Source organism: Eucalyptus grandis, chromosome 1 (genome assembly GCF_016545825.1).
Source record: "Eucalyptus grandis isolate ANBG69807.140 chromosome 1, ASM1654582v1, whole genome shotgun sequence".
In the NCBI taxonomy this organism is placed as follows: Eukaryota; Viridiplantae; Streptophyta; class Magnoliopsida; order Myrtales; family Myrtaceae; genus Eucalyptus; species Eucalyptus grandis.
In genome coordinates, this window is record NC_052612.1 from 22,780,059 (window position 1) to 22,923,866 (window position 143,808).

Below are 143,808 nucleotides of genomic sequence, written 5' to 3' on the forward strand. Positions count from 1 at the left end.
CTCCATTTTATCTCGTCTGCTGGTGTAGGATCTACCAATGATACAAAAGATTATTAGAAGTTGGTAATATGACAGTGAAGAAAATCATAGGTTAAAACTATTATCTACTTATTAAACTTTCTTACATTTGAAACATTAAAGACCAATATTTGATCTAGTTTTTCCATTCAAACGTTAGAGAGCATGAGTTCCAGTCCCAGCATGGCACAGGCTGTTCCGAAAATTCAACATAGTTGTCCTCACTCAGGCGAGGTGGGTCGCAAGTATATCACAGGGCAAGTGGCAGGCAATCACCGTCTGCATTATTTCTATCAAGGCGCAGTGGTCGTGCCAACGCTAGCTGATCCTAATTATGCGGCACAGACACAAACAAATGCCTCAACAGGCATTTAGGCATGTAGCAAAGGCATCACAGAGAAAAGAAACACCGCATTAATCATCTATAGCTGTGGAGGCAAATACCCAATAGTCCCGATAGGCAGATGCAGAAGCTGGTGCAAGTGATGCCAGAGAGGGAGTTAGATGTGTCCTGAGTTATGATGGAACAAAACACAGTGCTACTTTTATTGCTTTGCCAAAGTGTTTTGGCGGAATTGGGGATCTAAAGACGCTGACAAAGCACTAACTGCCTATTGAGCAGCAGTACATCTGAACTCACGTCCGTCCTTCGCAGGCTGACCAAAGACAGATTAGGGAAAATCTTGGATCATTCAACCAAACCACCTGATTGGTAATAATTAGTGCTACTATAGCTGCAGTCAGATCACATTCCAAATCTCATGGTTGGCAGCGTAGAACACCCTTTCCTAACCTATAATCGCAAGTAAATGAGATTTTCATTCAGCATTCAAGAAATATCGCTTTGATCCACAAACATGTGTTCGTAAATTGGCATTAATAAACGATCATTCACAATGCAAAATGACAATCTTTCCCATATCGAATTGATGCATATTCATATAGTATACACATTTCAACTGTTTTGTCGTCCACATCAATAATCTGCCTCACAATTTGGGCGCCTCTTGTACAAGTCAATGATTGACCCAACAAGCAAAATTTCTCAATGAATGATCTAATCGCACACCATGTCAAAATTTCAAAGGAATAACCCAAAATCCAACTAAACCATAATAAAAGTGAACCTAAGTACCAAAACTGCGATCACCTGCATCTCCAAGTCCAGGAATTATGAACCTGAAATAGGAAAAGAAATTGTTGTATTGGACTATGGTACCAAATTGTGTAAACGTCAAAAAAAGAGCTGATTCTTACCCCTTGTCATTTACTTTCGGATCAATGATTCCAGTGTAAACATGAAGCCTGTAAAAGCCAGACACAATTGGTCAATCTTGTCTTTTACAAAAGCCTGTAAGACAGACAGGAAAGACAGACAGACTTCCACTATGGATACCAAAAATATGACATCTTTACCCAGGAAAGTTTTCGCTGAGCTTTTGTAGAGCTGGAGGAGCAGCAACGGCTGATATCTGCAAGGACATAATCTCCTAATTATTTTAAGTGGCAATGTTAAAAGCACGATGACGTCATCTCTAACAATATGTAAAGTTGAAAGATCCATAGATGTATCACTATCCTGACTGAAATATGCAGTTTTGTGCTCTTCATACTTCCAAGTCACAATATATTGTTTTTATACCATGAAGATAACAAAGAGCTCAGACAGAAATAAACCAATCCTCCTTTTATTAAATGAATGACACAAAACAGCTAAATCACCACAATGATTCTGTACCCACCTTTGGAAAACACAAATCAACAAGGGAACTATTTATTCAGATTTTCCTGCTCTCGCTAAGAATCATCTGTCCAAGCACATAAAATGCGCCTGCTCTTTCCACGCATTTGGCTAACAAATTATTTGCCAATCACTACCTAGAAACTTGTACATCCAAGCACATTGTACTCTTCTTAAAAAAATCAACAAAAGAACTCCTAAGGTGCATCCAAGTAAATCAGTGATCTTACAATTTGAAAAGTCAGATGGAGAAAAAATTAAGCTTCAATTAGAAAACCTGTTATAAAGAGAGCCCTTAAAAAATCTGTTTATCATACATCACCAACTAAAGCTAAAAATGAACAGCATGATCTGATATGCTTTGATCACAATGCATACATCTAATTCCATGACCAGTCCATAAATGAACAACTTGAGATATGACTAAAGGCTCAGAGAATCTAACCCCAGAACGGGGACTACATATACTTACCACTTTGATTTGCTTGCTGTTAACCCCACGTTCCTTCAAGAGATTAAGCGCTGCCACTATTGTGCCCCCTGCAAAGGAAAGGTGAGTTGCATCAGACCAAACACAATTTTTTCTCTAATAAAATATCCATAAACACCAGATTTGATAGAGATACATGTGAATTGGTCCCTTTGATAATGCCAATTACATCATCGAATGACCTAAAGATCACCAACATTACTAAAACAAGAGAAGACACTTTGAACAGATAGGATAGGATACCTGTTGCCAGCATCGGATCTACCACAAATACTCGAGAAACATCAGGTAATTTATCAGGCAACCTGGGACACAGTAAAAAATGGGGAAGAATCAGAAAGATGTTGAAGATAACGGAACCAACTGATAAGCACTATGGTATTCTAATTTGAGAGTAGAGAGATTGTCAACCAAAACCTGTGAATTTCAGATTTTTCAATGCACAAGGTATGATTACAAGTCCAAATACCAACAAAGAGGAGATACACAGAAGAACTGCAACCCTGTCTGTTCATAGGAAATTGGAAAGTGGCAGATGGAAATGCTTCCCAAGGAAAACTTTTCTTTTGTTTGGCCAGATAAAATGAGACTGAAAAGAATGGAAGTGGGAAGAAGTGTTTCCCTTCGGCCCCACTTTTCATCTCCTCATAGAGTTGGAAGGAAATGAAGGGACCTTAACCTCTCATGCATGTGTGCCCTCCACTTCATTCTCAAACATGAATACGACAAGCATATTGTAGTCCACTAACTAAGCTCATTTCCCTACATCATTTTCAGCAATACACATCCAAACATACTGCAAATATAGTGCGAATACACCCTTGACTTTCTCTTGTTTTCCCCTCCTTTCCCTCCTAATTTAAATGATCAAACATGGTACAAATATCATTGAGTGGATTCTTACTTGTTCAAATATACAGTTGGCTGAAGTGTTTCCTCATCTCTGCTGATGCCTTCATATACAGAAAATAAAAGTCATGATCCTTATTGTAAGAAACCAACACTGAACCCATTTCATGGGAAACAGACAGATGATCAACTCAAAATGAAAAGATAAATGAAAAGACAATTGAGAGTTTAAATAAGTAACGGGTAGGAGGACACCAACACTCCCAAGACAGTTGAGTCATTAAATAACAAAAGAATTGGCTTGTCACTTGGTTTGGAGAATTATTAAGCAACAGGTGCAAATGATCACTATATAAAGGAAGAAAACACCAGGTGGAGTGCGCCCAATGCATTCCTTGCCCTTAGATCATGCAGGTCCTGTGTGTGGCCAGCAAAAAGGGCTGAGAATGCATTGGAGGCTCTCCACCTGGTGCACCTAAATCCTCTCCTCTTAATGCCCTTAGAATGCAAATAGGGATGTGTGAAAACCTAGATGATATGTTTTTGTCGCCGGCAAGATTGATGATGCATATTCAACAAGAGCAAGACCAGCTCTTAAGATTGGAATAACCTGCAAAAGAGAATAAATACCCCAATGTCAGATGCTGTTGCCCATAGTAATGGAATGGAGAAAACAAGGTCCTGTCCTCTGGTATTTTCATCAATATTGGGCAAATATGGGTGAAGAATGTATGGGCAACGTGAGGCACCCAAGAATGGATTGAACTGACCAACTCAAAATCTACCCCCTTACGAGAAAACCACAAGCACTAATTTTCACAAGAGACAAATAAACATGTCAATGTCATATTTTCTGTGGGAAAGTCGCTAACATGAAAACTTACCACCACAGGTTCCCTTGGATCAATGAATTCAACAGAGGCAACACCCATTGGCGATTGAATCTCCCCAGAAATCGTAGGCTAGTGGTACCCATATAAAAAAAGCCACACATGGCAGTGAGTATAATGAGGGTTCCCCCATAAAGAATATAAAAAGACAATTCTTCATCTAAAGAAACAGACGGATTCAGCCAAAAAAAGAATCCTAGCTAGGAATGACAAGGAAATGACAGGAAAACATGAGTGCTTTTGAATGGGCATCTTTCTGTCAACACAACAGTGAACTTCTTAAAGTATTCCAAGTGAAGATAGGAGTAATCTGAAGAATTAGGGGCATCATGTAGTTAATAAGCATCTATCTCATCTTGAGACAGGATTTGGGATACCTGCAATCAAATAAACTGAATGCATATGAAAAGGAGGACGATTATGATGAAGCAGCAGTCCTTGGAAAGACGGAACAGTTGGTCCACTCAGTTACAAAGACAAAACAAATGTGAACATCCCAAAGGATACATCAAAGAAAATTTGGTCAGAAGAAATTCTAGCTTAAAGGTCCTTCTAAAGAAGTAGCACCTTTAGCTATGTCTTACAAGAAAAAGGGTTAATACTACGAAAAACCCCAAATTAGTATATCTATGACAAATTTACCCTATGCTAAATTCAGTTAAATTTTACTGTTAAATTGTTGAGTTGGATAACACATGATAGTTGACGGGTGTACTAATTTTGGGTTTTACTCTCCGTTTATCATAGGTTTATCATTTTGTTGTTTTTTGTGGTATTAATCTGATTTAATGGAATGTAATGAAAGGTAACTTTGTCATAAATGTACTAGTTTGGGTTTTTAATAGTCAAAAAATTAGTTTAAGGATAACTTGTCATAGATGTGTACTAGTTTGGGGTTTTTGGTGGCCAAAAAATTAGTTTTGGGTAAATTTATCACGGTGTCCACTAGTTTGGGGATTCATATGATATTAACCCTAAGAAAAATATGAACATATTACCAGAACACCTTAAAAGGAAGGTAAAGTTTGTGCAGCACAAAACAAACAGCACAAGTCGAAGGTAAACAACGATATACACAGTTTCTACTCAAGTACAAATGAATGACTAACCAACCAATCTCTTGAAGCTTCATACATGAGTAGCCTCCCCAGCTCAGCCATTGCATTTTCTACAAGTGATTGGAAAGGACATGTAAAATTAGTACATTGAGATTATATCTCGAATATAGACTTCCATAATTCCCCCTTTATGTTTTTATGCATGATCCATGCCAAATGGAGTAGAATAAACAGTAGAGCAGGCGAGCATGGATCAGCTAAAGAGAACAGATCAATGAGCAGATAAAGAAGAGTCAACGATGAGATAGATTATTCAATGAAAACGATTGTTAAAAAGCCAGAACAACAATAGGTAGATTTATTGGTTCCATTTATAGTTATTGCCCAAACCATAATACCAAAAGATAGATGTACTTCAAAGTTGGGAGTGAATAATATCACAAAGGAAAACATCACAACAGCAATATCCTAAACCTACTACATTAGATGAAACAATGAAGACCTTGATCATGAAAGCTGCAATCTGATTCTGTATGCAAGTCGAGCATTTTAACAGTGATGCACAGGCTTTGACTGAAAATAGGAGAATGGAGAAAATTCACGATTTTGTCTCTTTATCATAAGATACAAGAAGCAAAAACATGGCGAAAAGGCAAGTACACTCCTTGAATTTCGACTAGTAGAGCAAGAAAACCGTACTTTCTAGTTACAGAGAAAGGAAGATTAAGGAGATATCTTGATCCATATCACGGTTTTCTGTTGCCTCACGAGTCATAGCAACAACAGAGGGGCTAAAACAATGACCGGAAAACTTACTGAAAATGGGACAGGGAGTCTGTTCATTCCTTAGAACCGAAACCCAGTGCTTGATTAAGGGATGTGGAGGAACAAACACCTGAAGAAACCCAGCAAACAAATTTCACCAATAAAACGATAGGAATATCCCCATCATGTCATAGAGTAAGAGCGATGCGAAGAGCACAAAAAACAAAAAAGTAAAGCCACTTGATGTGAACTTTTAAACTCACGGCATCTAAACTGCAACTTCATGCGGATGATGGAAACGACAAAATCGAAGCAACTGATAAGACGTCATGAAGCAACAACCTAGTTCTGAACGAAAATTGCCAAATTGGTCGGGAGAGAAAAAAATATATAATAAATCAATACAGAAACAACAAAACAGAGACACATGGAGATGCTCATCCCGGCTAGATACTACCCAGTAATCTACTCACGCCACATTTCAGCTCAGCACCCCGAAACAGCACCGGACCAAAAAAACAATCGAAACCCAGCATTCGTCCGTAATCTAAAGAGCAGAGAAAGCAGCGAACTGACAAGCATCTGGTCCTCCGAAAAAGCGGGCTTGGGCTCCGTCGCCATGTGGGAGTTCACGGTGAAAGCCATCCGCCGCCGAGTAGCGCCGCCGCAGGAGATCTGCGAGACACAGCAAGAGAACCCCCCCGTTCGTAAGCCGTCGATGAACGAGCGACCCAAACACACGCCCGCACACACGCACGCAAGCGGAGACGAGAATTCACCTCGCGGGAGCAGCGGAGGGAGGAGGAGGAGGGAGGCGAGGGCTTGGTGGGGTCGAGGGGGAGGCGGGAGGGGCGGAGGCGGAGGAGGCGCGGCGGCGGAGCGGAGGAGGAGGGGCACCGGAGAGAGGGGCGGAGGGCGACGCCGCAGGGAGGAGACGAGGAGGAAGCCATGCATCAGGGGGGTTGGAGCTTCTTTTGAAGTGGGAGAGAGCTTGAGGAGAGAGAAAGCGAGAGATTGCTCTCTCTCTCTCTCTCAAGCGGAGGATGATTGGGTTTTTGCAATTTCGTCCTTCCAAAAGATGATATTCCACCAGAAGGTCTTCAGATGAATTGGGCTTCACGTTTTAGCCCATTGGGCCTCCTTCTATGGTCCATTTACGTAGTTGGGCTTAAATAGGCCCACGAATGTACTTAATCAAATGGTCAGATTTATGTAAGGGTGTGCTTGATTACATTTTTGCTCCCAAGAATAATTTCTATTCAAACATAGGTTTTTTTTTATTTCTTTTCCCTGGACGAGTTTCTAAGTAGAACATATTTCTATTCCCGGAATGCAAAAAGAACCGGAATGTATTTGGCATGATCTTCAATTATTTTTTTTTAGTTTTGTGATAATTTTCTGAAATTTTTGTTTCTTTTTTTGAATTTTTGTTTTCTATATCTTTCCCCTTCTTCATCCTCCTCTAGCCGGTCATGGGGCCTCGGCAATGGCTAGTGATGATCGGCTAGAGGAGGAAGAAGAAGAAACGAAAAAAGAAAGGAAAATAAAAAGGAAAATGACCTTGTTTAAAAATTGTTCCAGAAACTAAGTAGGTTTGTTCTACTTATTGTTTAGGTTTTAAATTTATTCTTTAGCCACTGATCTGTTCTAAGGAATAGAAAAAGTAGCTAATGTTACCAATCAATATTCTATTCTTTTTCTATTTAGGGAAATAGAAGAGCAGAAAAATAAAAGGAATAGAATGGTTACCAAATAAGGGCAAAACCCCTTGTCAAATTTTTGCATTGATGCGTAATAGCCTTGAACTTCAAGAACTTACTTGATACTCCATATTTTTCCATAGTTGCATGTTATCAATTGAACTGTGAAATGTTTATAGGTTAATCCCATGATCTTTTGATGCTTTAAAAAAAAATGTGTGGTTAGTGGTTTTTTTTTCATAAGTGTTACCTGAAAATGGTCTTGCTTCTTTTTCTTGACTTGAATAATCGCTATTACATGGTTAATAAAATTAAACAAATAGAGAAGATGCATGGTGCCGAAATTGAGGAAATTTAGCAGCGGCTGTTTTGGTTAGGAAAAAAGAGGTGGTTGTTTTTAGGCAATACTTAATGGCCATGAGAACAAATAGACTAACAATTGCAACAAGGGTACGTTGTAACTTCTCAAAGTTGAAGTGCCTTTGCATAATTATGTCAAAGTTCAAGAGGTTAATCTTTACTTTTCTAAGTTAAGGGCCACTTAGCGAGGGTCGTGAAGCCCTCGCCCGAGGTTCCTAGGCCTCACTGGCCACTATAGGGAGAAGAAGCCAAGGAGGAAGAAGAGAAAAAAAATAAAGAAAAAGGAAAAAAAAAATTAGCAAAAATTTATAAAATAAAAATTTATTTAAAATTGCCATGTCAAAGCAGAAAGTGCATCTGGTTGGCTTCTAAAGTTGATTGCTGCCGATGTTTCAGACTACCGGTAAACCTTCTGACAATGTGAAAATCTCGTTGTCCACTCTTACATGAAATCGCCACCTCACGGAGTGAACAACTACTTGACTCTGTCATGTTGCGTATGATTCATGTTTTTTCTTTTTTCTTTTCCTTCAAAATTGCAATGCATGAATGTAATAGAATTAATCGAACAATAGAGGAATCCAATACACGAGACAACATTCAAAAGACACAAATCTAATGCCGACAATAGATTTCAAGACAAGGAAACAAGGACGAATCTAGCCCAGTCAATTTGAAATCAGTCAATTAACCTTGTGTAAGAAAACTAAGCAAACTGACTAATCTAATCCCAATCATGACAACACACGATCCAATTAGCATGCACCTTTACAACAGCGTTAAATTTCATGATGATGAACATATAATAATTAATGGGATAAGAACGGTAGGAGTGACATAACTTTTTTTTTTTCGCTCACTTAAGCACCACATCAGGTAAAATCGATCATTTAAGTACCACTTTTGGCAAATCATCCTACATGGATATTGTTTTCAATTTTCTTATTCTGACGTGGATATTTTCTAAAATTTTTAAATTTTTTATTAATTGTGTATGCTAGCATAGACGATGTCATGTAGGATGACTAACGTCCACGTCGGATTTTTTTGGTAAGGCAAATCGCAGATGACATTTGAGTGATCGATTTTTTAAATTTATGGCATTCAAGTAAGCACCGCGCAAAAGTTATAACATTATTAATATACTTATTTAAAAAATGCTTATATGTGTGTCTGTTAAATGAGTGATTATTTAAATAATTGGGAAAAAATATCAATTTAGTCTTATACCTTTCATACAAATATCGATTCAAATTTTTTTTTTGTCAATATAGTCTTACACATTTGCGCAATATTCAAATATAGTCTTTCTTGCAAATTGTGATGTGGAAATCAACAAATTGTCCACATTAGGGGTGAGCGCGGTTCCCGTTTCCCGGTTCTACCCTTAGTTCTCCTCTCCTGTCGTTCTTTGCCTCTGCCTCTGCCTCTGCCCCTACCTCGTCCCCAACGCTGCTCTTCCTTAACATCACTGCCAGACGCCACTTGCCCTCGACGTCGCCGCTGGATGCCGCTCGCCCTCGACGCCGTCCGGCCTCAGTTCTCTTCTCCCGTCGTTCTCTGCCTATGCCTCTGCCTCTGTCTCTGCCTTGCCTCTGCCTCGTCCCTGACGCCGCTTGCCCTTGACATCGTCGCCGACGCCATTGCCAGACACCACTTGCCCTTGAAGTCGCCATCGGACACCACTCGTCCCTCCGCTGGATGCCACTAGCCCCTCGTTCGCCCCACCCATGCCTCTCTCGACGCCATCACCCCCGCTCGCCTTGCTACTCAGCCGCTAGACGCCGCTTGCCTCTCAATCGCTAGACGTCGCTCACACTTGACACCGCCGCTGGACGCTGCTTGCCCCCGGTGGACGTTGCTCGCCGCTCGCCCCGACGCCGCTTGCCTAGGTGCCCCCCGACGCCGCTTGCCGCTCCTTTCCATGTCAACATATCCCCATTGATTGATACCAAGAGTAGTCAGATTCATGTTGTTTACCATGGTGCTCCTTCCTCTGTCAAAGTAGAGGTCAGTGTGTGACAAAGGGATCACTTAATGCTTCATAGTTAAGGATGTGTCGATAGTTCCAGACTTCTTTTTGTGAAATTTTTTCTGGTCTAGTCGACATTTATGTTTAAGCTTCATCTTAATGGAAGATACATTAATTTGCTTACTGCTATTCTCATGTGGCTTTGTTTTGCTATGAGAAAATTAGGAAGGATCAATCTGGTTATTTACTACGAAAGAGTTCGAAAGGTTCCCGCCCTTTCACTGTCCAAGCAAACCACTCCGATTTTTCTGAAGGTATGAGTTACTGCATAGACAACAGAGTCTTTTAATGTAATTGACATAATTTGATGTCTAACCATCCCTCTTTATGTTAAACCCGAACTGCAGGTATTGAGATTGGTGATGAGCTCGTTATTGATGGAGGCATGCCAAGTTTTGAAGTCGTTGAAAAGATTGGGAATGATTTGAAGTGCAAGTGCATAGATTTTGGTTTGTTTCTATCTTGCGCAAAGTTAAGCTTTTGGTGAGATGGGAAGCTTGTTAAGAAGAATTACAAATTGCCTACTCTGTCAAGAAAGGTGGATTTCATAATCCTTGTTTCTTGTGTATATTCCTCGGACATTACTGTTTTTGGTAGTTCTTTGACGCTTTAAGTGTCTTGTTCTTGCTTCAATGTGGTGGACATTCTGCGTGGTGTTCATTCATTGCTGGGTCATTGAATTTTATAGTCGATCATAAGAAAATATGAGAAAAGGAGAAATCCTAGATTCACATGCATTTCCATTTGTGCTAAAATTTGCAAGAAATGAGGGACAAAAGTTGGTTTTGGCAAACCATTAATAGACCTAAACCTCGTAACTTCATTTATAAAATCTTGTTGTGGCCCCTTATTTCCTTTCTTCTAAAGTAGGTGATTCATAATATTGTCAGTTGAAGAGTTATCCACGGGTTACACATACTATATCAGTATTTCCATTGCATGGGATGGGGTTGAAGACTTACCACATGCCCTCAGCACTTCATAGTAATGTATTGATGCCGTTACCATCTAAATCATTGATACCTTCACATTTGATGGAAACAGTGGTGAATATAAACCTGAGTAGTAAGCTTTGTTTTACAAGGATGGATAGGAAAAGGGACTCATCTGCTGGGAAGTATATGAATGGAGATGAGAGGATTACTAAGCTGGTTTTATCTCTTCTTGATTCCCACTAATTAAACAACATAGTACTGATGTCATAAATTCTAATTTGACGCTCCTTGATCCTCTCATTGTCATTAAGTAATCTGATTGGTGTGCGTAGATGGAGAAATTGCATTGCAAGCCTACAATTCATGATTTCAAATACAAAAAATCCACGAATTCCTTTCAAGTTTGTTACTTCACCGTATTATAAGGCTGATTTGCAGGACTGGGCTGACATAAACTTTGGAATTGATGAAGGCGTAGACTTCATTGCAATGTCATTTGTAAATGATGCTAATGTTGTCCGCAACCTTAAGGATTACATGTCCACCAAATCATCCAAACAAGTTGAAGTGGTGCATGAAGTACTCAAGAAAGGAAGCCCTTTAGTTCTGAATTGGCTAAGAATATTACTAGTTGCCTATTTCATCCTATGGTCTAATTCATTGATTAGGTGCCAAAAAAGAAAAAAGAAAAAAGAACCTGTTGGAACCTGAAACTGACCCTGGAACCTGTGACAAGGTAGGTTTCAGGTTCTTGGTTCTGACGGGAAGGTTTCAGGTTCCAAAAAATGAGGAACCTGTACCCAAGGATAGGTTCCAGGTTCCAGACGGAACCGAATCGGAACCGAGAATCTCTCACCCCTAGTCCACATCACATGCCACTTAGGCCGGCCATTAATGATTAAACACCACATTAGTGATTTTTGGTGACAATTGGCGGAAAAGACTACATTGAAATATGGCCTAAAAGTTTATGACTACATTGGCATAACCAAAACGTAGGTCAGATTAAGTGGAATAATTACTTGTTGACAAGAAAATTATGATAATTGTAATTGCATTATAAGACAAGCTAATCAAATCTTTGGCAAATATATATTTTTTGTCAATTCTAAATGCATCAAAATTTTCAAATAAGGAGAAGAAAAAAGTGTAAGAAATAATTTAAAATATGGGGCCTACAAGAGATATTGTGGTCAGTTAAAGGTAAAAGAGGATGTCGGAAATCAAAAAATAGATACCATGAGCCTTTATGTGTTTATCCTTTTCACATAATTGCTCATTTAAATAGTAAACCTAACATGCTTATTTATATTTGAGTTGACACAAATAAAATAGGAGAGAGTTCGATTTCTAGAGTCAAGGGCCATTAAGTGGTTTGGAAAAAGGAGAGGCGAATGAGGTAATTTATAATTAATACCATTTATGTATTAATACATAATAATTATTTTGACTATATTTTTTAATTTTGATCTTTGTTGAAAATTAAATTTAAAATATTTTTGAATTTTATATGCAATGTGCCTCATTCATAAGAAGTACCTAGTTTTCTATATATGGTACCACCTTCTATTAATATGTTTTATAATTAATGCGAGACATTTGTCTACGTGGGACCCTTATGGTAAAGTTCATAAGGATAGTTGCATTGGCCCTCCCTAACCTTTTCACTTATAAATAACAATGCTGGGACAAAGACAATAGGATTGCCATAACTTTTGTATGGAACTCACCTAACTACCATAACTATTTTCTTTTTTTCGTTCACTTTAGGTGCACATCGGAGTGTCATTTGTAGCAAATATGCTACATGAATTTTTTCTTTTTTCTTTTTGTTAATTTTCCATTTTGTGTTGATTTTTTTATTTTTGAATTTTTTTATTAATTGTTCATGTCAACACCAATAGTGCCATGTAGAATGACCAACATCCACGTCGGATTTTCAGATGAGGCATTTCATCAATGACACTTAAGTGATTGATCTTTCAAATTTATAGCACTCCAATGAGCAAAAAAAAAAAAGTTATGGCTCGAGCGCTGTATGAAAGTTATGACACTTCTGGTGTACTTACCTCACAATTAATAATGACATGTGGTTTTCAATCAATGTACAAATTCAATTAGCTTTCTAATTCAACCAACATTCAATTAGCGTTCAAGAAACATGCAAATCTAATCAGCGTTCTAATTCAATCAATCATGGCCTTCCATCCCCAAATAGTAGGTAGTCAAGAGAACTATTAAGACCTTTTAGAAAATGCTAAGTGCTAGTGTAATTGGTTTTAATTGTAGCTAGGAGGTTCACTTGCATCTACTTGAGTTCCCCTATGATAATAGCTATTAGCGAAGAATCGGCATGACTCTATTCTAATGTTACATGAGTTGTTATAGAGAGACTTTGGATTGCACAAAGTCAGACCGAAGTCTTATGTAGATAAGAGGCCACAACCTTTAGAGTTTGAAATTAGAAATAAGTTTTTACCGAAAGTTTCACCAATGAAAGGAGTAGCTTGGAATTGAAGCAATCAACTCGATGCATTGGGATCGCTTCAACTTGGAGTAAGCCTTTATCATCCCCTTTTAACTACTTTGCATCATTACTTGTTATAGCAAGTCAAATAGGCAATCCCTATATTCCACATGAATCGCGTTAGGTTGGTGATGCGTGTGCCAAAAATGGGAGAATCATCAAACAAAATTTGAAATCATAGTGATTAGAGTGAAGTTCACAGGATGCTTAATTTGAGTAGTGATTGAGAAACAAAAATTTAACACTTGGCCTATATATTCTTATCTTCTCAACTAAAGCATATTATACTCATGCTAGTACGAATACTGGACCAAACTTTGCCGCTTTACTTCTCCCTCGGGCAAATGCAAATGATTGCTTGACAATTATGCATTTAAAAGTGGTGTTGTGAGCATAACATCATGGATGTTTTGAATAGCACACTGTTTTCTAATTCCTTGTAAAGTTATGCAAGGTAAATAGGTGCTTCTGAACTAGATTCCTATATTTTTCGACCAAAAGAAAAGAACAAACTTAGATTCCTATCCCAAGTGAGTGCTTATAAAATGGCAGTTCTGAAGACGATGGAGGTAAATTCAAGGCTAATGCTGTTTTGCCTTACTTTGTCCTCTCCATATATAATCCTAAGCGTGACCGCTCTTCGATACGACGTCGACCTTTCGGTGCCAACAGTTCAAGTTCAACCATGGGGATTTGGCTGCTCACCCAAAACATTCGTGCAATGTGGAAGGAGTGGGAGTTGCGGTTGCTCATCCTCCTTAGCTTGTTCGTCCAGTTGACCCTCGCGAGTTTGGGTAGCAAGAGGAAAACCAGTTCCACGTACTGGGTCCAATTTGTGGTCTGGACGACCTACCTATTGGCCGACTCCATCGCAATCCTCACGCTCGGCGTCCTCTCGAACCGCCTGGCCAACATCAAGGAAATGAAGGGGACGTTGGATCCAAAGAGCCAGATTACAGCGTTCTGGGCGCCGTTTCTTCTCCTCCACTTGGGCGGGCCCGACACAATCACCGCTTATGCCCTGGCGGACAACGAGCTATGGCTGAGGCAGTTGGCGCGGTTTTGCGTCAAGCTAGGACTAGCGTCTTACATTTACTTCATGGCCTTGTCGGGGTCTGCACTGTCCATATTGGCGCAGGGTATGATCCTGGTGGGGTTCATCAAATATGCAGAGAGGACATTGTGTATGTACTTAGCGAGCAGCAGTCGACTTCGAGATTTGTTGCAGCCGGTTCCCAAAATAGGTCCCGTGTACTCTAGGAAAATGGAGCAGTACGCTCTGAAGAAAGAGGAAGGTTACCGGGTCAGAACTGAAGAGGTCACAGAGATTGAGGATTTCTCAGTGTATATCGGTCAAGCCTACGAAGAAGAAAAAGCCAGGACTCTGGTCCAAGCCTATGAGTTGTTCAAGATCTTCAAGCTTCTCTTCATGGGCCTGGTCCTCAACTCTGGCGACCTCAAGGCCAGTAAGCGCGTGTTCATGGATCCGGGCATGAATTCGAAGAAGGCTTTCGAGATCGTGGAGATCGAGCTTGGGTTCATGTACGATCTGCTTTACACCAAGGTGCCGCTGTTGAACCGTGCTTGGGGCATCATTCGGTGGATCATCAATCTCTCGGTGCCGTGTACCGTGTTGGTATTACTCGTCTTACAAGATAGGAAGAGTTACGCTAAAGTTGACGTCCGTATAACTTTCTTGCTTTTAAGTGTGACTATACTTTTAGAGATTTACTCGCTTCTTCAAGCATTTTCATCCGATTGGGTCGACCGCTGGCTGCTTCAGAGACCCAGGGGATCCACAATTTCGTCTGCCGTCGGTTTTCTCCGGTTCTTGCCAAACCAAAGATGGGAGCATTCCGTGGCCCAGCTTAGCTTCTTGAGATTAATCATTGGGAAGAGAAACAGGATCTTCCAAAAGTGCGCAAGGCTCAAGTTAGACGAGAAGGTGGGGAATAATTTCAACATCACTTACAGAGAGTTTAAGATGAACAGCAAAGAATGGATCCTCAGTCACTTGAGGGAATTGCCGGAAGAGAGGAGGTTGGTGACTCTCAAGGAGGAGGTGAGCCGACTACTGAAGGTGTCAAACCTCGGTCATCTGACATGGAGTGTGGAAGCGGTGGGGTTCGAGCAAAGCATCATCATCTGGCATATCGCCACTGAGCTCTGTCACTATGAGGACCGTGACAGGATGAAGGACGAAATGTCGGAATACGTCACAGAATTCAAGATGAGTAAGTTGGTCTCTCGGTACATGCTCTATCTTTTAGTATTCCATCCTTCCAAGTTGCCAATGGTGATTGGAGAGATTCGATACCAAGACACTTTGGTCGACGCTCAGAAGTTCTTTGAGGACCGGAAAGAGGACACGAAAAAGGCACCCCCTTCGGGTCGTTGCGGCTGCAACAAAGCACACAAGTCAAGAGAGTCGCGCCATCTGTGCAAAGTCTACCGTCTTCTTCTCCAAATGAGAACTGACCTCCCCCCACATAAGTTGCGTGCAGACAAAAGCACGTCAGTGCTGTTTGACGCGTTCCATCTCGCATGCCAGTTAATGGAAGACGACAGGAAATGGAACGCGATCAGCAGGTTCTGGGCAAAGATGCTGATATGCTCGGTTCGCGAAACCAAAGGGTACGAACACTGTGACAGCCTGAGCAAAGGAGGAGAGCTTCTCAGCCATATATGGCTTCTCATGGCACATCTCGGCATAGTGCAAACAGTCCACCCTCCCGGAGGAGACTGCATTACCAAACTGATCGTGAAGTAGAACTTTCAGGTGAAATGTGTCTTTTGGTTAAACTGAAGTTATTTGAGTAAGATACATAAGTTGAGCTCATCATGTAAAGATGGTGAGGGAGTTTATTTCGCTGTTTCGTTGTGCTTGGAGTGTCAGGAAATAATTAATCTGTGTATCAGTAGTGCACCAGATGCATTTCACTGAAACCCAGCCAAACTAGGATGGATAACATGAGTCCCTTTAAAGGGGTCGGTAACTTTCGATCTATTGGCAATTAGTAACTCCTTACCGTAATCAATTTTCACTCTGATTTGGTAAGTTTTTAATTTTGAGAAAGTATGTGTCTCTCTGCGAGACTGAGAATCGTAATTTTTTTAGAGTGATTTCTAAGTTTCAATTAAGAAAAGTAACTTTCGATCTATCAAAATTACTAGCTAACTTGTCCACTTGGTTAACAAAATTTTACCTAGATAAAATTCAAGTTCAGGGCCCATTTTCACCTATATTACTTCTAGATACAACTTTTTCTAAAAAAATTATAATAAAAAGAAAAGATGAGTACTATGAAAGTCTCAAAACTTGTTGTGGAAATGCATCTTAAAGTTTCTAAAAAGTGTAATCAAGTTCTAAATTTTATTCAATTAGAGCAATCAAGTACTTATGTTAACTCCGTCCAATTAGAGTGACAAAAAATGCTAGTGTGGAATTTTTATATATAATTCAAACTCATCATAATAAAGAGTCAAACTTTAAGAAAAAGGCCAACATAATAAAAAATTTAAAAAATAAGTAAAATATAACATGAGGAGACTACGAGTGATTGGTACTAATGTGGGCAATTCCTACTCTGGAATTGGGAACTGCTCATTAGTTTTATGGACCCACCTGAGAATCAAACTGGTCAAAATGTCTCCACATATATTGAAAATTCCACGTAAATATTTGCATTACTGAAATTGGATGGAGTTAACGAAAATACTTGATAGCATTAATTGGATGAATTTTTAGACTTAATTGCACTTTTTGAAGTGTTCAAGACTCAATTGGACAAACATGGAGCATCATTTGAAGTGGATTGTGAATGGAGAGAAAGTGAGACGCTATCTCGCCAAGTTTGCATCTTCGCCCTCCAAAAGATGATATTCTGTCGAAAGTTCTTTGGATAAATTGGGTTTTGCATTTTAGCCCCTTGGGCCTGCTTCTTTGGCCCATTTACGTAGTTGGGTTTAATGGCCCATCCAATTTGGAGACCCAGAATTGTACTTAATTGAATGGAGAGATTTACTCAAAACCTCCGAACTTTTGCATCATTGTGCGATAGCCTCAAACTTTAAGAAGTTACTCAAAATTGCAATGCATGAATGTAGTAGAATTAATCAAACAATAGAGGAATCCAATCCACATGAGACAACATTCAAAAGACACAAATCTAATGCTGACAATACATTTCAAGACAAGGAAACAAGGATGAATCTAGCCCAATCAATTTGAAACCAGGCAATTGACCTTGTGTAAGAAAACTAAGCAAACTGGCGAATCTAATCCCAATCATGACAACACGCGATCCAATTAGCATGCACCTTTACAACAACGTTAAATTTCATGATGATGAACAGATAATAATTAATGGGATAAGAACGGTAGGAGCGACATAACTTCTTCTTTTTTCCGCTCACTTAAGTGCTACATTGGGTAAAATCAATCATTTAAGTACCACTTTTGGCAAATCGTCCTACATGGATATCTTTTTCAATTTCCTATTTTGGCGTGGATTTTGTGGTAAGGCAAATCGCAAATGACATTCGAGTGATCGATTTTTTAAACTTATGGCATTCAAGTAAGCACCGCGCAAACGTTATGACACTATTAATATACTTATTCAAAAAAGGCACATATATGTGTCTGTTAAATGAGTGATTATTCAAATAATTAGAAAAAATTATCAATTTAGTCTTATACCTTTCATACGAATATCAATTCAATTTTAACTTTCTGATTTTGTCAATATAGTCCTACACATTTGCGCAATATTCAAATATAGTATTTCTTGCAAATTGTGATGTGGAAATCAACAAATTGTCCATATCAGCATGCCACTTAGGACAGCTGGTAATGACTAAACCCCACATTAGTGATTTTTGTTGACAATTGGCGGGAAAGACTACGTTGAAATATGACCTAAAAGTTTATGACTACATTGGCATAACCAAAAATAGGTCTAATTAAGTGGAATAATTACTTGTTGACAATAAAATTATGATAATTGTAATTGCATTATAAGACAATCTAATCAAATCTTTGGCAACTATTTTTTTTTTGTCAATTTTGAATGCATCAAAATTTTCAAAAAAGGAGAAGAAAAAAAATATACGAAATAATTTTAAATATGGGACCTGCAAGAGATATTGTGGTCAGTTTAAGGTCAAAGAGGATGTCGAAAGTCAAAAAATAGATACCACGAGCCTTTATGTGTTTATCCTTTCCACATAATTGCTCATTTAAATGGTAAACCTAACATACTTATTTATATTTGAGTTGACACAAATAAAATAGGAGACTTAGATTCTAGAGTCAAGAGCCATATGGTGGTTTGGAAAAAGGAGAGGCGAATGAGGTAATTTACAATTAACACAATTTATGTATTAATACATAATAATTGTTTTGATTATATTTTTTAATTTTGGTCTTTGTTGAAAATTACATTTACAATATTTTTGAATTTTATATGCAATGTGCCTCATTCATAAGATGTACCTAGTTTTATATATACGGTACCACCTTCTATTAATATGTTTTATAAATAATTAATTAATTAATGCGAGACATTTGTCTACGTGGGACCCTTATGGTAAAGTTCATAAGGATAGCTGCATTGGCCCTCCTTAACCTTTTCACTTATAAATAACAATGCTGGGATAAAGACAGTAGGATTGCCATAACTTTTGTATAGATCTCACCTGAATACCATAATTTTTTTTTCACCACTTTAGGTGCACATCGGAGTGTCATTCGCATCAAATCATCCTACACAAATTTTTCTTTTTTTGTTAATTTTCCATTTTGTGTTGATTTTTTATTTTTGATTATTTTATTAATTGTTCATGTTAGCACCAACAGTGTAATGTAAGACAACTAATATCCACGTCGGATTTTCCGATGAGGTATTTCACTAATGGCACTTAGGTAATCAATCTTTCAAATTTATAGTACTCAAATGAGCAAACACAAAGTTATGGCTCAAGCGCTGTATGAAATTATGGCACTTCTAGTGTACTTATTTCACAATTAATAATTACATGTGGTTTTCAATCAGTGTACAAATTCTAAGCTTTCTGATTCAACCAACGTGTAAGTTTGATCAGCGTTCTATTCAAGAAACATGCAAATCTAATCAGCGTTCTAATTCAATCAATCATGGTCTTCCATCCCCAAATAGTAGGTAGTCAAGAGAACTATTCAAACCTTTTAGAAAATGATAAGTGCTAGTGTAATTGGTTTTAATTGTAGTTAAGAGGTTCACTTACATCTAGTTGAGTTCCCCTGTGATAATAGCTATTAGCGAAGAATCGGCATGACTCTATTCTAATGTCACATGAGTTGTTATGGAGAGAATTTGGACTGCACAAAGTCAGACCAAAGTCTTATGTAGATAGATAAGAGGCCACAACCTTTTAGAGTTTGAAATTAGATATAAGTTTTCCCTGAAAGTTTCAACCAATGAAAGGAGTAGCTTGGAATCAAAGCAATCAACTTGATACATTGGGATCACTTCAACTTGGAGTAAGCCTTTATCATCCTCTTTTAACTTCTTCATATCATTACTTGTTATAGCAAGTAAAATAGGCAATCCCTATATTCCACATGAATCGCGTTAGGTTGGTGATGCGTGTGCCAAAAATGGGAGAATCATCAGACAAAATTTGAAATCATAGTGATTAGAGTGAAGTTCACATGATGCTTAATTTGAGTAGTGATCGAGAAACAAAAATTTAACACTTGGCCTATATATTCTTATCTTCTCAACTAAAGCATATTATACTCATGCTAGTACGAATACTGGACCAAACTCTGCCGCTTTACTTCTCCCTCGGGCAAATGCAAAGGATTGCTTGACAATTATGCATTCAAAAGTGGTATTGTGAGCATAACATCATGGATGTTTTGAATAACGCACTATTTTCTAATTCCTTGTAAAGTTATGCAAGGTAAATAGGTGCTTCTGAACTAGATTCCTCTCTTTTCGATCAAAAGAAATAATTTTAAAAAAAAAACAAACTTAGATTCCTATCCCAAGTGAATGCTTATGAAATGGCAGTTCTGAAGATGATGGTGGTAAATTCAAGGCTAATGCTATTTTGCCTTACTTTGTCCTCTCCATATATAATCCTAAGTGTGACCGCTCTTTGATACGGTGCCGGATAGTTGCGCCTTTCGTCTAATGTCACATGAGTTGTTAGAGAGGAACTTTGGACTACACAAAGTCAAGACCGAAATCTTGTGCAGAGAAGTAGCTTTGACCTTTAGAGTTTCAGCTTAGAGATCATGTTTTCCAAAAAGTTTAACCAATGAAAGGAGTAGCTTGGAATCAAAGTAATCAACTTAATGCATTAGGATTGCTTCAACATAGAGTGAGCATTTATCGCTCTCTTTTGGCCTTTTTGTGTGTCTTTACTTTGGCATGGCAAGCCAAATAAGAGATTTATATATTCCACATGAATCATGTGAAGCTGGTGATGCGCGCCGAATAGAGTGTGAAAATGATAGTGATTAGAGTGAAGTTCATAGGATTCCAATTTGAGTAGTGATTGAGAAACCAAATTTTAACACTTGGCCTATATTCCGATCTTCTCAATTAAAGCAGATTATACTTATGCTAGTATGAATGTCGGAATCTGATTTTGTTGCTTTTCTTTGCCGTTGGGAAAATATGGGGAATTGCCTGAAAATTATGCATCTAAAAGTGATGTCACGAGTGCCGTGTTGTGGATGTTTTGGAAAGCGCATTGCTTTTGCGTTTCTTGTAATGTAATGCAGGGTAAAGAGGTGCTTCTGAATTTGATTCCTATACCAAAATTAATGCTTATAAGATGCTGAGGCAAATTTGAGACTAATGCTGTTTTGCCTTGCTTTATCCTCTCCATAGATTATCCTAATTTTGACTGCTCTTTGAGAAGGCGCCTCGTATCACGCCTTTAGGTGCCGACATTTTGAGTTCAACCATGAGATTTTGGCTGCTCGTCCGAATCACTCGTGAACTGTGGAAGGAGTGGGAGCTGCGGTTGCTCATCCTCCTCAGCTTGTTTGTCCAGTTGAGCCTTGCGACTCAAGGCAGCAGGAGGAAATCCATCTACAAGAGCAGCAACCAATTCCTGGTCTGGACGTTGTACCTATTGGCCGAGTCCATCGCAATCGTAACACTTGGTGTCCTTTCGAACCGCTTGGCCAACATCCAGGAAACGAAGGGGACATTCGATCCGAAGAGCCAGATCACAGCATTTTGGGCGTCGTTCCTTCTCCTCCACTTGGGCGGGCCCGACACGATCACCGCATTTGCCCTGGCAGACAACGAGCTATGGTCAAGGCAGTTGGCGCGGCTTTGCGTCGAGGTAGGGCTAGCGTGTTACATTTACTATATTGCCTTGTCGGGGTCTGCGTTATCGATGATAGCCAAGGGTATGATCCTGGTGGGGTTCATCAAATATGCCGAGAGGGCATTGTGTTTGTATTTGGCGAGCAAAGATCGATTTCGAGATTCGATGCGTTCTCTACCCAATTGCGGTCCCATATACCCTAGGAGAATTGAGCAGTATTTTCTGAAGAGAGAGGAAGGTTACCAGGTCGGAGTCGATGAGGTCATAGAATTTTCGGCGCCAGAGAGCCTCTCAGTGAGCGGTCAAGCCTCCGATGAAAAGACTCTGCTCAAAGCCTATGAGTTGTTCAACATCTTCAAGCTTCTCTTCGTGGGCCTGATCCTCAACTCTGGCAACCTGGCCACCAGTAAGCGCATTTTCATGGACCAGAACATGGATTCAGTGACTGCCTTCGGGATTGTCGAGATCGAGCTCGGGTTCATGTATGACCTGCTCTACACTAAGGCGCTGTTGCTGAACTGTGTTTGGGGCATCATCCGTTGGGTCATTGGTCTTTCGGTGCCCTGTGCCGTGTTGTTATTATTCTCCTTACAGGATAAGAAGGATTACCCCAAAGTTGACATCTGTATAACTTTTTTGCTTGTAAGTGTGACTATACTTTTAGAGATTTACTCGCTTCTTCTGGTGATTTCATCCGATTGGGTTGACCGCTGGCGGCTTCAGAAACCCGAGAGATCTATGATTTCGTCCGCCATCACTTCTCTCCGGTTCTTCCCAAATAAAAGATGGTCGAATTCTGTGGCCCAGTTCAGCCTCTTGGAATTTTCTATCAGGAAAGGAAGCAGGATCGTCCCCAAGTATCAGTTGCTCACCAAGTTCGACATGAAGGTGGAAAAGAACTTCTATATCGGTCACAAAGAGTTCAAGAACAATGTCAAAGGATGGATCTTCGATCACATGAAAAAAACGGTCGACGGTCTGGAATTGACCCACAGATCGAAGAGCATGTTGGAGAGTATTAAGTTGAGGGCAAGCGATATACTGAAGAAGTCAAACTACAACAAAGAGCTGGCGTGGAGTGTGAACAAGGAGTTTGACGAGAGCATCCTCATCTGGCACATCGCCACTGAGCTCTGTTACTACAAGGACCGCGGCAATAAGCATGGCGAAATCTCGGAAGACCTCGTGAGCTTCAAGATGAGTAAGCTGGTTTCTAGGTACATGCTCTATCTTTTAGTGTTCCATCCTTCCATGTTGACGACAGGGATAGGGGTGCAACAATACGAAGACACTTTGGTCGATGCTCAGACGTTCCTCGAAGAAAAGCAAGCGGTTTTGCCGAAGAAGGAAGGCCGCAGCTTATCCTTCAGGAACAAGGCACATGACCACACTGATGATTACGGCTGCAGCAATGCGCACAAGTCAAGAGAATCACAAGATCTATGCGAAGTCTGTCATATTCTGCTCAGAGTGAGAACTGACCCTCACCTGCCCGCTTGGAAGATGCGGGGAGACAAAAGCATGTCGGTGCTGTTTGACGCATGCTTTCTTGCGTACCAGTTGAATGATATCCCCAGGAAATGGGACATGATCGGCCAGTTCTGGGCGAGCATGCTGATGTCTGCGGCTTGCCAAAGCAAAGGCTACGAACACTGTGAGAGCCTGAGCAGAGGAGGAGAGCTTCTCAGCCAGGTTTGGCTTCTCATGGCGCATGTCGGCATAGCGCTGCCAGAACAAACTCCCAGAGCAAGACGCATCACCAAACTGGTCTTGAACTAGAAGTTCGTGTGGAATGTGTCTTTCGGTTAATTTAATGTTACCTGAGTAAGATAAATAAGTTAAGTTCGTCATCTTGAGATGGCGAGGGACTTTAATTCCATATTTTTGTACTTGGAGTTGTCAGGAAATAATGAAACTATGTACCAGTTGTTCACCAGAGGCATTACACTGAAGCCAAGCAAACTGGGATGGAAAATCTGAGTCCCTCATAGTGATTAGTAACTTTTGACCCATTCGCAGTTAGCCCCACTCCTCCATGTGGTTAGTAACTTTTCGTATGGTGATTTGGTTAGTAAATCCTTACCGCAATCAATTTTCACCCGATTCGTAAGTTTTTAATTTTAGGAAAGCAAGTGTCTATCGCCAGAATGAGACTAGTAATTTTGTTTAGAGTGATTCAAAAGTTTCGATAGTAGCTAGCTTGTGCGTGCGGTTGATAACTTCTTACTGGGCCCAAGATTTGCGGTCTTGTTACGGTTCTTTCTCCCATTTTTTAAAGTGAAAATATTTAAGTTTCGGAAAATTATCAAAAATTCATTATATATGATTATATGAGACAATATTTGTATAGTTTAAAAAGCTTTCTTAGTGTTTCGTGATGAATACAGGTAAAAGTATGAGGAGCACAAAACCTATGGAAGATTAAAAAGTAACTTTTTATCCGTTAAAAATTGAGAAAATTATCAAAAATGTCCTAAAGCTATTGCAATTATATCAATTTAGTTCAAAATTTTTTTTTGACTAATTCAGTACTAAACCTTTTGTATTTGTGCTAATTCAATCCATCCGACTGGGATTAAGCGTATTCTAGGAGAATGGAATAAGGAACTTTAATGGATAATTAGGGCAACAAAGGGCAAAAATTTGGTAGCAAGACTCCTCAAGGTGTCCCTTCTAGCGACCATATATAGCATTTAGATGGAGGGTAACCATATGCGATTTCTAAACAAGTCAACCGACATGTATATTATTTTGGCTTACATGTGTAAATATGTAAGGGTAGAGAGACTTTCCTAGATAAATGTTGTTTTGGCTACTATGTGGATGCTTCCTCCCTCTATCTTTTCGACTTATTAGCTCTATTTGTAATGCGGGGGAATGCCCTTAGCTGCTGTTCTTCATCTGCTTTATAATACTTACATTTCACACACACAAAAGAAAAAAAGATCGGAAAAGGGAGGGGATCCACAACTTTGTGTCTTTTTTCATAAGATACAAGAGCAAAAACATGGCCAAAAAGCATGTGCAGTCCTCGAATTTGCTCGTGTGGAGCAAGGAAAGCATATTTCCTAGTCATAAAGAAAGGAAAGCAAATTTTAGGCCAAGGAGATATCTTGATCCACATCAAAATTTATGTTGCCACATGAGTTATAGCAACAAGAGAGGGGCTAAGACAATGACCGGAAAACTTACTGAAAATGGGATAGGGAATCTATTCATTCCTTAGAACCAAAACTCAGGGCTTGATTAAGGGGTGTGGAGAACAAATACCTGAAGAAACCCAGCGAACAAATTCCACCGACAATACGAGGCAAATATCCCCATCATATCATTAACTAAGAATGACACGAAGAGTATATAAAACAAAAATAATAAAGCCACTTGACATGCATTTTCTAATTCACGGCAATTAGACTGCGCTTTCATTTTCCCAGTGGATCAAACAGCAGACAGATAAAATGACATGAAGCGACAACTTACTTCGAAGCGGGAGTTGCCAAATTGGTTGACAGGAAAAAAAAAAAAAAAAAAACATATACATAGAAATATACGCCAACAACTAAACAAAGATACATTGAGATGTTCATCCTGGCTAGATACTGTCTAGTAATCAACTCACGCCACAATTCAGCTCGGCAGCCCAAAACAGCACGCGGATCATAAAACACTCGAATCGCAACATTAATCTAATCTAAGAGCAGAGAAAGCAGCCGACTCACAAGCATTTGGTTTTCCAATATAGTGGGCTTGGGCTATGTGATATCCTTGATTTCAATTCTTATTTTGGTTCTAACTAGTAGGCCAAGTATCGTACACCGATGTTGGGAATAGGCCATTAGTCGGTCTTAGTTCGTTATGGGCCATTTAGCCTGTTCAGGAAATAGGCGGCTAAGAAATTAGTTGTGGGACGATCACGCATTATCACGGATCGATCAATGGATGGTTATAGATTGATTTTGCATGGCCATGTACCGGTCACGGGTGACTTCGCACGGTCATTGTACCAATTGTGAATGACCATAAATTGACTCAATGCGACTCTATGTCGAGGCAAATTGATCGATCTCACATGATTAGATGACAATTGATCATCAACTATGGATTTATTTAATTGGACATGGATCAGTTTCGAACTGACCATGAACTGTGGTGCAAGACTTTAAGGACGTGCATGGTTGCGTTCTTTTTTTCTGTTTATGAACAAAAATTATGTTTTTTTGTTCCCGAAAACAAAAAAAAAAAAGAACAAAAACACATTTGTTTACGTTTTTATTCAAAATCTGTTTTTTTGCTCCCCAGAACAAAATTAGAATAGAAATAAGAAAAAAATTATTTTTTTGTTCTAGAAACATTTTTGAAGAACAAATTTTCTCTCTCCTTTCTTTTCTTCTCTTTCTTTTTCTTCTTCTTTTCTTCTTCTTTTTTCTTTGGCTGATCGCCAGCCTCGGCCATGGCTAGCGACCGGCCGTCGAGGGCTGGCAACCTCACCGGAGTGTCGCCAGCCCCCAGCCTGGCGATGCTCGGCCTCGCCTTGGCTAGGCAAGCTTGAGCTCGCCCGGCCACGAGCAAGCTCGGCCTCGCCGAATCTTGGCGAGGCTGCCGGTCGCCCGATCTCGGCATGGCCGGCAACTAGCCAAAAGAAGGAAAGAGAAAAAAAGAAAAAATAAAGAAAAAAAGGAAAAATAAAATTAAAATATTAAAATATTAAAAGAAACAAAAAAAGAATATAAATTTACCAAACGTGTTTCTATTCATTTTTTATTCTCGAAACAAGTTTACCAAATGCGTCTTTTTGATCAAAAATTGTTCCGGAACGAGAAATAGTTATTTCATTTCATTAGGAAACAATTTTTGAACAAAAATACAAACAAACGCACTCTAAGCTAGCCATGAGACTAGGCCTAGGATCAGTTGACTAGCCCAAGGACTGGAGGACCTAGCCGAGTGCCCTTTTTACATGTTAAGAGGGAATTCTAAATTTGGTTTCGCCCATTAACCTCGGTTGCATATGGCTTTATTATTTTTAGTGGACGCATTAAAAAGATTTTTAAAAAAATTGAGATTTGGGTTTCCGATCACGACAGAGCTCGTTTCTCAACTAATAAATGTCATTTTTCATTTCTTTCTTATGTATTATGGCTTTTAAGCAATTTTCAATTCATTTTCAAGAAAAACCTAAAAGGTCAAATGATTGACTTTTGGGTTGATTTTTTTATCAACCTCATGACCAAAAGTCAACGCTTGGTTAAAAATTGGCTTTTGTCCAAAAAAAATGCCATTTAGCTTTAATGTCACTTTTCTTGAATTAATTTTTAAAAAATTCAAAGATTTGGCTTAAAAATTAACTTTTTATGAAAAGTCAACCAAATGATTAACTTTTGGTCAAATTTTCACTAAAGAATTAGAAAAATTAAAAATCCACAGAACACTTCTTTTTAGTATTAATTTAATTTGTGTGCCGAAAATTTCATAAAATTCGATTAATAAACCTTATTTTCTGAATTTTTTGGTTTTAGGTTCTAAATCGACCAACAATAAAATTACTTTTGTTTTAGCCATAATTAGGTGTAGTTCCTTTTATGACATTTGGTTTAGGGACTATTTTAAATTCACTCGGTCATTCAATTTCATGAATTGCCATATTGAAAAGAGAATTGCCATTTTAAGTCCTAATTAGTGGGTTAAAATCGATTCTTCATGATTTACGAACAGACAATTATTTTCCACTCATTTTCTTAAGACAATGCCAAATTTGGGGTCAATTTTGAGAAATTCACAAGAAAATTTCCCAATTTTAGGGATTTCACTCTTTTGAAGATAAGAAAATCGAGCTGTCGAGACTCAATCGAAGAAATTTAGATTGACTCATTCAAGACTATAGTTCAATTGCATGAATCTAGGTCCAATTTCAATATTAGACCTTGATTCATTTTTTGCCTTAGTTTTGGCACTCAAACTCAAAGTCAATTTGAATACATTAGGTGATCCTACACATGAGTAGTTAGTTAAATAGGTCTATTACAATATTAATTGAATTCAATTTCAATTAATTTGTAATTTTGCCCATAAAATTACAAAATTGCTTATTTTAGCCCTTAAGGCTCGATCTTATGTACCCATGATTTTAGTCTATTGCTTTTCATGATATGCACAATTAGATCAATAGAGAGTCCATAGATTACATATACGGAGTTTAATTGGCTTAATTTTATCAAAATCATACGATTTCTCCTCAAATCATGCAAGTTTTCTTTTCCATTTGGTTCTTGAGAGACCAAATTGCATAAATTTTGAATTCACAAGGGTCACACAGGTGTGAGCTAGCAAAAACCAGCCATAATCGATCAAACCGATGTGAACCAGTTTGACTAATCCAACCGGCTGTCAGCGAGGTAGACTGGTCTAGCACCTTGTCAACCGGTTCTGGACCTTAGGTAACTAGTTTCGAGATCCTTGCTATATCGATTTAATTTATATGCCCTCATTTTCTCACGAGTTGTAGATTGACCCTTGAATTTCGTCAAATTGCAATTTGACTCCTAATCGAGCCTTTAAGCATAATTCTTATTTTAAACTTGAATTTTTGCAAATCAGACCCATTCGATTGGTTGCCCGACACTTCTTAATGGTGATTAAACCTCGAAAATTTTGATTTGGCCATTAAATTAAGATTTTGACCATCGATCGAATCGACGGTCGAGATCGGCCATTTTCGGGTTAGCATAATTAGGTTTTTTTTCACTCCAATTTTTTTGGGGGGGGGCGCTCATTTGCATATTAATATTCTATCTCTAAACTCAATTCTTTCTCCTCCCTCTCCAAATTCTTGCCATTTTCTCTCCCTTCTCCCTCTCTCTACTTGCGCCTAATCGCCCTCGTCGTTGGACTGATTGTCGTCGGCTGACACTTTTGCCTGCGGTCCTTCCTCTCCAGCGACCACCTCCACTTTGTCCTCGATCCCATTGAAGGCATAGCCATGGTTAGAGCTGCTCCAACCAACCTGCTCAAGCCACTTTGCAACTAGGCTCCTAAACTGGAGTTCACACCGTCCGGTTCTTCTCGGATCACCTGAACCGGCGGTTTGGCAACCTAGATCGATGATTTGTTCTTAACCTTATCCCCGATCTCCCTATGGTTGGGGATCACCATATTAGTCATCAAATAGTTTCGATGACCTGATCAATCTAATATCAAAATTGGACTTAGTTTTATGAAATTAAACCATAACCTTGAATAGGTCAATTCGAATTTTGTAAAATGAAGCTTAATTGCTTTACTTTCTTATGCTTGGAAGAATAAAATTCTTCAAATCGAAAAGTTTTGATGTGAATTTTTCAAAATCGATTTCGGATTTGGACTTATCCTTAAGAAAATATGTGAAGAATAATGGTTCATTTGCAAGTCATAAAGTATCGATTATAATCCCCTTATTATGGCTCAAAATGGCAATTTGTATTTTGCTCCCGCAATTCGGAAAATTGAATGCACAAGTGGATTTAAAATAGTCCATAAACCAAATGTTGAAGAAGAAACTACACCTACTTATTATTATAATGAAAATAATTTGATTTTTGGCTGATTTAGAACTTAAAACCAAAAGATTCAAAAAAGAAAAAAAATGTATTTAATCGATTTTTGTGAAATTTTTAACACAAAAGTCAAATTGACACTAAAAGAAATGTATTTATGAATCTTTTATCTTTTCAATTTTTTTGAGTCAAAGATTTGAATAAAAGTCAACCATTTAGTTGACTTTTCCTAAAAGGTTAATTTCTTGATCAAATCTTTGGATTTTCAATATTTGATCAAAAACTTGACATGATAAAAATGAAATTAAAGCTAAATGACATCTTTTTGGGCGAAAAGCCAATCTTTGATCCGGAGTTGACTTTCGGTTAAAAGGTTGATCAAAAAGTTGATCCGAAAGTCAACTACATGACTGTTTGAAGTTTTCCTTGAAAATAACTTGAAAATTGCTTTAAAATGACAATACAAAAGAAGGAACTGAAAAACAACACTTTTTGGCCAATGAATGAACTCTGTAGTGATCAAAAATACAAATAGGTGCTGGAAGATTCGAATTTCGAACCTCCTAGCTTTAATATCATGTGAGAATTTGTTAGACCACTACAAAATATTCTAAAAAATTAAGTTGTTCAATGAAAACATGATTTATTATTTAAATATTTTAATAGAGCTCATCATGTATAGATGGTGAGTGAGTTTATTTCACTATTTTGTTGTACATGGAGTTGTCGGAAAATAATGAAACTGTGCATTAGATATTCACCAGAGGCATTTCACTTAAGCCAGCCAAAATTAGGACAGAAAATTTTGAGTCCCTCATAGGGGATACTAACTTTTCATATGGTGATTACTGATTGGTTTACCCTAATCAATTTTCACTCTAATTTGTAAATATGTTTATCTTCAAGACCGATTTTAGTAATCTCGTTGGGGTGATTTGTCAGGTTTCAAATAAAATAAGTATTTAACTACCGGGAAATTTAGTAGCTGGCTTGTCCATGTGGCTAATAACTTTCTACTTAGAAAAATCAAGTTTGGCCCGAGTTTTGCCTATTTCTGACTCCTAGTTATGAATTTCTCACTAAAATGTTAAAATAAAATTATATATTAAATTTTGAGAATTTATGAAAAAACTAGCAATTATGAGATTTTCTCAAATGTGTCAATTTAGTGTAGTCCGTTTGGCCTCTTCATGTGAGATCTACTAAATTGTAGTTCGGGAAATTTTCCAATGAAAATTTAACTGCAAACCAACACAAATCTGCCCCCACCACCAATGTCACCCTAGTTATTATAGAGCCCGCAATACAAAACTCGTACACAAACTGCGATTTATTTGAATAATCTCAGAGATGATCAACTTGTCCCTCCTCCTCTCTGCTTAAATCCTCTGTTTTTCCATGCCTAGATCTCGCCATCCCATAGCTCCTCAAGAGTCTTGTATGGACTCCTAGTCTCATGGACAAAATCGGCTCCTCTAATTAGCCTCGCCTGCACGATGATCAAAATACACGAAGTTGAGAAAATCATGAATCAGAGAATTACACGAAGAGAAACCTCGAAGTAATCAGTAGTTTTTGATAAGAGACCGAGAAAGATGGCATGATCAAACTGGCAAGGACGTGAAGACGGATAGCTGATGCTGAATATATTACCTGCGGGATCTCGGAAAACTTGGCAAGCAAGTCGTCCGGGATAGACCAGTCGAAGACGTCGAAGTTCTCTTTGATTCGTTTCTCGTTAGTGCTTTTCGGGAGCACGCTATGACCCATCTGAAGACCCCACCTCAGAGCAACCTGCGCAGGCGTCTTTCCCAACTTTTCCGCAACCGTGGTCAGCACCGGGTGCTTCAGGATGTCGCTCTTGAGCCATGGTGTGCCTGGAGATCCCAGTGGAGAGTAACCCTGAAAATTTTATCCAAGATTGAATCAAGATTTGCTATCATTCCAAGTTACTCTTACCAAAGGAGGACGCAACGTCAATGCTATAGTTCTATTTGTCGTAGATGACATAATTTAACTGAAGATTTTAAAGGAGTAAAAGTCTAGCCGAATCCAACTCACAGAGAGGTGAACGCCTTTGGATTTGCAAAATTCGCGCAGCTTCTTCTGCTGCCACATAGGATGACATTCCACCTGATTGACGGCCGGAAGCACTCGCGCGATCTCCAACAGATCCGCCAACTTCTTGGTGGAGAAATTGCTGACTCCGATGGCCCGTGCCTTGCCAGAATCATATAGCGCTTCCATCGCCCTCCATGTGCTCGGTATGTCAGGTTGCTCGAATTCCTTAGATCCCTTCTTTATCCGTACTGGCCAGTGAATCTTTACAGTTGAAAAGCATTAATCAGTAACTTAAATCTGAATCATTTGATATGTGGAAGAAAAGTTGAAACAAGAAAATGATCTTTTACTTGATATCAAAATACCTGTTCAAGGTATATCATATTCTTATACTATAAATATATGTGAACACAGGTCGATCGGTCATCAATTCAAACCTAATTGCTTGGAAAGGAAGCTAGGCTATAACACATCACTAGGAACAAAATCATCAGATCACAGTACACTCACCAGGTATAAATCTACATAGTCAAGCTGCAAGTCCTGTAAAGTTCTTTCGAAAGCCAGCGGCACATCCTCTGGTGCATGATCAGAATTCCTGACAAGAATTGTTCAGGAAAATTACTAAAGTACAGATTTAGAAGAAGACATGATGAGAACAAAAAAGACTGAGAACGACGAAGAGAATCATGATGCCTTAGGAGAAAGTCCTAGAATGCATAAACCAGTAGGAGGCTTACCAGAGTTTGGAGGTAATGAACAAATCCTCCCATTTAACCACACCATCTTCAAACAATTTCTTCAAAGCAACTCCAATCTACGGATAAAAATGTTTGAAAAATCATCAATAGAAACTTCAAGTATCCGGATAGAGAAAGGCCAGGCTAATTTCATGTACAAGGAAACATGAAAAACAATTGTGAAACAGCAGAAAAACAAGCAGAGAAAGCGAATGAAGATCAATCAGGCTACAAAGCCAACTAAAATGAAAAGAAAATCCGCTACCACTTCAAGCTTAACAAGACCAACAAATACTGCAATTCACATGACTAGGGAAGAACTGAAATATGCTTGAGAAAAGAAAGAGAGTGACAATCCGAGTCAAGCAAAAAAAATGGAGATTCAGGGACAATTTGAAGTACCTCTGCTTCATTTCCGTAAAGCCTCGCACAATCGATATGCCGGTATCCATGCTGCATTACCACACAAAAATAACAAAGAGGTTATCAAGAATCAATCGAACTCATAAAAAGCAACCGTATGAAATGCAATCTAATGACAATTAAGACATACTAAAACGCAAGGATAACGAGCTAAAGTGAAAAGCTAGAACACATATTTAGACGTAATATTGCAGTATTGTTATATGTCTGCCTGCACTCTTCCACAGTCACTTTAGATATCAATTATGGGAACCGCTCTCATATGGTACAACGAAGAAAACAAACAGAAACGTGGTATCAAAACAAGACTTCAAAGGGATAACCTTGATAGCAATCTCTACGGCATTGCCCACGAGCCCAGGATCAGCCTGCCATGTCCCCAGTCCAACCGAAGGGATTTTCGCTCCGGTGTTCAGCTCGAAGTATCTGATGTCCTTCCCCATTTTTCTTTCCCTCTTGTCTTTAAGGGTCTTTCCTCTTGAAAAAGAAGAAGAAGAAGCAACTATGAAGGAAACCCACTTACAGAACTCAGCTCGGCAGATCGCGAAACCAAAACCCGGCGAGAATGGAAAGAGACAGAAGAAGAATGACAGCAACTATCCTGCTCTTTGAGTCTTAGGGGATAACAATGGTGCACTCCTTTTATAGTGGAAACGAACAGGAGGGGAATCCGAGAGCTTTCTAGTCAGTCTTCGTGTGGACGACAGGTGCCCGCTAGATGAGAATGAAATTACCAAAATAGTCGTAAATCTATTATAATTTTTTTATTTCAGACATAAATCTTATTTTTTACCAATTCAATTTTAAACATGTTGCAATCGTGTCATTCAGTTCATTCGGCCAAATTTGTCTACCCGACACTGATGTCTCAATTTTTCGATACTTTTTTTCACCTTTTTCGATTTTTTTTTCTTATTTCCTATCTTTTTTTACTCTCTCCTCCTTCCTCCCTTGACCAGTCACCATACCTCAGGACTAGCTAGGGGCATTGGCCAACAGGGATGAGCCTCGCCGAACCTTGGCGACCGAGCTCAGCTTTGCCCACCCAGGGCAAGGCTAGCCTCGCCAATAGCCAGCGGAGGCGAGCCCCACCTGCCAATGCCCCTAGCCAATCGTTGAGATCTAACAACTAGTTGGAGGAAGTAGGAAGGGAAGAGAGAGAATCAAAAATAAAAAAAATTAACATGTTAGCGTCGATTGGCCAATTTTGACTAGATGAACGAATTGACACAATTACAAAAAAGTTTAGAACTAAATTGAAAAAATTATAATAGATTTAGAATTATTATGATAAATTTCGTCCAGATAACTTGTAACTTCTTAACCGGTCGGTCTTGACAAGTGATTAGCTCCATGAAATAACTTGTTTTGCAATTCTAGGCGGTGAGTCGGAAACGGAATGCGGAGACAAAAACCATCTCCGGTGGTCTACTTCAGCGGTGATCTTTCGCGAAAAACTCATAGAAAATCGGAATAAACTTTGTTTTGTCTTCTAGTGTTTAATAATTTCTTTATAGTTAGGGTCTCATAGTTAAAGATACCCGTGGAAGCCTCCACATCCGTCGGAACATGAATTCCGTATTTATTTTTCGACCCACGTAGCATTGCTTAATATAGGGAAAATGAAAAAAATGACCACTTTGATCTAATATGTAATGTTATCCCTATATTTTTCATTCATACGATTTAATCTCTGAACTATTAGTACATGTTTAATGTAGTCCTTCAATTTACTCAAATGACAAATTGGATATTACTTAAAGATGTAAATAATTATATGTTGAGTTAGATGTTTAAAATGATGAGTTAACATGCCTATATTTTTATCCATTTATTTTAGATAAGGGAAAATAGTATCAGACCATTATCATGGGTTTATTGTTATTTGATGATATGAATTATTATATCCTAATTTAAGATGAATAATTTACATGGATATCCATGTGTAACTTTTTTTTTTGCTTTTGGTCCACCATTTAAGCTTAATGGATTGGAAACTGTATCAACATATGTCGTTAATCGGAATTAACAAAAGGACGACACTGAACATTTTATATAGTTTCAGGCTACCTTGAACATTTACGAATAATTCAAGGATGATATTGAACAAATTAAAAGTCAATAAATAACATTACATATTAAACCCAAGTTCGTATATTGAACTCAAGTTCATTGACCATTTGTGTCATTTCTCATGAATTTATGATGATAAAGAAACGTAAATACTCAATGCCGAAACCTCGCTCCGACTGTCAACTCTCTCTGATTTCTACATTTTGCCCCTCCAATTCAACCATTGCCTTGCCAGATGCCATGGCCATCCTTGCGAAGATAAAAATTAGAAGACTACCAAAAAAAAATTCCAACCTGTTCCTTGCCTAAATTCTACACCGCCCAATTTGGAAACTCGACGCTATTTACCCCTTGTGCTTCTACAACCGTCTGTTTCGAATATTGGAAACAAGTTGACTACTTTTTGGCCATCAATCATAATGATGTCGCAAAGTTGTAGCGAATCACGTCACCGACGATGGAAAGATGGGGCATTGCGATTGGAATTCGTCGTGGTGGGGATGTCTCTTTCGCAGGACGCCATTTTTTATTCGTCGAAAGAGTCGCGAAACAAGTCGCGCGATGCCTCGTGAACTCTCGACATCGTTCCAAGTGATCGAGAAATGGGCAGCTCTATGTCCTTCTAGATTTATCTTGAGTATGGAAGGGAACAAAAGAGCAGTGTTCTGTATCTCTTTCTTCTGGGAAAAATATGGACGAGGGCGGTTTGAAATGTTCGTATCTAGAATAGTGGAAAATACAGCTTTTAAATACGCAATTTCGATTGCGTCACGGTTGTCAAAAGCTCCTATCCATCAAGCAATCTTTCTCTTTTTTAGGGACTCTAAAGTTAAACAAATTTCTCAAGGAGTTTCCAGGAGAATTATCAAAAATATTATAAATATATTGCAATTGGGTCAATTTAGTCATAAATTTTCTTTTGCTAATTTAGTCTTAATTCTTTTTTTATTTCTTTTTTTGTAATTGTATTAATTCATTTTTATTTCGCCGGATTTCATCCGGTCATCCAGCCAAATTTGGCCTCCAACCGATGATGGCGAGGCTCGGCCTCGCCGCGTCCGACAAACGCTGACGTAGACAATTTTTTATTTATGTTTTAGTTCTTTTCATTTTTTTTCTTTTTCTTTTATTTTTCCCTTCTTCCAACCATGTCAAGCATGAGCCTTGCCAGATTTGGTAGGGCCTCACCATTATTGGGCAATTTGGCTTGCCCATTTTAGTGACTAGCAAGGGCAAGCCTTGTCGATCTGAGATAGAAGGAAGAAGGCAAAAAAGGGAAAAAATACTAAAAAAAGTCAACATTATAGACTAAATAGACATAATTACAAAAGGTTTATGATTGCGTTGGCCAAAAGTAAAAAGTTTATAACTAAATTGGTATAATTGTAATATGTTTAAGACTTTTTGGTAAGTTTCCCAAGTTTTCATGATAGATTTTATCTCAAACAAGATTCTAAAGTAACTAACCTAATCTCATAATATACCCTGAGCTCGCCACTGGCCAAATCTTCATATGCAATTCATGTGACACTTTCAGCGGCAATGGCAAGGGGCATTTTCCTTCCAAAGCCCCCCAAAAAAAAAAATGGCAACTTGCCAAATTTCTTTGTTTTTTTTGTTCCCCAAAATAAAATAAAAGAACATAAATCCGTTTGATAATATCAACTAATTTTTCTATTCCCAAAAATAGAAAAGTAGTTGGGGAATAAATTTGGAACATAAACAAAAAAAAAAAAAAAGTAATTTATTGTTCCCAAGAATAAGTTATTTTCTTTTTTTCTTCTTCTTTCTTGTTGTTTGCCGCCCCCCACCACACGCTGCCACCTTTTGCCACCACAGACGCTATCATGCCCTTGCCAGTCGTCGATCACCACCACCGGCTGCCAAGTGATGGCCACCACAGCAAGCGAGTGGGCGAGTGAGCGGCAGTGGCCAGAGAAGAATAAAAAGAGGGTTACCAAACACACTCTAAATAGCTATCCATTGCACTTATTTCTCTCTTTTAAAAAATAAAATCTAAAAAATTATTAGAAAATTAAAAGAAATTCTTTATCTCTCTTCCTCCTCCATTCCTCTCTTCTCTAAGAAATTAAAATCTAAGAAATTATTAGAAAATAAAATCAATGAAAAATCAGCTCAAAGACTAAAAGGGACAGAGGAACTGGCGTGTTGTACTCCCAAGTAGCATAAGATACTTGCTAAATTCAATATGACCGAGGGGAGAGGGTTTAATGACCATGAACATTTCACATTGCAAATTAACACAAACAGCAACAAGACTAGGTATACCGCACTTTTTATCTAGCAGACGTGGCTAGGATTATTTGAACTAACTTCAGACATAAACTGGATGAAATGACAGACTCCCATGCGTCTGCACACTCCTCTTTACTTTAATCCATTGCCTTTCCATGCTTAGATCTCTCCATCCCAGAATTCCTCCACGGTCTTGTATGGGCTGAGAGTCTCATGGACAAAAACTGTTGCCCTAAGCAGCCTCGCCTGCACGCCCGATCACAAGCAAAACAAGTAACAATATTGAGCATTGAAGCATCGCATCAATATCCCAAGAGTAAATAGTTTTAACATAAACAGAAATGCGCAGCGTAATCAAAGGGACAAGGAGGGAGTTCATGTAGTATATACACCTGTTCAATCTCCGAAAACTCAGCGAACACGTCGTCTGGTATAGACCAGTCGAAAACGTCGAAATTCTCCATGATTCTTTTCTCATTAGTGCTTTTGGGAAGCACACTGTGACCCATCTGAAGACCCCACCTTAGAGCAACCTGTGCTGGACTCTTTCCCAACTTCTCTGCCACTGTGGTCACCACCGGCTGCTTCAAAACCTCGCTTTTCATGAATGACGAGCCAGGCGATCCTAAAGGCGAGTAACCCTGAAAGGACAGATTCGACAAGGAATCAAGATATGCATAGTAACATCCTAATTTGCACATACTTCAGTCAATTCAGAGCAGCATTCATTTTGCTATGTGCCGTGTACACTGGCAGAAACTGGATCCATTGATGAATTAGCTCCTACATTGATGCTACTTTCAGATTAATGTTATGACTAATATTTAATAGATCGCATTGTCGACAATACTCTATGTACCATAATCTAACTCAAAGTAACGCAGAAGAATAGAAAAGTGGAGTCGAATCCTTCTCACAGTCAAGTGAATTCCTTTGGATTTGCAAAATTCATACAGCTTCTTCTGTTGCCACGAAGGATGACATTCCACCTGAACCACAGCAGGAGGCACGCGTGCGATCTCCAACAGATCTGCCAACTTCTTAGTGGAGAAATTGCAGACTCCAATGGCTCGCGCCTTACCTGAATCATATAGTAATTCCATCGCCCTCCATGTGCTCGGTATGTCATGTTGCTCGATGTTTTCAGGGTTAAATCCCTCCGTTCCCTTCTTCATCCGTAGTGGCCAGTGCATCTTAACAGTGATGAAACCATATTAATGAATAGCGTGTGGATTAAAGCGTCGATGACACTTACAAATACTTAAGTACATGGAAATTAGTCAGAACCAAACGATGGGAAGTTAGAATGCATCGCACTGATAAGACAGAGACAAACCTATCAGCATGTACTTACGAGGTACAAATCTACATAGTCAAGCTGCAAGTCGCGCAAGGTTCTTTCCAAAGCCACCGGCACATCCTCTGGGAGGTGATCAGTATTCCTAGATTAAAAAAAAAAAAAACCGGAAATATCGCTAGTAAGTTCAGACAAAAACATGTAAGAGGTATCCCCTTGCTTGTCTATGAGGTTTTAATATGCCTTATATTCATGTAATCTTCCAGAATCTAACAGTTTTACTTTTTGGATTGGACTTTCTAAAGCAAGAGAACAAGCAACAAAAAATATAATGTGGAAGGTATCGGACGTGTTAAAGGTAGTCCTGGAATACATTCAAGTGTATCAAGTGATGATTCTTGTAAGTGTAGAGACACATCAACCAATTTGCAGCACAGCTTTACCAGAGTTTGGAAGTGATAAACAAATCCTCCCGTTTAACCACGCGCTCTTCGATCAAATTTTTGAAAACCGCTCCAATCTGCAAAAAAAATTCAGTAAGTAAAGTAATTAGAGCTCATAAATTCAAACAGAGGAAAATCATGCGAACTGAGCTCTTGGTTAGACGAGTGGTCCAAAACCAACCCAAACAACACTGGCAGAATAATTCTACAGTTTCCATTCAAAAAAAAGTGAATTTTCTTTCCATGCCAGTAAGAGGTGGTAAGTGTCAAAAAATTATCAATAAGAAAAAGTTATCCATCATCTGATTATCGTAACTTGTAGATATTTGCCAGCACTTTTATAAGTTAATATATGTTTTTTAATAGTTTGCAAGTTATCAACTTTTCTTATTATTCATCATCTGATTACCGTAACTTGTTGATATTTGCCGGCACTTTTATGAGTTAATATCTGTTTTTTAATAGTTTGCAAATTATCGACTTTTCTTATCATTTACTAAATTTTATTGGTCATTCTTACCAACGTTTTAAATTTAGCAACTCTTATATGAATTAACCAATCTTTATTTGAGCAACTTACCAACATTTTTTCTGATTAAATTATCAACTCTCATTTTAGGTTGATAATCTCTGAAATTGGTTATTAAATATAGGGGCTGCTAATTGAGGTAAACAAAAATTATTAACTCAATAAAATAAGTTTCTAAATTAAATAATAAAACATTGGTAAGTAGCTCAAATTAGACTTTGTAACTAAAAGCTATTTGATAATTTAATTTGACAAAAGTTGGTAAATCACTATAATATAGGTTGGGACGGAAAATTACCCAATTAGTAAAAAAAAACCTATTGTACCAATGCCAATTTGTCCTAAATTTTCCAATTTTATTAATTTAGTCATAAACATTTCAGCAAAATTTTAAGGTAATCATTTCAGTCAATTTTTATTGGAATCGCTAATGCGGTGGTTCAGTCATCGCCAGCCATCCTACATGGCACACTGCCGCAACAATGACTTCCAACAAAAATTCGCCAAAATGACTATATTGAAATTTTCACATAAAAGTTTATGAAAAATTTATAATCGAGTTGAAATCTTACAATAAATTGATCAGATAATTTACCTTAGGTTGGCAATTTCTCACAGGAGCTCATAGTTTGAAGAGTTGGTAAGTTATGAAAACAAAAATTGGTGAGTTAGTAAAAAATTTACTAATCCACGAACTAGTTAAAAAGTTGGTAATATGGTAAAATTGTTGATAAATTATCATTAACTTATTTGAAAAAAAAAAAGTCATCATTTATGTCTTTTTTTTACCAACATTTGTTGAAATTTACCTACACGGTTTAAAGTTCGTGTTTCTGGGGACTGAACAATAGATTTCTAAATTATCACGATGGTCTCTTCCCTCCAATTGACGAGCACAGCGCGATGAGCTTCAACGTTGTAGTTAGAACAAAAGGAGTCATGCAAACTCGATGAAAGTGAAAAACAGCTCGCTAAACTTTCAAAGGGAAGTAAATAAGTACGTAAAAACACGGCGTCGCTCTATTTTTTTTTTTTTTTTTAATTTTAATAATTTAGGCATACGACCATAATTAGCCTGCTATCTGGAGGGGCATTAATATAGGAATCCATCGCCATGACCGCCACTTAAATCTAAGTTCCCATGACACTGAAAATTGAATATGTGGCCTATATAAATTAGATATGGGAAATATAGCAAGATTGTACATACAATCTTCCTTTGAGAAGATTTAAAGCAAGAGGAGGTACTCACCGTGTGATCTTTTAGAACAAGGAAAAAAGAACTTCTGAAACTTCACAGAGAGAGAGAGAGAGTGTGTGTGGGTGTAAATGAACAGCCAAATGGAGCATCATGAACCCAAAAATGTAGCAAGAAAATCTCCTACGGAGCAGACCAAAACAAGTGCATAGAAAATCAAAATCTATACATGCCCAGAAAAGGAGTGACGGTCAAAGCAAGAAAATTAGAGATACAGAGACAATAGCAGATACCTCTGCTTCATTCGCATAAACTTGCGCACAATCGATATGCCGGTATCCATGCTACGTTACCACATGAAAAAAGCAGGAGGGCAGTCAGAGACGAATTCACTAGTAACAAACTAGCACTCGCAGACAGGATATTATAAGATCAGAAGCAAGATCAAGAAGGAGAACCCGAATGGCGATGTTGACAGCTTTGCCCACGAGCCCAGGATCAGACTGCCATGTCCCCAATCCCACTGAAGGGATCTTAGCTCCTGTGTTCAGCTCAAAGTATCTGATCGCATTGGCCATTTTTCCAGGTTCCTTCTCGTGAAAAACAGAGGTCCAAGCAAGTTCAGGCAAGCGCAAGAAGACTCGACTCGCACAACGCCGCAGAGTGTGGAACAAAAGCCAGTTCGAAATTAGATGAGAACAGGGAGCGACAGCTACGTTGGTGTCCTTACTAAGGAAACGTGTGGATACTAGTGAATTCCCGTTTCGATAAGAATGATCTAGCAATGGGTCTTGATCATTTGACAGAGTCGATCGAAGTATTTAATGAAGTGGTGGAGATGGTGAACCGAAGAAGAAAAATCTGGGGCCTATAATTGACAGATACTATGTGGTCGGTGGTTCCATTGAAAAGGACAAGCGGGGGGCCTAACTGGGTGGGACGAAGTTGACAACTTTAGGTGATGATCGATGTCGCAACAGTGTCCCGTGTCATGTCTTGGACGACGGACTTTCTGTCTGATAATGCAAGGTGGGGCTAGAGAGAGAGAGAGAGAGAGAGCAGTTGATTTACATGGTGGATCCGACTTGAAGATGGACAATCACCTTTGGTCCAATCAATTTCTTGATATCTGGATTTTGGATAACGTTCGTCGTTGCGACGAGCGAGGGCAAAAGGAAGGGGGGAGAAAGGAATGGCAAATCATCGTTTGGGGTGATATCTTGAGTTTGAGAAACACGTGGTCACGTGTTCCACGTACTTTCTTCAGTGAAAAAACGAGGGAAAGCTCCTCCCTACGAACGGGCAATGATGAACGAAGTTAATCTCAACCTACAACGTTATGAATTTCACATGAATCTCACATGAGTAAAATAGATGAAATTAAATGAGCTGACAAACACCTGATGAGGGCGAGGCTTGATCAAAGGTGAGACAGCAAATTATCCCCTTTAGAAAGGTACACACAATCTCCATTTGGTTCAATCAACAAGGAATCGTAGATAGATTCTCATTTCAAATATTACCACGCCATAAAGTTAGATACTTTGTTAATTATTTGGAAAAATACCATAAAAAACCGAAAGTTTGCTTACTGTGACACCAGTAGCCTAAAATATTTCTCATGTCATTTAAATGCTCAAATTTATACCAGTGACCCAAAAGCACCTTTATCATAATTCCATCCAAGATGGGCAACAAAAATATGATGTGGGGGCTTGCATGAATCAAGGCAAGCAAACGAAGCTGACATAGATATGACTTGGTTGGGAAAATCCCACAAGTCTAAACTTTTATTTCTATTTCTTTATTTTTTTATTTTTATGTTCCTTGAATAGAATTGGAACAAACAATTTGGTAATACAATTTTATTTTCTATTTTTGGAAAAGATTTCTATTCCATAAATATATTTGAAGTGGCAAAAATTATAAGCTAAAATTTTTAGCTTTTCTATTTTAGAGCAAAAGTGAGAAATAAAAACATTTTTCATCGTTCATTCTTGTTTCAACCCACCCCCTTTAGTCGGCCTTGGGATGCCGAACACCCACCGTCGATCGTCATGCCATGGAAATAGAAAATGTATATTGTTACTATTTCCAAATTTCTATCCTAAAAACAAAAATTTTGAATTGTATCAAATGATTTTCTTTATTCAAAAAACTCATCTAAGCCGAAATTGATTTTAAAAATTTGTCATATGTACCTAAGTTAACCTTGGGTCAAAATTTACAAAAAAAAAATTGAAAAAAATCTCAAATCAACTTCTTTTACATTAATTTGACTTTGTTATTATCAATTTTACAATAGTAGATCGAGAACCAACTTTTCCCCAATTTATGAACATGGTTTGAAATCAACCAAAAACAAAATTAGCTCATTTCTAATCATCTTTTGAGAAAATTTCCTTCATGACATTTGACTAGAAGGTCGTTTGACATTCAATTGTCAAGCCAATTTTGAAATTCCAAACTAGAGATAAATTTCCCTAATTTTACCTCTAATTAGGGGTATCGATTGGTTTTAGGTTAATTGTATAGTCAAAATTGAGTCCGGTTCATTAGATGTAATTTAATTTCAATGTCAATTTGACAAAATCACCTCAATCTATTTGGATGAATAAGAACTAGAAGTAAGAGTCTTCAATTCAAAAATATTGCTTGGTGATTATGGATAATTACGTGGATAATTTGCATTCATTCACAAAATTTGCAAATCAAGTTTAAAATGAAAAAGGTTATGGCATTACTTCTATTCTAACCGATTGAAAAGAACTCGAAAATCATGAGTTTTCAACTTTTGGGGATGGAAATCGATTTAGGCATAACTTCTCTCCGCTTTTACCCTCCACAACAAAAATGGAGTTGTAGAGAGAAACGATCATTCATTAGAAGACATGTCGGGCAATTCTTGCAAAAAGTCATTTTTCTACCTCCTTTCGGATGGAAGCACTTAGTATTGCATATATATTATTAATAGTCATTGATTGAGAAAACCCCCTAGGAGTGTTATGAAGTTAAAAAGCCAAATATTGCATACTTTTGTGTCTTTGGTTACAGTTGTTGTCTTCTTAAAGATGTAATTGAGAATGTTGGTAAATTAGATTCTAGACAGGATGAATCAATATTGTCGGGTTAGTCGCCGTCTAGCAAATTCTGATGTGTGTATAACAAGAAATCATGAGAGGTAGAGGAATACATACACGTGAAGTTTGAGGATGTTCAAAGAAGTACAGGCTCGGTAGGAGAAGAAGAACAAAATCCTTGGGCAAATGTTTCAAATTCAGCGGAACCCCTGTCACTAAGTCTGTATCTTTTCCAAAGGACTGAAAGTTCACTTCCAAGCATCCAAAAGAATGGATCCTTAGAGATGTCTTGGAAGGGATAAAAAAACTAGATTTCCATTTAAGACTTAGTTTATTTCGCAAAAACTATATGGGAAAATTTTAAATAAGGGCCTAAAGTATCCTCATTTTCTCAAATAGTAGTATGAAATGCCCTTACTTTCTCAAATATTGACTTGAAGTGAATTTTGTTTCAAATAAAAGCTTGAAATATCATGTTAGTCTCAAAAAATGGTATGACCTCACTAGCTAATTGTAAGCATTTCTGTCATTTACTTTCTCTTTTTAAAATTTCTTTTCATTTTTTTTTTTTCATTTCCTTTTTTTCCTTTCTAAAAAAGACAAATCAAAAAGGAAAGAAAATGCCAAAATATATTTAGAAAAAAAAAAAAAGTTAGAGGAAGCAAAAATATTTTTAAAAAAAAATTGATCTCATTTGAAAATGATTTCAATGCCATGGTTTCTTCTCATGTAAAAAATAATAATAAATATTTTTTTTTGAAAAAATAGAATAAAATAAAATAAAAATTATTTTAAAATCAATTTTTTAATAAAAGAAAAAAATATTTAAAAAATTCAAGAAGAGCAATTTGGAAAAAATATTTTCACTTTCAAGAATTCATTTTCTTAATTCTATGCATAAATATTTTCCTTGACTAAAAAGCATTTTCATTTGATTAATCATTTTTAACGAATCAAAAGAGTGAAAGTTAAATAATATATATTTAAGGTTCCGTTTATTTTGGGAAAAATACAATATTCTTAAAAATATTTTTTTAGTAAAATGACAATATTTCCTAGTATTTAGTTGAACCACGCCATTAAAAATGAAGAATCTAATTTGATTTATCCGAGAAAAATTACAAAAATAATTTTGATTTAAACTATTTTCTCTTTTGTTATTATTTTTATTTTTATTTTATCTTTTCTCTTGCTGAAAATGAAAATATTTTTTGATAAAAAAAAATTACCAATTTCAACCGTCGGGCTAGGTCGCGACCCAGGCGGTCGCGCGGGCGGCGGGCGATGGCAGAGCTCGCCTGGTCGAGGAGTAGCGCAAGGAGGCGGCGGCCAGCGACGCCATCTCGTGGACGAGGATGGAGGACAGGCAGTTCAGAGAGATCGCCATTGCCGAGTGGGAATCGAAGAGACAGCACAGAAAGAGCGGGTGGAGAGATCGGAACGCGATTGCGAGGGAAAAATCCAGCAGATCCAGAAAACCAGAGAGAGACCTGGTTAGTGGACCGGAGAAATCCTAGGGGTCGAACCAGGAGGGAGAGAGACGGAAGCGAAAGATCTCGTGCTCTGCGCGAAAGCAAACTACGCAGAGAAAGAGAGAGAGAGAGAGGCAATAGGAGAAACCCACTCAGCAGAAGCACATTCCACAGAGGAATGCTTCTTCTCAGAGAGTACCACTCACTGGGGATCGAATCGAGAGGGCGTCGGCCTCATGATCAGCGACCCCGCGCGGCACCCCGGGGGAGAGAGAGACGAGGACGACTAGCTGCGGAGGAGCTGCCGAGGATCGGAAGGTGGTTCGGGAGGGGATGGAAGGTGGTGGGGGAGTGAAAGGATTTTGGAGAGAGGAATCGAGAGGAGCGAGAGAAGGTCGGACGAGCCGCCGCGAGCGACATGTGCTCGTGGGTGGCGCGGCTACGAGCCGCCACGACGACAGATGGAGTGGCTCGGCCATGGCCACCGCGGAGTCATCGGCGCTTCCGAAATCCTAGAAATCCGAGGTCCGAGGCCGGCGCAGAGTGGTGGGGACCGAGCAGAAGAGAGAAAAAAAAGAGACTAGTTTTTCATTTTCTTAATTTATCTTCACGTCATCAACAAGTGCCAATTTGTGATTGGCTTTGAACAAAAAATGCATTCCGCATTGATGCGCAAGATAAAATTTCTGAGACATAAATTAATTTTTCAATTTCTATTCTATGGACAAGTATTTGAACATAGAAATGTATTTGATAATAATTCAAAATTTCAATTTTGGAATAAAAATTCGTTTGATAACGAGAATAAAATTTTTATTTCTAGGATAGGCGATGGCTAACATATGGTGGTTGAAGTCGATGTTCGGCGACCGGTGGCGTGTGGCAAAAGTTTGACATCCGACGTCTGACGTTCGGCAATTGACACTAGAGTCTAACGTCTGTGTGATTGGCAACCGATGTTTGGCATCTGATGCTTGGAGTCCAGCATCCGGCAACCGGCAACTGGCGGCTAGCGTAGTCTAATGATTGGCGACTAGTGATGGGTGGCCAACGGCCGGAGTTCGACAATGGGCAGCTGATGGCAAGTGGCGAGCAATCGACAGTGGAAGTCCGATGGTTGGCGATAGGCCTCTAGTGTCTAGTGGTTGGCGATGAGTGGCCAACAAGCGGTGGGCATCTGGTGTTCGGCAGCTAGTAATCAGCGACAGGTGGCTGGAGTCTAGTGGCCGGCAGCCGCTAGCTAGGGCTGGTGGCAAGCAGTGAGCATTTGGCGTCCTGTGGGCAAGTGGACAATCTAGAAATAGAAAAATGAAATTGCATTACTAAACGGATTTTTGATCCAAACCTATTTCAGAGAACTAAAAAATAGAGAAATGAAGAAATAGATAAATAGAAATGCTGTCATGCACTCTCTAAGGGCGCGCATGATAGAATTTCTCTGTTTCTTTGTTCCCCGAAACAAGTTTTGAACAGAAATCCATTTGATAACTCAATTTAATTTTTCTATTTCTAGAATAGTTTTCTATTCCAGAAATAGATTTGAAGAAGAAATCGGAAGCTAAAATTTTTAATTTTTCAATTTCTAATTAAAAATCAATTTACTGTTCTAGAAATTTTGTCATGAGCATCTAAGTGACCACCAAATACTTTCTTGAAAAAGAGGAAAAAAGGATTTTTTTTTTCAAAAACGGAAATCATTTTCTTCAATTTTAGAAGAATGTTTTCCATTGATTGCAAATGTTTTCTCTACTACTCATTTACATGCCCCAAATGCTAAAAAACAAGAAAAATATTTTTCTAGAATATGTTTTTCATGAAACAAATAGAGCCTCTATTATCACAATTCTTTCTACCTATATGTTTGTTGCTAACTTACATATATGTTAGCATAAATTATCTTTGAACTTTAATTTAATGTGTAATATAATTCTTGAATTTGAAAGTTTATGAATAATATTGAACATCTTCATATAGTTCAAAAAAAAAATTTGAATAAATGCTAAAAATCTCGCTGTCACATTGAGCAAATTTAAAGTTCATGGACCGCACTATATATTAAGCTAAAGTTCATGAATTATATTGAACAAATCAAAATTTCAATAATCTTATTACATGTTGGATCAAAATTCATGAACAATTTATATCATTTTTTCGATGAATTACATTGATTATATCATTACACTCTCATCTATTGCATCCATGGAAGTAGTCAAATCTGTAGATGGAGGCAATTGAGTCCACAAAAGCACTAAGGAACAAGTGCAGAAGCACGTTGAAACTGCAAAAATGGGGTAATTCGCATCAAATCTCATATCTAGAGAGTTGGATGTGCTTACAACTTCTCATATTTGAACTATGGAGTAACATTGTAGAAGAAAGAGCTCTTACAAATTCATTTATTTTTTGCAAAATTCTTCTTCAAGTGGATAATATCTCTTGTTACATTCATTGAAGATCTTACACTTTGGGAAATCATGACATCCGCTATTGTGCCTTTGATCTAACCTGATATTATTTTCGCATAATAGTGAACCAATATATCTTACGCTCACTCAAATTCAAAATCCTCATGCTTATGAATAAATTTGTATAATGAAAGGTTAGAGATTGTTTTGTCATTGTAAGTAAGGGAAATTATTGAGATAATAATTTATGATGTTTTTAAGATGGCAAAATAATCAAAAGTTATTAATATGTGTATTGGCGTATGCAGGACAGATAACTTCCATAAACACAAACCAAATGCATCTAGTGTTAACAACATAACGTTTAAAAGCATAGAATAACTGCAAAAGGAGAACAAGTAATAGGTCGAGATTCATATCTAAATTTGGAACGACCTTAATAGATGGACAACAAGCCATAGAAAGAGAATCCTTAAACCTCGGATGGATTAATAAAATATGAACCGTTTAAAGGATGAAAGGATCATTTTTCCAAAAACAATATATGCTAGAGACAAAGTGGTTGGTCCTACATTCTTGGAAGACTTTGACTCTTGATCAATTTCAATTGGGCTCATGCCAGTGTTTTGCAGCTGTCTTCAAATGTTGGAATCCGCTAAAAGTGGTCCCAAGTAGATCAGGACTCGTTTTCCTATTCAGATAAGCAGAAGAGATCTTGGCAGATTGCAAAAGTAGAGTGTTCAACTTCGGAAATTTGCCTTTAATACTCTGGACATGCTCTTGGTCAAAAAATGGCACGCCAACAGACACTTGACTCAATTAGCCAAGTGTCACGATCTTGATTATCTTGTACCCATGAACCCTTAGGAAATGAAGTTTGGGGTTATTGAACGAAAAGTGAGAATGTAGAGATGATGAACACAATTGATTCATGGGAGTGATGTCAAAATGATTGATGCTAGAAGTTCTAAAATTAGAAGTTTATAATACTTAGGAGTTCTAAAGGTGGGGTTGGTTTTTATGCGCAAATTGGTTTGGAGTTGATGTCCCTCTCTTGATGAGGTCATTATAGATCGAAACCAGTTGTTAAGGCTAAAAATATTTACTGCCCTACTTGATAGACTAGACGCCCGAATCAAGTTGGGCATGATACAATATCATACAAGAAAGCTATTTGCTTTATTATTTTCTAGAATAATTATAGAAGAAAGACCGGCCTAACGACTTCCACTCGTCAAGCATCATAGGGTTATTATGCGACCAAGGAATTGTCAACTTGTGACACAAGTGTGTAAACTCCAATGTTAATTGTGGTTGAGAAAGAATACTGATTTCTTCTTTTTAGTTTTCTGAATCGGTTAATTCAATTAATGCACATGAATACACGTAAACCGTCCTTATCCTGTCTCAATCGATAAAGCTCATTCTTAAGACGGCGAGCATAGTCCTTTGTGAGCAAGCAACGCTTTGATATGAATACACGATCCATCATATATTAAATCAGAAAGTCTAGACCATCGACCCATTTATACAAAGTCGTAATTCCATTCCTAAGAGTTCCAACAAAGCCAAACTATAAATCGTCATAAATCAACAACCAAAAAAAAAAAAAAATTGCAAAAGAAACCCACGTAAGCAGGTCGCGGTTGCCGACCGGACGCAAATTCTCGGTCCGTCAACCGTCGCCATAATCGTATATTTTATAGTTAATTCTCAGAAAAAGAAAAAGCAACTGTCGACAGAATAATGTGTTTCTTTTTTTTTTTTTGGGTGGCGATGATAATTGATGTTCGGTAATCGCGTCTGAGGAAGACGACGATTCGGTCGGGCATTGGCGATCGCTTTCGAGCCGCGAAGCGCCACCAACTCCGATTCGTGTCAGCTCACCCGTCCCTTCGCTCCGCTACCTCTCTCTCTCTCTCTCTCCGGCCGCGGGCCCGCCGAGCCACGTCCCTTCGCTCGCCGCGAGTTCCGGCGTAGGAAATGCGGGCAGCGGCGGCGGCGGCGGCGGCGGTGGAGGCCGAGGCCGAGGCGGAGCGGCGGTGAATCTAGGGTTTCGGCGTGTGTAGAGAGAGAGAGAGAGTGTAGAGAGAGAGAGAGAGAGAGAGAGAGAGGGATGAAGGAGATTGTGGGGAGTCCCGGGACGGTGAGCGGGATGGCGTTGCGGGTGGGGCAATGCGCGTGCGCCGGTGCTTCCATCGGGTTCATGGTGTCTGCTCTCGGGTTCTCGAGCTACACTGCTTTCTGGTACTGGTTCTATTTCCGAGAGTATCGATTTCTTTCCCATTTTTGGCTGGCGCGGTATGGAAATTACTTCGGGGGTTTAGTTTTGTAATGCGGGTGATCTGTGACTGGGGGACATCGCTCGTCTCGTCCTTGGCTTTTTTTAGAATTGAACGGCAACGGGTTTAGTTTAGCCGATGTGAGCGTTGTTGGTTTGTAGGATTCCACTATTCCGGACCTCTTTACTGTTTGCAGGATCATTGGGTAGTGAGATTCGCAAAGTGAGCCTCGGTTGTGGCTAGTTATATTCCTGTATGACTGCACTGTCGGAGGCTTGGCGCGTTGTTATAGATGCGTGGAGTGAAGTTGTAAATGAGGTGTACGAGTTTTCTCTAATTATGGAATTGCCTGCTTATAAGTCTTACAGTCGTTTTGCATCAGCTTGTTTGAGCTGATGAACCTTGGGAGAACTATTTTGCATGCATGGACATGGTTAATTTTGGGCTTTGGGTGCTCCGGTATCTGAAGGGCCACTCATGTGGTGAAATCCCCATTCTGAGATACACATAACCGAGGTATGCATCTCTGCAGTGTAAACAGATGAAATACAGTGGATAGGATCAGCAGAAGTTCTTTAAGGCCGTATGCATTGTAAAATGAAGAACAGATAAGCAAGCCACCATTGTGCTTCTGATGGAGAGATTCATTTTTACTTTCCCTTTTGAAGGCATGCAAGGACCCTCTTATGTGTTTAAAACTTGTGTTGTATCAGCGAAAAGGCCCTCACTTTTTTCTTTTTTTTTTTAAGATGATGGTTTTCTGATTTCGGTAGATACTGGCCAGAATTTATAGTGTGTGATCAGATGCGTCCTCCAACTACTACTACGTTCATGAATGTGTTGGCGATAGTTTTGATAACTTGTTTCTATTTTTTCCCTTCCAACTACTACCATCCCCTTGATGGTAGATAGACTTGCTTGAGGTAGAGGTGAATTAACCATTATTTGTTGAGCTTCTTTGCAATCATTCACTTCAGCTTTTCCTCTGTGTCTGGATAGTAGTGGGATAGGGAGTTCCGTGCTGTGTTGGTAAGACTAAGAACATAGAGTGCAAAGAATTGATGGTACAAAAGCTGAGCTGGGTAATAGATAACTAAAGAGACAACTGTTTTGTAGATAAAGAGAATACCTCTACAGGTTACGTAAGGTGTACAAACCAAATACAAGGGGAACTTAAGAGCCAAAAGAGAGCTCAGTTACAAGGCAAAGCATCTGTGGGAATCATCAATCAATGCATTTAAAATCCACAACTAAATTTCCTCAGTAGCAAAATTCAGATTTTGAGCTAGATTTTTATAGTTACAATGAAAGACCTCTTCACAGGCTCTCTACTTGTGTTTTTTAAATCAACTGATAAATTGGAAAAAGTGTTTGAAGAGATCCTTCTTTTCTTGTCTCATGGAATTAGCACCCTACCAAGCCTTTAATTCTCGTTAAATAAACAATAGACCCTCCCATAACCCAACTTAACTGGGTACATGCATAGGAAGCTGCCGCATCCTTTCTTGTTCAAGGACATTGAAGGAGAAGCAGCCTCACTGTTGTTGCTTTGTGTGTTTTTTTTTTTTTTTTTTTGGTATAGTAAGCACCTGGTGGAGACAGTGTAGTGACAATATGAAAAGGTTCTGAATTGTGAATTATTTTTCATTTTTATTTTTCCAAGTGTGAATTATAATGAGAAAAGCTTCTGAAGTGCTCTGTTCTAAAACAATTCCAACCCCATTAAACTTATATCAGGACCTCAGGCAGCAACTTCTATTTTATGAGTAAAATAATAGATCATTTAGAAAGAGCTACTTAGAAAAAAAATTTGGCAGTCTTTTTGCTTTTGGGTCTTAGTCTATCTGATGTGTGCTGCCATAAAGCTGATTTTCGGCTATTCTGTCATTCTGCACAAATTGCTGGAGATTAATGGAAAAGTCAAGTACTTGTCATTCCTAAGGTTCTTTCTTGGTTGGATAGCAGTACTTGTTGTGATTTTCTGAGATTGTGGAATGATTCCATCTTTTTTGGCTCAGAGGAGCCTCTAGAACTTGAAATTTTATTTAAAGCTTACAAAATGGGCGGAGATAGAACTAGGGAACTGAGTTGATGCATCTGGCATTGATCTCATTCTGCTATCTCATGAAAAGTTATATATTCGGCCATTTGAAATGTCCGCAGGTATTTTTCAACTGTGGAAACAATTGTAGTACTTTTTGTCTGACATACAAGTGAGGTGATTTGCTGGAAGAGTGTATAAAGGCACCCCCATGGTTCCATTTTTTAGGGAATTATCTTAACGTATGAAAAATTGGTGCTTGTATGCAGTTGGGAGGAAGGAAAGTGCGGTATTTTATTATTGGTACTTTAATTAATAGGGTATTCAATTTCTAGTGTTATGTGAATGGAGCTGTTTTTGCTGAGTTAATGTCTCTGCATTGACAGTGCAGATTTTATGGTCTGTGAATGCGGTTGTCCATGAATTATCCTTTGATGAGATTTTCTATGCGCTTTAGTCCTGTTTGCGTGAAATACAACGTTTTACTGATCTAAGTTTTTTCCTGTTTATTAGAATATCAAATGCTTTATCGTATCAAATAAGTTGCATGGCACTGATATACCTTCTTACAGCTACTTAATTGCATCGATGGGCCTTCAAGTGTTATGGAGCTTTGGACTAGCCTGCCTTGACATCTATGCTTTGAAGAGAAAAAGAGACCTTCAGAATCCTGTCCTTGTGAGCCTGTTTGTTGTTGGTGACTGGGTATCTATCTTCATCCTTGGGCCTCTGGTTTTTGTTAGGCTAAACATCCTTGTGGGAAATATGCGCTGTTTTCTTTTCCATGGATGTGTTTTGAATGCTTTTCTGTAGGTCACTCAATCTTTTAATTTTTGGTTTGAAAATAAGTTCAAAATCAGTGGATATCTCAAAAAGTCGGTTTCAACCAGTGACAACTGCCCCCGAATTATTCTTCCTCTTTCTTATTAGATATAGATAGTGCACAAAAGTTGGTCCCTTCAGTATTTTGTCATTCTTCTGCATTTGACTGGTTAAACTTCCTATGCTTCATTTTATTTTGAATAAGAAAGGCAAAATCATGTCCTCGTTAGCTGAATTTACTTTTCCAGATCCCTTTTTTGAATAGTTACTTTTTTTTTTGAATGTCCTTTAAGTTGCTGTGATTTCTTCAGATGCTTGATAGGACAAAGAGTGGAGCCATTCACTTGCACGCTGGCATGGGGCGTCTTTCTACCGGAGAATAGCTTGGCCTATTTATTAGGGTGTTGAGTAATCATGACACTTTCATCCACAAGAGACCTGCTATGCCTAACCCTTTGCTACCCACTCATTCTGTCTAATTCGCCTATGGGTGATAGACTATTTTTTTTTTTTTTGGATGATAGACTTGACTTAGTAGAATATTTGTAGCATTTGTCACTTCGTCTTTTCTCCCCAAGTGCCGTGCTCTTTAGAGCTGGATCGCCTGGAGTTCACTCCTAGAAATATAGCCATCTCTACCCCCTGACATCTATCCCACGAGCATCTTCTTGTGAGGATTCTTGACATTCAATAACGTGTCTACCACTAGTTTCCTTAAACAAATTGTCAAACAGATCACTATTTCTTCTGACGGAATATTATGTTGTTTGTTTTAATTGGGTCTGGTTGTGGTGCTGGTGCCTAGGCATCTTTTAACGCCCCATGTTGGTCTTAAATTTCTCACGAGAAAGGAAGCATACAGATAGTCAACTTAAGCTATAGGTGGAGCTGTTCTAGTGTCCCCATCAGAAGTCTTCGTTATTTACTCTGCTGATCATTCTTATTCTTTGGGTGCACCCATCTTCAGTGCCTCTACTTTACTCTATGTTGGTTTTTGAATGCTATCTTCTAGGACGTATTGGCTCTTCCTATTACAGTAAAGGGGAAAATACATGAGATCACTGCCTGCTTATCCATTTGGCTATGATCATGCAGGTGACGGCTACATTATCACTTGCAGCTGCATGCTCATCAGCCGGTGTGATCGTTCTATATTCTAGGGACTTGAACTTCTGTAGGGCACAGAATCATCTACCATGCGGCAGATTTCAACTTTCGGTAGCATTGGCATTCTGTACCTGGGCCCTTATTGCCATGTCTTCTCATGTTATGTTCTGGATCTTGGCATCGATATAGATGGCCTTCCTCTGAGGCCTCACTTTGCGAGGATACTGCAGTATCTATGGTTTCACTTGTATATTCCGATGCTCCTATCCTTTTTTCACCTTCTTCCCTGTAGGTCAATGAACTAAACTCTTCAAATGCCTAATATTCTGGGCAATTTTCAGGATGTTCCTCTCTGTCTTGTTGGGCTTTGCCTCTTTGGTTTTTCAGTATAAATGAAAAAGCACTTTGCTTGAGCTGTCTAATGCAGATGAAGATTTTTAGTGAATTAATTAGTTTGCCATTGTTTTCTGGGACTGAGCATTTGGTTGCGGGTGACTGCTTTTTTTGCCTCTGTATAAGGAGGTGGCTTTTGATCCACAGCCAGAGTTTGAGGCTTGTTGCTAGGTGGCTTTGGCCCTTTGTCATGGATTGAGTCTAGTTTACCTTGATATGTTGTTACTTGGGTTTCATATCGAGGGACAGATTATGAGGGCAGAGCATAAACTGTCTTTGTTTTCTGATTGTTTCATTTCAGTACTATGAGGGTGGGAGAAATATTGTCTAGACTTAAGTCTATGTATGATACGATGGACATGGGCAGCACCAATTACTGTACAAAAGCTGTTTACGATCTTGCTTTTTATAGTGAAACTCCGAGTGGCTAATATAGATTCGAGAATGGAGATTTAGAGAGTCTAATCCTCTATTTTTGTTGGATTTCTCCATTGAAAGGACTTGAGTTACTTGACTCTTCTACAGCCGAGTAACTTATCTTGTAAAGATTGTATTTTCTTGATTTTCCAAGAAAACAAACTAAGGTCCGACCCGATATCTTTTCTGAAACCATGAGTTGGCATGTGATCACATTGAAAGGAGCAATCAGACACTCCTTAGGACAGGAAAAGTCAACAATTGTCAGTACTGACACTGTTTGTCTTTGCATTTGAGCTAATATAGACTCTCCAGTGCTCTTTGACTGGAGTGCCACGACCAGGATTGAAGCTACAGTTTTCACAGGTCGATCGTGACCGAGCATTAATAATCGGACATTAGAATGGAACAGCTTCCAATATTGTACTTTTCGCAGTTTTATGGAATTTGACCTTTCAAAAATTGTTCCTACAATACAAGTGCGCACAGATGGTGTCGCCGTTTCTTTATTTTCCAAGACTTAACGTACCTGTACTTTCTTTGAGGATTTTGCTCTAGGTTTACAGTTCAGCAGATCTAATTAATTAGCGCCCACATGAAGTTCCCAAGCCAAGAGTCATGACAGTAGCAGTAAGACTTTAACCTCCTCGAAGTATACTGAAGATGTGTTCGATTTCGTTGGCTAGTTCCCTCATGTTGGGGCGGTTGTGCCTCCGCTTGTCCAAGCATGATGACGCGAGATATCCAAGTGCCTTCATGGTCTCCAATTCCAACTTCGTGGCATCCTCTTTGATCGCTGGATCGAGGGCGTCCATCAGTCTTTCCTCTTTTAGAATTTTCTTGATATGTATTGCCAAGTTTACATCTTCCTCATCTCGATTGAAGTCGATGGCCTTCTTCGAAGTCAGCAACTCCAGTAGAACAACCCCAAAGCTGTATACATCGCTCTTATCAGTAAGTTGAAAATTAAGATAGTATTCTGGATCAAGATAACCGAGTATTCCTTGAGCGCAGGTCATGATGTGAGTTGCATCTCTCTCGGCTAACCTCGATAACCCAAAATCGGACACTTTAGCATTGAGCTTTTCATCTAATAGTATGTTACTAGATTTGACGTCCTTATGGAAAATGGGCGGTACGGCTGCGGTATGAAGATATGCAAGTCCCTCGGCCATTTGGCGGGCGATGATGAGCCGACGGCACCACGTGAGGGGAGCCCATTTACATTTGTATGCGCCGTGAAGATGGTCAAAAAGATTTCCACAAGATATGTACTCGTAAATTAGCAGAGGCAGCTCAAGATCCACACAGCAACCCAGCAGTCTGACCAGGCTTCGATGATTCACCTGGCAAAGGATCCGGACCTCATTCAAGATCTGGTCTATTCCCTTTGTGTTCCCGAGCTTGGCTCGCTTGATGGCAATTACAGTTCCGTCGTCAAGGGTGCCCTTGAAGACCTCGCCAAAGCTGCTAGCGCCAAGGAGGTTTTCCCTGGAGAAGTTGCTTGTTGCTCTTGTGATCTCCTTCCCCGTGAAGATCTTGGCCACTTTGCCGCTGCAATTGGCATTGAGGATGTCTTCACGCATTTTGGTCAAAATGAGTTGTGCTTCCTCCTTGATGCGCTCGCGCTGTCGGTAGACGATACAAAGAGCTGCAAACCCGAACAGAACTGCAGTGGCGCTCAAGGTTAAACCTGCAAAAATTGGGCAAAGTTTTTGGTCAAATTGGCAAAATTCTTAATGAACTCAAATGGAAACTATCCAGCTTGAAAATTGAAATACGTACCTGCAATTAGTGGACTTTTGCTTTGCTTCTCGCAATCTTCTGGTCTTGGACACTTGATATCTACAAGAAAATAAATTAAGAACTAGTTTATGTCTAATTCACCACATATGATTGTGTTTGCTGCATATATAAATGTCTGATTACTGAATCAAACATTTTCCCTAGAATGTGCTTAGTTCTGTGGCATGATGATCTACTTGCTAAAGAACAGGTGACTCATTAAGCATCTCGCTTCTGAACACAATGTTTGGATGAATTTATATGATGCATCATCCACTATTTGTTGTAATGCATTGTTTCGAAACGCAGTACTTCTCATTAAAGCATGTAGTTTAGTTAATTAGATTGTGCTACATAAAGTGATGCATCACGTTTCAATTTTTCACTCATGTTTGCGTAGATTTTAAGAAAACTACTTTTTGTTCTACTTACTGTAACATACGACTGCAATTGGATCCCACCGAAACCCGTATTGGCAAAAGCACCGTTTTTGTGCGGCCTTCACGGGGTCCGCAGAGCACATCGTATTTGCTGAGTTCCGGCAATCCACCTGGGAGTTGCACAATGGCTCCTGAGGCAATTCCCACTCCAATTCCAGCCCCCTGAATAACGCCCACTTGCTCACAGGCAGCGAAGTGTCCAGATTAACGAAGCTCTGGTAAGCCGTACATCGGTCCTGGCGGACCCTGATCCTGTACTCATTCTGGGAACCGCCCGTCTTCAGTGAGCAGCACAAGGGGAAGGTACTGCAAGAGGCTGCCGCAAGGGGATTGTCCCTGAGATACACATGGCATATGCTTGTCACTGTACAATCTGCGGCCAATGACAACATGTCGGTGGAGCAATTCATCAGCACCAGGGTGTTGCTGCTGGTTATGTAGAAGGGAAGGCTTCGGTTGAGGTAGATTCCCTGGTTCCTGTAGTCAGCTGAAATGCAAGCACGGTCGACCCAATCCGATGGCCTAATCACTAGCCTCTGGGACTGTGGGTTGATGGATGTGACAACGTAAGACGACTCATTGAGCGCGTCGAAAAACAGTTTGCCGAAGCTGCACCGGACTTTGTACGACTGGTCGCCACAGCTCGGTCCAGTGCTCAACGGATAAGGGACGGTCATGTTGCCACAATTCGGGCAGGTGATTGTGCCCTCTATGCAAATGTCGCACGATAGTATCACCAGCACCCGGGCAAAGAGTGCAATTGCGAGAGCAAGTGTGTTGCTCATTTTGGCCAAGATTTGAATGATACAAACTGGCTTTGTGGTTCAGGCCATCCTAGTACAATTGAGTGAGTGAGATACGAACTGTTCTCATTATAATGCAGGAGCAGCATCGTCCGTTGTAAGTCTCGGATCCAACAAATAGCAAATTTTCATCTTTCCGAGGCCTAGGGAATGCTGGGGAGTGAGTCAGCAGTGGACAAGAGAGATCATGGGACAATGTATTAGGCTAAAAGCATTTTAAGGTTTCCTAAAACCTAGACAATTTATTGAATTAAGATCCTTGATACTCACAATGAAGTCCCAAGAAACTTTAATCAGTCAACTCATTAATTGTGACTTCGATTATTTTTTTGGCTTTGTACAAGTCACTCCCACTGATCCAAATGGGCCTATAGAATTGAGGCTCTTAAATTTCCTGTTTTAATCTGAACGACGAAAAGTTTTGTATGTCTTATGCACCGAGATTGAGGCTTTCCAAGGGAAAGAGAGGATTATTGAGCAAATATTGAGTCCTCTAGGAGTAAATTTTTCATTGGTAGCGTAGGGCTTTTGGGGATGGTGAATCGTCCATCTAGCCTAGAGTACTTATTTTGATACCCCACAAGATCTTAATCATCTACTTTAATGCTTCATGTCATCAATTCTACCCATTTCCAACTTTCAGTATCATCAAATGGTCGGCTTAAGTATCAACAATAGTAATCTGGAGAAGTTCTTCTACCATCCTTCTTACTACATCTCCGGGTCAATTTATCCTCCTCCGGGAGATGAAGGGCCAGGCTTACTAACTCCTAAAGCTGCATAGGAGTTGATTTATTTGGGAGATGATTGTCGACGGCAAGCACCAATCGTTGTCCACATCACTTCATGTCAAGTCAGTGAGATGGCACAGAGTCTCGGAAGAATAGCCACTAATGGCCTCCTTGAGGAGTGGTGCATTGAGGCACATTCTTTTGTTTGAGAGGCACTGTGGTTGATCCATCGTTTAGGGCCATTGGAAAGCTTCGTGTGGGTTAGAGGATCTTCACTTGACTAACAGCACCTAAACTAGGCATGAAAAAGAAGCAATCAACAGCTAAGCGTCACGCAATGATAAGTTAAGCGCCTATGGAAGATGGACGCGCGCCAAGGGAAGGTCAAGCTATAACGACATGTAGAGAAATCACTTGGGAGTAAGCCTTTGTTCAGCTAAGCTATTCACCTTTGTGGTGAAGTTTATGTGAGATTAAATGTGCTAGGATGAAGAACAAGACGAGTACTGAAAACATACGCGTCAGGCTTTAATTTGGCTCTGAGTGGAATAGGGTTATCTGTAATGCCGGCAAGTCTCGAGTCATTTCCAATTGAAATCCTAATTAGGCAAGGAGGGAATAGTTGGTGAAATGAGTTTGCTTCCAAAAAGCCTTTAACATATTAAAAAAGCAGAAAAAACATAGAAAGCACAAACGGTCATAAATCTCTTGTTCCGTGCAAAAAAAAAAAAAAAAAAAAAGACCGATTTCTTTTTCTTACCGGTGACTTTCAAAAATTGCTGGTAATTATTTAAAAAACTATTGATGAAAAGAATGACGACTTTTTTATATTTTGTGTGACTTATTGATAACTTACCAACACTTTTATGAGATTAATAGCTTCTTTAAATGCGATTGATTTATGAATACTTGCATGGAGAATGGAGATTTATGCTCCGTTCGTTTCGTGGAAAACAACTTCCAGGAAAATATTTTCCTGGATTTCTAGTGTTCGGTGGACGGAAAATTCATGGTCAAGGAAAACATTTTCCGGTCAACGGAAAATTCTCTCTTGACTTTGAGGAAAATGTTTTCCTCTTTTGAAAAGAGGAAAACATTTTCCTGGCCTCTCACGCTCGCCCTCGCGCTCCTTTTTCCTCTCATTTTTGCACTCTCGCTTAGGGTTTCTGATCTCCTCCTCCTCCTTCGACGCCGACGATGGGCGAAGCATCCCTCATTCTCCGCCCTCCCCGGCCGCTCCTGCCCACCTGCTCCGGCCGGGGCGCTGTCGCCGCCGCGGCGCTCCGCTTCCCGGCGGTTCTTCCCTTGGGGCTCGCGGCTAAGATGAGCTCGCGGTTTGAAGCCGCTCGGGAGCTCGCGGTTATGTTTGTTTGGGGTGATGCGATGAGGTTGCAAATCTAGCGGCGGAGCTCACGGCTCGCCGGATCTGGCGGTGGAGCTCGCGGCTCGCCGATCCGGGCGAGCTCGAGCTCTGTCGCCGAGATCCGGCGAGCTCGGGTGAGATCGGCCGAGCCTCGAGCTCGCCGGATCTGGCCACCGGGTCTTGGTCGGCCGTTGGGCAGCCGGCCATCGTCAGGCAGGAAGGAGGTGGCGGCGGCGGAAGGAGGAGGAAGAAGGAGGAGGAAGGAGGCGACGGCAGAGGAAGGAGGAAGAAGGAGGAGGAGGAAGGAGGAAGGAGGAAGGAAAAGAAAAATAAAAAATAAAAAATTTCGATTTTAAAATATAATAATTAAAAAATCATTTAAAAAAATATAAATAAATAAAATAATTTTTTTGGTCATTTAAAAATATTAAAATTAAATTTTTGATAAATTTTCCCAAATAATTAAATGAGCTAACGAACGGTGTAAAATATTTTCCATTGAAATTTTAGATTTTGGCCGAACACCGGAAAATAGAGTCCAATCCTCTATTTTCCGGAAACATTATATTTTCCATGCGAAACGAACGGAGCCTTAGAGAGTCCAATCCTCTATTTTAGTTAGATTTTTCCATTGAAAGGAGGGCCGAGTAATTTGACCTCTTGTAAAGATTGTGTTTTCTTGATTTTCCAAGAAAATAAATGAGGTGGGACCCCAATATCTTTTATGAAACCATGAGTTGTCACGTGATCCCATTAAAAGGGGCAATCATACATGGGGTGAGCGGTTCCAGGTTCCAGTTTGGTTCCGTCTGGAACCTGGAACCTACCCTCGGGTACAGGTTCCTCAAAATGAGGAACCTACCCTATCACAGGTTTTAGGGTCGGTTCCAAGTTCCAACAGGTTTTTTTTTTTTTTGTTATTTTCAGATTTGAATTATAACATATGCGCACGTTACCCAAAAAAAATATAACGTACGCGCACGTTACCAAAAAAACTATAATGTACACGCACGTTACCAAAAAAACTATAACGTACGTGCACGTTACCAAAAAAAAAAACTATAACTTATGCGCACGTTACCAAAAAAAAATATAACGTATGTGCACGTTATCAAAAAAAAACTATAATGTACGCGGTAACTTCCCATTGACATGTTATCTTGATACATTAATTTCGCACTGCACAACAATAATAGAATATAATTAGAAATTTCAAAACAAATAGCAAACTAGAAAGTAGAAATAAAACACCACTAGAACAAGAATGTCTAGAGGTACAAGTTTTGAAATTTCTTTCGATTAAACCCTTAAATGAACTCAGAAAATTCTGAAATTTGGACACATTGTATTTAAGACCTAGAGGTACAAGTTTCATGAAGAAATCGTAGTCCAATTCGTTCTGGATTAAAAGATAAAATCGATTTACTTTTCCTATTCTCTACTTGCACAGTTTTTGAAACATTTTTGGTTAAATAGGCAAATGAACTATAAAAATTACGAAATTTAAATATGTTGTAGGGAAAACATGAAGAGAGATATTTAATGCAGAACACATTTCCAAAATAACCTCATAAAAAATGATATAGTCCACGCATTGCAACTTACAAGATCCGAACACATCAGATTGCACAGTTTTAGAAACATTTCCGATTAAATACCCAAATGACCTTCAAAAATTATGAAATTATACTATGTGATAGAAAAGCCCATAAGGTAGATACTTCATGAAAACATCGAAGTCAAATTCGTCCTAGATAATTAAATATGGACGGTTAAAATTCCTGTTCGTAGTACCGTAATTCCAGATCTAACCATCTCCAAAGGACCACGGTTTCACCTACCTATTCTTGTTTATTTTCTCTAAAGTTTTGATATGTTGTACCTCAGGATGTCCTTTACAACTTTTGTTAAGAAACTGAAGTGAAATTTCGACAAAAAGGTTGCCTTACAGTCCATGCATTCATCAAGGGTCGGTCCCAAAATCTCCAGATCCAGTCTTTCCAAAAATAACGATTTCACCCACTTATACTTGTTTTTTTGTCCCAAATTTGAGTATGGTATACTCCAAGAAGTCCTTTACAACTTTTATTTAGATGCCGAAGCCAAAATTCAACTAGAACATCACATACAAGTCACCAGAACATCCAAGGTCGAGCTTTTTCTGCCCTAAGTAACCGGTTCCGGTTCCGAAACCGGTTCCGGTTCCGGGACCGGAACCAGTCCCCCTTGGAATCGGGAACCGAACCGGACCCTCCTCCGGTTCGGTTCCGGTTCCCGGGTAACCCGGGAACCACGCTTAGCCCTAATCATACAGTCCTTAGGACAGGAAAAGCAAACAATTTATCAATACTGATATTTAGTTTGTCTATGCATTTAAGCTAATATGGACTCTGGAGTAGGGGTGATTAGGTCCAGGATGGGTAGGGTCTAAACTTGAACCCTACCTGATCCTATTATAATCGATTCCCCTTTTTTTGGACCCTGTACCCGACCCTATTTATATTGGACCATGTACTCCATCCACCCAGTTTTTTCGATATGATTCCAGAGTCAACCTTATTTCCACTATAACCTGTTTTACAATCTCCCGATATCCTATACAATTTCGAATTTTATATTAATATGCGAGAAAATAACGTAATTATCATAATTTGTATTAAAACATTAAGAACTTGTAATAAATAAATATATGAACTTTTTGACTAAACGAAAAATTAATGATCCATAGGGCTAATTATAACAAATAAAATCATAAGGCAAAAAATTAGCAACAAACATTGATCTAATATTAGTTTTATTCCCACAACTACTGCATGGAGCTACTCATTTATGCAACCATAACTCATCCTACAAAAGAGAAATTAGGTAAGCCAATCCATGTGGTACGCAAGAATTTGGCAGCGACGAACACCGTTCCTCTGTCGGATGGTGCAAGAGTGAGCTGGTGAGGGAGGGAAGCAAGTGAGAAGAGGAACGATGAAGGAGGAGTGCTGTGTGTGTTTGAAAGAGCCAAAAGGAAAAATATCATGTGATTACAAGAGTAAGAATAGAAATCAGGAGAAAAAAAGGATTTTAGACCTCTACTTACAAAACTAGTTTGGGAACTGGTTCTTGGGTGGGTAATCACTCGGAACAGGTTTTCGGACCAGTTTAAACCGATTTCGAACTTTGGAAACCAATTCTCAGACCAGTTTCAACGGGAACTGGTTCCCGACCCTATTTTCTGGGTGGGCCGGTTCGGTTCCCGGGTATATCCGGTCCGGTTGCACACCCCTACTCCTGGAGTGTTCTTATATTGGAGTGTCATGACCATAACTTAAGCTACAGGCTATGTAGCACCGATATGGACACATGATATGCGACATGACACAACACGGCATGACACGTCGACACATCATTTCTCAAAAAATAGATAATTCCGACACGTTCCGACACATTATTTATATAAATGCAAAAATAAATAATAAAAGAGCATAGAATTAATTTATATTAAAAATATTAATTCAACATTTGTTAATATCATTCATTATTTTAATTTGGCAAAGATTGAATAAGAAATTCAAAAACTGCAAACACAAAAAGTAAATTTGAAGGAACATGTCATGTTTTCTTACACTTATCGAAAATTAGTGAGATTTATTATAGTCTTAGATAGAGTTCAGAGTTCATGATACAGACTAGCTTGGAGCTCCTCTGCAAAACAAGGTTGGAGAAAAATGAAAATCTAGGACAAGAACTCCAAAAGAAAAGGAAATAACTAAATTCGTTATGCAAAATGTAAGAGATAACTCACAAGCTAATGACATAGACCAAAAGAGATAACTCACAAGTGACGCCTCCGAGAGGCGGAAAGAAGCAAAAATAAAAATAAAAATAAAAATCACTACTTTAAGTTTGCGGGGGGCGACGGAGAGAGGCCAACAAGAAGAGGGGCGTTTCATCGTTACTCATAGGAATGTCAAAACTTATAATTGAGAAATTTTGAGAAACTTGAGAGTAAGAATTTTCTTATTTCCCCTTTATTTTTGTTATTTTCTTTATTTTTTCATATATTTATACTTTGACCCCTCAAGTATAGAAATTTTTTAAAATTGACCTCATGCGTGTCGAAATCGTGTGTCGGAATTTCGGACTCGTATGTCGAAGCATGTCGGGAAAAGTTAACCACGTGTCGAATTTCCCGATACTCGTTAACCACATGTCGGAGCGTGTGGGAGCGTGTCGAACACGCGTTGGAGTGTTGAACACGACACGAAAGCTTCTGGAGAGTGTTAGTGCTTCTTAGGCAATAGGTCGATCATGACCAATGTATCAAGAATCAAATATTAAAATTAGAGCTAATATCACGAAAAATCTCAAAATAGTAAACGTGTAATAAATTTATCAAAAATTATTTTTTTTAACCACTAAAAACCTCAAACTTGTATATATGTAAACTAATTTTTTAGTCACCAATAACTGTAAATTAGTACATTTGTGACAAATTAACCATCCATTAGTTTTCCTTAAATTGGATTAATACCACAAAAAAAAACTAATACAATTTCGACAAAATGAGGGTAAAATCTCAAATTAGTACCCATGTAATCCAATTAAGCAATTTGATAGTAAAATATATCGGAAATTTATGGAAAGTAAATTTGTCATAGATATATCATTTTGAGATTTTTGGGGAGAGTATGTTAGGATATACATCTAAGTAAGTTGTGTCAGAGAAATCTCACATCAAAAAATTGTTGTAGTATAGAGAAGTCAATATATCTTAGTTAGCCTATAACTCATTGGCCTAAGCTTTTGAGTTAAGGTGGCTCCAATTGAATATATTGATGAGTTCGGACTTGAGTTCCCTCTTGGCCTTCTCTTCAACTGAACTTCGAGCTTTTCCAACGGTATTAGAGCCCATGGTTGCAGTTTCTAAGTAGGTGGGAATTATGGTGTAGTAAGGTGGGCTTGTGGGAAGTAACACTAAACTCACATGAGAGGGAGAGATTGTCAAGGCACTCCTAACAAATAGTATTAGAGCTCATTGTTGCGATTTTTTGAGTAGGTGAGCATTGTGGTGTAGTAACCCGGGCCTATGGGAAGTGACACTAAGCTCACATATGAGGAGAAAATTATTAGGATACACGTGTGAGCAATTTGTATTAAAAAAATTCCAGACCGAAGAAATTTCATATTGGATAATCGAATTAATATGGTGTAGAGTAGTTAATATATTAAAATTGGATTATAACTTATTGATTTAAACTTTTGAGTAAATGTGGATTCAACTAGATATATTAACTAGCTCGGACTTAAGTTTCTCTTAGGTAAAGATACTGGACTTTTGTTAGGCGCTTCCAACATAGTAAATTTATCACATATATATTAATTTTGATTTTCTCGTGATATTAACTTCTTTATAGAACTTGACTTTTCAAGAGTAGTTCATTTGATATAACTAATTGCAAAGGGCGTTGCTTTCACTTAGGGTTGTGCAACGAGCACCATCCGAACTGGGAACCGTCTGAACCGGACCGAACCAATCGGTTTTGGGTGATTCTCAAAGAGAGCAGTTTGATTCTCGCTTCCCATTCTTGGAACCGATGGCCGGTTGGTCTACTTTTCGGTTCCAAGGTGAGAACCGGACCAATCGAACCGACTAGACTGGATCCATTGTCATAAAGGGAAAAAAAAGCTGAGAAAAACCCTCCTCCCTTTTAGCTTTCTGTTTTCCCCACCTCCCCTTTTTGCTTTCACCTCCCTTCCGATGAACACGAGCTGAGAAAAATCCACTGAAAAAATCGAAGCTTTAAGCTTGATTCTTGAAGACGGAATCGGAGTCGTTGTGGTCGAAGTCCTCCTGAGGCTAGGCCGAGTGGGGATGGAGCAAGAAGAAGGCGGGGGAAGGGCGGGGGCGGGGGCGGGGGCGGGGGGTGTGGAGGGTGGCGAGAGTCTCCGGAGCTTGCAAATCATCCGGGTCTACGCCGACGGTATTTACGATCTCTTCCACTACGGCCATGCCCGTTCCCTCGAGCAGGCCAAGAAGCTGTACTTCCCTCCTCCATCTCTCTTTGCGTGATTTCGTTCCGCGTGTAGACGTGCTCGTGCATTTCCTGACGTACATTCCCATTGGCTCGTACCCATTTGCTGTAATGTCCTATGAGTTTATTCCTCACCTTTGCACATGATCCGCTTCCTGGCTTGTTTTTCGTAGTCTCGTAGGGTCTTTTAAAATAGGGTTGTCAGATCACAATTCTTGGTCTGAGTATGGAGTGTGATTGGATGTTCTTGACATGGAAGAAGCTCGATAGCGAAGGCTACCTAGACCCATCCTGTAGTCTTGTGCCCTTATGCTTCTGGGTCCTTTGCCAATGTCTTCCCGGTTCATGAGTTCTTCCCTCGATTTGTATGTTTTGTAGGTTTCCTAATACTTACCTGCTCGTCGGATGCTGTAATGATGAGCTCACGCACAAGTATAAGGGAAAGACGGTCATGAACGAACAGGAGCGCTACGAATCTCTCCGCCATTGCAAGTAGGCTTAATGTTTCTGCTTTTCGCCTCTAGAGTGTCGCGACCTGTTTTTTTTGGGTAGGCGAACCACCTAAAACTAGGTTAATGGATTACTAAGTCTTTAAGCCTAGCTCGGACTCTCCCAAGCCCATACCAATTCGCGACTTAGGTTTGAATTTCTGAACATGCAAATTGATTTTATCAGGAGTCGCCACTAATCTATTTTTGGTGGGTCGATTAGAAACCCAAGTAAAAATAACGGGAGATTTCTTTACTCTACGAACAGAGATTTATGAGTTCGAAGGGGCAGTTCACTAGACTATCCTAGTGCCCTTTCGGTACATTTTTATTTCATTTTTAAAAAAATGTTTGGCAATTGAATTGATTTTAATTTAACTTCCTAATGTGTGAGGTGATCATACGTGTGCGCATACCACCAATTTAACACTCAGAAAGCAATTAAATATTGCAAAACATACCTAAGAGCAACGAAAGCATTCGCATTGTTAAATCGGAATTCATATGACTCTAGATATGATTTCTAATTAACACGCAATTTCAATTTTGTTTTCACTTTATTTAATGAAAATCATGACTTATGCAATGCATGTTAATAATCTAATATAACATGGCAGCATGACCTAAACTATATGACATGAAGAAATGCAATAATTAAATGCAATCTAAATGACCTAATTCTAATGACATGCAATGCGATGCAATGACATACAAAATTATTTAAACTAAGATGACATGCCACATATAATTCAGCAAAGCGAGTTATATGTCATGCGACATTTATTAAATGATTTAGTCTAATGACGAGGAAGTTCTAATTAAATGAACCTAATAAAAACTAAATGACGTGCATTTGATATTTCTATTTAAAAATGCGAAAATAATCTAGCTAGATTAAAATTCAATCTAATTTAAACTAAGGATTAAGTCACATTAAATCCTAATTTAAACTAAGATATTATCTTAATCTAACATGTAATTGATCTAATATGCAATGACGTGCAGAGCAAGCCCTAATTCTACATGACATATGCATGATTTTTTTTATCTTTATTTTTTTATTTAAAATTCAAATTTTAAAATTGCCACGTAATTAAACACGCAACTAAAATATTAAATTAATGCATTTTTATTGTTTTTCGAACTAAAATCCCTATCCTAGCTATGCAAGATAACAAGAAATATTCTAAAACAAACTGAATCCTAATTCAAATTTTTTTGGATTTTTAGTGATTCTCCAAAACAAACCATTATCAACTAAACAGTAAATCTAAACAATCAAGATATGCAATCAAATAAAGGATCAAAATAATCGAAAAAATAACATTTGTCTCATGAGGTTAAATTAACGATTATCCTAACCTAATTATCACGACAAAGGGTTCAAAATAACTAAAAATCAGATCCAAATTCTTACGGATCAAATTAATAATTATATTGATTTAGTACTTAAAAAAACTATCAACAAACCCCAAAAATTAATGTAATTAAAAAAATAACCCGACATCTTACGGGTCAAATTAATAATTACAATAAGTTTAGGGATAACTTATGCGGATAATGCCTACAAGATTCATAAAGTGAACATTGGGATCCAATTAAGTAAATAATTAAAGAATATAAACAAAATAAAGTAAAATAAATGAACAACCTAATAGATTTTGCTTTTTCTGTTGTTTTTCCTTTTCTTCTGAGCAAGGCAGCACGTGGTGGCCGGTCCGGTGAGGAGTCGCCGGCGAGGCAAGGCAGGTGGGTTGGGCGGCAGAAACACGTCGAGGCAGAAGCAGCTTCGCGGGTTGCTGCAAGGGCGTCGGCTCAGCGTCCGGTGGGGCTTCGAGCGAGGCGGTCGCGAGTGAGGTTGATCGGCGATGGTGCAGGCGCGGCGAGAGGGAGGCGCGGCGGTGCGGATCCCGGCTTAGGCGTTGGGCACTGCAGGTGGAGCTTCGGATTGAAGTCGGGTTAGAGCAGAGGGCACAGAGCGGCTTCACGGGGGCAACGCCTCTCGATTGCGGATTGCAGGTCGTCAAGTGGAGCGATGAGGGTGGCGACAGATGCGGCACAGCGTCAGGCAAACAAGGACAGGGGCAACAGAGACAAGCGGCGCGGCGGAGAGGCAGGCGCGGGTGAGTGGGGCTCCGGCGCAGTGGCGCGGGTCGTCGAGGCTTGCAGACGGAGACCGGCGGCCACGTCGGCGCGGGGAAGGACGCTCGGCTGCGGTACGGCTCGGGCCTACTCGCGGAGGGTGGAGCGTCGAGCTTCGGGTCGCCGGGGCAGGGGCAAGGCTCGGCGCGGCACGGTGGCGGAAGCCTCGCGGATGGAAGTTACAGAAGAGGGGCAGCGATTTGGGGAAGATGATGAATAGTAGGGGTCAAATCACCCCTTTACTTTTCTCCTCTCCCTCTCTCACGTCACTCTCCCTTTTCCTTCGCTTTTCTGCAGAAGCTTTTGCTTTTTTTTTTTCTCTTCTTTCCTTTTAACCTCCACGGATGGCTTCTCTCTCCTTTCACTTTTTCTGAATTTTTTAAAAGAAGCCCCCAGGTCCTCGTACACGGTTGCTTTTATAGGGGTAAGAGATAAGCCTTCGATTTCCCCTTCAAATCTACATCCGTGATACATTTTCACCAACCGATCACTATGATAAAAATTCAAGATTACAATAAATATTTACTTGAAATCCAAATCTCGCAAAAGATAAGTCGCAATATTTTTCACACACATAATGCCCTATCCAAAAGATTCATATCCAGGAATAATTTCAAAATTTTTATTTTTCACGAGATAATTAAAACACATGGGCTTGGGCCAACCAACTTGTTGAAGCTTTTAGTCAAACTAATTTGAACCCATTCGCGATCCGCTAAATAAAATGCCAATAACAAAATAAATGCAAATATAAATCTATATGCTATAAAGTTTAACTCATAATTTCCTATGCATTTAATAAATAAACTAAATCGTCAAAATTTAGGTGTCAACATAGAGAAATTACTGGTTCCCAGTTTCAGCACTGGTCGATCTGGTTCCCGGTCCCAAAATTTGAGAACCGGTCCTCCCGGTCTAGTTCCCGGTTCTACCTTGGAACCGGACCGGTCCTGGAACTGATTAGTCCTACTTTAATTGCACGATTTCCAAGACTTAACATAGTTGTAATTTCTCTTAGGATTTTGCTTTGGTATTACAGTTCAGCAAATCTAATTAATTAACGCCCACATGAGGTTCCCAAGCCAAGAGTTATGACAGTAGCAACAAGACTTTATCCTCCTCGAAGTATACTGGAGATATATTCAATTTCATCAGCCACTTCCTTCATATTGGGGCGGTTGTGCCTCCGCTCGTCCAAGCACGATGACGCGAGATATCCGAGCGCCTTCATGGTCTCCAATTCCAACTTTGTGGCACCCTCTTTGATTGCCGGATCAACCGCGTCCATCAGTCTTTCTTCTTTTGAATCTTCTTGATATGTATTGCCAAGTTTACATCTTCCTCATCTCGATTGAAGTCGATGGCCTTCTTTGAAGTCAGCAACTCTAGCAGAACAACCCCAAAGCTGTATACATCGCTCTTATCAGTAAGTTGAAAATTCAGATAGTATTCTGGATCAAGATAACCGAGTGTTCCTTGAGCGCAGGTCGTGATGTGAGTTGCATCTGTCTCAGCTAACCTTGATAACCCGAAATCGGACACTTTAGCATCAAGCTTTTCATCTAGTAGTATGTTACTAGATTTGATATCCCTGTGGAAAATGGGCGGTACGGCTGAAGTATGAAGATATGCAAGTCCCTCGGCTGTTTGGTGGGCGATGTTGAGCCGACGGTACCACGTGAGTGGAGCCCATTTACATTTGTATGCGCCGTGAAGATGGTCAAAAAGATTTCCATAAGATATGTACTCGTAAATTAGCAGAGGCAGCTCAAGATCCACACAGCAACCCAGCAGTATGACCAGGCTCCGATGATTCACCTGGCAAAGGATCCGGACCTCGTTCAAGATCTGGTCTATTCCCTTTGTGTTCCCGAGCTTGGCTCGCTTGACGGCAATTACAGTTCCGTCATCAAGGGTGCCCTTGAAGACCTCGCCGAAGCCACCAACGCCAAGGAGGTTCTCTTTGGAGAAGTTGCCTGTTACTCTTGTGATCTCCTTCCCCGTGAAGATCTTGGCCGCTTTGCCGCTGCAATTGGCATTGAGGATGTCTTCGCGCATTTTGGTCAAACTAAGTTGTGCTTCTCTCTTGATGTGCTTGCGCTGCCAGTGGACTACAAAAAGAACTGCGAAGCCGAACAGGACTGCAGCGGCGCTGAAGGTTAAACCTGCAAAAATTGGGGGAGGTTTCAGGTAAAATTGGTGAAATTTTAATGAAGTCAAATGAAACCCTTTCAGGTTGAAAATTGAAGTACGTACCTGCAATTAGTGGACTTTTGCTGTGCTGCTTGCAATCTTCTGGTCTTGGACACTTGATATCTACAAGATTTGAATAAGGAACTAGTTTATGCATAGTTCATCACAGATGATTATGTTTGCTGCAGATATAAATGTCTGATTGCTATATCCGAACATTTTCACTAGAATGTGCCTTGTTCTGTGGCATGATGATCTACTTTGCTATAGAACGGTTGATTGATTAAGCATCTCGCTTCTGACCACAATGTTTGGATGAATTTATTTAAAGAAACATCTACCACTATTTATGATAATGCATTGTTTTGAAACGCAGTACTTCCCATTAAAGCATGTAGTTTATTTAATTAGATTATGCTACATAAAGTGATGCATCATGTTTCAATTTTTTTTATTGTCTGCGTGGATTTTAAAAAAACGACTTGCTGTCCCACTTACTGTAACATACACCCGCAATTGGATCCCACCGAAACCCGGATTGGCAAAAGCACCGTTTTTGCGCGGCCTTCACGGGGTCCACAGAGCACATCGAATTTGCTGAGTTCCGGCAATCCACCTGGGAGTTGCACAATGGCTCCTGAGGCAATTCCCACTCCAATTCCAACCCCGTGAACGCCACCCACTTGCTCACTGGCAGCGAAGTGTCCAGATTAACGAAGCTCTGGTAAGCCGCGCATCGGTCCTGGCGGATCCTGATAATGTACTCGTTCTGGGACCCGCCTGTCTTGAGTGAGCAGCACAAGGAGAAGTTACTGCACGAGGCTGCTGCGAGGGGATTGTCCCTGAGATATGCGTGGCATATGCTGGTCGGTGTACAATCTATAGCCAATGACAACACTTCAGTGGAGCAGTTCATCAGCACCAGGGTGTTGCTGCTGGTTATGTTGAAGGGAAGGCTTGGGTCGAGGTAGATTCCCTTGCTCCTGTAGTCGGCAGACATGCAAGCATGGTCGACCCAATCTGACGGCCTAATCACTAGCCTCTGCAACTGTGGGTTGATGGACATGATGATGTAAGACGACCCATTCAGCACGTCGAAGAACAGTGTCCCGAAGCTGCACCGGACTTTGTACGACTGGTCGCCACAGCTTGATCTGGTGCTCAACGGATAAGGGACGGTCATGTTGCCACAATTTGGGCAGGTGATTGTGCCCACTATGCAAATGGCGCACGATAGTATCACCAGCGCCCCAGCAAAGAGTGCAATCGCAAGTGTATTCCTCATGTTGGCTAAGATTTGAATGATACAGACTTTTATCTGGTTCAGGCCATCCTAGTACGATCGAGTGAGCGAGACACGAACTGTTCTCATCCTAATGCAGAAGCAGCATTGTCCGGTGTAAATCTCGGATCCAACAAAAGGCAAATTTTTATCTTTTCAAGGCCTGGGAATGCTGGGGAGTCAACAGTGGACAAGATAGATCATAGGAAAATGTGTTTGGCTAAAAGCATGTTAAGGTTTCCTAAATCCTAGACAATTTATTGTATCGAGATCCTTGATTCTCGTTATCAAGCCCCTGGAAACTTTAATCAATCATCTCACTAAGTGTAACTTTGGTTATGTTTTTGGCCCTTTGTACAAGTCACTCCGGTGATCTCTACAGGCGAATAGAAATTATGGGTGAGCATCGATCTAGGGTTGATCTTGGACTGATCTTGGACTTGCCCAACCCTGCCGATCTTGGTGTAGTTTGTAGGAGGACTGGGTTGATTCTTGGTCTTGGGACCCTTGGACCCTACATTGTGCAGGTTAGTCATTGATCCTGGGAGTTTAAAGTTGGTCCAACCCAAACCAACCCTGTAAATATTGTATATTTAATATGTTATGTATAATATTCTTTCATCTATTCTAAAGTCTATAACCCTAACTTAATGTTAATGGTGTTAATGAGTCCTCTCAAGCATTCTATTATGTCATCTTCTTTCTTTTTATCTTTGCCAAGTAAATCTGAAAGAATAAAGCCCTAATTAGAAATCTAGAAACCCTCTTTGTGAGCAACACTCACCCCTAGCCTTGCTCCTGCTCGTTGCTCACCCCTCACCGGGCTCGCCTTATTACTTGAAAATCATAGGTTGTAAAAGGTCAATCAGCATCACGTTAGCCTGAAAAGAATCCTTCTCAATGGCTATTTCAAGTCATTGGTATCATTCATTAATGCTGGAACTTGGATGCTTATTTTTATTTTAAGTATGATTTCCACAAATTGTTTCATGGAGTGTTAGTAGTGTGGATCTAGTGTAGGATTTTATATTTGAGAAGTAGGCTTCCTTAGTAATGGTAGATTTCTTCTAGTGATTCATAAGACACCGCGTAGGGTTCACTTCTCTAATTGAAAGGAAAAAAAAAAAAAAAAAAACAATGTGTAGATAATTATATTCCTCAAACTTTCTTGCTCCACAGCAGCAAAGATTTTTAGAGTTTTGCTTTAAAATTCTCTCTAAACTATAGAATTGTCATGCTGAGTATTAGATGAAGGGAAAAGTGTTAAAAAAGTCCTAAACATTTTGTATATGTGCCAATTTAGTCATAAACATTTTTTTGGTGCCAACTAAGTCCTAAACCTTTTTATGTTGTGCCAATTCAATCCTTTTCGGCCAATTTTGGCTGGATTTTGCTGACTGGATGCCGACTAACTAACGTGGCCTGATCAACATTAACATGGACAATTTTTAATAATATTTTAATATATTTGAATATATTTTTATTTTATTTTATTTTTTTTTTTTTCCTCTCCTCCTTCTTCCTCCAGCCGATCGCTGGACCTCGGTGATTGGCCACCTCGCTAGTGGCCACGAGGGCAGCCTTGCATTGGGCGGTGAGGCTCGCCCTCGCCGGATTTGGCAAGGGTCGAGCCTCGCCCATGGCCGGCGAGGGCGAGCCTCGCCCGCCCGACGAGAGGCCACCCTCAAGGCTTAGGCGATGAGCCTTGCCCTCGCCGGATCTCATGAGGGTTGAGCCTCGCTGGATTTGGTGAGGGTTGAGCCTCGCCCAAGGTCGACGGGGGCGAGCCTTGTCAGCTCGGCACAAGGCTACCCTCGCGGCTTGGGCGGCCTTGAGCTGGCCTCGTGCCGGGCTGGCGGGGCTCGCCCTCGTTGGCCATGGGCGACACTCGACCCTCTCCAAATTCGGCGAGGGCGAGGCTCGTCAGCCCGGCGTGAGGTCGCCCTCGAGGCCTGGGCGATGAGCCTCGCCCTTGCCAGTCATGGGCAAGGCTTGACCCTTGCCAGATACGGTGAGGGCAAACCTCGCCGCCCGGCGCGAGGCCACCTTTGCGGCCATTAGCAAAGTGGCGGGTTGACCTCGACCTCGTCGGCCGTCGCCGCTAGGCTGATCGCCGAGATTCGGCAACCGGCGGAGGGAGAAGGAGGAGAGGAAAAAAGAAAAAGAAAAAGAAAAAGAAAATTTTAAAAATAAAAAATAAAAATAAAACAACAAAAATTCAATAATATTAAAATATTATTAAAAGTTATCCATGTTAGCGCTGATCAGGTCACGTTAGCCGGTCGGCGTCTAATCAGCAAAATCAAGCCAAAATTGGCTAGAAAGAACTAAATTGGTACAATGTAAAAATGTTTAGGATTTAATTGGCACAAAAAAAAAAGGTTTATGACTAAATTGGCACAAATGCAAAATGTTTATGATTTTTTTAACACTTTTCCCATTAAATGAAGGTGTATGGTTTAAGCTCATGCTACTTTTGGCCTTTTATGTTTTTCACTTTACTTTTTCTTTCCTTTCAAATAGAAATTCATGAAACAGTGCTAGTTGGGCACTGTGAATTTATAGCTTGGTTGATCAACACTGCGTTATTGATGAATATGTAATTTTAAATAAGAGATTTGTATTTTTAGGAAATACAAAAAATGAAAAGAAAAATTTATTGGTTAATCTTGGATTGACCCTAGAATTGGACTGGACCTATAGGGTCGGTCCGGTCCTCCGTCCTAAACTCAATAGAGTTAGTTCTCAATCTAAAAAATTGAGGATCGACATTATGCGGGTTTAGTTATTGCGTTAGGTATTGGACCAGCTCAATTCAGACCATGCTCACCCTTAATAGAAATTGAGGCTCTTATATTTTTTGTTTTAACCCAAATGGGAAGTTATTGTATATCTCATGTGCAAAGATTGAGGCTTTTCAAGGGAAAGAGAGGATTATAGAACAAATATCGAGTCCTCGAGGAGTAAATTTTTCTTTGCTAGCATAGGGCCGTTGGGGACGGAGGATCATCCATCTAGCATAGAGTACTTTTTTTGGTATTCTACTAGATCTTAATCATCCATTTAATGATTCATATCATCAAATCTACCCATTTCCGAATTTTAGTACGATCAAATGGTCGGCTCAGTATTAAAAAGAGTCATCTAGAGAAGTTCTTCTACCATTCTTCTCACTCCATCTCTGGATCACGTTATCCTCCTATGAGAGATGAAGGGCTGAGCTCACTATTAAACCTGCATAGAAGTCGATTGATTTGGGAGATGATTGACGAGGGCAGGCATCAATCGTTGTCCACATCATTTTAGGCCAAGTCAATCAAATGGCACAGGGTCTTGGAAGAGTAGCTACTAATCGCCTCCTTAAAGGGTGGTGCATTGAGGCACATTTGTTTGCTTGAGAAGTACTACGGTTGGCCCGTTGTTCAAGGCCATTGGAAAGCGCCTTATGGGTTAGAGGATCTTCACTTGGCTAATAATACCGAAAATACATGAAAAAGAAGCAATAGACAGCTAAGTGTCACGTGATGTTAAGTTCAGTGCCTAGGAAGATGGAAGCAAGCCAAGGAAAGGTCGAGCTATAACGACATGCAGAGAAATCACTTGGGAGTAAGCCTTTGTTCAGCTGAGCTATTCACCTTTGTGGTGAGTTTTATGTGTGATTGAATTTGCTAGGATGAAGAACAAGAAGAGTACCGAAAACATACTTGCTAGGTTTTATTTGGTTTTAAGCGGAATAGGGTTATTTGCAAATGCCGGCATGCCTTGAGTCATTTCCAATTGAAATCCTAATTAGGCAAAGAGGGAATAGTTGGTGAAATGAGTTTGCTTCCAGAAAGCCACTAACATATAAAAAGAAGCAGCAAAAGCATAGAAAGCACAAGCAACCATAACTCTCCTGTTCTGTGCAGAAAAAGAAAAGAAAAAGGACCAATATCTTTTTTTTTTTTTTTGGTGACCGAAGACTACGCCATGTGCTCCCCGTGCCCGAACGGCTCCTGAGGGCTGGACTTTTATACCTTGGGGAAGACCAGCACAACAACCCACCGCCATAGCCCCTCACTTAAATCTTTAGCAATTTAGGGTTTCGAACTCTCGATCTTAGCGACGAGGGATGGACTCTCAACCAACTGCGCTACCCACGGATGGATGGACCAATATCTTTTTTTTACTGGTGACTTAAAAAAAAGTTGTTGATACCTAAATTTTGGCGAATTATGGATTAATTTTAATCCCTAAAAAAATTAGTTAATTAATTAATTGCATAGTATATAGATTTAGGTGCATTTGCATTTATTGGACCGGTGGCGGATGAGTTTGAATTAGTGATTCTGAGTTTTAAATTGATAGGCCGGACTAAGCTCACGAAACGAGTAAATTGACTTAAGCCTATTTTTTTTTTTTTTTTTATGATCGGAAATTATCTTGTGAAAATAAAAATTTAAAATTTTCGAGATATGATGAAATTTTTCAGATAAAGCAAATAGAAAAATGAATATTGTGTTCGACAAAACAAATATTACATTTGAAAAATGAATCTTTATAGGTGTCGATTTAGAAAGATTAAAAATCTTAATTTGCGGCCTATAAATAGGTTAAAATATATAGGGCTCAATGGGGCTACACATTGAATATACGGCCGCATGGTGGAGTTTTTCTTCCTCTGAGTTCTCTAGGTCGAAAATTGAAGTCAAGAGAGAAGAAATTCTTCTTTCGTTGTAGGGTTTTAGGGGGCTTTTCTAGGGTTTCTTTTGGCTGAGGAAAGAAGAAAAGAAGAAAAGTGAAAAGGTAAAAAGTGAAAAAGAGAAGAAAGGGAGAGGGGACGTCCAGCGAGAAAATATTGTGTACGTCTTATGCTCCAGCATGTCAAATGGGAAGGCAGCGAGAACGCGACACGTGTCGGTATGGGTCCCACTCCATCAGGCCATGCATCTGATGACCATTCTTCAAATTTTTGCATCCTCTCTCCTCATTAATTGCTGGTCTTCCTGCTCCATTGGCGTTGAAACCCCCTCCCTTCTCTCTCTTCAACTAGAGGACACTCTCTCTCCTCTGTCTTCTGCATCTTCCGAGAAAAAGAAGCCCGCGCTCTTTTTTCTTTCAAAAAACGCTCCCTCCCTCTCGCTCTCAAGAGTCTCGCCGTTTGCCTCTCGAGCTCAGATCCGCAATCTCCAGCACGTTGCCTCCACCTCCGTTGCATCCCGAGCTCAGATCCAATGCCTCCGCCACGTCGCCTTCGCCTCCGCCGCCGCCACCACCTCCAGGAACCACTTCCTCTCTTTCTCTCTCGCCCTAAAGCGCCCCCGCCTGTCTCATCCCGAGCTCATATCCTTTCCATCATCTCCATCCTTGGCTTTGCTGCGAGAGAAGGAACGCCGATGGAGTCCGTGCTGATTCGTCTTGCTCGTCCCCTCCGCTCGCGGAAGCGGGAGATCTCTGCGGCCCGAGATCTTCGTCGACCGCCGCAACGAGGAGGGCGTCGGCGCCGTCGCGGCGGTTGCCAAGTCGCCTCTGCCTCCGTGCTCCTTCTTAGTACCCCTTTTGCCTTGCTTCCCAAGTTTGGAGGCAAAGCGTGAAGGAAAATGTCCAGACCATGCAAAGCGCCGGCAAGAGGAAAAATCGGAGTCGCCTTCTCGCTACAACCCCTGGGGCTGCATCTCTCTCCCTCTATATATAACACCCTCTTATCACGACCGGCTGCAATCCTTGGGAAAAAGCTCTTCCGATTCGGAAGGAAGGAAAATATCGAGTGCAGGGTTTGTCAGCTGGGCACGAGCCTTGCGGAGGCATACATGATGTGAAGGCTTTACAAGGTGAAAAAGGAGAAGATGGTCGTGGTGTTAGGTGATCACGAGGAGAAGAGGACAACGAGTGGAGGAGGGGGAGGTTGTTCCTCCTTGTCTCGGGTGTTCGGGAAGGCCCATGTCCATCCTTCCTCTGCAGAAGCACTGCACTTTGCTCCCTTGGAGTAGCTCCTCGTCATGAATGATACCCGGCTTTAGCTGGGACTTTTTTTTTTTTTGGTTTCTTTCTGCATGTACAAATGTATATAGCTAATTCTTGTCTCGAGAATTTGTGGGTGCTCCGGAAAATTGAATTGAGTGTAGTAGTTGGAATTCGTTTAATGTTATTTGGCACACGGCTTACTTACTGTTGAGAGTTGGAAGTGGTGTGCTTTAGTTTTTGATTTAAGCATCATTACGGTTGCTAATTTGCCGAGACTAGTTTTGTATATCAGCAGTATGTACGTGAAATTAGTGATGCTGTATGGCTTTTATGGCTCTATCAAAATTGAGATTCAAGTATTGCGACGTTTTCTTTGACGCTAATGGCATTATCACATCTTAAGCAGCTGTCGGTTGAGCCTCTTTCTTGCTTTTTTCTCATTTGCTTTTGTCTTAATATCTTGTTTCATAATTTGAAAATTCATCGAGAGGTCCGTAGAAGTAATGTGTGAATTCCTAGTATGCTACATGGTCTGGCTGATAGCTGGAATAGCAGAAAAAAGCAGCAAAATGTTCTGGGTTTGGGCCGAGATTCAACTTATCGGCAGGTTTCTTGACAATGAGTTTCATCCTTTGTAGAGGCCGCTCCTGGCACATGAATTATATTTCATTCAATTTTTAACCATAGCATCCATAAGATGCATAGACAAAGAGCATATTGGAAAGGTGCCAGGATCTAACTACTTGTCCATCGTGCGTTCATTTTAGTTCTCTGTCCTCCGCCAAGAGCATGGCTTCTTACCCAATATCCTCTTACTTTAGAGTTTCTTCTGCTGTGAAATCACCGAACATCCTGTTCACTTGCTAAAACGGCATTTTTGGAGGTGGTGGCGGCGGCGAGCTAATCTGCAGACTTACCTCGAGGTCCTTCGGTTCAAAATAAGCTCTCCAGTAGCTGTACGAGCTGTCCCCTTCGAGCGTCGAACAATAATCTAAACAACAAAGCACCGCATCAAGAATCTCCAAAGCCACAAATCCCACCCACCGAAAGATCTTAAAAAGAGGAAGGAACACACGCACGCATGAAGGAACGGAAAAAGGCATTGACAGAAACCGGTCCTCACCAGCAAGTTCGTTCTCGCACTTTTGGATCAAGGGGGGCTCCCTGAGGCCGCGCTCAAGCCTGGTCCTGCTGAAGGGCTCGAGCTTCGGTATGCACGCGTTGCCCCGGGAAGAGCAGCGCACCACCGGGGCGAACCGCCGTGACGGCGCCGACGCCCTCCTCGTTGCGGCGGTCGATGAAGATCTCGGGCCGCAGAGGTCTCCCACTTCCGCGAGCAGAGGGGACGAGCAAGACGGATTAGCACGGACTCCATCGGCGTTCCTTCTCTCGCAGCAAAGCCAAGGATGGAGATGATGGAAAGGATATGAGCTCGGGGTGAGACAGGCGGGGGCGCTTTAGGGTGAGAGAGAGAGAGAGAGGAAGTGGTTCCTGGAGGTGGTGGCGGCGGCGGCGGAGGCGGAGGCGACGTGGCGGAGGCATTGGATCTGAGCTCGGGATGCAACGGAGGTGGAGGCAACATGCTGGAGATTGCGGATCTGAGCTCGAGAGGCAAACGGCGAGACTCTTGAGAGCGAGAGGGAGGGAGCGTCTTTTGAAAGAAAAAAGAGCATGGGCTTCTTTTTCTCGGAAGATGCAGAAGACAGAGGAGAGAGAGTGTCCTCTACTTGAAGAGAGAGAAGGGAGGGGGTTTCAACGCCAAGGGAAGACCAACAATTAATGAGGAGAGAGGATGCAAAAATTTGAAGAATGGTCATCAGATGTATGGCCTGATGGAGTGGGACCCATACCAACGCGTGTCGCGTTCTCGCTGCCTTCCCATTTGACACGCTGGAGCATAAGACGTACACAATATTTTCTCGACGTCCAGCAGAGGGGAGGAACAGTGAAGGGACGTCAGGAGACAGGAGGAGAGAGAAAGAAATTTTAAAAAAAGAGGGAGAAGAGCACTGTTCTTCTTCCCAGGTGGGCTCGTCTACCGCCTGCCGCGCTTCACCTTCTGCCCGCCTGAAGCCACATTCGCCGCCCGCCTGTTTTTCGCAAGCCCAGCACCGGTAGCTGCCCCGCCGGACGCCGCATCGCCGTTCCGCCACCCAATTCCGCCCGCAATCTGCTCTTCGACAACCGCACCATCGTGCGCCTCCCAGCTCACGCCCCGCAGCAACCGAGCGACCGACCGAGCCTCTTCCACCGCGTCAGATCCGGACCCCTTGCTCTCGCCGTCGTCGACACCAAAGCCTGCTGCCGAGTCCTCCGTTCGAGCGTCGCCACCTCCACCTCCGTGCCCCTGTAGAGAGACCCGCGACGCCACCGTTTGCTGTCGTTACCAACCGCCAAAGCCGGGCTCGAGCTTTCGTCGGTCTCTGCCGCCCCTGCAGCAGCCCGAGCGCCTGCCTCTTCACCTGAGCCACGAAGCCGCTGCAGCCCGTGCCGGAGCCGCCGGTTCTGCTGCGACCTGCAGCGCCACCGCCTCTGCTCGAGCTTCCACCCGCGACGCTCCTGCTCCCACGCCCAGCAGATCTGCCCCGGACCCACGAAGTCGTCGCTGTCCCATCTCACCGGAACTCTCGCCTGCGAGTCCGCATCCCTGCACCGCACCGCACCACCGTGCTCGCTTTGCTCCGCTCCTGCATCTATATCCGACCACAGCGACCTCCGCTCAGTGACCCGATGCCACAGACCCAGCGATCCGACGACCCGGCGTTGCCCTCTGCCCTGTTTGTTTCTGCCAGTGACTGACGCCAGCAGACCCGAGACACACGAACCCGAGCTGCTGCTGCTCCTTGCCGTGCGCTGCTGCCCTTCGCCGGAGCTCCGACCGCGACGCCCTCACCGGAACCGGTGAACAGCCGCACGAGCAAGCCTTGCGTGTGTAAAAAAGAGGGAAAATTAAATTAGAGATTGACAGTCAGATTTTTGCGCCTGAAATTCAACTCACAATCTCTTATAAAAATTGACAATTCAATCTCATGCCTGAGATTTGATTAGCGATTTATTTTAAAATTGACCAATCCGATCTTATGCGCGAGATGCTTTCGTTACTATAAGGTAAGTCTTATAATTTATTCATTGCTTGAATGTTAAATTGGTGGTTTGTGCACCCGTATAATCACTTTAAATATTAAGAAAATATATTTAAAATCAATCCAAAGTTGTCTGCAAAAATATTTTTGAAAGTAAAAAAAATTGGTACCAAAGTCTCTGGTTCGTAAAAGTAAAATACTCCTCAAATTATTTTACTTAGGTGTCTAATCGACTTACCGTAAATTGATTAGTTGTAACTCTTAAATAAAATCAATTTATTTTTACCATAAACTAATTAGTGGCAACTCCTAAATAAATCCATTTGCATTTTAAGAAGTTAAGAAATTTGAACATTAAGTCGCGAATTGTTATGGACTTGGACCCAAGTTAAATTTAGGCTTAACAATCCATTAACCAAACCTTAGGTGGTTCACACCTGAAAATTTGATCGCGATAAAAGTTGGTAAGCATCTAAAAAACTATTGATGAAAAGAATGGCAGGCTTTTTATTTTTTTATTTCCATATGTCTTAGTGCTAACTCACCAACATGAGATTAATAGCTTCTTGAAAAGTGATGTGTTTATGCAATACTTGCTTGGAGAATGGAGATTTAGAGTCTAATCCTCTATTTTTGTTGGTTTTTTCCATTGAAAGGAGGATGGCCGAGTTACTTTACTCCTCTAGAGCCATGTAACTTGATCTCTTGTAAAGATTGTGTTTTTTTGATTTTCCAAGAAAATAAACGAGGTGGGACCCTGATATCTTTTCTAAAACCATGAGTTGCATGTGATCCCATTGAAAGGGCAATCATTCACTCCTTAAGTTTTTTTTTTGTACTTCATTCACTCCTTAAGTTAGGAAAAGCAAACAATCCATTGATACTGACACTGTTTTGTCTCTGCATTTAAGCTAATATGGACTCTGGAGTGCTCGTCATGACCAGAATTGAAGCTGCAGTTTTCACTTGGTCGATCGTGATCAAGCATTAATAATCGGAGATTAGAATTAAACATCTTCCAATAAAGTGCTTTACGCAGTTTCTGGAATTTGACTTTTCAAGAATTGTTCATGCGATACAACTGGCCACAAATGGGGTCGCCTTCGCTTCTCCAATTTTCAAGACTTAACATAGTTTTTACTTTCTCTGAAGATTTTGCTTTGGGTTTACGGTTTAGAAGATCTAATTAATTAGCAACCACATGAGGTTCCCAAGCCAAGAGTCATGGCAGTAGCAGCAAAGACTTCAACCTCCTTGAAGTATACTTATGATGTATCCGATTTCATCGGCTACTTCCTTCATGTTGGGGCGGTTTTGCCTCCGCTCGTCCAAGCATGATGACGCGAGATATCCGAGTGCCTTCATAGTCTCCAATTCCAACTTCGTGGCACCCTCTTTGATCGCTGGATCGACTCCGTCCATCAGTCTCTCTTCTTTCAGAATCTTCTTGATATGTATTACCAAGTTTACATCTTCCTCGTCTCGATTGAAGTCGATGGCCTTCTTCGACGTCAGCAACTCCAGTAGAACAACCCCAAAACTGTATACATCACTCTTATCAGTAAGTTGAAAATTCAGATAGTATTCGGGATCAAGATAACCGAGTGTTCCTTGAGCGCAAGTCGTGATATGAGTTGCATCTGTCTCAGCTAACCTCGATAACCCGAAATCGGACACTTTAGCATCGAGCTTTTCATCTAGTAGTATGTTACTAGATTTGATATCCCTGTGGAAAATGGGCGGTACGGCTGAAGTATGAAGATATGCAAGTCCCTCGGCTGTTTGGTGGGCGATGTTGAGCCGACGGTACCACGTGAGCGGAGCCCATTTACATTTGTATGCACCGTGAAGATGGTCGAAAAGATTTCCGTAAGGTATGTACTCGTAAATTAGAAGAGGCAGCTCGAGATCCACACAGCAACCCAGCAATATCACCAGGCTCCGGTGATTCACCTGGCAAAGGATCCGGACCTCGTTCAGGATTTGGTCTATTCCCTTTGTATTCCCGAGTTTGGCTCGCTTGACGGCAATTACAGTTCCGTCGTCAAGCGTGCCCTTGAAGACCTCACCGAAGCCACCAGCACCAAGGAGGTTCTCCCTTGAGAAGTTGCTTGTGGCTCTTGTAATCTCTTTCCCCGTGAAGATTTTGGCTGCTTTGCCGCTGCAATTGGCATTTAGGATGTCTTCACGCATTTTGGTCAAACTAAGTTGTGCTTCCCTCTTGATGCTCTCGCGCTGCCGGTGGACTGCAAAAAGAACCGCAAAGCCGAACAGGACTGCAGCAGCGCTGAAGGTTAAACCTGCAAAAAAGGGGAAAGTTTCAGGTCAAATTGGCGAAATTTTAATGAAATCAAATGGAACTATCGGGGTTGAAAATTTAAAAACATACCTCCAATTAATGGACTTTTGCTTTGCTTCTTGCAATCTTCTGGTCTTGGACACTTGATATCTACAAGATTTAAATAAAGAACTAGTTTATGCATAGTTCACCACAGATGATTGTGTTTGCTGCAGATATAAATGTCTGATTGCTGAATCGAACATTTTCACTAGAATGTGCCTAGTTCTGTGGCATGATGATCTACTAGCTACAGAGCAGGTGACTGATTAAGCATCTCGCTTCTGAAAACAATGTTTCTGGATGAATTTATTTGATGCATCTTCCACTATTTGTTATAATGTATTGTTTCAAAATGCAGTACTTCTCATTAGAGCGTTAGTTTAGTTAATAAGATTATTCTACATAAAGCGAAGCGTCATGTTTCAATTTTTTTCATATTTTGGCGTAGATTTTAAGAAAACAACTTGCTGTCGTACTTACTGTAACATACACCGGGGATTGGATCCCACCGAAATCCGGATTGGCAAAAGCACCGTTTCTGCACGGCCTTCCCTGGGTCCACTGAGCACATCGAATTGGCCGAGTTCTGGCAATCCACCTGGGAGTTGCACGATGGCTCCTGAGGCAATTCCCACTCCAATTCCACCCCCCTGAACGCCGCCCACTTGCTTACTGGCAGCGAAGAGTCCAGATTAACGAAGCTCTGATAAGCCGCGCATCGGTCCTGGCGGATCCTGATCCTGTACTCGTTCTGGGACCCGCCTGTCTTCACTGAGCAGCACAAGGAGAAGTTACTGCATGAGGCTGCTGCGAGGGGATTATCCCTGAGATATGCGTGGCATATGCTGGTCGGTGTACAATCTATAATCAATGACAACACTTCAGTGGAGCAATTCATCAGCACCAGGGTGTTGCTGCTGGTTATGTTGAAGGGAAGGCTTGGGTCGAGGTAGATTCCCTGGCTCCTGTAGTCGGCCGACATGCAAGCATGGTCGACCAAATCTGACGGCCTAATCACTAGCCTCTGCGACTGTGGGTTGATGGATGTGATGACGTATGACGACCCATTGAGCGCGTTGAAGAACAGCGTCCCGAAGCTGCACCGGACTTTGTACAACTGGTCGCCACAGCTTGGTCCGGTGCTCAAGGGGTAAGGGACGGTCATGTTGCCACAGTTCGGGCAGGTCATCGTTGCCTCTATGCAAATGTCGCATGATAGTATCACCAGCGCCCCGGCAAAGAGTGCAATCGCAAGAGTAAGTGTATTGCTCATGTTGGACAATATTTGAATGATATGAACGGTTATTCTGGTTCAGACCATCCTAGTATAATTGAGTGAGTGAGTGAGACATGAACTGTTCTCATTATAATGCAGAAACAGCATTGTCCAATGTAAATCTTGTACCCAATAAAAGGCAATTTTTTTATCTTTTCAAGGCCTAGGGAATGCGGCGGAGTGAGTCATCAGTGGACAGGAGAGATTATGGGACAATGTATTAGGCTAAAAGCATGTTAAGGTTTCCTAAAACCTAGACAATTTATTGTAATAAGATCTTCGATCCTCGTTATGAAATGGAGATGTTCATGCATTGTTCCCAAGAAACTTTAATCAATCGTCTTATTAAGTGGAAATTCGGTTACGTTTTTGACCCTTTGTAAAAGTCACTCCTGTTGATCTCAACAGGCCTATAGAAACTGAGGCTCTTACATTTCATGTTTCAACCGGAATGAGAACTTATTGTTTATCTTATTTGTTGACCTACTAATATATTTTTAAGTTGACAAAACCATCCATTGTCTAATCTTGAATTTGATAAATGCATTGAAGTATTTGGTCTCAAGAACTACTCATGAAGGAAAAATCTATATCTATCTTGATCATATTTATTGTAGTTCATGTATTGCGGATGAAGGTTAAGACAGTTGCTTCATGAAAATCATCATACATATAACTTATACATAAATATCACTAGAGCAACAGCGAAGATATCAACAAAGCTTACATGTGGATATCATCGTATCATTGACATCTTTAGACTCTATTGCTAAAGCTAAATATGATCATATTGCAAAATCTCTCTTAGATTATATGTTTAGATACAAACCACATTACTTGCATCATCATAGCTAATGATCTAGCTCGGATTTCCACTATAGAAAATGTTGATTGATCTACAATCTTAAATATTGTTTTGTAACAAAATCCTTAAGCAAGACATCTTGATTGATTGACAATCATTTGAAAGACAATCTACTTTCCTTGATTGAATAAGTCTATTTATGAAAACCAAGATTTATTTGTAGGGGCGACCAAATCAATGGAAATTCTGATCTTATCTCTCAATGGCTACTCATTCTTCTTTATTCAAGGAGTTGTTTGAAGAAGTAATCCTCTGAACATTGTCCTATGGTTAGATTGGAAAAGGAGGAGTATAAAAGGAGACAAATCCGTCGGATATAAAAGAGAGGTCTAGAATCATAGATTTCAAAGTCCAAGAGAACTTCAATCTTACATGCTTGTCTTTCTTTAAGTCAAACTATAATCCTTGAGAGGCATTCACAAACCTGTGTATTGTCACTCACTTATGAACTTCTTGTTGATTGACCGGTGAAATCTAGTTATAGGTTTTCAATGTGGGAGAGCAGACGTAAGTTTATTCTAAGCTAAACCACTATAAATCCTATGTGCAATATCTTCTATCTCTCAACTCTTCATTTTTATTGCACACTGGTGAATATCATTATATCACTGTCAATATTTAGATTCTACCTTCACTTGGGTTTGATAATATTAAACTTGATTCTATTACTTCTGTATTAATTTGTGATGAATTACTTAAATCACCTATTCATCCCCTTTAAATAATATTACTAGCTACAACAATTGGTAGTAGAGCAAGGTACTCATTATTTGAAGTGTTCACTTTTGAGTTGACGATCTATCATCACGACCAATCTTACCCTTGGTATCATAGAAGGACAGAGCAGTGCCAAACCTCCCCACTTTGAGGAAAAGATTACAACGTCTAGAAAAACAAAATGAAAGCTTTCATTAGATTCTTGGATTCCTTGACGTGGGAAGTTGTTCAGAATGAAGCTAATCCTACAACAAATGCTATAAATGCTGGACCATCATAAACTAAAGAGACAAATCAAAAAAGTAACTCCAGCACCAACATTTTCTTCTATTGATCTAGCCAAAAGAAAAAATTTAGATGCAAAAACTCTTTATGCTCTTTATTACGCTCTCTCTCTTGCTGAATATAACTATGTGATAGGCTTCATGTAACCTTGGAAGGAATTGATAGAGTCAAGGAAACCAAAATTGACATACTTCTTAGTCTATATAAATCCTTCAAGATGAAGCCATATGAATCTATTTTTGAAATGTTCAATAGATTCATAGACATAGTTAATGGACTCGTATAACAAGAGAATCTAATCTCAACACCAATAGAAGTACAAGTTACTGCGAGGACTCTCAAAGGATTGGAACCATGTCAAAATTTCCATCCATGAAACTCAAAAAATCATGCCATTATCTATTGATGAACTCATTGGGACTCTTCAATCTTATGAAGTTGAATGACTCAATGAAGAACAACATCTAAGAGGTAAAAAATCAATTGCTTTAAGTTCTAACATTGATTATGATGAAACATATTATGAAGATGATAATGTAGAGCTTGCTCTCATGGTACGTAAATTAGAAGAATGATCAAGAAGGGAAGAAACTTCAAAGGGAAATAGACATTCAAACAAGTTGAGCAAAATAAATCCTTCAATGACTGAGAAGAAGGTAAGGACATAATTTGCTTTAAATGCAGGAAATGTGGTCATATCAAACGAAACTATCCACTTCTGAAGAAAAAGAAAGGCAAGTTTGAGAAATCCAAGAAAGCACTTAAGGCAGAGACTTGGATTGATATTGAATGTGAAAAAAGTGACGAAAAATATGAATGTATATATATGTCTTATGGTAGAACCAAACTTAGAAGAAGAGGTTGAGGTGAGTTACCATGAGATTCCTGACGAAATATTTGAATTTATTGATGAATTGTGCTCGATTTACAAGTCTGCTCTTAAGAAGATCTCCGAGTTAAAGAAGGAAAATACAAGATCAAGGCAACATGACTTTTCTCAAAAAGACAAAACAGAATTCTTGTAGAAAGAATTTTCACAAGTCAAGGAAAGTCGTGATTTGTTTGTAAAAGAAAATGACTCTTGAAGAAGGACATTTCAAATGTTGCTAAGAAATTCTCTCTTTGTTTGAAAACTTTAGAATATATCTCTTTCATATACATTAAATCTGCTTATTTGAAATCATTATCAAAAGCATTTTGTGAGACGAGACACCTTCAAGTGTTCAAATTGTGGAAATCAAAATCTTTTCAAGAATGATTGCCTAAAAGTTTGGAGACCAACTCAAAGAGTCATATTAAGAATGACAAAGTCTACTAACCCAAAAGGACCCAAGCATGTTTGGATAGTGGCTATTCAAGACATATGCCTAGAGATTCAAGCAAATTCGTTGATCTTATCAAATTGGATGGTGGAAGTGTGTCATTTAGTGGTAACAACAAAGGAAAAGTCATAGGCAAATAAATAGTGAAAATCGAAAGTCTTGATTTTAATAATGTCTCCCAAATCAAATGACTCAATTAAAATCTCATCAGCACAAGTCAGCTGTGTGACATTGAATTCAAGATAAGCTTCCAAGAAGACAAATGTTTTGGTTTGAGCATAGATAGTTTTTAATCTTTCATTGGATGTAGACATGCTAATATTTATCTTTTGGATGTAGAATTTGATAATATTCAATATCTCGGCACTATCAAGGATGAATCATACTTGTGGCATGGAAAGCTAAGACATATCGGCATGAAGTAGGTTTTCAAGTCGTCGCATAAAAAGCTTGTTTGAGGTCTACCGGGACTGAAATATGAGAAAATAGAATTGTAGACAGCTTGCACTTGTGGCAAACAAGTAAGAAGTCCTTTTAAACCAATCAAATATGTTTTTACTAATCGTACCTTGCAACTTCTACACTTGAAAATGTTCAGGCCAACCAAAAGGCAAAGCCTTGGTGGTAAGAAATATTGTTTGGTAATTGTAGATGACTACATCAGATTTACTTAAATTTTCTTTCTTGCTCATAAACATAAAGCTTCCTTATGCTTTTCAAAATTTCCTAAGAAAGTTAAAAATGAAAAAAATTACATCATTTCTTGTATCAAAACTAATTAAGCAAATGTGACAACACCAACACTAGAGTCCAATTATTCACTCAAGAGCTAAGCTTATTGAGCGTAAGCATCATTTCATTCGAAATGTCCATAATGGTGATGTTAATATTCGGTTTATTGATTCAAAGCATCAATTAGCTAATATATTCACAAAACCATTAAAAAAGGATTTCATTTGAATTATTTGAAATGAATTGGGTATTATTAATCTTTTTACTTATGACTACTTGAAAGACAAGCCATGATATTTGAGGCCAAATTGGAAATACTTAACATATAAACTCCACATCATACTTGAAGTGACAAACAAAATATGATGATATTCAAACCTCTCTTGCAAGTAAATGATATTTACTCAAACCTCTTTTTCTTTGGTCCGAACACTATTCAATTTATAGTTTTGATATTGTGTTCACCCCTGTAAGTGAATGATTTTGCTAAAAACATTGGTGCGGAGGACTATAAATTTGCATTTATCTTTATTGCCTTAGATTTTACATACATAATTCTCACTAAAATAATTAATTTTTCTCGTGCCTCTAAATCTCATGTTTCTTATAACTATCCTTCACTCAAACACATTGTCATTGATAAAATCATCATCAATTGCCTTGGACACAAAGCATATTCAAAAACCAATGTTCTATGCATGATGCGAAACTCATATGTGCAATAGTGAATTGTGTTCATTTCTTACTGTCTCATACAATCATTCTCTACATGTATAGGATAATGAAAAAAAAAGGGCAACTACCTTATGGTTCACTAATAACCAAAATCTTTGAGTATTTTAGTATCACGATTCTCCCAAAGTGTACACCAAGTCTCTTCTCATGATGACTTGGAGAAAATATGATAATAAAAATGCATTTTAAACATAATGTAGAAGGTTGGAGAAATAGAAAGGGAGAACATGTTAAAAATTGAACTTAAGGAGAATGACATCTTTAGTGCCTTTGAGATAATCGCGCATAAGATAAAGGGTATATGCTGAGAAATCCCCTCAACCATCTAAGAAGAAAGCTAGTGATAAAACTTTGCTAAAAAGGATGGCAGAAGAATCTAATGAAGAAGGGACATCTGAAGAAATTGATCAATCTGCTATAGAGGAAGAATTTTCAAGTGATTATATTGATAAGGATGGATTTGAAGATGATGAGGACGAGGATGGAAAAAATGAATAAAGGAAGAAAAATAGCAAACTAAAGAAAATAATGAAGAAAACAGATTAGCAAATACTACTATGGGATGAAGAAGTGGAAAGGAGACTCCAGTTTGAAAAAGAAAAACTTGATAAGCTTTGGGAAGTTCTTTTAAATGAAAGAGAGGTTGCAACTGGAATGGAAATTGATAATATCCTTGCAGTTCTTATTATTCCAGAAACTCTTATTGATAAGCACATAATTTTATGTGAGTTTGAAGCTCCACCAAGAAGTATTGGGGAAGAAATTCTTGAAATGTATTTTGTTAATATTCCCGAGAAAGCTTAGATTTAGGGGGAGTTTCAAGATGAGAGTAGAGCTCATGATCTTATTGTTAATGATCCTCAAGCTAGCACATCTACTCCAAATATTTCAAACATTTTCAAGCTACTTAAGGACAACACTAATATCTTGGGGGATATACAAGAAAAACATGTTTGCAATAGAGGATGACATGAAGAAAATGAATTAAAATTATAGAAATTAGATGGAACATGTCAACAGAGATGTTAAAAAGAACATGGATGTTTTTGAGAAGTTCTTTAGCCAATATCTGACGAAGGTTGAGGAATTGTGCTTAAGTTAGAGTGTTATTAGCTGGTTTGTGTATCGTTGGATTCGTCACATGATGCCAAACCTACAGAGTCGAGTAATCATGCCGTTGATTTCAACCAACCTTCATCTTCCAAATAAAAGTTTCAATTGTTTTTCAATTGTTTTTATTTTTAATGACAGTACTTTCAATGAATGTTTAGAATATTTAAGGATTGTGGTTTGTTTGCACTATTTGCATCAATATAGATTCAAAATTGTGACGTTGACAAAAAAAGGGAGAGTATGTAGATTTTATGGGAGGATGTAGGTACAATACTAATCTCTATTGAGCTATTATGGTACTAAGCATTTGACATCTTGCAAAAACTAGTTAAACATTACTATCCCTTTTGATTCTTGCTAAAAATACTCAAAGCGTGAACTATTTATCTACTTTGTTTCAATTTCTATACTATGCTACTCATTCTCCTTTGTTATTACTTTACAAAGTTCTTATAGAGATTATCATGTGTGGAGGTATCTATTGCTTGTTTTTTTAGTAGTAATTGTAAAGGTATAGCTACAACCGATTTCTTTCAAAATCTTTTTGAATCATTTATATGTATGGAAAGTTTTGTCATCATAAAAGAGGAATAGGTTGTTGAGAAAACCTCCTAATATATTTTGAAGTTGCCAAAACCATCTGTTGTCTAATCCCTAATTTAAGAAATGCATAGAAATGTTTGGTTTTAAGAACTACTCATGAAAGAAAAATCTATATCTATCTTGTTCATATTCAAAATCTATCTACTATCGTTCATGAATTGTGGATGAAGTTTAAGACGGCTGCTTTGTGGAAATCATCATATTATTGCATAAATATCACCATAGCAACAATGAGGATATCGACATAACTTATATGTAAATATCATCATAGAAACAATGAAGATATCAACAAAACTCACGCAAATGTCATCAAATCACCTGATATCTTCAGACTCTATTGCTGATGATGAATATCATCATATTGTGAAATCTACCTTAGATTATATGTTCATATACAAACCCCACCACTTTCATCATCTCATTTAGTGATTTATCTACTATCGTTCATGAATCGTGGATGAAGTTTAAGACGGTTGCTTTGTGGAAATCATCATATTATTGCATAAATATCGCCATAGCAACAATGAAGATATCGGCATAACTTATACGTAAATATCATCAGAGAAACAGTGAAGATATCAACAGTACTCACGTAGATGTCATCAAATCACCTGATATCTTCAGACTCTATTGCTAATGATGAATATCATTCTATTGCGAAATCTACCTTAGATTATATGTTCATATACAAACCCCACTACTTTCATCATCACATTTAGTGATTTAGCTCGAATTTCCAATATAGAAAATTTTGATTGATCTTCAATCTTAAACATTATTTTGCAATGAAATCCTTAAGTAAGACATTTTGATTTATTGACAATCATTTGAAAGGCAAGCTACTTTCCTTGATTGAAGGACTTTACAAAAACAAGATGTGCTTGTATGGGCAACTAAATCAATGGAGATTTAGATCTTATCTTTCAACAGTTACTCAATTTTCTTTGTCCAACGGGTTATTTGGAGAAGTAATTCTTCACCAGTTAGATTAGAAGTGGAGGAGTATAAAAGGAGACCAAGTTGCTGAAGAGAAAAGAGAGGTCCATAAACATAAATTCCAAAGTCCAAGAGAACTTCAATCTTACATACTTGTCTTTCGTGAGCTTAAACTATAACCCTTGAGAGGCCCGACATATTGATTGTGTGATATAGGGGGAATTGTGCAAACTTGGGTATCATCATTCATTTCTATAACCTCCTATTGATTGACTAGTGAAATCCTATCAGTAATTTGTCTTGGTGAGGGAGTGGACAGAGGCTTACTCTAAACCAGACTATTATAAATTATGGGTACGATCTCTTCTATCTTTGAACTCTTGTTCATTATTTTTGCACATCGGTGAATTTCATCATGTTACTCTCAATATTTAGATTATGACTTCACTAGGTATGATAATATTGACTTGATTTTCTGGCTTTCGCATTAATTTGTGTAGAATTGCTTTCATCCCCTTCTAGGTGATATTCCTAGCTAAAACATTATGAGCCAAGATTGAGACTTTTCAAAGGAAAGAGAGGATTATTGAGCAAATATCGAGTCCTTGAGGAGTAAATTTTTCTTTGATAGCGTAGGGCCGTTGGGGATGGTGGATTGTCCATATAGTGTAGTACTTTTTTTGGTATCTTGGTAGATCTTAATCATACCCTTTTCTAATTCATATCATCAAGTCTACCCATTTCCTAATTTCAATTTGATCATATGGTTGGCTTAGTATGAAAAAGAGTCATCTAGAGAAATTCTTCTTTCTTCCATCTCGAGATCACCTTATTTTCCTCCAGGAGATGAAGGGTTGGGCTCACTAACTCCTAAACCTGCATAGGAGTTGATTGATTTGGGAGATGATTGTCAACGGCATACATCAATCTTTGTCCACATCATCTCATGTCAAGTTAGTTAGATGGTAGAGTTTTGGAACAGTTGCCACTAATGACCTCCTTAAGGAGTGGTGCATTGAGGCATATTTGTTTGCTTGAGAGGTATTGTGGTTGGCTTGTTGTTTAGGGCCACTAGAAAGTGTTATCATTTTATATCTAGGCACTTGAACCTTTGTAGGGCATTGATGTTTCTACTATGTGGCAGATTTAGGGAGAAAGATGCTAGAAGCGCCAAAGTAACGACGCTTACTTTAGTGTCTAAAGTTTTTTTTTTTTTCAGATTATTTAAGTGTTACTTTAAAAAAAACGATAACTTAAGTACCAACTTCGATCTAGGTTGCTAAAAATCTGACGTGGCCATATTTTAGTGATTTCTCAATCCTATATGGCTCGTTGGTATGCCTAGTTAGAATATAACTCCTAAACGACATTAGGTAGCAAGTCAAAATGTGATCACTTTAATGCCAATCGTTATTAAAAAAAATGATCATTTTAGTGCTGATCGTTGTTAAAAAGTTATTACTTTAGTGCCAATTTCAAAGAAAAAGTGATCACTTCAGTGCTTAAAAAATGCCACATTAGCTCAAATTTTTAATTATAAAAATGATGTAATTTTTTGGGTTGAAATTTCTTACCAGAGACATTTAAATGATTAGTTTTTCCTTCGATTTAACAATTAAGTGAGTCCAGGCAAATTTTTGACATTAAAGTGAGCGCGGTACATAACTTTTAGCATTCCTACTATCCTTCTCTTGCAGATTTCAGCTTTCAGTAGTGATGGCATTTTGTACCTGGGCCCTTATTGCCATGTCATCTCATCTTATGTTCGGGATCTTGGGATTGATATAGACGTCCTTCCTCAGACTCCTCACTTTATGAGGAGACTGCAGTACCTATGGTTTCACTTTTATTATCCAACGTTTCTATCCATTTTTCACCTTCTTCCCTGTAGGTCGATGAACTACATGCCTATTATTCTGGGCAATTTTCGGGATGTTCCTCTCCGTTTTGTTGGGCTTTGCCTCTTTGGTTTTCAGAAGAAATGGAAAAGGACTTTGCTTGAGCTTTCTAATGCAGATGAAGATTCTGAGTGAATTAATTAGTTTGCCATTGTTTTCTGTGACCAAGCATTTGGTTGGGGGTGAGTTCTTTTTTCCTCTGTATAAGAAGGTGGTTGCGATCCCCAGCCAGAGTGTGAGGTTTGTTGCTAGGTGCCTTTGTCATGGATTGAGTCTTGTTTACCTTGATTTGTTGTTACTTTGTTGTCATATTTGGGGACAGATTATGAGGGCAGAACACAAACCATCTTTGTTTGTGGATTCTTTAATTTTGCTATAACGGGGGATGGGAGAAAATATTATCTAGACTTAAGCTTTGTTCTTTTTGCAGAGTATGTGATGCTTTTACAAAAAATTTTCTAGAAAACTATTTTCCAAAAAAATGATAATATTTTCTAGTATTCAGCTAAAAATTGAAAATGAACTAGAAATATTTTCCGTCATTTCGTTGGGAGGTTAGATTTTGAGAAAAAATCATCTAGAAAATCAAATTTTTAATTATATTTTATTTCTCTTTTCTTTTATTATCTTTCTTTTTTTCTTTGATTTTTTCTTTTTCCTTCTTCCTCAAACCCTAATTTCCTTCTCCAAATTCACCGACTAAGTAGCAGTAGGAGAATGACAACAATGATTGAAATCGGGCTCATCAGCTTTGATCCCCTGCTTTTCACCACCCTCCACCACTTTTTGCCTCATGGACGTCTTCGATGAGTCCGAGAAGTCCTCCAATGCACCCACTCGCACCTATGGCCGGGACACCGGGGCCGTGGTAGTGACCCTTGCAGACGTCAAGGAGTTCCTACGCCTTCGTCATCAACATGCCGAGGCTCAAGTCTAGGGACATCAAAGTCCAGGTCGAGAACGACTATGTGCTAGTCATCAGCAGTGAGGGGAAGCGCTCATCAGATTGGCGAGCTCAAGTTCTACCAGATGGGGTCAGGCTTGAGCTCACCGGTGACTGTTGTGGCATGCAACCAGCTGAGGAAGAAGCAATGAGAAAAGGAAAGAAAAGAAAAGAAAAAAGAAAAAAGAATAAAAAATCCATTTTTTAAAGAAAAGAAAAAAGAAAAATGAAAGGAAAAGGTGTTTGGTGAAAGGGAGTGTTTGGTCTAGAAGTGAAAAAAAGAGGATGGAAATTCTTTTTGAAAAGCGAAAAACATTTTCCCCATTTTTGAAAGTATTTTTTTCATTGATCGAAAATGGTACCTTAATTCTATGTATGATACGATGGACACAAACAGCACCAGTCACTGTACTAAAGTTTTTTAGGATTTTGTGTTCTATAGTGAAACTCTGGGTGGCTGGCTACTATAGATTCTTGATATGTGATTAGTTTCGTTTAGTAAATTTAGTGTATGTAATACTTGCTAGGAGAATGGAGACTTTTTTTTTTTCGGTCGAAAAAGAGAATATATTGCAATTCACGTAGGAAAATAGGAACAACCCTTAACTAGGGCTTCATTACAAAGCATATCTATCATAAGTTGAGGAGGAGAATTGATCCAATTAGGTGAAGTTAAGGGCTTCGTTACAAAGCATGTCTATCATAAGTTGAGGAGGAGAATCGATCCACTTAGGCGAAATGGAGACTTTAGGGAGTGTAATCCTCTATTTTTTTTTTTTTGAAAGCAGAGCCGAGTTATTTTACTCTTCTAAAGCCGAGTAACTTGATCTCTTATAAAGATCGCGTTTTCTTGATTTTGGAAGAAAATAAATGAGGTGGGACCCCGATATCTTTTCAGAAACCTTGAGTAGGCATGTGATCCCAATGCAAGATTTGAATGATATGAACAGTTCTGGTTCAGGCCATCCTATTACAATTGATTGGGTGAGTGAGACATGAACTCTTCTCATTATGATGCAGAAACAACATTGTCCAGTGTAAATCTTGTACCCAATAAAAGGGATATTTTTATCTTTCCGAAGCCTAGGGAATGCTGGGTAGTGAGTCACTAGTGGACGAGATAGATCACGGGACAATTTATTAGGCTAAAAGCATGTTAAGGTTTCCTAAAACCTAGACAATTTATTGTCTTAAGATCCTAGATCCTTGATTCTTGTTATGAAATGATGTTCATGCATTGTTTCCAAGCAACTTTAATCAATCATCTCATTAAGTACAACTTTGGTTATGTTTTTTGTCCTTTGCACAAGTCATTTTTGGTGATCTTACAGGACTATAGAAATTGAGGCTCTTAAATTTCCTATTTTAACCCGAATGAGAAGTTGTTGTATGTCTTTTGTGCCAAAATTGAGGCTTTTCATGGGAAAGAGAAAATTGTTGAGCAAATATGGAGCCCTTGAGGATTAAATTTTTCTTTGGTAGAGCAGGGTCATTAGGATGGTGGATTATCCACCTAGCTAGTATTAGCTATATGCTCTAAAGTAATTATGTAATAGTTACATGTTAGGGATTTTAGTTGCATTAATTATTTAATGGCAAAGACTTATTCATTCATCATCCTAATTATATGAATGAGTCCATAAGGTTAGTTGCAATTTTGAACATATTCTCAAGGTGTTAAGAATATGTGTGATAGATTTATTGTTAAATTGAATATTTTTACGGTTCATGATCAATGGATCATTGAGAGGATAACCGACATATTCACAAGCTTCATCATTGAGTATTGGTTATCTCAAGGGGTGATGAATACCAAACCATTGGGTATTGCAATATTCGTGCTAGAATATAGATGTGTCTTGGATAAATTCACTAAACATAACATGTATAAAATGATTAGCAACATGAAAACTTTTAGTGGGGTCAATGACTAATCGTTTGTACTTTAGTCTTGTGTAAAATCTTTTGACCTAAGAGATGATGCTGACTTGTATGTGGATGGTATTAATGCTTCGCTGAATCGTCTCTATACCCGATGGTTATAGTTTATTCATATATGAAGGCACATGCATGCACAATATGGAATATGTCTTATTGTTATATATATGTAGATATACAAGATAGAAGTTTGATGTCATATGCGATCTAATCATAACATTGTATTGAAATCCTCGACTGGGGTTGTAATTGAGAATGAATAGTTCATGTCTTGTAGAAATATGTGTTAGTTAGATTTGAGCAGTCATCAAATTGGTGGCTTCACAAATAATTCCGTAGTCTTTGTTTGATTGAAACATAATGAGACAGAAGGATTGGATTACATGGTCGCCAAAGCTGAGAGGTTCATTATATTCTTGAAGTATTTACACTGTCTAGGCAATCATGACATATTGCTAGATACTACTCATGATTTTTAGGAACGAGAGACTGATTAGGACAATTGATTCTCTTGGTTATGCCAATGTGTTAGTACAAGACTATTAACTCAGTGATGAACCTATGGATGTCACACACTATAACAAATTTAGAACAATGTTAGAATATGAGATATGATATCGTAAATGTGTTTGCAACTAAGGTAATCAAATTAAATCGGGTTGAAGATATAAGTCCAAAAACAGTTTAAGACTTTATAGGCCATATTAAATATCTAAAATGGTTTTAGAATTTACAGCCAAATAAAAAATTTGAAGCGGGTTCAGATCAATTACTGAATTAATAATCAGTTCAGAATTAATGTTGACATTAATGATATGAAGTAAGTTCAAAATTAATGTTCGTATAGATGATCAGAAGTGAGTTCAGATTTAATGGCCACATTAATGATTTGAAACAATTACAAAATCAATTAGATTCAAATGACTAAATTAATATTTTGAAATGGTTTCAAACTTAACGGTCAAATTAAAGTTTTGTAATAGTTGCAAAGTAATGCCCAGAATGAAGTTTGTAACGATTACAAATTAATGCCCAAAATAATACTCTGTAACAATTATAGAATTAATGCCTGAATCAATGCTTTGAATGGGTTTCATAACATATGTCTATATTCAAAGTCTAAGCAAGTGCAAATGCTATGGCCACATTAATGCTCTGAAACAATTTTAGAGTTAATGAGCCGAATTAATGTGATCTAAGACTGGTTATAAGAGGCGGTTGAGAAAGTGGATCTATAGATGATCAAGTGATCATAGAGATCAACCAAAAATTAGTTATACATGAGAGTAATTGCTAACAGAATAGTAGTGGTGAATTCTCTCGGTTTCTCTCTACCATTGGATGCAAGCTTGGTGGTGCGTCTAGACTATAAGGTCCGACATTTGTGGGATTGGAACTAAAGAGCATTAGAACCAAAGTACATCATAATTAGCATCACGAGGAGATCAAACGTTCATTGTTGGAATCTAAAGAACGTCAAAACCAAGGCTACGAGGATGCTAGGCGTTTGTGGTTTGGATTTGAACAAGATCTAAAGAAAGTTTGAACCAATGTTACAAGAAGGCTAGATGTTTGTAGTCAGGATTTGAAGAACGTCAGAATCAACGTTGTGAGGATATTAGATGGTTGTGATCAAAATCTGAAAAACATCATAATCAAACTTTTGGAGCACGATACAATGGTAATGTGATTAGTCTCCTTTTATTTCTATGTGCTTATTAAAATGCATGAACAATACCAAGGAGATACGTGTATGGATATTCTTGCTTTCGTTGTGAATTGTTTTTTTATTCAATTTACCTATGCATGTTTTCGTTGTTTTTCAAAACAAATCCCAACACATAGTACATCTTTTGGTATCTTAATAGATGTTAATCGTCCACTTTAATGATTCATATCATCAAGTCTACCCATTTCTAAATTTCATTCTGATCAAATGGTTGGCTTAGCCTTGAAAAGAGTCGTCTAAAGAAGTTCTTCTTTCTACCATCCTTTTTACTCCATCTCTAGATCACCTTATCCTCCTTCCGGAGATGAATGGCTGGGCTCATTAACTCCTAAACCTACATAGGAGTCGATTAACTTGGGAGATGATTGCCAAGGACACGCGTCAATTGTTGTCCACATCACGTCAAGTCAGTCAGATGGCAGTCTTGAAAGAGCAGTTAGTCATTAATTGTGGCACCCCTTGATGGCCCCCAATCCGTTAGGGTTGCCACAATACGCTTACCTTTCACTTTCCTTATTAACATGTTACTCTGATACCATTTCAATTCCAGCGGGTCCATACAACATAGGGGGTTTACACTTTTTTTTTGATAGGTCCCTTGCGCAATTCATATACGGAAGCATATCCAACAAACTCCCTTCCTTATATTCAGAAAATGATGCACACCTACTAAACATCTTATATAAGTTAAAGCCGAACGCGTTTATTTACATAAAGCAGATGGACATCTTTAGTCGGTACATCGAAATGCCAATGTTTCTATACTCGGCTATACTTCAAAAGATGACCAACATCTCTTCTAACAGTCGAATACTTAAAAGTCCATCGATTAATGTCGGCGTCCAAAAGTTCATCCCTTTGATATCCTCCTCCTCGCAATCACATCCAACCACTTGATTCATCTACTGGTAGCAGTGGCAGCAGAGGTATCTTATCTAGTCTGAAATGTTATTCCCCAAAAGGGGTGAGTACAACCACTCAGCAGGTAAATGACCAATAAACCACTCAATACATCATGTCATGCAATCATCACAATCATAGCATCGCATGTCATACAAGCATCCATGCACAACATACCATGGCATCATGCACATGTCATCATACCTCATGTACCATCATCATCATATCATACACTTACCATCAACATGTCACATATGGCATCATCCTTACCATGCATCCATGCATATAACATCATCATCATATCACCATATCACATGTACCATCATCATTACCATGCATTCATGCATGTAACATCATCATCATATCATCATATGTGCAGCAAGATACAATTACTAAAGACAATACAATCCATGGAATCCATACAACTTAGAATAGTCCATATATCATGCCTTTTTGAAATTTACTAAATTCCAGCTTGCACAATTTTGGAAATCATTTAAATTAAATATCAATATGATCCTAAAAAATCACAAAATCAGAGCATGTACTAGGTAAGACAATAAGATAACAATTTCATGAAGAACACATGCCCAAAAGAGTTTCACACAAGAAGATATAGCTCACACAAGTACAGCATGCAATTTCGGATAGAAACAGATTGCGCAGTCTTTGAAATAATTCGATTAAAATACCCAAACGACCTCCGAAAATTATGAAATTTTACCAGGTTATAGTTAAGACACTAAAGTAGATTTTTCATGAGGACTTATAGGCCATATTAGTTTTATATAATTTCCTATAGTCGTCCGAAGCTTCTGGTTCTCACACCGAAACGTCCAGTGTAGTCATCTTCGATATACCGAGTTTTTACCCACTTATTCTTCTTCATTTCCTCTGAAATTTGAATATGTTTTACTGCAAGAGATCCCCTACAACTTTCATGAAGGGATATAAGTCAAATTTCCAAAGAACAGTCTCCATATGGATCCATGAAGTCTCGGGTGTCCAGTACCGTGTCTCCAGATTTACCGTCTTCAAGAGTAAGTCGATTCACTAGGCTATACTTGTTAATTTTACTTAAAATTTGAGTATGTTAGTATTTAAGATTTTCTCTACAAGTTTCATGAAGAAATCGAAGAGAGATTCTTGATAAAAATCAACATGCAACCACAAATCTACCACAAAGTCAGCAAAATCGTTCCAGATCTGCATTCAAGCTCACAAAATTCTGACTCAGGCGGTTCATGCGAAAATATTCCAGATCTAGTATCTCCGTAGGATGAGGGTTTGACCCCTTAAATCTCCATAATTTTGCACCAAATTTTAGTATGTTATATTTTAAGATGTTATCTACAACTTTCATGAAGAAATAAAAGTCAAAATCGAACTCAAAACATGCATGCAAGCTCTCACAAGATTTTGACTCAGGCGGTTCATGCGAAAATAGCATGCATCTCCAAGAACAAACCTCATGTACTTCGATTTCTAGCCTCTAAACATCCAAGAATTCAACTACACATGCAAGGCACACATGCAAGGGTGGAAATCAGTCCCAACTTGCCTCTAAGATCAAGCGGATGACAGCAAACGGACGGCACACCGGCGACGGACGGACGGCGTGCGGGCGGCGATGGGCGGACAGCTCCTTCTCTCGCCACTCCCTCTCTCTCGCAACCTCCTCTCTCTCTCACTCTCTCAAAACCAGCCACTCCCTCTCTCTCTCTCTCTCTCTCTCTCTTTTTGGTTGTATATATATTTGCATGTATTTTTATTTTGCGTGGGGGACACTTGTCCCTAAGAAGGAGACAAGTGTCTCCCTTGTTGAAGACACTTGGAGGAAGCCATGCGGCTCCTCCTTCCCCCTCCATGCGTCGACAACCCAATGGGCTCTATGGGCCGGGCCTCTTGGCCCACTTTAGGCCCATCTCACTTGGGCCTAAAGTCCAAACTTAAATGGTCAAGTTTATTTTTAATAATACATCTTAATCCTTAATTTAAATAAATACCTAATTGCATAATAAAAGGCCAAAAGACTTTGCAACATAGTTTAATAAAATCCAACTTATAAAATTCATGGCCAAATACATAATTTCCTCATCAAAAAAATCCTTGGTCTCACATGAACATAGGATGCATTTCCAACAACAATAATTATCCATTTATATAAATACCAGATCATTCTTATTCACTTGGCCATAAATCTTGAAATCATAATTCAATAAACTCCTACTTACAAAACTCATGGCCATGAGTTATTTTTGGGATGCCACACTAATGGCCTCCTCAAGGAGTGGTGGATTGAGGCATATTTGTTTGTTTGAGAGGTACTGCGGTTGGCCTGTCATTCGAGGCCACTAGAAAGTACTCTACCCCTTTGATTCGGCTTTTGGGAATGTCTTTACAAAAATACAAATACCTTTAGATTAATGGAGTTTTTCGAAATACAAATAGTGTTTGGTGAATTATAATTCTAATGTGTATTGAGAAACAACTTTGGCTAAAATACCATTCGGTAAAATTTACATTTGTAAATGACTTTTATTAAATTAAAAGAAAACATTTGTATTTTTTTTTTAAGTTCGGCCACTGACCGGCTAGATTTGGTGGCCGAACCGCTGGATGACCAGATTTGGCGGTTGGACCATTGGATGGCCAGATCTGGCCCTTGGACGCTGTCTCTTGAGGTTGCCCACCTCAGGTGAGGCTGCCTGAGGTCGCGTGACCCCGGTGTCGGCCGCTTGGGTTCGCACGGTCGCCTAGGGTTGCGTGAACTCAGGCAGTGGTCACCTGAGGTCACCCGACCCAAGCGATCGACCCAAGGCGACAGTCGCTTGGGTCGCGCGTTTCTGGCCATTAGTCTCTTGGGTCGCACGACCTAGCCGTCGCTTAAGGTCCAGTAACGATTGTCGAGGTCGGGCGACCCTCAAGCGGCAGTCACCGGCGCATGCGACCCCTTGGCCGGCGGTCATCGGCCTCTGATTGGCTTCCGTGCGGTGGTTTTGGAGAAGACGAATAGTAATCGGAACTTGCATTCCAAAAATGCAAGTTCTCAAAAGACCTCCAAACCTACTTTGGACTAAGGGTCTTTAGAGTCCTTTGGAGATGCAATTATATTTTCCCATAGTTGAGCAAAAATACGAACCAAATGTAGTTGCATTTGGCCAAGGGACTTTAGAGTCCCAAAGTCCATTCCAAAAGCCGAACCAAACGGGGCTATGTGGGTTAGAGGATCCTCACTTGGACAACAACACCTAAAATAGGCATGAAGAAAAAGCAATAGATAGCTAAGTTTCATCCAATGTAAAGTTCAGTGTTTACAGATGATGGATGTGAGCTAAGGAAAAGTTGAGCTATAATCACATATAGAGAATTCACTCGGGAGTAAGCCTTTGTTCAGCTGAGCTATACACCTCTGTGGTGAGTTTTAGGCATGATTAAATGTGCCTGAGTGATGAAAGGAAAAGTGCCGAAAACATATGTGTCAGGTTTCAATTTGGCTCAAAGTCATCTGCAAACGCCGGGAAGCCTCGAGTCATTTCCAATTGAAATCCTAATTAGACATGGAGGGAATAGTTGGTGAAATGTGTTTGCTCGCACAAAGCCTCTAACAGATAAAGAGAAGCAGAGAAAAAACAGAAAGCACAAAACGATCATAACTCTATTATTCCATTCATCGATTTTTTTTCCCTAGCGTTGAGTGAAACCATAACGCCTCTGGCAGGTGAGATTGTTGCTTTCTCATAAAAGTGTTGGTAAGTATCAAAACAATTGTTGATGAAAAGAACGACTGACTTTTCTTCTTGTATGTGACTAATTCGTAATTTACCAACACCTTTATAAGATTTCAGTTTCTTGGATAGTTTTGCAAATGGACAACTTTTGTACTTCTCGGACATCAGATTTTTGCATCAAGAAGTTAGGGACCCAGCTAAATGAATGCTCGTGATTGGCCCTCAAGAACCATAATGGAGTGTGATATTTTCAAAATTTCAGCATATATGATTTTTCACATTCCATCTAAGTTTTAATTTAACCAATGATCATTTCTTGCTTCTTTTATCCTCCCCTAGGCAAGTTTCGCACCACGATGGAATTTTAAGATCCAATGCCTTTTTATTTTATGTCCTAATCTTGGAGAAAGTAAATTACTCAGCGCACACATTCCAAAAGTCATATACTTTGTCTTTTTCTTAAGTTAATTTTTTTGGCCCTTTTTTTTGGGGGTGTGTTTTATAGATGCCGTTCCCTCAAGGGTAATTTAAGTACTCTAATACTACGATGAAGCTCCCTATGTTATTGGAGAAAGCAACGACTTTGCATGCTATCAAGCATTGTGGATAGAAGAGCCGCCCACAACTTGAATCTTTAAGAAGTACGAACTAGAGAACTCCCATAGACTTCTAAAGGAAAAAACTACGTTCAAGGTTGTAGATCTTAGTCGGAGTGTGCAGAAACAATGTCCATTATATTCTTAACCTACTGGAGATTTTGGCCGGCAGAAAGTTCTTTCAATTGGGGATCAAGAAAACTACATTTTTTTTTTTCGGAAAAAGTATTTAATCAAATCCTTTCGGTAATCATCTTTATGAGATCTCTGATGTAGTAACTTTTGAGGGTATTTACACAAAAAATTTGCTATTCTAACTTTTAACGGAAAAAAAGTGCATGAAAATTATGATTCAAGAATAAAGTATAATATGTAATTACAAATTCAACAGTTTGCTTTAATTCTTTCCCTCTTGGAGACTATCAAGCAAACAAGCACTGTGGAGAAAAGAGCCATAAATTAGAAAGTTTTGGAATTAAGTCGGCTTATCTATGGAAGATAAACTATATATACGTTTTGAGGTAATAGAGTACTAAACATTTTACTTAGTGCAATCAATTTTAATTTTATAATAATAATAATAATAATAATAATAATAATAATAATAATAATAATAATAATAATTATTATTATTATTATTATTATTATTATTATTATTATTTGTAAAAGTTACCATGAAATCTCTCTGATTTAACAAAGGAAAATTCTAACACAAGTACTTGTATATACGTATTTCACAAAAGCTTGGGATTCCAGTACATCAATGAAAAAATTCTAAGACTCAAATAAATTTCGTGCAAAAAGTTTAGGGATTTTTCAAGTGTTCTTATCTGTGTGTGGCTTTGCTACATATAATTATGACCATAGCGAGAATGTGGCACAGCCAAGGTACAACTCTAGAAAGGAATAAATTGTGGAAATAGAATCTGAACACAGCTAATTTACGTGGTTCAGAGCTGTACCTACTCCATCAGAAGAGATTAACAAGATGGCTCCAATATAATCAGTAAATAGAAATTTGTAATTACTTGAAACGCTCACATTCAAGTGTTTCCAATTCCTAAATACACCCAAACCCACAAGAAACAATCACAAAAGAGGAGTATCTCATGCTTTCAACTATTTTCAATGACGGCTCTCAAAAGCTTTTTAAACTCTAATGAGTTTCTCAAAAAATTCAGCTTCATGCGACAAAATATCATGTATAAAATAGCACTTGACATCAATGTGTTTCATCTCCTTGTGATGCATTTGATTTTTAGTCAAATGTATTGCACTCTAATTGTTTCACTTTACTTATGCAAGTGGTTTTTATCAGTTTCTTTTAATCTCAAGAGAAGTAGAATTTATTGCTCCCATGGAAATGAACCTTACATGCGAGACTCTTGATTTTGCATCCGCTGGAGCTTGGGCCCTATTTACAAAGAGGCATTGCCAAATGGGTAGAGATGGCATGGTGGGTCGGGTCTAGTAGGGGTACCCAACCCATCCCGAATTTGAGGCTAAAAGGGCTTCAGTTTAGGGTTGCGAGATGGGTTTGGAATTGGATTTGTCTTGCAAGTGACTCAAAATTCGAACGTAAAGGTCATTTTCACCTAGGTAGTTATATATACCCCCAAGTAGAAAATCACTTAAAACCCAATTAGAACCCTTTTTTTTTTTTTTCACATTCGTAGTTTTTACTCTTTTTTTTTTTCTTGTGATTCATAGAATTCGTATAAAAACTTGCAAGCAAGGTGGTTTCCATAATCTGGATTTCCATGATTACTCCATTGCAGATGTATGATCAGATGGTCTACTGTTTCCTTAGTTAGATGATCTTTTGGTAAAAAAATATATATAGGAGCTAACAATAACCATACTGATATGGAGGAACTGTTGGGAACCCGATAAGTATCCCATAATTTGAGGGAGTTGAATTTCGGGTTCCGTTTGCGAAACCATATTATAGGGTTTGGGACGGGTTTAGGAATACACGAAAATGTTAACATGACGGATTTGAAATGAGACCAATCGTCGCCAACCCCTTCTGTTGCCATCTTTACAAATTGGTGGCCGCGGTCCTTTTGAGATCATGTGCGAACGGCCTTCCATCCCTCGTCGGCCCATCTACAAATCCCCCGGCCCATGGATTACCTTGCAAGTGTCACGAGCATTAGCTGTTCGGGGGCAATGATCCCCCTCTGCCGCCGGAGAAAGCAAGGCCAAAGACCGTCCGGGCAGTATATTCCGCACTCGATTGGAGGAAGTTTTCTTTTTTGATTACACATCTGATTAGTGGATTAAAAGTCATGGACATCACTTATAAGTATCGCAACAAAGTATGAATGTCAGCGGTGTATAGTCCGTATTGATAACTCACAATTCAGAAAATTGATTTAAGGAAGCTATAGAAGGAAAACATGGGCGTTGACCAATTACTTGGCGAGTTTACAAACTACCGTGAGTTCATATCATTTCACCATGCAATAAATCTTACTTCTTTCATTTAACTAATATGATGGGAAGTGACTTTTTTTAAAAAAAAAAATTTGGGTTGCAGGAGCGATTCTTTCTCACTTGGGAAGAAAAGATTGCCTGCCTCTTCCGTAAGCATCCAAAAACGACAAGAACATAAGAATAGTTATTAATAGATAGTTGAGTAGTCACATATGACATGCTGGCCCTTCGGCCATAGTACAAACCTTTTCCTCGAACCTTAAAGAGCTGTATCTACAAGCCTTATGTTTCCATCTTCCTTTTCCTTTTTATCATCTTTGATTACCTTCACATTTCACAGTAGTTAAGACATCAAGAGAAAGTAAGCGTGTGGCCCCTTTGGTTTCCACAAACTTAGCTGATGACACAAAAAAAAAAAAAAAAAAAAATCACCAAACCATACCAAAGAAACTATGCACAATTTTCTTGACAATCCATGCATGCCCCACACTTGTCTTGCACCATCTTCGATGTCACATGAATTTTCCTTTATTCTTTCTTCATGCGACGACACGGCGGGTGGTTAAACGACAGACCGGAGATTGAACACCGGAGGACACGAGCACTTGCGTGGTTGAAGTCATCGTCGTCGCCGTGCTGGTTGCTGCCGAAGGCGTCATGGTGTTGTTGAAGCCACAGTCGGGCCGGAAGAAATGGATGTCGGAGGCTTGAAACCGACCCGAATCGCCCGGAAGCCTCATGTACGATGCGGACGGTGATTCAGGGAACCATGTGGCGAGCGGGCCTTGGTTGCCATTCCTGTACTGCACAATTGCCCTGTAAACAAACGGAATCAATCCCTCCATCAATTCCTTTGCACCTTGTTTCCTCTTTCCGGCCTCTAAAAACGATTCTTCTTGTTTGGCTCTTTGAGAGAGAGAGAGAGAGAGAGAGAGAGAGATAGAGAGATAGGGAGATGAGAGATTTGGTGTGAGATAGGTTGGAGAGCAATGGTTTTAATAGAGGGAGAGAGGGATGTGACGTGGCAAAGTGATTGGATTCCAGCTCTTCAAGCAAAAGCCACTGTTCTTGTTTTTTGTTTTTTGCCTTTCCGGTTTGCACTTGCGAAACGCAAACCCGCACGAAAGACCCTTTGAAAGCTCCGTTTAAACTGCGGGCACATCTCCATTACATTTCACCAAATCTTAGTCATATCCTCAAGCGTTATTCTGACCATTTTCTTTTAGGATTTGTTTGGAGATTGATCTGGTACACGATGTTTGATTTTTCTTTTATGTCCGTTGGTCGGTTCCTAGTTCACTTTTTTTTCTTTTTTAATAGTTATTTTTTGGTAGTTCTCTTTCTAATTTTCTGTCCGTTGTCCAATCGATGGACACTCTTTTCTTCTTGCTGGTGTCATTAGGGTTTTATTTTAAAGAGGTTTGTTTTAGGGGTTCTTTCAGCGTGAGGTATAACGATGGAGGGTGGAGAGGATTAAGCATGTGCCACCTGCACGGTGTGAGATCTAATTTGTTCCTTAGTGGCATTCAGAGGAAGAAACAATGGGTTTATCCGATTTGTTCTAATGCTGTTGGTACCGACCCATGAATAAACAAATGACAAAAGGGGAAAAACAATTCCGGGCAAACGAGTAGAGCTGATCTGGCTTTATTATGAATCATGTGATTGTACTGCATTCCAGACAGAGCTTTCTTACAATTTGGGAAAAGCCTCGGAATGCATTTGCAGAATTGGTTTATTAATAAGTCATAGACCGCAAGTGAACCTTTAAACAAGTATGTCTCCCTTTACAAAAACCATTTATCTCTCTCTATTATAAAGTGACATTTGTCATTTTATCATGCACTTGCCCAAAAATAATTCCACCTTCCCCCCTTCTCTGTATTTTTTCCCAATTCGCCTTCCCTCCTTCGTCATCGCCGCCTCCTCTAGGTAGCCATTGTCGCCATCGCCCTCCTCCGCAAGCCTTACATCCTCATTACCACCTCTCAGAGACAACCCTCTTCCTTTCCAATTACGGGGTTTGACTTATCATCGTCACCCTCCTCCGTAAGTCTAAAATCCCCATTTCCAACTCTCCGAGACAACCCACTTCCTGGCCAATTAGGGGGTTTGGCGCATGTTTGTACCAGTCGACCAAAATTTTAGTTCCGACTTGCTGTCGAGCTGGATCTTATGCGTCTAATGTTATACAAAGCATGTGGCATCAAACTAAATTGTAGACGATGAAGCTTGTGCTGCAGGGATTGAATAGTTGAGATTGCGGAATTTTATGTAACAATTCCTAATTGTTTTAAAAGTTTAAGCTATTAGATGAAGGTATGGTATAATATTTTAATTTTCTAATACTTCCCCTCACGGGTAGATTAGATTTTGACCTGATTCTAAGCCTAAAGCATGGAAATATTTTATTGGGCACGCAAATAGGGGCTTAGAAGATTTGAACTTATAACTTCCTATTTTAATACCAAGTGAGATTTTATAAGACTATCGTCGACTATTTTAAAAATTTAAGATATTATATGAAGGCGTAGTTTAATATTTAATTATACAACATTATTTGAATAATAAAAAAATACTAAACTGTGTCTTTATTTAAGTGTTTAAGCTTTTAAAATAATGGATAATTGTTCTATAAAATCTCACAAAGACAACATGATGCTGCTATAGTTGCTAAGCAAATGGTGGCAGCCAAATGCAAATAGTGACACTAGTGGCTAGGTTTAAATAACAACGAAAAGTGAAAAAAAGGGTACGATTTGAATGATAGCCCAATTAATGTCCAAATCACCATGTTTCCTACTCAAAGTAATTTTAAGAGTTGCACATTTTCTTGTGAGAGGTTCTTAAATGATAGGTGTTAGAATATATAAACAACAAATCACATTTTTATCTAACGACTTAATCTTTTAGAATAGTTAATATTGGCCCTACCGAAATCTCACATAATATTATAGCATTGCCTCCCCAATTACATATTCCATGCTTTAGGATTAGGCCAAAGTCAACCTACGTGTGAGAATGAGTGTTAGAATATTAAAATATTAAACCACATGTTCATCTAATAGTTTAAGTTTTTAGAACAGTAGTAATCCCATAGAATCTCACATGGTATTAGAGTTATATGATCCTGAGTTCAAATCTTTGAGGCCCCTATTTGCCTCCCTAATTTAGAGTAGTTAATAGCTCGATAAATTTGTAGTCCCACAGATTCTCACAATAGGTGTGCAGAGACGGTTTATGTTATATTTGTGAAGACTATTAAAGAAACAATTGAAAAGTTTGTGGTCCTTATTTTGGACATATGAGAGATTAATGTTAGTGATCGTCCTCACACACGCATTAGACAGCTGTAAGAAAACTGTGAAGGCATTTTTTATTTGACTAGTTCATCAATCCTTGCTAGAGCTCGAAAAAATGTATGTTCTAGCACATCTCCTAGTGCTAGGGTTCTCCCTTGGAAAGATCTGCCTCAATCCTATATACGCCAAACAGCTTTGGACTAGAACATATTTCTTTTTCCTTTTGTTCACGAGAACACACATCTCTGGCAAGTTACATGATTCTGTTCCTATACTGGCTACTTAAATTACTTTTAATGTCACATCGTGCGAAGTTGCGAATTATCAAGTGGCTGCATGAGAGAAAATAATATATATATATATATATATATATATATATATATATATAGGTGAAAATTCCACATATACAGAGAGGATAGAGTTGTGCACGAAGAAGTAAACCTAGAAAAAAAAGTCTTCATACATATCCAATGAGCTCATTGTCAACCGTTGCTTGTTAGGTGCATCCAAATGAAAAAGACATGAGGTAGTATTAACAATAATGCTAAAATTAACTTACAAAATTAGCTTAAATACATAATTTGGCAAAAATTATTGGGTATTTGAATACAGTTCGCTTGTTTAAGCACTCATCGAGGATTTGACACGTCACTTTATAATAACCATATTTCATAACCCTATTTAGATATCCCTTATATTATCCAATAATTGAATAGCTTCATTTCTTGAACGAAGTTCACCATATCGCTTCATAAATCATTTTTTTAGCTTCGTTTCTTGAATAAGGTCTGCTCGTGCCGAGGATTTGACCAGTCATAAGCGTGCACCAAAACTTTGAAAATCCATACCGTTAGAAGCTGACAAAAGATTTAATTTATTCCCTATAGAACTAATAGAAAAGTGAAGAAAGAAAATAAATTAATTAATTAATGAAAGGAATTGCTTTGCTTGCTTCATCTTTGTACCAACTCCATCTGTTAACATCTGAGATGAGGTCAGGGTTGGCATCATCTCATTGTCAAGATCAATCTGCCGGCTTCTTTATCTTCATCTCGTCCCTTTCTTCCTCCAATTCGAGCCTTTGTCTTCAAAGCAGGAATTGATCTTCTTCCCTTGTCCTCCAACCAAAACCAATTCAATATAAAACACATAAATTAAAATCAATAAATCAATTAAAATAAAAAGAAAGGGAAACTGGGTGCGCGCACAATGTTATGTGGGTGTTAGGTAGAGGAAGAAAATTCATCTGATATGTGTCACACGGAAGTCCTTTCTTAGATAATATTATTCGACCTTTTGAATTTAAATGTGAACTAATCAATCAATATATAAATGGAACGAAAGTATAGTGCCACATGAATATCGTTTTTTCTATTGGGCACATTATGGTCCTATTGAGACTAGTGCTATCACTTACCTAACTTTGGTGGGGGGACCAAATGAATCTTCTTGTTTTGTTTCGCTTATGATTGAAATTCTATATAGTTCTCTAATGTATTTAGCTCGTAGTTACATATGATTGTCGGAATATGATGAGTACAGGGATTCCATTCCGCTACAGCTCTTCTGATTGTGCTATAAAATATTCAAAATATGCACAATTAATTTAAAATCGTCCAAACCTGATGTTAAAAAATGTTTATCCGATTGGCTTAAGGATATATTATACGCGTGCTTGCACTCCAAGACGCCTTGGAGTGCAAGGGATTAAAGAAATTAATGATTTGTATATAACTATTTAGAACATTCTAAAATTATTTTATTAAAAATGATTACTTGTATCGTTTAAAAGAAATGAATTAATAAAAATGTTTAGGCCTAGACCTTTGTTGATGATATAATTAATTCCGGCTAACTAATTTTTCAAAAAAAATTCGAATAAGGGCCTTATGCCATCATTTTTTCAAATAAGAACATGAAGTAAAAATTATTTCAAATAAGGGTAATGAAGTGGATCTTACTTTAAAGAATAACCTAAAGTGCCATGTTAGTTTTCAAGAAGGGCCTGATCCCACCAACAAATCGAGAGCATTTTCGTCATTTACCTTTCTTATAATTTTCTTTGTTTTTTTTTTTTTTTTTTTTTGTGACCCGGGAACCACCGTATAGCCGGTAGCCGATGACGCAAACCGGGGTGGCACCGCAGGGACCCACCTCCCATGGTGTCGCAGGTAAGTCGCGCAATGGGGGTGAGAAGTTTTGAACCTCTACCCTTCCGGCTGAGGGGTCAAGGCGCGAACCAACTCATCCACCGCGGGGTGGGTATTTTCTTTGCTTTTTTCTTCTTCTTTTTTTCTAAAAGAGAAAAGCAAGCAAAAGAACTAGACCTGTAGCTAACCCCCCACTGGTAATGGGGTGACAGCCACAAGGGGGTAGGGTTGCCAATCCTCTACTTGTATATATATATATATATTTTTAAAAATGTAGCTATTTTTTTCCCTTTTTAGTTTTTCTTTTTTGGAAAGAAAAACAATAAAAAAAAAAAAGAAAGAAAATTTAAAAAAATTAAATGACGAAAATTCCTTTGATCAATTGGTGAGGTCAAACCCTTCTTTGCGATTGACATAGTATTTCAAACCTTTATTTAAAATAAGGTCCATTTTAAGCCCTTACTTGAGAAAATAAGGACATTTCAAGCTCTTATTTAAAACAAGATTCATTTCAGGCTTTTATTTGAGAAAATGATAGTACTTTAAATCCTTATTTAAAAATTTACCTAATTTTTAGAAGCGATTTGAAAAATCATTTTGAAGAAAAGGTTTTCCTAGGCATTGATTTACCATGAAACTAACACTGAATGTTGGAGTTTTCTTAAACAACAACGCATTCTTAATCATACGAGCTATGAAGTGTTACTGAATTATTTGTTTTGTAGTATCTTGAAAGCTCAATTCCTAAATCATGATTAAAACAAATAATTCCTTATAGGTCATAAATCTCTTTAGTATTATAATTTTCCATTTAACCTGATATATTATTTTCCTTTTAGCCAAAGTATACTTCCCTAACGATGAATTGACGAGTATTTTTGTTTTTGTTTTTTTTCAAATCTAGGTCTTCTCAATTTAGGTTGGATTCGAAATCTAATATTAATCCCGAGAAGATGCCAAAATAGCAAATTCAAAAATTAGTGGCTGATATTAATCCATATCACTAGATTATCTCCAAGTTTTGTGAAATTGAACTAGTCTATACTATATATAAAGGAAACTTTCAAATTCGATATTCACTTTCAATATGACTATAACACCCTCATCACATCTCAATATGGAAAAAGTAGATAGAACATTATTTTTAGTTAATAATTAAAATTCAATATTCCTGGGTCGTTACCTCACAAATCTCCTATTCAGTTCATCAAAAAAATCTTAATGTATCCCTAAATTAAGTGTCTTGGGTGTGTAGATTACTGCACTACCATTTCGTTTTCAAATTTTTGTTGTTTTGACTTTGAAGCGTGGGAATCTTCAGCGGGTACTCAATCCCCTTGAGAACACATTTCTTCTTAGTCGTGGCCGAGTTTGCTTGAGCAATCATCACTTCTTCACCGGCTAAGACACGCGCAATGTTTCTTTTGCTATTTGGCAAATCTTTTACACAATACTTAACCGGAAATCTAGCTTATAGCTCTCGTTAGCATCCACATTTCATCAGTGGGTGGAAGCTTGTAGAGGAAAGACATTGATGGTGGTGGTTCCAAACAGGACATCACTGTATCTAACTAAGACCTGGTATTTTATATTAATCCATGCTCTCGAGTTTAAACGAGTCGGAGCTGAAAAAATAGGGAGTTAGGATAGGGATGGGCATTCTCAGGATCAGACCTAGATTCTGGCCAAGCCCAATCGAATGTGGTACTAAATGGGCATGCTGGCCTAGATGGCTATGATATTCCCTATAGGCCACTGCTAGAAAAAAAAAATTGTGGGTTTATAACCATAAGCCCGATCTCTCCAAAGTTTGCTATCCCAGGATAAATTCGCTCCGTTTGAACTTTGAATCACTCTATTTCTTGCATTCCCTCGGGATCAACTTAGGAGCATAATCTGTGGAAACAAAGAACAGGTTGGAAATCGTGACTTCATATTGTGAAAATGAAGAAATCTAGTAGAGAACTATAACTTCATAATTGCGCAATCACAAAAAGAGTTATTATCGATCTCATGAGGTTGACTAAGCAGTTAAGGATTTAACTTGTGTTTGCGGATTCAAGATACAGTAAGGGTTCGACTCGATACACTAAGTGCAAATAATTCCATATTCAGACCATCCATCTGAGCTTAGACCCATGTCTTACCTTAATTATGAAGCTAGCAAGGTATTTTATGGGCCCGTAGTTTATCTACTTCAAGTGATCTATACGTCTTAAGAAAAAAGGAATGACGCTGTTAGTGGAAAGCTAAACAATGCCAACTAGATTTAGACTTCGTTGGAGCGTCGCCTACAATTATATAAAGGTCTTACTTGGAGAAGTATCAATAATAGAGTAACTGGCTAACCCCAAAAGGTTGTTGACTTGGTGGTGGGTTGAAGTTTTATGCTATCAAATAAAGAATTTAAACCTATGGAGGCACGTCTTGCTTTGAGTTTAATCAATGAGAAGTTTCAACTTTCGAGCATGGGTTAAAATGACATATACTATAACATCTTCAAGTATGGAAAAAGCTGGTGATTACTCGACCATGGATTCTATTGAACCGGTCGACCTGTGGGCCTTCTATATTACTTTAGGTCAAATGGAAAGGAGATAAGAATGTGTACGTTATGGGTATGGTACAAGACTAAGGACAGTGTAGATCCATCATGGAGAGGCAGTTCGTGAATTAAATCTCAAGAAACGCGTTTATCCCTCGAGTTGTATGTTTGAATTCCTTTTGGACAGCTCAAATCCCAAAGGAATATGTAAGTTGCAAGCCAATCACGTTGCTGATGAGCATAACTTTTGACCACTTTTTTTTTTTCGTTTATAGAGAAAATGATGGGGAGAGACGATTGGCGCTAGCAATCTTCTCAGAGCATTACCCGAAATGTTTCAAAAATCGAATGTGACTTAGTTGGATTCTCGTGGAAGGATGAGACGATAAACCGTTTGACGAATTTGAAGTAGTCATCACAAACAATTACCATACTTTAACATCAAATCAAACGCTAAACTAACAACTTAACTTGCAAACCAGATAGTAGTCTTACAAATTTTTCATGGTATTAAAAAGGATTAATTGAGTTCATCTTGTTTATTTGTTTCCACGCTTTTTCTTAAGTCAAATCCCAATATATATTGAGTGAGAATGCCGCTATATTTAAATGTTTTAATTGCCCCTTCATTTAACAATTATAAGAGTGACACTACTAAGATTAATCACTGAAATCAATATACTAGATGATGCACCAGATAGTAATTAATCGTTTAAACAAGTCGGTTGGATTCTCAACATCTAATAATACTACTTAACAAATCAATTTAATAATGCTTAATGGCACTCAAAACAACAATATAGAAATGAAACTTTGGGAATGGAAGAGATAACTGAACAATTGGGACTCTTTTTAAAGGCAGCATCCCGAGAGGTTGATTCATGAGTGCCAATTACCTGCTCGATAGGGCAAAGGCATTTGTCTCATTTTAGGCGCAAATGCATGGGAACAGGAACGAACAAAATGATGAGAATGTATTGAGTTTCCTCTTTTTCTACCAAATGGTCCCGACGGGGGATGAATGAAGCCAGCTTTTGCAGAGAAAGAAAAAGCAGAAGAGATGCTGCAAAAGTTGTGGACAAACGATGGGAGGTTGAGATGTTGATGTTTGTTTCCAATGCCCTCACATCTAAGCAATGCCTATTTGATTTGTGTTAACAAAATCCCTTATGATACTTTAAAGATGACAAAATAAATTAAAAGCTACTAATGTGTTTAATGGTTGAGTAATAGACTATGTAGATGATGGAACGTGTAAAAAATATTGTCAAAATCTATACTAGAAAGAACCGGAAGATAAACTCTATACTGAAACTAAACTTATACAGACCGTGTCAAGACTTTAAGGCTAAATATGTTTAGACTTATGTCTAGATTGTAAGGTCTACTTCAGACGAAATACATTTAGACATTACATACAGAACGAGACACAAGTCTAAAATGTGATAAGGTTTAGAATAAGGCACAAGTTCAGAACGTGACAACGTCCATAACAAAACATAAGTTCAGAACGTAATAGATTCAGAACGAAGCATGTTCAGAAAGAGACAACTTAACAGAATGTAACATAAGCCCCAACATATAATAGCTAGTAATCTAGTTTGGAATCTATATTAAGATATATTTGATTTTTTTTTTTTAAGATATATTTGATTGACTCAATCTAATTGATTGCCAATTGGATCTTAAAGACAATAATTTTTTTAACAAAGAAACTCTACTTATGGAAGTCAAAATTCTATTTGTATGGGCGATCAGAATCAAATTGGGATTCTGATTCTGTCACTCAACGGCTACCTAATTTCCTTAATACAAATATGTCCAACGGATAAATTGGAAGGCAATTTTCTAGATACTATCCAACGGCTAGTTTGGAAGTAGAGGAGTATTTAAGAAGATCAAGAACTAAAAAGCAAGTAAGAGATAAAACGTAGAATCTAGAATTCAAAATCTAAGCGAATTTCGATTATACACTTGTCTTTCATGAGTTTAAACGTTTGTGATTGTGAGAAAAATACCAAAAGAGTGATTTCGTGAGACAACGTGATCTACTACCAAGTGTTTGCACTGAAAATTGTAATCTCTTGTTGATCATATAATGGAATCCAACTTGATGGGAGACTGTTAGCGTGGGAGAATTGACGTAAACTTGATCTAAACCAAACCACTATAAATTTCCGGTACAATTTTCTTTTCCGTTAACTCTCATTATTTAAGTTCATTGCACACTTACAAGTTATTTTAGAAGTTTGTTCTATTGCATAACAAATTTTGTACATCTACCATAAGTCTGGTAGCTCGTTTGTAAGACTTTGATCTTTATTCAAACTTTACTCGCAACTTATTTTATTTCGCATTTATTTATCAAGATTTCTTTTAAACACGTATTTATCATCTCTAGGTGTTCGTACTAGCATTATCATATTGCATGTCAACAAATCAGGAATTGACATCAATGGTGACAATTTTTGACATTGCTCAAGCTTGTGACACCAAATTAGAGATTTTAGTATGTTAATCGTGTTCGTGTTTGACATGATTAAGAAATGGGTCATGTTCGGGTTCAACCTATGTCATCCGAAATTCATTTGTCTGACAAGTATAATTGAATAAGTCTGTGTCAAGATGATTTGTTACTTTGCCTGCGTTGACCTTATTAATTTAAATGTCATATATTGTTTGTTTTTTAATACTTGTGTTTATGAACTGTTATACTTTAAGAAGGTATTTAGAATTTGAATTCTTCTAGATTTTCTAGAATGAATATTGTACTTTTCCATTAATTTAGCAAAAAATGCCTTAATTCTTATGATTTTCTCTAAAATTGTTCGATTTTGTTTAAATAATCATTTGGATTTATTAAGCACTTCGATCTCACAAAAGATTCATAAAATGTTCAGGTTTTTTTTCTTGCCACATGGACGCTAGCCTAGTTGTCATGGTCACATTCAGGTTGGACTGACTCAATTCAAACTCCATTAATTTAGCTAGTCATATGAATTGTGTTTGAGTTACTTAAACTTATTAATGGGTCGTTTTAAGGTGGAGCTTCGTGATACGATTGTTAAATGGATCTTGTTTGTGTTGACTTTGTTAACAATACACCCTTAAGTTAACAGAAAACAACCCGTGCACATGAATGGCCCCTCCTACCATTAAATGGGAATATTTGGTTTGCTGTTCATAATTAATAAAAGAGTAATGCTAAATTTATTAAAATTGGTAAAAGAGCAATACTAAGTGATTGTGTCAAACTAGAAATTCAAGAACCAATAACGGTCTGACACATCATTTTGTAAATCAATCTTGATAAATCTAGCAAATTTAATTGGAAAAAAAAAATCAATGATTTTGCACCATTAGTACGAAGACGATAGAGAAGGTACCCTACATATGATTGAAACTTCATCAGGTTCCACGAAGCATAAATAAGATCTGGGTTTTTAAGTTCAAGTACTCTTAATCTATTTTTTTTTCCTTGGTTTTCTTTTATTGAGTTTTTCGTTATTTGTTCGATTTCTCTCTCTCTCTTTTTTTTTTTTTTTTTTTGCTTGTTTATGTTTCTTTGGCTCTGGCATAACTAGCCGGGCCACTTCCATGAGTTTATCTTCTTTCGTTTCTTTTGTCCCGTCCTTTCGCACTTACTTTTTCTTTATTTCACTTATGTAATTACATATATATATTGGTATGATAAGATGTATATTGACTTTTAACCAATGGAACTATACAAAAAAGGCCTCAATAGTAAAAGAGAACGAGGGGAAACCAAAACAGCGGCAACCCTCAAGCAAGCTCTAAGGAAGACCTGACATCTAGGAAGAGAAAATAGAGGGATCAAGTCTCCAACTTCTTTGTATTCTCCTGTTTCTTGGAGAGTCCGCAACATGGTTGAAAGTGAGAGCCTTATCCTTGACGACTTTGGTGAGATGTTGCTTCAATGCCGGAACGAACAAGGCTTGTCCACGGAACAATATATTGTTCCTAGTCTTCCAAATTATATGATAAAGAGTGCCAAAGGAGAACCAAGCAATAGCTTGATAGAATTCGTTGCCTGAAAGGAATTTCATGGCCCATTGTAAATTTTCCACCCACGACCTATTTTGCCACGGGAGGTTGCATCTTGAAGCCCAAAAAGAAGCAAGGCCAGTAGAAACACGGCACCCAAAAAATAAATGATCTCTAGAGTCCGCTGAAGAGTTGCAAAATGCGCAAGACACATTGGCAATTCTACCATAGGAAATTAGAAGAACTTGAGTAGGTAGCCGGTTCCTTGAGATGAGCTATAGATGGAATTGGTACTGGGGTATGAGCATTCTATTCCATACAAATGAGAACCATGGAACCAAATTGCTCTTCCGACGAATGGCTTCACATGCTGAAGAAATATAAAAAGTACCTGAAGAGAGCTGCAGCCAAGTTGGCCTATCAGGATCTAAGTAAGAACGGGGACCGGTTGCATCCAAGATTGGAAGACAGCTTTGGTTGCTTGGTCTGAAGCAGAAAATAAGTCTACAACCTTAGCCTATCTGAAAAGCCCCAACTAGTAAATAAAAGTGTCTGTGAAAAACAAGTTTAAAGTTCCATGAGGATCTAGTAAATAAAAGTGTCTGTGAAAAACAAGTTTAAAGTTCCATGAGGATCTAGTAAATAAAAGTGTCTGTGAAAAACAAGTTTAAAGTTCCACGAGGATGCCAAGGGTTGAACCAAAGAGAAATGGACTGGCCATCACCCACCCACCATTTAAAGTATTGTTGGAAGTCCCTCCTGAGATCTAGCAATTTTCTCCAAGCCCAAGAGCAAAACGTAGGCTTTGTGACTACCCAGAAATTCTTCTTTTTTTTAAATAGGTAGAGTGAATCCATTTACACCAAAGAGATTCCTTATCCGTAAAGAGGATCCATATATGTTTTAACATCGCCGCCGTGTTACAGTCGCGAAGATTACGATTGCCAAGTCCTTCCTCTTCTTTTGGGAGACATACTTCTTCCCATGCCACTTTTGCACCCCCTGACCCAAGGCTTGGGTCCTTCCAGAGAAATTGTCGAAGAATTTGTTCAATACGGTCTAGCACCACTCTAGGTAACATGAAGATGTTGGCCCAATAAACTTGTATTGAGTGAAGGACTAACCTAATTAGTTGAAGCCGGCCTGCAAAAGAGAGAAAACGTTGTGCCTAGGATTGCACCCTTGATGTTATGAGGTTGACCAAGGCATTACATTGGACTTGCTAAGCTGCGATGATATGATGGGGACTCCAAGGTAGCAGACCGGTAGGACACCTTCCCTGAAACCGAGAGCCTGGAGAATTAGGGAACAAGAATGGTGTGTACCTCCCACAAGGAAGAATTCGCTTTTGCTCAAATTTGGTCTTAAGCCACTCCAAGAGAAGAAAGTGAGAAGCCTGTCCTTAAGGAGAGATACAGAGGCCATATCCGCTTCACTAAAGAGGAATACATCATCTACAAAGAATAAGTGGGAAAGGCATGTAGGCTTGCACCTCCAATAATATTTGAACACCGGCTATCTAGATTGACGAAAGAGAATTCCGAAAAATACCTCCATCGCCAAAGTGAACAAGTAAGGCGATATAGGGTCTCCTTGGCAAATCCAGGAGAATACATATTTTCTTGTTTATTTTGTTAACATATCATTTCGTGCATATTTTAAATTTCTCTCACTTTTCTTTCCTATCAACCGATTTATAATTCTTTCCGCATATTTTACATTCCTTTTATAATTTTGACGTCTTGTTGGTATTAATCCTTTCAAAGTTTATATCCAAATACAGTTAATACCCCATATTACGCCATATCTAAATATTACAACAAAAGGCGGATATACTTTATAATCATATGTGATGAAAAAATTGAAAATTCGGTATAAGCTAGTATATTCTAAACTAAACATATAATAGGATAGTATGTGTATCATTTCTCTAAGTTTTTTTAAGCCTAAAATCCTAATTTAGTCGGTCTTTAATTAGAAAAGAAAGAAAGTTGACTTTGGACATCGTCTTCTTTGCATCGCTTTACCTTAGTTATTATAACCATATGTTTTAACGACGTTCGTTTGCACGATCTACCTAACCTAAGAGCTTGGGTTCACGCAACGCGTATGTGCCCGATGCATCCGATAAGAGCCGACATTACTATTCACAAGTAAACAATGGCCATCTTTTGTGGACCGAAGACTATGATGAACCCACGTGGGGGGTCCAAAACAAAACACAACTTTTGTTAATGGACCCAAAAGCAAAGGCTAAACGTGGGCTTCTAACACAAAGCGGAAAAGAGAACTGTGGGACAGTCCTACGAATGCCGACGTCAGGGTGAGGACGCATCGGGATAATCCTTGCATGGACTCCGTTCCATGGACCCAAACACATCCTCGGCGTTTATAACGTGAGACCCTCGCGTACAGCTTACATGATCAATGGCGACGATAGATGCCGGCCTATATGGACCCGGGTTCTGGCAAGTATTTGCAGCAGGACAGGGGAAGCTCTTTACCTGTTGTTGTGCGAAGCCTTTATGTCTGTGCCTTGCATCTCACTCGACATCCACTTACTCTTTCGTCCCACAAATCACTTGGAATCCTACTCTTTTGGGGACCTCTTGGCTCCGTGCGATGGTCCCATCCCTACAAGACTAGGATGATTACCTAGGTACATGCACTTTTCACAGGGAGGGAGAACTTCTATTGTCGACAGAAGAAAGAAAGAGACAGAAGTTTCTTTATGTCCCCTTTGCTTGCATAATTATGTTTTGCGCGTAGTATAATTTTTCTCTTTCTACATAAAAGATACCATCATGTGTCTATCCATGGATTTTAATTCCACAGATGTTGGCGAAATGAGGGAGAAAAGTAGACGTGGAAATTATCATTTAATGCGTTGTCTTATATAGTAACAGAGTTTACTCCTCTCCTTATGGCATTAGGTTTGAAATCAAACATTGTTATGAGACTTCAGGAGTAAGATTCCAAATGTTCCAGGATGATATGAGGGGTGCACCTTTAGGATCACTAAGGAGGTGGGGTTATCAAGATGCTTGAAAACTGTCTCCAACATCATCCGGCCACTATGAAAAACAAAAAGATTAAAGGAGGAATTTGCTGTTTTAGTTTTTGATCAATGAATCCTGTAGAATGTCCAAACAAAAGCAAAATAGAAACACATAATCTTTTGCATAGGTAGCGTAAATAAGCAAATATTAATTTGTATTTCCTTCCTTGAGCTTATTTTATTTGCTATTCACTAAGTTGAGAATCAACATGTAGGTTGCAATTTGTGCTGTGTTGTACTAATCATGTTATACCGAAACATGGATCTAACACAAACATAGCTAATCCGAACTCAACACCTTTGTTAAATTTGATTATTTTGGCATAGACAAGACATGACAGATAAATGAGTTACACAATATAACACGACTAATATGATATCCAAATGCGTCACTAGGTCTAGTGTCACACAACATACAAAAGATGTTTTAAACTGCAATATGTGGCAACAAGTTTAACATGTTTCAACATGTCTTAGACAATATGAATACACGTTGCATTACAATATATCATTGAGTGAGTGCTTTTTAATATCTATTTTTTTAATATCATATGATTTTTAAGGCCCTAATTATGTTTTTGTTTTAAACTTTAACTATAAAAGAAAAAAAGCATTTGAGTTTGAGTACTAAACGTTCTAGAACATGTATAATTGTGTCACGTTAAAAAGATGACATGCTAACATATTAACTTAGACATGTTAATTTGAACCTATATGGATTAATGCATTTTTGAAGAGCTACTTATACCAAAACCAAATCTATTTTATAGATTGCTATTAATTGCAAATCAAATGTAACTAATCATGATAACCCATAAAAGAAAGATAAAACTATATAATTGCGTATCATGACATGTTGAGAATTAGGGATGAGTTCCCTTTTTCTAGGAACCAGTTAGGGCTCCAAAAAAGGCCCCAAATCAGAAATTCACGTTCACATGACACTTTCAAAATGCTCTCTTCTCTCGTTCTCTACCTCTGCTCAATGCCACCGCCGACCTATGCTCGGCCCCACCGCTGCTCGCCCTCGACGCCACCGCTGACCTCTACTCGGCGAGCCACCGCCGCTCGCCCTCGACGCCACTGCTGACCTCTGCTCGACGCCACCGCCGCTCACCCAGTCGCTACCAACGTCGCTTGCCCAACCTCCCCCGATGCCGCTCGACCAGCTACCCCTGACGCTGCTCATAACTTGCCTTTTGTGCTAGTAATCTCTGCTGCCCCCTATCTTTGTTGTTATTGTTCATTTTCTTGGTTTCCCCTTGTTTGCCACAGCTGGCGACTTGATATTCTTAAACAAATGTGGTTTATATGTAAGATTTAGGGGGGAAAATTCATGTTTGCAAGAATACTACGTTTGTTCAGCTCTATTTCAAAGTGTTTTTGTTTTTACAAGCATGTCTTGAGTTTTCATTTTGGTTCTTCGTTCTTCTATGCAGTATATTTACTTTCTTTTTAGAATATTATGGTGATTCCAGCATTTTGTTTCCATGTTCCACATGGTGGTAACGAGTTGTTTACATCCTCTTTTTGTAGGTTAACGCCATTGATCATTTGCTTACATGCACTCCTCACTCTGAAGAATTCTTATGGGTTTTGTGGGAACTTTGTGCGCTTTCTAGGTGGATTTGGCTTTACCTTTTTGGTGCTCTGTAGATTGCTTTTAGAACATTAGCAGCATTGACAAAGGCTTGTTTCTTGATGGCAGATCTAACTGTGGACATCAGGCTTTGTTGGTTCTTGGATTTTTTCCAGAGGTATGTCTCACTATGCTTAAAGCATAACTGTTTTACTCAGGGATAAATGAAATGTACTTTTGCTAGATGACTAAGGGCAATATTGTATGCAAGTTGCTAGAGTTGGACTTTCAATCTGGCATATAGCATTTATGCTGTTTTGACTTGTTTGGCCAGTGACCTATCATTCTTTTTCATAGGTTATTGCAGCATTGATTGAAGCATTGCGCTCAGTCAAGGAGTTGGAGTCCGCTGCAAAGAGTGGCGGTAGTGATCTGCGATTATTAAGCTTGGATATTTTAGCAAAGAGTAGTGGTTGTCTGTGAATTAGGAACTAACTCAGATTGTTTCGTCTTTCCAGGAGCTTCACCCCTGGATGTTGCGATTTTTCATTCAGCAGTAGAGATTTTTGAAATCATTGTTACTGATTCCACAGCATCTTCTCTAGGCTCCTGGATTGCACATGCAGTCGAACTTCATGGAGCTTTACATTCCTCATCCCCAGGGTCAAATAGAAAAGATGCTCCCACACGACTTTTGGAGTGGATAGATGCTGGTGTAGTTTATCACAAAAATGGGCCTGTTGGTCTTCTACGGTATGCCGCTGTGTTAGCTTCTGGCGGAGATGCTCACTTAACTTCGACTAGTATTCTAGTGTCAGATCTCATGGATGTTGAACATGCTATTGGAGATCCTTCCGGTGGTTCTGATATAAATGTAATGGAGAATCTTGGGAAATAATCTCTGAGAAAACATTTGACGGAGTTGCACTTCGTGATTCTTCTGTAGCTCAGCTGACAACAGCATTTCGGATTTTAGCTTTCATATCCGAGAACTCTGTATGTGTTCTTTATCTTGAAATGTATATAATTTACAATAATTTTTTAGTGGCTTACTTTAGACTTGTTGGTGTAGACTGTAGCTGCAACACTATATGATGAAGGTGCTGTTACAGTTATCTACACTGTTTTAATTAACTGTAGATTTATGCTTGAGAGGTCCTCAAAAAGTTACAGTGAGTTTTTCCTTGTCTTAGTGGAATACCTTCTTCTGATGGTTCTTAAATTATCATTAATTAAATTGTGGTTTTTTAATTAATGAACTAATACACTATTATCTTCTCGGACATGATCTGGCTTCGTTGAGTTTTTGAATTTTTCAAGGTTTGGTTTTGATCTCCCTTCTTCAAGAGATTTGGTGTGGAGCTTTTGTATTGGGCTATAGATTGCGTTGGTTTTACTGGATGCTTAGTTTGTGGGACCTTAATATTTTCTTGATGTTTGCTTTCCTCTGCCTAATGACTATTATGCTCTTGGTCTTTATATCTTTGTTGCATTGACCTGCAGTCGAGACTCATGCTTTGTGCTGTCTGGAATGCTTAATGGATTAAGGGGTTTAGCATGTGAAAATTTCTTCTTTGTCATGTTAATTGTTGAGCTTATATGGACTTTGCTTGAACTTTTAAATGAGGGAGTTGTACTAATGTTATTGCAATAGATATCAATCTATCTTTCTTCTTGTAATTCTTAGGGCAAATTTGATATTTATATATGGATGCACAACTGGTGGGATCCTTTTTATACCTTTACAAGGCATCAGTCCTGAATTTTTCTGATTGCAACTCTTCTAAATATCTTCTAAATCTCATCAGAGAGAGGTTCAAATTCCAGTGCTTAGCTTGGATGTTTTTATAGCATATCTTCCCTTATCATAATTCTTGTAGACACGCAGTTTTCTGCTTCTTGGGGTAAAATTCAAATTTTATTAACTAATTGCTCAGCTCTTAAACCTTTTTTCCTATTATGTCTTCATAATGCTTATGTCTACAGTGTGGAGTTTGTTGCATAGCCTTTTATGCTTTTCTTCATGGTGCAAGACTTAAATGTGCTACATTAGTTGTTTTGAGAGATCTGCCACTAAAACCTCCTCCCCCAGAGTTTGGACTTCTATTTTTAGTATTTTCTTCTTGCACTCTGTGTGAATGATTTGCTTTGGACAAATTACCTTGTTGATGATGGAACTGAATGCAACTCCACATCGGATTTGCTTTTGGAACGGAATCGGAAGGAGAGCCTAATTGATCTTTTGATTCCTACCCTTACTGATCAACCTTTTGAAGAAACTACATGTTGGTCAAATCTGAATTACTAGTGCATTTGCTGGATATCATTTCTGTAAAATCATTCGGCTCCCAAGGAACTATTTTTGGCAATCTATGGACATAGAAGCTTTGGTTTGTCTCTTTCCTTCTTCGTTATAATTCAAATTTAAAAATGAAAAAAGAAAAAGAAAAAGAACTTGTTGGAACTTGGAACCGATCTTGGAACCTGTGACAGGATAGATTCCAGGTTCTTAATTCTGATGGATAGGTTCTAGATTTCAAAAAATGAGGAATCTGTACCCGAGAGTAGGTTCCAGGTTCCAGACAAAACCTGTCAGGAATCAGGAACCGCTCACGCCTATTGAGAATAGCTGCATTTACCAACATGGAGTGTCTGGTCTAGTAAAAGAAATCAAGTTTGAATTCCAACCAAGTTTTATTATGAAATTGTGTACCTTGCTATAGTCAAGAATCGCCATCTTTCTAGTTTCTCGCATGATCCGAGTTCACAAACCCAGTTCACAACAAAAGAAGTGGGAAAATCCACTTCATAGCATCACAATGCATACCTGGATCGAATCGTATACATTTTTGGAACTACATGTGAGAGATCAAGTATAGTATCATCCATGATATAACTCAACCATCCAACAGTATTAGCATGTGAAGCATAGGATAAATGTTGCACCTACATCCAAGTACACAATGACAATTTAGACAATTTATAAGACGTAGCAGGTAGGGTACTTATAGAATTTCTCAATTGCATGTTGAAGTGTCTCGACATTTGTCTGACGTAACTATTTTGAGTCACTCTCAATAATCCAATAGTCTCTCTCTACATCTCCATACCCAGAGCTATCTCTATTGCACTCAAATCATCTATTTCAATATATGCATTCAACTGTCACTTTATCTCATCTACTTCCCCTAACCATCTGAAGTTTCATCAATCTTGACCTCAAAATAGCCATTAGCTACTATGGAATCTAGCGACCTTATAGACACTGTCATATCTATTACAATAATATCTAGGCTTTTCCTGAAGCCCTGCTTGTTTCCAAACACTATCTAGATCTTTCCCCACAATTGATCTCTCACTCTTCTTTTGAAATAGAGCAAATATGTCAAAGGTAACATCTCTCTCAACATAAAATCGGGTGAATCTTCCTTAGTACACCATGTGCTTTAAGTGGGGAAAACTAAATACTCTCAATCTATTGTAATTGACAAACTTACTTGACCAAGTTTCCTCAAGAGTTTTCAATAATTTGCTAGTGATGGTGATATGTTCACTAACCAACAATCGATATTCATTACTTCAGCTTGGAAATATCCATCTAATCCAATATTGGAGAGTAAAGAACAAACTCTCTCCAACGTAATTATGCTAATTAGTCTATAATTCCATTCACTTTTGTTATGTTGGCAATAGTGCGGTGTTTCATTATGTCTTCTTCTATTCAAAATCGACTAGGCTCCTTAAAAAAACAATTCCAATCCTTTATCAGTTTTGAGGCACATGATCTATCTTCCTATATGCTTTTTCATCATCTCCTTCCAAGACTTAAACCAACCAAGCACCTCGCTCTTATGCTTAAGAGGACAAACCTAGACTTCCCTTAAAACGTCATGAACAGAGGACAACACATACCTAGCACCTCCCTTAAATGAAAATTGAGAAGGTGCCCATAAATTTGAGTGTGCCTAGCCTACAATCTTTGAGGTTTAGTGAACTACTATACTTAACTTCATTCTTTGCTAATTACTCGTATCATAGTGATCACCAAGGTTTAACTTCTCAATTCGATGACCTCCTGGTAGACCCCTTTTGACTCAAAGCAATCATCTCCCTCTCATGCATGTGTCCAAGTTTCATATGCCACAATTGTGTAGAGTCCAAACAACAAGTATTTGAGAATATAGAACATGAGTCTATCTATCTTTCCTTGGAGGATACCCTATTGTCGATCATCACCCACTTCATAGTTAGCACACCTTGAGAGACTTTCATAACACCACCTTCAATGGACACCTCGTATCTGAACTTATAAAGAGTGCTCAATGAGATAAGATTCTCTTCACTCTAGTACATGCCTTATATTTGTCAACTTTTGTACTTCATTATGCATCTTAGTCTGAATTGTTCGATCCTTGCTACTTCACAAGTAACATCTTTTCCCATAAGCACCTTGCTACCCTTTGTTCACTGATAGGTAGTAAACAAGTGTTTATAGTCACATGATAAGAATTTCTAGAGTCAAGCACCTAATCATCATCTAATGAATTTGTGGTGACTGTAAATTTAGCATCATTAGAACTATTATCCATTATGGGAACAATATAACCATCGCCTACAAAGTCCACCATAACTCCTTTACCCTTGTGTTGTGACATCCTTGATTTGAATTCCTATTTAAGACTGCAAGGGATGGACTAACAATCAATACACTACTAATGAGGATAGGTCGTGACTCAATCCTAAGGATTGTTCATGAGCTGACTAGTAGATTAGGGGCTAGCCAATTTAGAATTAAGGTTGCGATAGACCAAACCAATCAACAATGAAAGGACCGTTGACTATAAGGATCACTGTAGATGACGAGGTGCCCTCACAAGTCAATCAATGGAAGAGTATAGATCGATTTAGCTCAAGTATATATTGGTCACGGGTGACGCCGCACAGTCAATGTACTGTTCGTGAATGATCCTAATCCAATCCCGAAGGACGGTGAGTCATGGCAGGCTAATCGATCCTACTTGATTACATGACAACCAAGGTCATTCATGGATTGACCAAGTTCAATTGAAAGCCATGCGTAAAACCCTAGAGAGGCGTCAAACTCAGTTCGAGTCTAGTCATGTGAATTCTATCAATGCTACCTAAATTTGCATAGGTCATGTTAAAGTTGTTTCTAATTGGAACTCAGCCACAAGCCCCAATCCAATAACAAGTATCAATTGTAGATATTATTAAGGTATTCATTTCCAATTGAAATGATTTTAGTGAGCCCTGTTAATGCATTAATTTAGGAAATGCACTAATTTGATGATATAGACTTTAACAGACCTAGAGGTAAGGCCAATTTAGCCTATTAAGATTTAAATTGAGGTGAGACAAATTTTGTTAGGCAATGAACATGAAGTTGGTGCCACTTTAGGGATGGATAGGAGGAATGGACCAAATTGCCATTTGAGTCTAGTCAATAATTGAAGTTGCAAGAAGCTATCCTAGCCTTTGATCTTGGATAGGACACATAGGCTAATGGATGGCAAGATTTGCTCTTGCTCTCCAAGTTAGGAGCAATGATGAGAGAAGGACAATAATTCATCAAGGATTAAATGTGATGGACATAATTCTCTCTTATGCTTCTTCTTCTTCTTCTTCTTCTTCTTCTCTCCCCCTCTCTCCCTCTTTCTTTTTCTCTTTTTCCTTCATTTCCCTCATTGCCTATGCTTGTCCACTGCCTTCCTGAGCATCATTGCTGTCGCCACCCGCACGCCACCTAGATGCCGTCCATGTGCCACACCATGCTACCATTACTTGGCTGCCCATCATCATGAGTTGTTGTCGTCCGCCTACTATCCTTAAGCCATTGTTTGATACCACTCATTTCATTCAAGTTATTTGTAAGTAGATTTCCTAAACGTTGGCTAGGTCATTGTGTTATGTGACTTGGATTTAGGAACGCCTCTAGTATCGTAGGACTATCCTAGGTTGATGAACTTATGTGATTAATTTTCTATGATTTGCTCATGACATGCTTGAGTTATATGATTCAGGATTGAGCAAGGAACAAGTTTACAAGAGTTGAGGTTGCTCATGTTTGGCATGATATATGGAGAAGGTTCATTTAAGCTTAGGTTTGCCGTGATTGTTGTTGTGGACTATTTGCTATTGCTACTCATGATTGATATTCATATTTGAATGCTATGGATGGTTGTATGAGTAGTATGTAAAATGATCTTTGCATGTAGATGTCTATAGGTCATGGTCGAGGCTTGAGCTCCTATCGAGCAGCCAAATCTAGAACGGCGTTGGTTCTTGGATGTGCATAGAAGTGCATCGGCCAGATCACTCTCTTGGTTCGGCGATATTTAGGTGTTTTAATCTGGGTTTGACTTAGGCCGGTACTTAAGCGTCACGGGTCAAGCCACGATTTTAGTTTCGTGATCAACATACTTTATTGTTGCATTTACAACAGGTCATGAGTTACATATCACTTGGCATGCCCTTGGGGGTATTCATACTTAGACTAATATGATAAAAATAAAACCAATTGCTCGAAGGCTTGATTGGTGTGGTCATACGAGGAATACTGTCATTGATGGATTTTGGGACGATGCCCCAAGTCAATGGGATGTCTCGTTAATGAGATTGAGATGATGCCCCATGTCAACAGGATCCCCACATGCCAACGGGATGCAATTCGCAGGATGCTTTATAATCAGAATGATACCTAATGGATTTTAGATGCTGTGCTCGAGTACGTAACAATGTTCCAAAGGTTTTTGGAAGAGCCGAAGGGTTTTAATTATATGTGATTAATAATTGGACTTGAGATAAGATAGAAGTATGGGATGCCATGTGATTCTTGAGGCGCTAAACATATACGAAGTGTTTGAGTGCTATATGTATACTCTAAAAGTGATGTTATGGCTTGCACATGTTTGGCATGGAATTGCATGAGATGCATGAGACACGTGCATGATTAAATGTCATTTTAGGGACTTAGAGGGCATGTGTATGCTATGATCGACTTTGTTTATGAATTGAGAAGCATGTGGATGTCCTTAAGGTTGTTGTTTGAGTCTTGAAAGCTTTGATAATGTTGTGGATGCTAATATCCATCACGTGTGAATATTTTGGCTATTATTTGCACCAATTGTAACACGTGTGGATTTGTATGTGTTTGATTAGAACTCGAGGGATTTAAGTTGAGGTCAGATCCCTTAATGTTTATAGTTAAGACAAAGTGTATCCTTTACTATTGATCTACCATCAACATGTTTAGGTCGAGAAATTGTAAAACTTTAATGCGAGGCATCCGCCTATACGAGGTTTAGATATTTACTTATTGAGTTTTCAATTCATTGTTATTGTTTAACCTTTTTCAGGTTGATAAATATGGACCCCTTATCATACCGCCTCATGCACTTTGGAATACCTATTAGCATGGAGATTGTGGTGATAGATATGTTTAGGGAGGACGTTGTTTTTCGACGGTTCACCACCAGAGTTTGGGTTGACGAGGGTACCACAATCTCATCTCGCATTGCTATCAGGCATGGTATGCGTGGTTTGATGAAGACCTTTTTGGACCCCTCTATGGGTTCCGTGGTCCACTTGGATTGGGCGAGGTCGCAAGCCTACCAGATAGCCCTGTGGATGATGCCTAGGCAGCAGGTCCTAGTAAGGAGGCCACTTTTTGGTTATATCTCTATAGAAGAGATAGGTTTAGTTCCCCCCTTTGACATCTTTTTTGAGTTTGTGGGGATGACCGAATCAGAACGGCCCTAGAAGTGAGGGTGTATAGATTTGTAAGCATTTTGGTTAGATAAATAAAATGCAAAGTTATGCAGTGTGTATGTGAATATGTTTTCTCCTTAACTATCCATTATTTGTTATGATTGATTAAGTGATTGGTGATTGCACGCTTCCACATGTACTTATGAAAGATAAAAATCAATGGGACGACAAAACCTCTTAGGACGTCGCAATTAATCTTGTGAAGAGGAGGAGGTCACTTTTCCGTGGCAAAGGTAGGGCTTGAGGCATGACATTTGTGCTTTAGACAATTTCTCCTGTAGTAACCTATCTCATCAAAGTGATAACATCCATGATTCCAAATATTGGACCTCAATCTAGAATGAATCTCATATCTACTACCTCTAAACTCTCTTTGTTCATCTCCACCTTGAATGGCCAAACTTTGCACCATATTTCACACTAGGTTATTTTCTCGTAACTTCTCTTGCCACTCCTTAGAATCAAGTCAAATTTTACCTCTTCCAAGGTAATTGTAGTGTACCCCTATACTAATGAATCTATAAATTACTCAAAAGATTCTAGTATAGATGTCAACAATATTTTACCTTGTTTCTTATTAGGCAATGCCTCATTAACATTCTTAAAGTCCATCATGAGCTTATTAAACTTATCTAAGTGGGCTATAATGGATGTGCCTACATCCATCCGAAACTGAAACATTCTTTTCAGCATATACAAGCATTTGTTCAAAGCTTTCATTAGATAAAGTGTCTCAAGTTTTGCTCACAACACTGCCCTTCTCTTCAGCCATTTCAACCAATTCTTCATCCAATAGACTTAATAGAATTATACTTTTTGCTTTCTCCATCGCTCTACTTTATCGGGTTCTTTTAATGTTTAAGACAATTTGTTATTCCCATCAAACCCTTTTGCCAAACCTTGGTTTGTTAACAGGATGCGCATTTTAATGCGTTACAACCCAAAGTTGTTCCTCCTGTTGAAATTCCCAATTTCAAATTTTGCTATAGACATAATTGCAACAATTGAATTTACAAACAATGATCAGACAATTAAAAACCCTAAATCAACTATAGAAACTCTCATCTTAGCTTTGATACCATTGTTGTATATAATGTGAAAACACTAACAAACCTTGCAATTAAATCAACGAGAAATTACTAGAGAAATAAAAAAAAAATGAACAATAAAGAATATGAGAGAATTACGTGCTTCCATCTGAATGTCAGTACCTACACCATGGGGAAAACCGATACTAAACAATCCACTAGTAATTGGAGAATCAAAGTTATAATCACTCACAAGTTTGAGTGTTTTGTACCCCTAGATTAAGCCAGAAGTGAACTCATAACTATTATCTCACAATCTCTCACATATAACTCACTCTCAAAACTCATAGAGAGAAAATCTGATACTCCTCTTGTTTGCCTTACTATATTTGATATCAAAGTAGATTATATTTTATTCCTATCCAAATAAGGATTTTTTTTAAGGAAACCTAATCAAAGTAGGAATCCCACTAAAACTAGAGACTCATTATCATCATATAGGATTAGGAAGTTATTTCTTTTTCGATAACCGTGGCATGTAACCGTTATAAATAACTATCGATTGAGGGTACCCTAAGTGTACTCTTTGTGAACCCCTTAATCAATCAAAGAACTCAAAAATTCTTCTACAAATTTATCTTTATCTTTACTTTTCCGCAATTTACATGGCTAGACTTGATTGTCTCAAGTCTCTGTAACTTTAATTTTCTCACTACGTTTCCAATCAAGAATCAACAAAGGACCCTTAACTGTTGTTGACTCATCCATTTTTTGAAAGGCATCAACACTTTTCTAAGAAAATCTTTTTAATACATTTGCTGGAAGACATTTTATTGATTCAAGGAGACTATGATGGCAAGAACCAATATTCAACAAGGGTTTGACAATGCTACTAGCAACTATAATAAATTACCCAAAACTAGCAATGAGATGAATGTGCATTCTAATACTTCAACCATTGGGAGAGTGATAGAAGATAATTGATGCAAGAAAGTTGATCTTCCTATGCATCACACTCAAGACCATTCAAGGGATGTTGTTCTAAAGTCTAATATGGTGACTATTTGAACAGTAGTGGAATGATATGGCAAATTACATTGTGAGTTACCTATCAAATGTGATTAAGCCAATTGTCATCAATACTATGAATGATGTATTCCCTATTATGGCCCGGATCATTCAATCAACCACCACAAGCAAATTTAGTGGCAAGAGGGTATATTCCTAGTCCCTTTTTCCATTTTGGAGGCTAATGTAGGTCAAAATAACCAAAAAACAATAATTTGGCAAATCAAACTAGTCAATAGGGTGGTCAATTGCCAAATGTTAAAGTTGTAAGGGTAGTGGTTCCATTGATGCAACTCAATGTGAATATTCTTATTAGGCTTAATGTGCTCATTAACATAGATAATCTAGCCATATTATCATCGCTGCCTAAGAAACAAGATAACCAACCAAATCCACAATTGAACCTAGCATAGTATGTTGAAGAAGTTTGAGCACAATTAAGTTAGATAGATATTATCATATCTATTTATAGGAAACCATACCCTAAATAGGTCGACAATTAGCCTTTTCCAAGAGGTTTCAAAATGACTAGCTTTGACGTTTTTAATAGTGAAGGTGAACAAGAGATTTATAAACCTATTTTGAGTTTCTTTGATCCTTCTTATGTAGACATCTCTAATCCATCCGCTGGAGACTTTTAAGGAACTAAAGAATCATTGGGAATTTATTGAAACAATTGCTAAGGTTTTTCAAAAATTGGAATTTGCTACCATTATCACATCCACTGTTCTTCTAAAAAATTACCAATTGTTCTCTAAGATCTTCCAAAATCTCATGTTGTAGTTTCCTTAGTTTGTCAATGGATATTGTCCTTTTGACAAATGGTCATCTTCATATGACACATTCAATAGCATCTTTCAAGAATCAATATCAACATAATCTGAAGTTCTCTATCACTTAATATCAGCTCATGCACATTGTTATCCGTCTATTGATGTTATCCATAGTTGATCCATGAGAAATAATTTGCAATCAATTATTCAGTGGAAGAAGTGATCTTCCAGAGTATGTCAACTTTCCAAGACTTTATCCCGATGACAAATTGACCAAGATATCTCTAGATCCTCATGAAATCATCGTCACTTCAATTTTTTATTTTTCATTTCTTGTCATTATCTTCATTAGTCTTCACTAGACTCTTGAAGACCATTGATATGATTATAGTTTTTCTTAAAGGTACTGGGACCCTCTGCACTTATCATGAAGATATTAGTATAGGAATATTTTTGGAATCATCGAAAGCCCATAAGGATGCCTTCCCACAAGCTTGATGTTGTGGCAAACCAATTCATAAGAAGTTTGACGCCGCCAAATTTGTGATGACAAATCTAGGGCTCAAGCTCAACACAACAAATTAAACATCAATTTACTCAATATAAATACTTTTTCATGCATTGAATTATATATTTGCGGCATCCCAAAATTTTATGACAACCCCTGGATATACCATATACCATGAATAGATGATGGAAGCGCCATCGGATTTTATTATGGGCATTAGACTAATAGATTTCAATTAAACAAGGCCGGACATTTAATGGACTATTGTTTTGGTTGGAAATATATTCTATGTCCAAGTGTGATCAAGGATTGTACTAAAGATAATTTAACAAGGAATTTTCTGTCCTTGGCCGTGTACTCTATAAGTTGGATTTTCATTGATTATTGTTGCAATTTTATATGGCCATGTGAGTAATTGAGATTATGAAATTAAGTGGGGATTAAAGTAAATTGTTAAGAGCAACTATGGGCTTATTTAGTATTATTTTTGGGCCATTTAAAAAGTTGGATTTTTGGCCCAAGAGTGTTGGGCCCAAAGTGGGCCAAGAGGCCCGGCCCAAGAAGCCCCCAAGGGCTGTCGACTGAAGAAGGAGAAGCCCAGCCCAAAGGAGGCCCATCAACTTGCATGAAAAATGACAAGTGGCGAGGGAGATGAAACAAGTGGCATGAAGGGTTATCCAAGTGTCAATCTTCATGCAAATCAAATGATTACCTAGTAATCATGAGGGTGAAAGGAAGAAAAGGGGAGAGAGAAGGGGGCAGATTGAGTGAGGACCGAGAGAGAGAGAGAGACGTCACGCAAGAGAGAGGGAAACCGAGCGAGCATGCGTGAGAGGAAGGGAAGAAGAAGACTAGTTGCCGCTGTCGAGCCCGCCTCGCCCCACCGTTGTCTTGCTGTGTTTTCTTTAGATTAGAGGCAAGTAGAGTCCTAAAACCTACCCTTTGCTTGCTGTGATGTGTGTGTAGAAGATGGTGAATTTTGGTTGTGGTAGATGTGATGAAAGGTCGAAGCTATGGGGAGAAATTCGTTGGCCTAGCATGCTGTTTTCTGGAAAAACCAGTCTGACCCTTCACGAGTTTGTGAGCTGTATGCAAATTTTTAGTTGGAATCTCGTTTTGATATCTTCATGAAAGTTGTATAGAATATCTTTAGGGATAACATACTAAAATTTGAGACACAACAGACAAGGATTTCCTGGTGAAACGATTTTCCTTTGGAGAGATTAGATCTGGAATTTGTTGTGCTGACCTTTAGTGATTTCGTGGGCTGTAAAGTAGCTTTCTTGCGAAAATATCACTTTGAGTTCTTAATGAAAGTTGTAGTGTACTTCTTGAGGTAAAACATATAAAAAATTTAGAGGAAATAAACAAAAATAGGTCGGTGAAATCGTTGTCCTTTGAAGAAACTGGATCTGGGAAAATGCTACCTCGACTTAGTATGATTCTGTGATTTTTAAAAAATCATACAGTTAAAATTTGATCATTTTTCCTTAATGAAAGTTGTAGGTAATATTCTTAGGTATAACATACTGAAAATTTAGAAGAAACAGACATATGTAGATCGGTGAAACGAGTTTCCTTTGAAAGAAGATAATCTGGAAAAATGACACCGAGAACAGGGGGAATTAATCGTCTATATCTGTTAATCTAGAATAATTTGGGGTTATATTTCTTCATGAGACTTTTACCTTTAGATCTCAGCTATAACATATCAAAATATCAGAATTTTTGGAGTTCATTTAAGGGCTTAATCGAAATTATTTCCGAAACTGTGCAAAAGTGGTGCTGGAATTTCTTTTGCTGTGATGTATGGATCTATGTGATTGATGTGGAACTTTCTTGACATGATATTCTTCATGAAATATCTTCCTCTGGATCTTGTTTACATCATGTTAAATTCTCATGAACTTCTTTATGAAATGTGATATCGTGGATGTTATGCGTACTGCATATATGGTGATGTTTGGCATATCATGTGACATCAAAAGATGGTTTAGATCTATGATATTGTTGCATCAAATGCCATGTTGAAAATGAGACATATATGTGAATATACATTGTGATAATGATGATACCATCGAAGGTGTGAGCCGACGATGCCCTGGGAGTTGGGATGCCCAAAGGTTCGAATGAGTCGATGCCCTTTGGATGCCTGGTTGTATTATGAATACATGCCCAGAGGTTTTCCTTGGGAGTGTCGAGATGCTCGGTTGTATTATGATATATGCCCGGAGGGTGAGGGGTTGTATTATGATGCATACTCGGAGGATAGGGGTAACCATTTTCATGGCGAGCTCCGGAGATTCCCCGTGACGCCAGGTGGGATGCGAGATGCCTGGAGTGTGTGTGCTGGAGGTTCCTCGTGACGCCAGGTTAGGTGCGAGCAATAAATTGTGGGATGCAAACATTGGTCCCTGGATGAAAAATAATGAGATCCTTGTGAAAGATAAGAACTGAAATTGAATCATGTGCATGGGTGTATGCATATGGCATGATGCATGATCTGCTTACGAAAGTAAATTGATACTATTTGATATTGAAAATGCGACCATGAAGGCATGAATGGATCTCATGGTGATGTATGCTTGATAGCATGGATGATACGGATCATGGTGATATATGCACGATGGCATGGTGAGATATGCATGACTGCATGGTGGTATATACACAATGGCATGGCAAGATATGCATGACTACATGGTAATATATGCACGACTGCATGGTGATGTATGCTTGATAGCATGGATTATATGAGTGCATGGTGATATATGCATGGCTGTAAGGTAAGGTATGCTCGAATGCATGAATGATATGTGTTTTATTCATGATACCTTGATTATTCTATTTGACGCATTGTGTAGTTTGGTGGATCTTTACTACTGGGTGGTTGTACTCACCTCGTTTGGAGACTAACATTTCAAACTAAATAAGATACATCTGCTATCACTACCACCGGTAGATGGATCAAGTGGTTGGATATGACCGCGAGGAGGAGGATAGCAAATGAATGAACTTTTGGACGCCGACATTGATCGATGGACTTTAAGTATACGACTGTTGGAGGAGATGTCGGTCATCTTTTGAAGTATAACTGAGTATAGAAGACTATGTCGTTTTGATGTATCAATGAATGATGTCCATCTGGTTTAAGTAAATAAAAGTGTTCGGCTTTTACCTATAAATGTTTAGTTGGTGTGCATCGTTTTTCCGAATCTAAGGAAGGGAGTTGATGGATGTGCTTATGCCATATAAATTGCACAAGGACCGATCTAAAAAATGTAAACCCCCAGGATCGATAGACCTTCAGGTCAAGTAAGATAATGGAAATCGAACAATGGCGACCTTAACGGATCGGGAGCCGTCGAGGGGTGCCACAATATTAGTAGTTTTTCCCAGCAAGGAGATGTCTCCCTTATTGAATCAATTTGAATATCTCTATATATTTAATTTAGCTCAACTCATCAATATAAATTATTTTTTGACACATGAAGTCATCGTTGTTGGGGCTAACAATACATCCTAGAAGAGAACTTGAATAGGTTGAGTGATGATGTGATAAAATATTTTGCGGAATATCAAATAATTAGCACTCAAGATGATGTTGTGGTGATGTTGATAAGTAAATAAGAGTAGAATAGATAGATCACACAATGATATAAAGTGGTTTGGCTTTTGGCTAAGCTTACATCCACTCTTAGACTAACAGCCAAAACAGCAACTGGATTCCACTAGTTATCATCAATGCAAGTTACAAATGACTAGTGAAGTTCTATACACTTAATAGATCACACTATGGAGATACAAGATCACTGCACTTACTCTTTATACACTTGACTATAAACTAAAATGGTGATAAACCAATGTAATGAGGTTTACAAATCAAGATCAATGACAATTTTTAGCTTAAGAGACAATATCAGTAGTTCACATACATCTTAGTCCTTAGCCCTTTCTTCACAGCATCACTGCTCCTTATATATTGAGGTCTTCAATAGATCCATTAGAGACCTTCAAGGATAGATAACTAACCATTTGAGAGACTATCGTAGTCACTAACTAGAGTAGATAACCCAAAGTGGTTACTAATTGTTGTTTTGTCTCTGAGAATTGTCAGTCGCTTTTTTACTACCTCACCCAGTTTTTTAGTTATAAAATCCAAAGGTTTAACGGCCATATTCTAAGCCATTAACACTGTTCTCTCAGTCCATATCTTACTATCATTAGACTCGATACATCACTACCAATCTGTCACATACTATCATTAGTATAGATTGAGAAAGACCAAGTTGACCATCTTTAGTGATGATACCAACTATAGCGCATGATGTTAGGATCGATGATCAGTAGTATCCTAAGAATCCTATATCGGCCGATCCTTCCAAGTTGCCATTACCAACATTTGTTCTCATAAAAGTTTGAAACTAGTATCTAGTCTTTACTTCTATGAAGAATCAATGATAATGATAACTTATTTCACTATATCCATTCATTATTGTAAGTTATTAGTAATAAGGATAGTTTGGTGATTCTCAAAATCTTATAAGGATGTTTTCTAGTAATTGTTGTCACGTCATCACATGCCATGTCATGATATCCATGTCATGATATCTATGTCATGATTTTCATGTCATTTAGTGATTGCATTTTTGGACTTATATAAATTACATTGCATGTCATGCTAAATTAGTTCATAATTTTTGCTAGTCATTAAAATAAAATCGCTTTACATGTTATGATGTCATTGCGGGGGCGAGCAACTTGTGTTTTGAGTGATGTCGAAGGAATCAAGGATAGATCAAAGTTTGTGGGAATGGATATCAATGGAGAAGAATGCAAACTCAAGATAAATTATGATCACTATGAAGGCCTAAAGGATGCACCACCAGCTAATGATAAGGATTGGGATTGACGAAGTTCACCATTAAGACTTAAAAGACAAAACTACCAAAGATAAAGGACTTCGGAATAAGAGAAACTTATCACCAAGACCCAAAGGACAATCCACTTGCTGAGGATAAAGGGCTTATTGGTCCACCATTAAGGAATAATCCACTTTCCAAGGATAAATGAACTAGAATAAGAGAAGCTCACCACTAAAGCCTTAAAAAAACTAATCATCCAAGGGTAAAGATCCACCTTTCAATGATAAAAAAAAAACTAAAAATAGATATTCACTCACATAGTGGAAAATCTTATATATTCTTAATATTCAAGTCTTTTGTCCTTTACAATGATATTACACCTCCATTTATAGAGATATTGTTAAAAAAAAAAAAAACTCTTTAAATCCTCGAAAACTGAATAGACTCTAGGGGATCACCTAATTGTGACTCTTAAAAACAACACCATAATAAAGACTCATTAAAAGCTATGAATCAAGAGACTTAATTGCATGTGACTAATTATTGAATGCATTGAAACCCGATAAGACTCTAAATTTGTGCACATTGGAAGCCAAACAAGCATCATAGAAGGTCATCAAACAACGATAAAAATCAACTAGAACAACCTCCAATTATTAGGTGATTAAGCAGTTAGCCTTGGAGTTGACAATAAACTTATAAATCGACATCTAGAAAATCAATAAACAAACATGAAATCAACAACTAATTCACTAAATCAACATCTCTCTCGCGGAAACAAAATCTTCAACTTGAACCCATCCAGTTAAAATGTCACCAAAATAAGCCTTTTTGCTTCTAAATGTGGGGATTGAGTTGGACAAGTCGACGAGGTTTGAATTAAGCTGCCAAGTTGATCAATAGAGCCCGATGCTCCTGCATCATGTCATCAGTTTAATAATTCATGCATGTTTAATTTAGATTAAAATTGCATATACTTTAATCTTCATAAATGATAAAAACCCAAAAGGAATTAATTGTCATTGCATTTAGAAATCATGTTTAGGCTATGCATGCGTTTTTAATTAACATCTTGTAGATATTAGGAAATTAATCATAGTAAGGCTATTCTTTTCTTTAGATTGAGATAAGCCTTATTACTAATAATTTCTTTAATGTTTTGATTTATTGAGTGTTATATAATTGATTGCGTATCCGCATGATCACACATTACATATTAGTGGCTTAAGATTAAAATTGACCAAGACTAGAGCAAAAGAGTTTTGAGAAAAGAGAAAAGGTACTTTAAGGGCATTTAATTTATCTAGCATAACCATGTCCACATATCCATGAATCTCTTGTTGGCAGAAGTAAAGTATTTTTGACATTTTACTTGGGTTTTTACTTAATTCGCGATAGATTAGTGGCAACTCTTTATTGAATTGATTTTCATGTTAAATTGATTAAATCACAACTCCAAAGTTGTGATTGGTACAGATTTGAGAGAGTCCGTGTTAAGGTTTTGGCTTAATAATCTATTAGCTTTCCATTTGGTAATTGACCTCGAGGAAGGTTGCAACAACACTCCCAACATCTTCATAGCAACTAAGTCAGATTTTCACTTTGTTGTAGAAATTTATGAGTCGCATTATATAGAGAACACAAAAAACTGAGACACGACACTCTTCAAATCAATGGTGAAAGCAGGCACATCTAGAGCTCGAGCTTGTTGCGGTGATATAGTTTGAGCTTTGTTGGGGTTAACAATACAATTTAAAGGGAGATGAATAGGTTGTTTAAGAACTTTAAACAAATTTTCTTGCAAAAGAAAATAAGCTGTAATTTAACTTCAATCCGTGGTGGATCAATGATGACAAGTGCAAGTGTTCGCCATAAGTAGATTCAACCAAAAATGTACAGATGAAGAATATAATGAGAAGATAGAAAAGATTGCATAGAGGTTTATATAGGTTCGGTTTATCCTCAAGCCTACCACCTTTTTTCAAGGTAACGGCTTCAACACTAGCTGGATTCCACTACTAATCTTCAAGTCAACTTACAATTAGCACAAATTCTACCTATCAAACGATACATTACACTATAATAACACAAATACTACTATCATCTTTGTACACTTGCTTTCGACTTTATTATAAAGTGACAAGAACACTACATGGAGAACTGTTAGATAGACAAATGTACAATATTATTAGAGAAAGAGAATGATGAACAATGCTAGAAATCCAACCCCAATTTGAGCTTCTTTGCTCCTTATATAGACATCTCCAATCCATCCGTTGGAGATATTTTTAGAAAACAAAGATTCACTGAGAGTTGATTGGAGCAGTTGCCAAGGTCAAAACTGCCCATACAATCCATTCTAGCGGCAATAGCTAGGTTTTCCCAAAAATGACATTTGCTGCTGTTGTCACTTCCCCTGTTCTTCTAAAAAATTGCGGACTCTTCTCTAACATGTTCATGGTTAGTTGTCGTGGTTTCCTTAGCCTGTCAATTGCTATTGTTCCTTTGGCAAACGGTCATGTTCATATGACACGTTTCACGGCATCTCTCTAAACTCAATATCAGAACGATCCGAAGTTCTTTATCACTTGATATCGGCTTGCGCACATACTTATAGTTTGTTGATGTTGTCCCTGGTTGAACAGTAAGAACTGAATTGCAATAAATTATTCAAAGATCTTCATAAGTATGTCAGCTTAAAATTTTATCGTAATGACAAATTGACCATGGTACCTCCAAAAGTCCTTGTGAGATTTTCATCATATCAGACTTTTTCTTCTCTTGTCATTATCTTTATCACTCTTCCCTAAATTCTTGATGATCGTTGATATCATCACAGTCTTTCTCAAAGTACTTATCATGAAGATGTGAGTACCAAGAATAATTTTGTAGTCATCAAAGGTCCATTGGGATGTTTTCCCAACAAGCTCGATGCCATGACAGATCAAGTTATAGGAAGTCTAATGCCGCTAGATTGTTGCGGTTGATGTAGGGCTCAAGCTCAATGCCACGGCAAACTAATTTGACATCATTCGTATATATATATATATATATATATATATATATATATATATATAACGAATCAAGTTATATACTAGTCATATTTTCCTATAAGGGGATGTCTCCCCTATTGAATCACTTTGAATATCTCCATGTATTTAGTTTAGCTCAACTCATCAATATAGATAATTTTTTGACACATCCCGTGAAAAGAGGAGAATTACTTTTGGTTCTATTGATCTTTATGAACGCACGCAAATTGCCTGCACGAACTGATGGATGATCCTAGCGGAAAGATAGAAAAGAATGTTTGCTTCCCCCATTTTCACTTTGTGCAAACATAATTTGCTTAATCCATCACATAACTCAAGGAATAATGATACTACAAGTGCCATAACTCCGAATGCCATGACTTCTAAAAAACATGTATTTGAATACTATAATTTTTAATTAATTACTCGAGTGCCATGACTTTTCAAAAGTGTTCATCCAAGTACCAAAAATTTGACACAACACTTTATAAAATTGATCAATTAATCACTTAAGTGTCATAACTTTTGAAAAATGTTTGTTATATCAAATAATAACACTTAAGTAATTGAAAAAAAGAAATTATAATATTTAAGTCAATGTCTTATAAAATTTATAACACTTCCGGTGTCTTTTTTCCCATGACTCAGCCATGTTAGCTGCATATGAAATATTTTTATCTTTCAATATGCTAACTGCTATTTTCTACTTAAATGCAACTTGAGCCCGCGATTATTGACATCATGCATGACCTGTTCGTACATAATCACTTCCTTAGCCGGCTCTCTCCTGGTCCTTTTCTTTATTGAAGATGCAGCGAATCGATCGTGTACGCACATCAGCAGTCCTTTTCTTTCCCAGTTGTCATAGAGTTGTTATATCCACAAGTCACGTCATTCTAATCTAAATTAAATGGCCTTTTCACTGTTGCGTACACGTGAAAACCACATGTGGAAGATGACTGGCCAATGACAATCCCAGCCAGTAGACGTGTTGCAATTTTCTTGCCGATGGATTTAGATAACTCAATTTTTTTCCTGATGGCAAAAGCAATGGTGTTACAAAGTACTTTTAGTATTTTTACTGAATGAGATACGACATGGGATATATATATAATAAAGCATTGTTATGTTGGATTTTTTTGACAATACAAAGCGTCTATGACATTGAAGTAATAGTTTTCTTTTAGAAAGTCCTATTCAAGTAATCGTTCAAAATGTTTTAATACTAAAGTTATCACTATATGCAATTTATGAAATTTTTGGATGTGGATTTTTTTTTTCTGTGCAACTCATACTTAATTACTGGACAATAAATTTATAAGTCAGAGGTTGCTTATTGGGCCGACCCGTTGAAATTAGAAAGGACCAATAATATTTCTTTCTCATTTTTAGAACCACTGAAAATTGATGATTTCATTGCATCAGCAACTCCAGAACTCCATGGAGAGGCGTGATTGTCGACATTGTGTAGCCCTCAGTCGCCCCAATGTTTGACTTGATCACACGCCCGCTTTCGATGCGCCCGAGGGTTGCCGCGTATGACTTTGAATTTTCGTAAATCTTTTATTAGATTTTACACCAAGTGGGGCTATAAGAAAATCCAGAAAAAAGTAACTACAAAACAGAAGAAGTGAAATAAGGGACAAACAATGTGACGTTAATCAATTAATTCATTGCATCCGGTCAGACCTGCCGCAATTTAGTGCTGCATTTTATGTAATTAAATACTGAATTATTAAGAGGTCGAAAATGATTGCTGACTAAGCAAGCCACCTACTTTTCATTTGTTCTATTGATTTAATCTAATTTATCGAATAAAGTCACTCATGAATGTTGTTGTGGGATGATAATGCTGGTTAAACAAAGACTATTTGTTGCTATTTCTCTAAAGTAGGATTTCTTGGACTCATTAAGGAAAAAACAAATGATGTGCATATCATCTGCTCATCGCATACCCCAGAAAAAAAGACAAAAATAAAAATAAAAGAAAACCTGTCAATTGATGGTTGTGCGACTGAACAAGATTGTCACATGGTCGATTTCACGAAAAAGGGATGATTATTGATGTCTCTCCGTTTCCTACATCCATCGATCTCACGTCTAATGACTGCTTATATTGGAAAAACGAAAAAAAAAAAAATCCGACACTTTTACTTAGGAAGACTATTAAGAGGGAATCTTAATTTGAATTCAATTGCACTCATAAATACTCCTCCACACAATATCAATTCTCCAATTGAACCACAAGTCTACCATCGGCCCATTTGTTACACCACAATGCCCACCGCCTAGGAAACTAGATTGGCTATGAAGGGCATAGATGATAAAATTTCTGGTCAAAAATTTATTTTAAAAAAAAAAATCGATTTTTCTATCTTTATTTATGGATGAGTTTCCAAATAATTTTTTTTTTTTTGGTAACTTAGGAACCGCCGATGCCCGGCGACGGGCGGCGTAAACCCGGGGCAACG

At 38.5% G+C, this 143,808-nt stretch overlaps 12 protein-coding genes and 1 long non-coding RNA gene across 14 annotated transcripts; 5 read left to right on the forward strand and 8 right to left on the reverse strand.

Moving 5' to 3' along the window:
• Positions 1–908: 908 nt before the first annotated feature.
• Positions 909–6,850, reverse strand: LOC104435449 (uracil phosphoribosyltransferase). The gene is made up of 12 exons (XM_010048201.3): positions 6,591–6,850; positions 6,388–6,486; positions 5,863–5,941; positions 5,098–5,156; positions 3,983–4,060; positions 3,627–3,708; positions 3,154–3,202; positions 2,493–2,554; positions 2,232–2,299; positions 1,435–1,490; positions 1,276–1,323; positions 909–1,197 (listed from the first exon to the last, which is right to left on the reverse strand). Exons 1-12 carry the CDS (start codon positions 6,759–6,761, stop codon positions 1,146–1,148), a joined length of 903 nt encoding a protein of 300 aa, XP_010046503.2. The 5' UTR covers positions 6,762–6,850; the 3' UTR covers positions 909–1,145.
• A 7,200-nt stretch (positions 6,851–14,050) lies between these two features.
• LOC104435448 lies at positions 14,051–16,135 on the forward strand. Its single transcript, XM_039317867.1, has one exon. The coding sequence runs from the start codon at positions 14,051–14,053 to the stop codon at positions 16,133–16,135; it is 2,085 nt and encodes a 694-aa protein (XP_039173801.1).
• A 5,189-nt stretch (positions 16,136–21,324) lies between these two features.
• LOC104435447 lies at positions 21,325–23,475 on the forward strand. The gene has a single exon (XM_010048199.2). It carries the CDS (start codon positions 21,325–21,327, stop codon positions 23,473–23,475), a length of 2,151 nt encoding a protein of 716 aa, XP_010046501.2.
• A 6,943-nt stretch (positions 23,476–30,418) lies between these two features.
• LOC104433063 (aldo-keto reductase family 4 member C10) lies at positions 30,419–33,060 on the reverse strand. 2 transcript variants are annotated; one of them, XM_010045700.3, is made up of 7 exons: positions 32,773–33,060; positions 32,429–32,479; positions 32,027–32,103; positions 31,797–31,884; positions 31,287–31,547; positions 30,879–31,127; positions 30,419–30,714 (listed from the first exon to the last, which is right to left on the reverse strand). In XM_010045700.3, exons 1-7 carry the CDS (start codon positions 32,890–32,892, stop codon positions 30,628–30,630), a joined length of 933 nt encoding a protein of 310 aa, XP_010044002.2. In that variant the 5' UTR covers positions 32,893–33,060; the 3' UTR covers positions 30,419–30,627. The 2 variants fall into 2 exon arrangements, with proteins under 2 accessions (XP_010044002.2, XP_039165212.1); XM_039309278.1 differs by lacking the exon at positions 32,429–32,479.
• Positions 33,061–36,666: 3,606 nt separating this feature from the next.
• Positions 36,667–41,051, reverse strand: LOC104433061 (NADPH-dependent aldo-keto reductase, chloroplastic). Its single transcript, XM_010045695.3, has 7 exons — positions 40,704–41,051; positions 40,539–40,589; positions 38,519–38,595; positions 38,133–38,220; positions 37,696–37,971; positions 37,171–37,419; positions 36,667–37,024 (listed from the first exon to the last, which is right to left on the reverse strand). The coding sequence occupies exons 1-7, from the start codon at positions 40,821–40,823 to the stop codon at positions 36,938–36,940; spliced, it is 948 nt and encodes a 315-aa protein (XP_010043997.2). The 5' UTR covers positions 40,824–41,051; the 3' UTR covers positions 36,667–36,937.
• A 7,904-nt stretch (positions 41,052–48,955) lies between these two features.
• LOC104433062 (CASP-like protein 5B2) lies at positions 48,956–53,899 on the forward strand. Its single transcript, XM_010045696.3, has 3 exons — positions 48,956–49,449; positions 52,098–52,230; positions 53,443–53,899. Exons 1-3 carry the CDS (start codon positions 49,319–49,321, stop codon positions 53,641–53,643), a joined length of 465 nt encoding a protein of 154 aa, XP_010043998.1. The 5' UTR covers positions 48,956–49,318; the 3' UTR covers positions 53,644–53,899.
• Positions 53,900–54,902: 1,003 nt separating this feature from the next.
• LOC104435446 (wall-associated receptor kinase-like 20) lies at positions 54,903–57,274 on the reverse strand. Its single transcript, XM_039317872.1, has 3 exons — positions 56,482–57,274; positions 56,044–56,109; positions 54,903–55,975 (listed from the first exon to the last, which is right to left on the reverse strand). The coding sequence occupies exons 1-3, from the start codon at positions 57,272–57,274 to the stop codon at positions 54,903–54,905; spliced, it is 1,932 nt and encodes a 643-aa protein (XP_039173806.1).
• A 7,805-nt stretch (positions 57,275–65,079) lies between these two features.
• LOC108955811 (choline-phosphate cytidylyltransferase 2-like) lies at positions 65,080–70,400 on the forward strand. Its single transcript, XM_018864371.2, has 3 exons — positions 65,080–65,416; positions 65,788–65,901; positions 69,079–70,400. Exons 1-3 carry the CDS (start codon positions 65,250–65,252, stop codon positions 69,098–69,100), a joined length of 303 nt encoding a protein of 100 aa, XP_018719916.2. The 5' UTR covers positions 65,080–65,249; the 3' UTR covers positions 69,101–70,400.
• On the reverse strand, positions 69,151–71,517 carry LOC104435445 (wall-associated receptor kinase-like 20). Its single transcript, XM_039317875.1, is given in 4 exon segments — positions 69,151–69,344; positions 69,347–70,204; positions 70,296–70,339; positions 70,712–71,517. Coding segments are annotated over 4 exon segments (1,902 nt in total).
• Positions 71,518–78,225: 6,708 nt separating this feature from the next.
• LOC120296188 lies at positions 78,226–79,650 on the reverse strand. The gene is made up of 3 exons (XM_039317880.1): positions 79,514–79,650; positions 78,581–78,912; positions 78,226–78,448 (listed from the first exon to the last, which is right to left on the reverse strand). The coding sequence occupies exons 1-3, from the start codon at positions 79,648–79,650 to the stop codon at positions 78,321–78,323; spliced, it is 597 nt and encodes a 198-aa protein (XP_039173814.1). The 3' UTR covers positions 78,226–78,320.
• Positions 79,651–79,665: 15 nt separating this feature from the next.
• Positions 79,666–84,154, reverse strand: LOC104435444 (wall-associated receptor kinase-like 20). The gene is made up of 5 exons (XM_039317883.1): positions 83,362–84,154; positions 82,930–82,989; positions 81,791–82,840; positions 80,283–80,380; positions 79,666–80,232 (listed from the first exon to the last, which is right to left on the reverse strand). Exons 1-5 carry the CDS (start codon positions 84,152–84,154, stop codon positions 79,666–79,668), a joined length of 2,568 nt encoding a protein of 855 aa, XP_039173817.1.
• A 21,649-nt stretch (positions 84,155–105,803) lies between these two features.
• Positions 105,804–106,611, reverse strand: LOC104433060. Its single transcript, XM_010045694.3, has one exon. The coding sequence runs from the start codon at positions 106,482–106,484 to the stop codon at positions 106,179–106,181; it is 306 nt and encodes a 101-aa protein (XP_010043996.1). The 5' UTR covers positions 106,485–106,611; the 3' UTR covers positions 105,804–106,178.
• A 15,369-nt stretch (positions 106,612–121,980) lies between these two features.
• LOC104435443 lies at positions 121,981–123,375 on the forward strand. Its single transcript, XR_005545143.1, has 4 exons — positions 121,981–122,321; positions 122,408–122,456; positions 122,636–122,702; positions 122,797–123,375. It is a non-coding gene; the product is annotated as an uncharacterized LOC104435443 (long non-coding RNA).
• Positions 123,376–143,808: the final 20,433 nt, after the last annotated feature.

Coding starts and splice junctions, on each gene's coding strand:
- LOC104435449 (XM_010048201.3), bottom strand. CDS start 6,761: ATGGCTTCCTCCTCGTCTCCTCCCTGCGGCGTCGCCCTCCGCCCCTCT. Junction 3,203..3,626: donor GACAAAAACATATCATCTAG/GTTTTCACACAT, acceptor CTGTATATGAAG/GCATCAGCAGAGATGAGGAA. Junction 2,555..3,153: donor CCAACTGTATATTTGAACAA/GTAAGAATCCAC, acceptor ACTGTGTCCCAG/GTTGCCTGATAAATTACCTG.
- LOC104435448 (XM_039317867.1), top strand. CDS start 14,051: ATGGGGATTTGGCTGCTCACCCAAAACATTCGTGCAATGTGGAAGGAG.
- LOC104435447 (XM_010048199.2), top strand. CDS start 21,325: ATGAGATTTTGGCTGCTCGTCCGAATCACTCGTGAACTGTGGAAGGAG.
- LOC104433063 (XM_010045700.3), bottom strand. CDS start 32,892: ATGGGGAAGGACATCAGATACTTCGAGCTGAACACCGGAGCGAAAATC. Junction 32,480..32,772: donor CCGTAGAGATTGCTATCAAG/GTTATCCCTTTG, acceptor GTGGTAATGCAG/CATGGATACCGGCATATCGA. Junction 31,548..31,796: donor ACTATGTAGATTTATACCTG/GTGAGTGTACTG, acceptor TCAACTGTAAAG/ATTCACTGGCCAGTACGGAT.
- LOC104433061 (XM_010045695.3), bottom strand. CDS start 40,823: ATGGCCAATGCGATCAGATACTTTGAGCTGAACACAGGAGCTAAGATC. Junction 40,590..40,703: donor CTGTCAACATCGCCATTCGG/GTTCTCCTTCTT, acceptor GTGGTAACGTAG/CATGGATACCGGCATATCGA. Junction 37,420..37,695: donor CCAAAGGAATTCACTTGACT/GTGAGAAGGATT, acceptor CTGTCCTTTCAG/GGTTACTCGCCTTTAGGATC.
- LOC104433062 (XM_010045696.3), top strand. CDS start 49,319: ATGAAGGAGATTGTGGGGAGTCCCGGGACGGTGAGCGGGATGGCGTTG. Junction 49,450..52,097: donor TCGAGCTACACTGCTTTCTG/GTACTGGTTCTA, acceptor ACCTTCTTACAG/CTACTTAATTGCATCGATGG. Junction 52,231..53,442: donor TGTTTGTTGTTGGTGACTGG/GTATCTATCTTC, acceptor ATGATCATGCAG/GTGACGGCTACATTATCACT.
- LOC104435446 (XM_039317872.1), bottom strand. CDS start 57,274: ATGAGCAACACACTTGCTCTCGCAATTGCACTCTTTGCCCGGGTGCTG. Junction 56,110..56,481: donor AATTGCAGTCGTATGTTACA/GTAAGTAGAACA, acceptor ATTTTCTTGTAG/ATATCAAGTGTCCAAGACCA. Junction 55,976..56,043: donor TCCACTAATTGCAGGTACGT/ATTTCAATTTTC, acceptor TTGACCAAAAAC/TTTGCCCAATTTTTGCAGGT.
- LOC108955811 (XM_018864371.2), top strand. CDS start 65,250: ATGGAGCAAGAAGAAGGCGGGGGAAGGGCGGGGGCGGGGGCGGGGGCG. Junction 65,417..65,787: donor CTCGAGCAGGCCAAGAAGCT/GTACTTCCCTCC, acceptor TATGTTTTGTAG/GTTTCCTAATACTTACCTGC. Junction 65,902..69,078: donor GAATCTCTCCGCCATTGCAA/GTAGGCTTAATG, acceptor TTGGTATTACAG/TTCAGCAAATCTAATTAATT.
- LOC120296188 (XM_039317880.1), bottom strand. CDS start 79,650: ATGGTGCGGTTGTCGAAGAGCAGATTGCGGGCGGAATTGGGTGGCGGA. Junction 78,913..79,513: donor TGGCTTCAGGCGGGCAGAAG/GTGAAGCGCGGC, acceptor CTCACCCTAAAG/CGCCCCCGCCTGTCTCACCC. Junction 78,449..78,580: donor GTGCGAGAACGAACTTGCTG/GTGAGGACCGGT, acceptor TTTGTTGTTTAG/ATTATTGTTCGACGCTCGAA.
- LOC104435444 (XM_039317883.1), bottom strand. CDS start 84,154: ATGAGCAATACACTTACTCTTGCGATTGCACTCTTTGCCGGGGCGCTG. Junction 82,841..82,929: donor CAAAAGTCCATTAATTGGAG/GTATGTTTTTAA, acceptor CCTTTTTTGCAG/GTTTAACCTTCAGCGCTGCT. Junction 80,381..81,790: donor CATAAGTATACTTCAAGGAG/GTTGAAGTCTTT, acceptor TACACACGCAAG/GCTTGCTCGTGCGGCTGTTC.
- LOC104433060 (XM_010045694.3), bottom strand. CDS start 106,484: ATGGAGGGATTGATTCCGTTTGTTTACAGGGCAATTGTGCAGTACAGG.